Below are 144,179 nucleotides of genomic sequence, written 5' to 3' on the forward strand. Positions count from 1 at the left end.
CCTTTGATACTTTTTGTGATTAAGGGCTATACAAATAAACATGACTTGACTTTATAAAATCCGAGCAACTTTTTTAAATTGATCACCGCAGAAAAGGATTTTAAAAAAAGGGGGGATTTTGCGTCTTTGCGAAGGGTTAGTGAGAATATTCGACGGGTATAATGAGCCCTAAATAATAATGGAAAAACACCCTGTCCTTGCCTGGAGAGAAAATGTCTAAGCATTTTATGTACATTACGCTGTTAGAAGTGTTGTATTTCTAGCCTGACACGTTGTGGAAATTTTTTCAATAACTAAGTCGAAAGTTAAACCATTTTCACTGAAATGCTATGAATTATTTATTCGCATTGTCTCTCACTTTCCAATTTAAGTAAGTCGTCGTCCGTGTGATAACGATGAGACAGCACCCCCTTGTGGCTTTTGACTTAAGTGGTCTTTTAATCAAAAATTGCAGATAATACATTCTTACTGTTTCAACATTTAGACATGAATACATTTTTTTATTGTTTTCATTTTGTAGATTATGAATGCCGGGAATGCCTAAATTAGATGTATATGTTGTATTTTGTACTTTGAATTACCCACACGTTATTTATGCCTGTTAATCACACATATTACAAGTTTGCTTATGAAAAGTGTGAACTCAGTATTACCCTATCATGTCGTTCCAAATTTAAAAAACAGTTTATATATGACAGAACTGCAGTAACACGGTGTCGTATTTATTTTCTTTTAATACCGCTTTGAAACGGTCATTAAATTATTATTTACTTGCTGTAATTTGATTATCCTTTAGATGTCAGCATTTCCCGTTTTGAGACGACAGTTTTCCCCAAAAAGTGTGCAGTGTAACGCAGGGGTGTGCAATTATTTGCAGTCGGGGGGCGCATTGGGCTCACAAATTCGGCCTGGAGGCCAATCCTGTAGACAGATAAATATTTTATTTATTTTCTATGAATAAATATACATGCAGACTTCTACACGACATATTTCTTTTGAAATAGATTGGCAACATCAAATTGGTTTTGAAACAATCACAATTAAAGCAAAACAATATAAAGGTCCCTGTTTTTAAGCACTAAATTTTTATATATAGTTTTGAAGTAATTATCTAGTAACTATGTAGTATTTCGGTAGTAGTATTCTTGTTGTAGAAACACAAACAATGGGGTAAAAGGGACGAAAATGACACTCAAAAACGTTTTGATTAGTTTATTTATATTCAGTTTATTATTAGTGTATTTGTTAGTTTATTTTTTATTAGTGTAAGATTTGTTGGCTTGGAGAGGGATTGATTACTGTATAACTTCGTCATTGATTTAATTCAAGTTATGCAGCTTCTCCCATTATCTCAGTTGTCCTTTATTTTGAAGCCAAAAGTGGCCTTGAAAACATGAGTGTAACCACAAGACCTTGTATATATATCTGATTTTGACAAAGACTCGTGTTCGGGGAAATTTCCACTTTCGTTCGGTTTAGTTTTGACTCACGGACCGCCCTTTCAGTTCAAAAGTGATTGTCAGCCATTTGACTTCACACTTGTAAATTTTTACCTTTGTTCAGTCACTCATTTGTGCCCGGAATGTCCTGTAATAAAAAACTCCGGGGCTGCTCATCTCTTTGGCCTTTATTTTTACCAACCTATCTTTCTATAACCCGGATATAAGCGAACACAAGGTGGAATACAGTGGTTGGTCCCAAGACGAGCGCTCTACTTCCTGAGCTACTGCTGCCCCAATTAATAATAATTGATATGAAATTAAATAAATAATTAATATGCTTAACTTTAAACAGTGCTGAAAACAAAACAAAAAAAAGGTTTTATCCTAGTGATTGAGGATTCACACTGATCTCTGAAAAGCAGAAGGACACTTTACACTGACAACAATGGCCAGATGATGTAGGTGCTGTATCAGAGTCCAATCGGGAAGCTTCTCCTGCTATCGGTATTCATGAAAAACTGGTACCATCCATACATGTCGACGGTAGCCAATTGCTCCCCTGGTTATTGATTCCGATTCACTCTTACTAAAAGATAATAAAACCATACAAATACAATGCGGCATCTATTTACTCACAGCAAGACAAAGTATGTAAAGTAAAAATAAAAAATGAATTGTGAAAACAAGTTGATTATTTTAATCAAATAAACAACACAAACTATTCTTTCAGCATCTTTCTTGGTTCGTTCCCCACTTGCAATAAATTGTTATCGGGTCCCAGTAATCGAGACCATCAGGATTAGAGCTGAAATGGCAAGACGAGATCGGTCTACCAAAAAAATGTCTTTATTTTTATTTATCATTTTTCCTGTACAAAACAATCAACAAAAATATATATAATACAGTGAAAACATTTACGTTTACAAGTATGTCTATCTGCTTCGTGTCGGAGGGAAAAACCCTTCCCAAAAACAACCTTGGCAAGGATGGGCACCACCAGGCTGTACTTGCCGAAGACACACCACAGGAAGTGGTGCACCGACAAACCTGGCGGTTAAGGGAGCTGTGAGTTTGATACTCAAGTTTAATAGATTTGTTGTACTTTGTATGATGACAACACAGACCACAAAACAGTCAGTTGCCACTGTGAGCACCAATGTTAATGTTAATTGTTATTATAACTGATACTTTTTTTTGTATAGTATGGTGGAAATGTATGGATACAGCAATGATAATGATGATCATAACGGTGACAATAATGATGGTGATGATGATGCTGATGATGATGACGATGAAGTGACTGTGCATCTACAGGACCAATGTAAATATGTATATACATGAGGTGTTTGTTATATGTGTAAATACACTGTGCTGTAAAACACAATTGTTAAGGAAGTCAAAGGGGTAAGATTATACAAGCCTTGCTTCTTCCTATTTATTTTCAGACATGTTACGTTAATATGGTTATTGTACTTTGACTTGTTTTTCTTTTTCTTTTCTTGAAACAGAGTTTCAAGCATTCATTTTGTATTTACATGTTGTTGCTTTTTTAAAAAATGTTTTCAAATCTTGCAGGTCAAAAAATACTTTTGGGCAGTAAAGATGGTGTTTATACAACGCTGTTCAAAATATTACCAGTGCAATTCGACCAACCAGAATATTGCAGGTCATAATAGGCACGATCCGAAGGCTGTGCCATTGGGCAAATAGTCCAAAGGGGTGTGTTCAAAAAATAGCTGCATCTGCTGTTGACTGTACAAACTGAAAAATTATTTTGTATTTCCAAAAGAAGGTAGGATTTAGCAATCCTAATATTTTGTTGCAGGAACACGTTTTTTTTTTTAATAACTGCTTCACATATTTGTGGCATAAAGTCAACCAACTTGTGGCACCTTTCAGTTGTCATTTCACCCCATGATTGATTAACAACATTCCCCAATTAATTTATTTTTCTTTGTATTGCCTCACAAACAGCATTTTTATTATCACCCCACAAGTTCTCAATTGGATTAAAATCTGTGGACTGGGCTGGCCACTCCATAACATTAATTTGATTGGTCTGGCTCCAAGACTATTCATTTTGACCCACCCCTTTGAACTATTTTCCCAATTGCACAGCCTTCGGAGCATGCCTATTATGAATGCTGGGTCTTGTTGGTTTTTTGAGAATCTAATGCACCTACTAATAACTTGTCTGGCATGTAACAATAAAAAACTATAGTAAAAAACAGGAATATTCTGGTTAGTCACATTGCACTGCTATTAATTTGAACAGCATTGTGGATCCGTGATGTCACAATTTTTAGGGCTAAATGGACCTTAAACCCACGTTAAGCAAAATTGAGAGAAAACAAAAGCCAGAGGTGGTCTTTTGCTTATCATTTTGTCGGGATGAATGTTGCTGTAACCTCCTGCTAAACTTCGCGATAATCGGCGTGGACAATTGCACCAGCTGAATCCAACTTCCGATAAGATTACTTCTTACAGCAGGCGCCATCGTGGAAAGGAGATAGCGGGCAAATATACGTTCGTGCCGTGCCACGCCATTTCCCCCCCTAGGATAGGATTTTCTTCTTCAATGATCTCCCGTGGGCCTTTCCAGTCAGTCAGAGCCTTATTTAAAGGTCAGGGTTCATCTTGCGTGCCATCCATTCCACATGTCAATCAGCAGAGGTAATTATGTTTCAGCGGGCTCCAGCGCTCAAAACAGAAGTGTCATTCTGATCTGTAACCCAAGATCAGTACGTATTTAAAAGTACTGAGATGGGATGAGGTGAGAACACAGGGGACGTGACTCCCTCAATAGAAGATTGAAATCCACTTTGCTACAAAGTTGCCTGGTAGGACCTATAAGGGAAGAAACAGAATGTATTCATACTTTTCTTGTACGACTCATTAACCGGGCACAGTTATAGCGGAACATCTTTGTTCCCTCTCTGTTACGACTTGTTTACAAGCTCTGTCGCTCAACGTCTGCACTTTACAGAACCACTGTTTCCAATACGAGCATGAGAACCCAGGAGTTTGGAAGATACGGAGGAAAGACGTAATGTACACACGGCATCATCCATCCAGGAAAATGTAAACATTCGTCAGTTGGCAAAAAGGGGTTTAACCATGGGTCGGCAGCTAAATGGGACTGTGGACAAGCAGGCCGGCAACTAAAATAAACTTTCAAGACGGCGCGTCTGCCCTGAAGTAGCTACGACCCTCTGGAGAGTGGGTGGGGGTCTTACAGGTTGCCCCATTGCCTCCTGTTTGGCCATATCAAGCAGCGGCAGACCCCCGCATGCTAACATACTACCAGACTGAGTCTGTGATCTTGTTAAGCGTGACGAATGATCGATTTTCACGCGGGTTCAAGGGTTAACACGTATCCCTTACCCGACCTTGGCATTAGATACAGATGCGTGAAGCTTGCGCCCATGTGTTTCCAATGGGAGGTGGCTCGCAAAGACCCCCTGACAGGTCGGAGACTTCCCCGCGTTGCGGAACCACTCAATCCATGACCCTTTAAACACTCTTCCACAAGTTGGCTGCTCCCTGAGGTTCACTTGCCAGGTCTTATTTTATGAACCCTCCAACTTGGGGTGCTTGCCAGAGGTTCTTTCACCTGAATGCCTTCTGTGAAACATCTCCCAGACACATTTCATAAATTGTACTGCCCCTGAGGTTCCCCAGCAAGGTTGCCTTCTGTAAAACATCAACCAACCTTCAACAATAAAAACGTTTAAAATAAAAACGGGCCGTTTCCTCCTCCAATTTGTCACCTGCCTCTAAGAAAACCCCTCCCATAACGATGTTCACTTCTGTGAAAAATTCCCCCGGATGATGAGTTGACTTCTCCTGCTCAATATCGGAACCTCCAACTCCCTCCTCTAATTTGTTTGCCTGCAAAGTTCACCCACCTGGTTGACAAGTTCTGTTCAATACTTAGTTAACACTTCAAGTCAAGCCATCTGAGGTTCACCTGCCAGGTAGTATTTGGTGAAACATACACCAGACCTTTTTGGGTCAGTCAAGGGAGAAGGGGTGTTAATTTTCTCAACTCTCAGACTTCCTCTGGCCCCAAACTCAAATTTGAAAATCTTGTAGTATGTGTTGTGCGTTTACCCAGTCCTTCCCTACTAGCTTTCTATAATGTTACTTTTTAGGTTTTAATTTTATTTTGATACAAAAAATATAGAAATATCTATATTTAGCTGTACAGTGTTCAGAAACATAACTTTACGAGTAAATATACATTACCGTAATTTCACAACTGTGTTAAAAGGTGCAGTCTCCATTGCTGGTTTTATTTCTGTAATAGACACATACATATGGCGCAACTGATTTTTGGGCATGGGTGCCCTCCGCTGCACCTGCCTTACAACAAGAAAGACAAACATACAAGTGTGTGTATTTAAAAATACAGCGGGAACAAATTGAGTTTGGTGGTGGTGAAGACAACGTACTGTCATTTTTTGTAATCATAAATAGGCACAGGCATGGTGAAACCATGTTGAGTTTAAATAGTGAGATGAGTTTGTTCAGGTGTAAAATTGCATTCACTTATCTTTTAAATTTACCTATTTAACACATTCAATGCCACACATGAAAATCATTTTCCCCATTTTTTTGTGAATAAATGTGTTGTGTTTAGACAATATCCCTTGTCATCTATGATTATAATCTGTGGGGTTGGTGAATAAAGTAGGCTAAATGATAATGCATATTAAATAACAAATATTTTGGGACGACATCCGGCCTGCCTTAGAACAGAAAGTCCGGCCCAAGTGTCAGCCTGAGTTTCACATCCCTGATGTAGAGACTGTATAATGGCTGGATGAATCGATGCATTGTAATGTGAAGTTGCCCTCTTATATTTCTGACAAAATCCGATTTTGGCACAGCGATACCGCTCATCTCCATCCCTGCATTAGGCAATCATTTTATCATCTCGCAATTAATTTGGTGACTTGAGCTGCCTGCAAACCTCTAAACCAGTTATATTTGATTACTCGCGGTACCAATCAATAGTGGAATCTCATGCTAAGTAAATGAACAGGCGGTGTAAAAGCCAGTGTGTTTAATTAATTCACCCAGGTGGTCTCTAACCCCTCCCGGAATGAATAGAGGTAATTAGAGGCGGGGAAGTGGGGGTGGGAGGGTGCACTCTGTAGGAATTTCTGTCTTTGTCCATCAAACTGCCTGTCTTCCGATGCATATTGGGAATTTAAAAACCCTAACTATCTAATCTAATGTAAATTCATTTATAAATCCCGTTTTGCTTGTGTGTGTGTGCGTGTTTCTAAGTGTGTGTGTTTCTGCGTGTGTGTGTGTTCGTATGTGGCCCATAGGCTCTGTAACGACTTATCTGATATTTGTGAAAATTGACAAAGTTGTTCTTTATGCCTCCGCAAATGTTTTTAGCAAGGTTTCATGTCAAGGCACCCCTAATAAATACCAACTAAATTGATAAACATCTGCCTTTGTGTACAAGCGACCATGCAACACTTTAGCCCTTCCTAATGGCTCCCTGATGCTTTTTCAACAAACCACTGACCCCCGAAAAACCCTATATAGAATGCCCGTCAACTCCAAGCCGGGCAATGGCGGGTCAATATGCCTGTTAAGTATAGAAGAACCAAAAGTTTGAGTTTAAAATCAGTTAATTTTTCTCCTGCTTACTGTCAACTGATGATAAGAATCATCAACGACTCAGCATGGCTTCCCCATGGAAGAGGAATTCCTCTAAAAACAGACATTCCAGTTGATTAAATCCTCTTGTCGTACAGTACGTATCGGGTCAGCGGTCGCTGGAATGTCTAAGAAATGTAAACGTGGCACGCCCGCTAAATAAACCATCAAACGTGTGTTGATTATCTCGCTAACACAATCGGTCGTGGTTTGCGTTCGATGGAATGCAACATAAAAGCCAGGTGCCGCACGTGCCCGGCAAATAATTCCCTAGCCGATGTCGAAAGCCCAGAGGCCCGTCAGACCACGAGGTAAGACCCCACCTGCCATCTTACTATGACAGTGAAATTGTTTTTTGTTATTTATGTGCAGCATGGGGATTGATGCATTAATCTTGAACATCTGCATATCTGCTCTCGGCTGACTGCGTCTACATCTGTTCTGATGTAAAAGGAAAACTCTCCATTGATGACGTTGTAGTCGTCTGTTTTTGATTACTCAATTTTCGTCCTCTCAGCAGGCGCATCAAAGCAACGGACTAAAGTAAGTCGAGCGAAGCTCATTAAAGCTCGTCCCTGAAATTATGGTGTAACATACCTTGACCGACAAACACTTTCGGATTTTCGCGCAGGGGCACTGCAGCATTTCCGCAAACATGTTTTTCGCTATTAAAACAGTGCCTGCACTTTCTTTTGTCAGTATAAATATGCTTGAGACTATATGGAGTACCACCAGGATCTTGCTTTGGCCCATTTCAAATTAGATTTTGCTGTTGTTTTACCTTTGAGACAATTCGCTACATTTGTAGAATATGTTGACTGCTTTTGATCAAATGTCTGTTATGTAAAACTAAACTAAAAAAAACTAGGGATGTTCTATACCATTTTTTTTTATAAATCGATACTGAAGCTCTACTCTTGAGCAGTCAACTATCCTAAATAAGATAACATTAGTACATGGCATTCCTTGCTTTAAGTAAACATCTTTTAATCCGATTATTATTATTCTCATGACTGGGCTCTGTCATAAAATTAACTTTATGTTTCACTAGACCCTGAAAGACAAATGAAAATGCTACAAAAGCGATCTACGAGGTGGCGACCCTGATTGCCAAGCATTGCGGAGGGTGAATTGATCATAAAGGCTGTTCAATGAATGCCAGGCTGAATAGTCGACCTGCACATATTTTCAGTTTACCAAATCCGGCCTGCTTTCTGAAACATTTGGACCCCCCTGGGTAACACTATGATGTTTTGTCTGAACTGAAATAATCCCTGCAAGTGCTACTAATATTGAGTAATCCAAGTTGGAACACACAGAAATATATGTTTTTTTTTTGCCTGGAGAAGAGTGTAGCATGGGCATCTTAGCTGGAAAACAGCTTGGACAATACCATGAAGCCTTACCTGGTCCCAGGTCAATATTGATCACAATCTGAAACCCTCAACATTGTATTTTGCATACTTTTCTAAAGGTATGTCAAGGCATTTCCAAAAATTGCATTTTGGAGACAACCAGTTCGTAGCTCTAAAACTTCTGCAACCTTGTATTTTACTTTGGCCGATTTTTACACACTTTGAAAGAGTTATAGTATATGTTTGACTTCTCTTTCCAGAAGTTAATCGCTGAATGTGTACACTGGTGCGTGATAACCACACGTAAAAATGGATCCCGAGTTTCATTATGCATGTTTAGTTTTGGCTCTGATTTGAATACACATCGTAAATATGAAATATGTCAATGATCATTTGAATTGGTCACTATTGGCTGAAGATTTTTGAAGCCACAGTAGTTTGTGTCTGTTTTTTTCAATACACTCCCTCAAAGGCAGGCTAAGAACTGTGAAAAATACCTTGCAATTGGTCGGGAGAGGTGTCAAACAGAGGCTAACAGCCACATTGGAAATTATGTGGCGAAATGAACAGATTAAAACAAGGGTCGCCAAACGATGCAGAAATGCTTCAAGGTGAAGTTTTTTTTTTTAGGTTTTAGCTTTAGTGTGCAGTTTGGATTTTACACAGTAGGATTCACTGGACTGTCGTGAATGTAACCAGACCGTGTTTGCAGACAATTGTGTCTGACTATCAGAGCACGTTATTGCTGAAACCTATACCAGCTATTAAGTTTTCGCGTATCTTGTTTCAGACTGATCGTGATGTTCCTGTGAGAAGATGGTCATATTTCTGTGATTTTGAAATGTTCATCATATCTTGAATCTCAAGAGTTTAAGCTTTCCTAAGACATGTGGCATCATGTATCTCAGGGACTGGTGACATCGTGAAGACACGTCTTTGCTTTTAACGGTCCGCCGGCCCGCTGGCGGGGCTTTGGAACGTTGAGGGTATATCAGGGTATATCAGTAACACATTCAATAATTTTAACACATTTTTCAAATGTGTTATGTTTTGAACAATAAAATCTGTGGCTTTGTTTATTTGGTCCTGGATTTTTTTTCAAAGCACGACCGATCGGGTCCCCTTGCGGTAATCTTTTCTGTTTTCGCCCTCAAACAGCTGGAGAGAGGCTTGATATGAACATTCCCCATCAATGAGGAATATCCGACAGCAGAACCCAAAGAAAGAGGACGGATTTGATACAAAATAATAAACTTCACACCCAATCATATCCTATCCAAAGGGAACAAGATCATCACGATAAAAACAGATGATCTCACGATCGGCATTCAGGTCCACCTGGTGTTGGAGTGTTTTACAATCCCAAATTAAATTACAATCTCTTTGGTTCTCAGAATCCTAGAGATCCAATAAGGTTTTGAGCCAACACGTTATCTCCACCTGCCTATTTCCAGTGTTAGGCATATTACTTAAAAAAAACAATTAGTTATAGTTACTACTTCTTCAGAAAACAACTGAGTTAGTAACTGCATTACTACATAGTAAAATAACTAGTTAACAGGGAAAGTAACTATTTCCTTACTTAAAAAAAAATCAGTTCAATGTCAAATAATTTGAAATTTTCGGAGCAGTATTAAAGTCAGTTGAATAAAGAAGAACAGAGAGATAGATGTTTTATAGAACCTTGTAATATCTATTGCACCCCACCAGCCACATAATTATCATACACTCGAAGTGCAACAAAAATGAACAGTAAACTATATAATAAAATAACAATCATTATGTACAAAAACACGAACAAAAATGTATGTAAACGCACACAAAAACGTACGTAAACACACATAAAAACATCAAAACCACATTAAAAATGTACGTAAAAACATACAAGAATATACATTAACACTCACAAAACGTACATAACGCACCACTTTTGACCATCAGTAACGTGAACGGCAGAAAAAAAAGTTGTTATAATACCCCATTACTTGGCACGGCGGATGGGTGGTTAAAGCCAAGCCCCACGGTGCAGAGGTTCAGGGTTCGAGTCCAGCTAGTAGCCTCCCCTATGTGGAGTTTGCATGTTCTCCCCGTGCCTGCGCAGGTTTCCTCCGGGCACTCCGGTTTCTTCCCACATTCCAAAAACCTGCATGCCAGGTTAATTGGTTGGTCCAAATTGTCCCTAGTTTTGACAAAGCGAGTGAGTTGTCTGTCACTATGTGCCCTGGTAATGGCTGGCAACCAGTACAGGGTGTCCCCTGCCCACTGCCCACTGCCCGAAGATAGCTGGGATGCGCGAGCCTACTGAGGATAAGCAGTGCAGATAATGGATGGATGGATGAAAATATAACACTGTTATCATAATAGCGTCATTCCCAAGAGTGGTAGTTATATAGCATATTTGCAAAACAGAATATTTGTATCACAATATTGTTTTTTTTAAAGTTGAATCTGGTAGAAATCTGTACACCGAACAACTGAGAGAAAGATACCATCTGAGGCTGCCAAGAATTCAAATGTAGTATCAGCGGCGTAACCAACTGCAACCAGATTGCTAAATTTGTTTCGCCTCTAGTCCGGCAATTTGCAGGGAATGCGGTGTGAAAGTTGTGTTAGTCTTAGTTGTCTTTACGCAATAATCGAGACAAAACGTTTTCACCCCATCCCAGCGAGGCAACAAAAGGTTGAGCTCTGGCTAAAGATATCCCTTATGATCCTGGTTTCCAGGATGAACCCTCTGGTGGGGGATTCTAGTGGAAAAATAGTGCAAAACTGGCTAAAAGATACTCCATTTTCTGTACTATAAAGCGCACCAGAATATAAGGCGCACCCCGTTAATTATTTCTTTGTCACATATTTTTCATACATAAGCCGAATTTGACACCACAGCAAGGGCTACTGTGTCTATTTGTGTATAATCGTTGGACTCTTTTTACACTTGTGGTACATGTTAACGGACAGTTATATACAAAGATTGATCAGTCAGTAAGTGTCGCTGATTAAGATGGCAAAACATTTTATGCAACAAGAATCAAACTCGAGCAGTGCAAGGCACCTACACTTTATCGCAAGACAATCAGTGGTTATGATGAGATCTGGAGTGGCATTATATCACTATTTTTACTCACGGACCCATAAACAGTGATTTGCATGGTGCATTCTGATAGGCTTAACAGACTCTCCACGTCATCCCCTGTGCAACAACAACGTTGCAGTTTAATGTGTATACTGTACGTACAGGAAAATGCTTGGATAGTATTTTGTTGAAAGACTTTCTGTTTCCTCCAATCTCTAACATTTGTTGGTGAAGAAGTGGAGGGATTGTTTAACGTATTACAATTCACTATGCAAATCATTTTTTATTGCAACATGACTTGAAATAGTGTGATAATGAGATAAGCTCGAATGCCTTATTGAAAGTGACCTGGACACTGGAGATCAAGTCGTGAAGTATCAATGTGCTCACCGCCAGTACTCGGATTAATTTCTGTTGTATACAATGCTTTTCAAAGTTAGTCAGTGATATTTCTTCATTGATCAGTCATTGCACAATCATTGCACAACTACGGTAGTAGAGCGTTAAAATTTGTATAGTAACACATACTTATAGATATTGTATGCATTACCAAACGTATCCACTGTATTTTGCAGTGCATAATGCGTATCAGGTTATAAGGTGCACTCTCAAATTACTGGCCAAATTGGAGTTTTTAGGTGCCTTATAGTCTAAAAAAAATACTGCAATTTTAAGAAAAAGTTTCTATTGCAGCCTTTTTGAAGTTGTTAATAATATGATACAGTTATGTAAAAGCTCATAAGATGACTGTTGTCCTGCTTTAAAGATTTTTTGTCTTGTTAATGAGAGGGGTGAAGAAGAAGAGTTAGGTTCGGGGCGGAGGGATAACAGGACACCCGCCCCCTTGCTGCCTAGTCCGGCTCTCCTCCCTCTCTTCTATGCTCAGTCAACTCTGCTCACGAGGCGGAACGGCTTCCTCCTCTGAGTCCCGTTTACATATTTTGAAGAAGACCCAATCTCCGTTCGGGTACTCAACCTTCACCTGGATTAGGAGTGTAAGGAGGGGGACAGGGAGGACACTTTGTGAACGGTGAGTGTGTCATCTCGGGATAGTTTCAGGATCAGGTGTGAGGCACCATCAAGTGTTTGACTATCAGGCATTTGTATGCATTTTCTTCTCACAGGATCAACTTTGTTCCACTTTGACATAGCTACAATCTTCCAAATAGGAAGATCTTCTGTGCTTGTGAACTGGGTGTGGTGGACGAACACATGAGAGGGATTGAGCAACCCTATTCAACTCTGTCATATTTTTATAATACTGGAATGGGAATCAGGAGAGCAGCAGTTGACGTTTTTAATAGTTGATAAGTGCACTTTGACTCTTCGTTTATTGTTTCATGACGTGAATGACAGGATTCTTGAATTCCTGGGTTTTGATACTTGAGGTGTCCCAAGGTGTAAACTGTTGGAGGCTCTAGGTCTGGTTCGGCTTTTTTGAAGATCTCACATGCGAGCTAGGATGTCAGGAAGAAGACTTAAGCAGCTGTAGGAATGTCAACGGCCAGGAATGGTCTGGTAGAGCAGATGTTCAGAATCTTCGGAATGTCATCTCTTGGACAATATTAGGCAATGATCTGTTCGGCAGTAGTGTCAGAGTCCTGGTTCTAACTATGAGGGGTATATTAACCATATATGGTTATTCGAGTGAATTATTTGGGTCAAATCGCTCTTAATGGTCATCCATTTATTCTAAATATTTTAATTCAGCGTTAATGCACATTGACAAAGAAAAACAAACTACGAATGCATTTCAGCAATGGCTAAGGCACAAAGAAGAAAAAATAATGTGCTTTGAAATATGGAGTTAAAGAATTACTTTTTCAGATTGTTTTTTAAATTTGACAATCCTAGTAGAACAACTACAAAAGACTAAGGAAGCACACTGAAAATGATAAAATCTGCTTCTCAGCATGATACCTAAAACCAAGGCACTTGTTTTGTATACTTCTCACCATACACACATCCATCCATCCATCCATTATCTGCACCGCATATCCTCAGTAGGGTCGCGGGGGTGCTGGAGCCCATCCCAGCCATCTTCGGGCAGTGGGCAGGGGACAGACAATTCGCAAAACAATTTGGACTGGCCAATTAACCTGACATGCATGTTTTTGGAATGTGGGAGGAAACCGGAGTGCCCGGAGGAAACCTGCGCAAGCACGGGGAGAACATGCAAACTCCGCACAGGGAGGTTGGTAGCTGGATTTGAACCCATGACCTCAGAACTGTGCCACACACGTGCTAACCACTGCACCGCCGTGCTGCCCTACCATATACACATAAAAAAGCAATATTTTTCTTGCTGTAAAATGTGCAAAATTGTCTGTTAATGATGAAAACCCCAAAAATGATAATCATGCAATACTGATATAGACAATGTCCTGCTTTCTCATAATGATTCCCGAAAACCGATATGCAATTTTTGTATGCTTCACAATACAATGCAAATAATACTATCATCTTTTCTTATTGTAAAAGATACTAAATTGTCTGCACATGACATATGCTGGCCATTGATAAGTATTTTCTCTGATCTAAAAATATGCAAAACCATTTTCTGTACTACTGTTAGTACAATGAAATGTCTCAATTTTGTGTTATCAAAAGCTTTTTTAGGTCCCTTTTTATATGAATACTGCGGTTCACTAAAAATGAGGATTTACAACAATATAAGGCGGTACTTACACTTTTTCACCATACTTACAAAATGACCAAGTCAAAATCATATACCCACCAAAAAAATGAGATTCAAGTGCAGTGTAGCATATTTAAAAAAGTCCTGATTGGTGGAATTCAATGCTCACAATATTTCTCAATACACGCTTAAATTAAGCAAACATATTTAATCACAATCAAAATATCAAATACAATGGTAAACACTATGACTGAATTCATGTTAGTCTTTTCGAGTTGCCAATGTTTTGCTCTCGCAAGAAAAATGATATGACTGTGCTGCTGTAGTGACATTCGATTCATTGATAAAAATTAAATACCCTGTACTCAAACTAGGAAAATACTTACATTTGTGGTTAATATTCATAATTCCAACATATACCTAAATTCTAATTCAATTAACAGTATTTTTCTTTGTTTAATTGTAAGTAATATTGATAAACTTCAACATTATTAATTTTATGATAAATGAATGTAAATAATATTATATTTAATTTGGACTCTTAATCATTAAGTACTTATTACATCATAGACAAAAAAAAACAAAAATAATAATTGTAATAAATTACACCTTACATCAAAACAATTTGGAGTTCTTTAATATAGTACTGCTGCTAAGCAACATTAATATCTATGCTGAAATGCAGCACTTGACTGCTATATTGCAGCATGTCCCAACAACTACAATGTACTGCGATCTACCAGTACTACCTCAGTGATCCACCGGTATATCGTGATCTGCATGAGGAGCACCCCTGGAGTCAAGTTTTATATTCAAAACAAAAATCTTTTTTTTCACTCAAGTTTCTCCACTCTGACTTTAAACATCTTGTCATTCTTGGTGTACTAGGAACAGCCAAAGTAATACCCTAAATCTTGATTGGAGAATTGTATTGGCAGAGGTGTATCGTCCTGATACTTTTTTTTCGTTTTTTATTTCAGTGCACATAGTGCACTAAAATTTTCATTGCCTTGTTGGGGCGTAACAACCATCAATGTTTCAGCAAGCATGCATAAGCCATGAGAGCAGAGATCCACCTGCTTGTAAAAACATTTTTGATGGCCTTGAGAGGCTTTGAGTTTGTTAGAGTCACAATAGGACTACCTGCCGCTCATCTATAATTGAGTCTTGGACTAAGAACCAGGATTTACTTCATTTATATTTTAGCCAAGCTCTTGTTAAAAAAAAAAGAAGACAGAAGATTTCACGTCGGCTTTTTTGTTTGAGTTAATCACCTATTTTGTCGCGGTTCATTTAAGAAGGCCTCCTTGCTGTGAGATCTGTGGTGTCAAACTCATTTTTGCTTTGGAGCAACATTGTATAAAAAAAATATCTGTAAAAAATATATAAAAGTATGAAAAAGTATTAATAAGTATAGAAAAATACTTAAAAGTATAAAGAAGTCGTAAGGAGTATTGGAAAGTATGAATGGGGTAAAAGATAGTTTAAAGAATGACAAAGTACTGAGAGGTGTCGAAAAGTACTGAAAAGTAGTAAAAAGTACTGAACTTTCATTAAAAGTACAAAAAAGTATTGAGAATTACCGAAACCTGTAAGGCATAACAATTGCTTTATAAATAATAAAAATGCACTGAAAAGTAGGAAAAAGTATAAAACCGTAATGAAAGTACTGGGAAAGAAAACGTAAGCAAAAGGGACCAAAAAAAGTTCCAAACGTATTAAAACAAATTCAAACAATCCGAAAATGTACTGAAATGTAGTAAACAGTAAAAAAAACTACTTAAAAAACTGAAAACCATTATTATTTATCTAATTAAGTGTCTAATAACTGTGTTTTTTAGCCCAAATCAATCGCTTATGTATGATGGCCAATCTCAAATATGGCTTTTTTTGACACTCTGCCTTGAAGGCCAGAATTTCGGAGTCAACCCTCACTGTATATGTTGACACTAGAGTTTTGCAGCTACAATTGAAGCAAGATGCTCGTTAAGGAACTGTGAGGCATCATTTTCCTCTGGAGACTCTAATGTACTTGTCATTTTGCATGGTTGTGCAGCGGTCTTCCACTTTTCTTTCTACTGTTTGTGCTGTTCTCTGAAGGGAGGAGTACACACCGTTGTAGGAGATTTCGTTTATTTGCATATTTTTGCTCGCAATAGCCTTTATTTTTTAAAAATAAGGATGGACTATCAAGTTTCTCAAAAAAGTTAACTTTCATTCCCTGTCCGTTCTGAAAATGATATCACACTCACAAATGTGATGCTCCAGATACTCGACAGGGTTAAAGGAAGGTTTTATAGCTTCTCCAACCATCAAAACGGTTTTCCGATTTGCTACCTGTTTTCTAGTTATTCATTAGCCTTCTAAAGTGATTACCAAACACAATGTTTTATTAAAACACAGGAGTACTTGTTGCTGAATATGGGCCTCTATTGACAGACCTAGATATTGCATTAAAAACCAGACATTTGCATCTATATTAGTCATTTACCACTTTATAAGTGGGGCGTAATTTTGATTAGATCTATGATGGCGTATATAATTTGAGTTAAAGAAAAGTTCAAACTAAGTATTTTCTTTATTAGAGCTCCAGTGTGTAATATTTTACCACTCGATGGCACGGTTGTCTTGTGAAAACAAAATCTATGTTCTGGCCATAGAAGGATAGGGAAGGGAAGGCAAGGCAAAGAAATTAAGGGACAGGAAAGGAAAGGACAGGAAAGGAAAGGAAAGGAAAGGAAAGGAACGGAGGTCCTTGAAAGTTATTTCACGCGCGTGCTCGCCATTTTCTTAGATTTTAGGATGAAAATGGTAAAAGTAAGAAAATGACTGTTTCAAATACAGTACAAATGCAAACCCACACTCCCAAAAAGATGAAAAAAGAGCAGTTTATTCAAATGCGTTTAAGAGAGTCATGAATGTGCACGCGCAAAATAAGCAGCTTGAGAGAGGCTGAAATGAGGACTCCAGCCAGCAGATGGCATCAGCAGATAGAATAAAAAACTCAAATGTTCACTTTCTTTGAAGCGCCGGCCCTCACAGTCAACTTTCCTTTTTTATTTGCAGTCGCAATGTTGAAAATGGGTTGGGCTAAAATTCTCAGTGAAAGCCAGGGGTAAGGTGGTCAAAGGGCTACGGTCATCATCTGATAAAATGCAATCATATTTGGGGGGATAAAAAGATATTTTACACTGCGGTCAACATTACTGACTGGCCACATATTATCAATATCATCATAGAGGCCATGGGTCAATAAAAATTTAATGACAGGCTGTAACTGGCCCCCACGCTGGACTTTGGACTTGGCTGGTGTATATATTTTTAAAATGATTTTGTGGTTCTAACTTCCTTTCCATCACTTCCACCAGGCGGTGCTGTCCCCTCCAGGTCTGTTATAAACTGGTCAGCCACTAGGGCAACACAACGGGCGGCGTCCATCATGCCGCCCCTTCTTCTTTTGAGCCTCTTCCTGGAGGTCGCCACCAGCCGACTTCAGCCATTACCTCGAGTCTTCCTCTCTTTTGACGGTAAGTGGATCAAAGCTGAATCTTCATACCCGGAGTCTCCAACCTTTTTTAAGCCAAGAGCTCCTTTTTGTTACTTAGTGCAAAGGGCATCAACTTTGATTTAAGTTTCTAAAATAGCAACTTAGCTAGATGGCTTGCCAAAAAGGAAGCTTGAGATGTGAATAGGTTAAAAAAACTAAAAATGAGTTAGGTATGGGTGGAGAGTGATTTCATGCTGGAGCCCATCCCAGCCATCTCCGGGCAGTGGGCAGGGGACACCCTGAACTGGTTGCCAGCCAATCCCAGCTGCAAATCACATTAGTTCTCGCAGCTAGCTGCGTTCTTCATCGACGCACGAGCCGAGTGATCCACCGCTAAGAGTCGTACAGCTGGGCAATTTTACGTCCGCCCAAGACGATCGGAGACAAATTCACGACAGGGTTTATACTTGCGCCGCACCGCGGGTGCCGTTCGGTCGCTCCCACGAGCGAGCCCCTAACCCGTGGCGCGGGTACTTTCGGGCGCGATACGCACGACACCGCCCGGCGTCTCCCGCCCGGGTCGCGATGGCTCTGCATGGCGCTACACGGTCCTCGATGGCTCCGGCCGACGGACGGGCGGCCGCGGGGAAAGGGGTAGCTGGGGGGTCCTGTGGGGTTAGGGGGGGCGGTGAAGCGGAAAGCGGACCGAAACCGCACGCCAGGAAACGAGAACGGTGCGCCGTGCTAGGGTCGTCGGCCGAGGGGGATTCCCGCAAAAAGTGAAAAATCTGAGACGCCCCTTCAAAAAAATACAAAAAATAAATAAATAAAAATTTTTTTTAAACCATTACAGACCGCGAAGCTCTGAAGCTGCGAACGTCGAACCGCGAAGTAGCGAGGTCCCACTGTACTTGAATTGAGCTGAATGAGGCTGCAATGATGACTTTGAGCCCTTAGGTGGCGGCAGAGGGTAGCAACATTTCAAGTAGCAGACACCATTTTTAAACTTCTGCAAAGACAAAAAGGTGTTATTTTTTATTTTCTAATTCTCAGATTGCCTTAAACAGTGTGTCACTGACTTTTATTTTAAAGGGACAGTGTGTAATATTTAGTGCCCCCAAGTGGTCGGAAAAACCTTCATTCAATAAAACAAACATTATTGATTTGAATTATAAGCTAAAATACATAAAGTATCATACCCAGGGATCAGAATGGAGATTTTCATTTTCAGCTGAAATAGCCAGGGTCCAGGAATAAAGCAGGGCGGAGCGCCACCAATTTTTCTAACGGCCGCCAGGGTGCGCCAGAGCAATAAAGGAAAGAGTGAGACAGTCGGATTTTGAATTTGTTTGCTACGCAAGAGAAAAAGTGAAAAAGTCGGAATGCCTTTGGGGTTCAAAAACGGCGGAAATCCGCGGATCCGCGGAAAATTCTGATCCCTGCATACCAATGTTATTTTTATAAATATTCCTAGGTTGAGAAATACATACTCAGTAGTCACCTCCATGTTTGTAGGGAATCTTGCTTCTACGCTGTGTTCATTTGGCACTCATGTTTGTAAGGAATCTTGCTTCTACGCTGTGTTCATTTGGCACTGTTTTTTGTACAAATTAAACAATGCAGTTCCATCTAGTGGTCAAATATCACACGATGTACCTTTTAGTAAACTAATACCAGGGTGGGTTTTTTCAATGTTCTCTGGTTGATTAATGTGAGTCAGCAAATACAGTGACAGTGGGTGCTTAGTGAGTGGCGTCTGATGACATCCAGTGGACATATCAAAATTAAAGTCAATTTTATTTGACAATTTCCTCAGATATTGAAATTTTTTTCACACTCTCCCATGCGCCGACAATTACGACAAAAAGAGCCCATGCACATAACAGTCTTAGCTTAAGATCATACTAAATAAAAGTAAAGGTGACCTTTCGGATAATTCTGAAGTAATACAACTGACATATAAATGAGGACATACAGTAAAAAGTTTCAACAAGCAGCAGTAGTGGCAGTAATAAAAATAAACGTAAAATGCAAAAAAAATAACATTAAAAGGTAACAAGATAGAATAGGTAAAATAATAATGCAATCAGCAGGTGTATGAAAGTTGGTATGCAGTCATGAGTGTTTATTTTTATTTTTACCTGGTGTGGAGAGAGTTCAGTAGTCTCACTGCCCGATGGATGAAGCTGTTAGTGAGTCTAGTAGTGGGGGAGCGGAAGCAATGGGCTACGTCCTTGGCAATGGAGATGGCTTTGAGGGTGAGGCGTGTGGTGTCGATGTAGTTGATGTTGTAGTCCAGGGGTCGGGAACCTTTTTGACTCAGAGAGCCATAAAAGCACAATTTTTGGAAATGTGTTTCAGTGAGAGCCATATAATATATTTTAAGACTGAATTCAATTAAATGTGAGCATAACAAGCGTCTTAATTTATTATTTTAAATAATGATGTTATAATACTCACCATTAATGCGTCCTCTGGTGCTGCATGGATTTGCTGATGGTTTTGTAGTCTGGTTGGTACTTGGTGAGTTAAAGCTTCATGCAGGCATTGACGCCTTCATCCGTTAAATGTGATCGTAGGTTGGACTTGATGTTTTTGAGATGTGAAAATGACTGCTCACATGAATACGTCGATCCAAACATTGTCAATACACCAATACTCACACGCCTCAGTGTGTGGTATGTGACTGGAAGCGCGTTCCAAGCTTTGAGAATCAGCTCGTCTTTGGATTGAAGTTTGTCCAGTTCTGTCCTCATGTGCTTGCTCGCCAACTCCACTTTCTGTCGTGCAATTCTTTCCAATTCTTCATTCAGTGATTTGAACTTGCTCATCCTCATCTCTGAGGCCTTCAGGTCAGCCACTTCTGCTTCAAAATCTACCAGGGAGACATCAGGAATGCAACTCAGGTCGGCTGTGTTCAGTGAACACTCGTTTGGATGGGTGGTGAACTTAATAAGACCACAGTGCTCACGAAATTCTCCAAAGTGCGTTTTGAACGACTGGAGGAGACCGGATGTGAAGCCAGCTAGCTGGTGGAGATGTTTTGAGTGGGCTCACTTGTTGTGTATGCCTCTGTAAACTCTGTTTTTCGAAATGTAGTAAGCGACCGGTTTCAAAATCCTTGATCAAGAGCTCCAGCTTGTTTTCAAAAGCAAACACAACGTGTTGAAGGAATAACACTGTATTTCCAACGCCTTGCACTTTAACGTTGAGCTGGTTTAGATGTTCGGTAATATCGACGAGATAATAAAACTTGAGGAGCCACTCAGTTTTCGCTACCTCAGGATGCTCGTTGCCTTTCGTTTCAAGAAAAATCCGTATTTCGTTGAGGCAAGCCGTAAAACGGCTGAGCAACTTTCCTCTTGACAACCAGCGCACATTGCTCTGCAAAAGCAGACCGTGCAAAGGGGGCATGGCGTGTGTCGAAGTGCCGCTTAACATTCGACTGTTTCATCGATGCAATTTTGTCATAGCAAATTAGGCATACCTCTTCACAAAGGCAAATTCTTCGGGCTGTTCGTCCTGAAATGTACGATATTCATCATCTTTTTTTCGTTTCGCCATCTTCTCCGTCGAAGAGTTAGCTTTGAGCTAATGACCAACGGCCAAGTGCCAATGGACGCAAAAGGGGGCGTGTACCTGTGCCCCCCAGTAACGGCCAACATCGGGTATTATCATCCAATTAAAATAGACAATCGCTCGTGCAACTGCAACTCTGCACAAGACATGATCAATAGAAAATCGATGGATGCATTTAACCAAACGATAATTTTTTTAAACCCAAATCTGCGAGCCAGATTTGCGAGCCATATGTTATCATCAAAAGAGCCATATCTGGCTCGCGAGCCATAGGTTCCCGACCCCTGTTGTAGTCGGTGCAGCTACTGCTCCACATAGCAATGCAGATAGAAATTATGCTTCAGATCAGGGGTTCCTCAAATACAAATCTTAAGGGTCCACATTTTTTTTAAACAAGCATGGGTCTATTTATTATGATGGTTAAGTGCAAGGCAAGTCAACAGAGGTAAAGTTGGTTCTCTTGTGTTCAAACACAAAATTCAGCATTTCTTATACCATAACAATGCTGTTTTGTCACATCATCAGCCAGTACTTCAGTGTGTCTTGTGGTTGATGAATCTGAGAGTGGAATTTGTTTAATTTTTTTTTTGTCATTTCCTCTTTTTCTTTGAACATTGCTGCCATCCCCTCAGTCATACACTCTTTAATTTTTTTCTCCAGCAGAAAAAGGCTTTTGATGTTTGGCCAATACCCACGGCAGTCTGAGTGAGCACTCCATTGAAATGTGTTGTTGCGTCATAGATTTAGCAAAAACCTTGCTGGACTGTTGATATGACTGACTGCTTCAACCTGTCAATTTCTAGCCATCTCGGGTCTGAATTAAGAGGAAACTTCTTTTCAAAAGAGCTGTGCTCTTTAACATAGTCGTGTTTCATATTTTCACTTTTCTTCACAGCAACCTTCTTTAAACATATTAAGCACATTGGTTTTGTTCTTGTAGGTGGCAAAGTGGACGCATATTTCTCAGTCCATTCCTCATGAAAACAGAGGTTTTCATTAACGGTTCTCGTCATTTAGTCATCATTGAGCACGCCATTTTTGTTGGATTAGATCTTGCACTTGTTGCACGGAAACATACAGATTGTAACGTGCCGGGTACGACTCGTGTTCGTCGGTCCAGTCAAACTAGCAGCGTTAAGGCTCTCTCAACCAATCAGTGCATCGTTCTCATAGAGATGACGGCCCATAATACCATGTCACCCTAAGCAAGAGTCACTCAGCGCATCGTTGTCACAGAGATGACAGTCCATAATACAATGTCACCCAGGCAACAGCCAATCAGCGCTGTCTCCCGGAGCACAACTTTCTTCCTCTCTTTCTCGCACAGGTATTAGTTATGGGCCGCAGAGCGGATGTAGTGAATACAGTAAACGTGAGAACATGGGAGAAGTTTGACTCAAAAATGAAAGAGAATTTGGCGATACATTAGTAGCGCATCAGAGACGGACAAATATAAGTATTTACTTTTTTTTTTAACGTGACATTTGCCCTAACCCCTAACCCTAACCTTAACCCTAACCCTAACCCTAACCCAAGAGGTGTGCCTTGGTCCGGTCATGGGCCACGCTCCACTTATTTGGGACCCTGACTTTAGATGGTTCCTCGGTCGAAGGCTTGAATGGATATTCAACACAGCAATTTATTGTTTGATGCTCTACAGCTCATTTTACTCTTGTGCTTCTCTCAGCATTGACGTGTGGGCCACATAAAATGATGTGGCAAGCCATACTTGGCCCGCAGGTCATGACTTTGACACATGTGCTTTAATGAGTCGGCATTGCCACGTGTTTACTGGCTCACCCACGGTGCCTTCATTAGTCGAGGACACAGCTCCCGGATTCATTAGTACCGGGAGAACGCAGCCGCCAGAGGCTTTTATGCAAACACCCGGTGTTGATTTTTCTGGTTGTATGGATTTATTACCATTTGATTCCGATTGTGAAAGTCCATTTTTTGCACTCTAACGTCTTGCCAAGGGATGAAACTCAGCAATTTTCCCTTTGTTACATCCTAATCCTGTCGACTCGCTTTTGTTTTATTTAATTCCCAGATGTAGGTTTGACATGGGAATATTAGAATTGGGGGCATTCGTTGGTCAGATTTAGTTATAAAGGTTGATTGTTAGTAAATTCACTTTTTAAAAAACTTTTTGTATTTTGGCAATTTTTATTTTCAAATATGCTTCCTTTTCATTTACATACTTTTCTTTATAATTAAGCCGGAAATTATTATCACTATAAATACATATATTTAGTGTTTTAGTTTAGTTTTTTTGCGGTGAAATAATATGATACTTAGTATATGTTTCATATTTTTTGGCATACATTATTTTATAGGTTTTGTTGTATATGTTTGTTATTTGTGTGTCCTTATACTTATTTTAATGTGTGTGTGTGTGTTTGTTGATATTCTTTAGAAATTGTTTTCAATGATAATTTTTTTATAAATTTTTTATATGGATTTGGTGACTGTACAATGTGTTTATAATCCTAAAATACTGTTTTTGTCAATTGATTTTTTATAATTTGTTTTGATTCATTTTTTCTACTTTTATCAAGACTTTTTTGTGTTCAAATTTGAATGTGTCTGTCTTTATATCCATTTTTCAAATTGTTTGCGTTGGGATTTTATTCTTTATGGATTAATTTTCACGACTATAAGGATTTATTTATAATCCTAAAACATAGTTTGTTTTCAATATTTTGTTCCTGTCGTACTTGCTTTTTTTAATAAGGTTTAATTATTTTACTTTACTTTTACATTTTCGTTACCTACATATGAGTAAGATTTTTATGTCCCTGAATTTTGATTTGTGTTTTTTTTTTTTTATTAATTTTACAAATTGTTTGCATCACATTTTTTTAAATAGATCTTCTTCGTGTAAGTTTATTGATTTTTTGATAATATATCACTTTCGTCCCTTGATTTTTACCACTTATTTATTTTCCCCAATGCATTTTTCCCCCATGATTTTACCATGTTTATTTTTCCTTTTTTTTCCGCTAAAATTATTCGAGCTTGAATTTCAATGTGTGTCTTTTTATTCATACGACAGATTGTTGTCTTTATACGTTAAATATTTTGTGATTTCGGATATTCATTTATATATCTGATATATGACACTTGATTTTTGAACACTAACATTTTTGACAGTCTGAGCGTAGAAAACACAGCATCAATTTATATCGTAATGCAGGGGTGTCCAAACTTTTCAGAAAGTGGGCCAGATTTGGTAAGCTGACAATGTGTCATCGTCGACTAATAAGCCCTGTATTCTTTGAATAGTCTTTAATAAATCCACCCTCCGTCAAAGTTTTGCAGTGTTTGGCGATCAGAGCTGCCACCTCGTAGCTTGCCTTTGTAACATTTTCATTTGACTCGCAAGGTCTCGTGAAAAAGAGCTGCTGTGCCGTTAAAACAGCTTTTAGTTGCTTCATCTTTTCACATCGTTCGTTTCCAGTTAGCTTTTGTAGTCAGCATGTTTTATCTTGCAGTACCTCTTGAAAACAGCCAGTCTCATTCCAAATTAGACAGATGCACTTGTTTCGGATTTTGGAGAAAAAATACTTCAATATCTACTTGTCCTGGAAGCGGACCCCCTCACAGTCAGCTTTCCTTTTTTATTTACAGTTGCCATATCAGAAATAGGGTGGGCTAAAATTCTCAAAGAAAGCCAAGGGCAAGGTGGCCAAAGGGCTTCTGCCATTGTTTTTATATATTGTGGTCAACATTACCGGTGGGGCGACATATTATTAAGTACATAATACGACAAAATCACGGGCCTTAAATGGCCCCTGGGCCAGAATTTGGACATAACTGTCTTAATGGAATTAAAAAAGAAAACAGTTATGAGCTTGCATCTGTTTATTGTGAGACATCTGCACAGTGGAATTTGGTTTGATGACATACACTTTTGTCAAAAAAACAAAAAACAATAACTTGTCGCTTTTCTCAGTCGATCATATTTGCAGTGAGTCAAACATTGACGTCAATCAAACCTTAACACGTGCTAACGATAAATCACAGCGTAACCTTGGTTGAAATCCTGTGCTCGAATACAAGGGTTAGCCGCTTTTATGGTGTGGTTTTAATTGTGGCTTGGCATGAAGCCTTGAGTTAGCATGGCGAAAGGAGGAATGTCTGAGGCAGCAACTTCTCAGTTTAGTCCCACTCTAGGGGTTCTGTCGTCAAGCTGGTTGGATCGGGTGTCGGCAAGGAGGATATTTTGGAGTGACAGAACACTCGCTCTATTGTTTATTTTCCTTAAGTGACTGTAATAATGGAAGGAATTTCAAGATTGATCTTTGACTTACCAAGTGTCCAGCAGAAGCTGAAGAAACCAAGCTGTCATGACATCCAGATATTCCCCCCAAAAGATGCAGGACATTTTCACATTTGTCAGATGTTTCCGTCAAAAGTCAATATAGAGACTCTTCGATCCAATTGTGATGTCTACTGATGAGTACAACGTAAGTTTTTTTTCCCCCCTGACAAGTACAGAATACTGTAATATTCACTACTTTGCACATGGGATCTGACAGCCTCAGTGTAAGGCGTTTTGAAAAATATCCTATTATATATTATCCCCAATTGCATATTGCTGCGAGCGGGGGCTGGCAGAGTGCAAACTTGTTGGGCACTAATGCTCTGTTTTGCCGTTACGTCTACCAAAAAGTGAACGGCACTTGTACGGTTGCAACCCAAAATCCCAGATTGTATATTGCTGTTTGCGAGGACTGTCAGAGTGCCCGTTTTTGGGAGGCCTTTCTAAAATTAAATGCACTTTTGTGGCCGGGACCCATTCTCCCCACTTGACTATCGCTGAGAGCAGTGCCCAGCTAACTGTTGTGGCCAGTATCAATTGCTAAAAGCAGAGCATAATTTCTGAAGTTTGTCATTATGGCCTATCTATCTATCTATCGATCGATCGATCGATCGACCGACCAGCCGACCGACCGACCGACCGACCAACTGACCGACCGACCGACCGACCGACCTACCGACCTACCGACCTACCGACCTACCGACCTACCGACCTACCGACCTACTGACCTACCGACCTACCTACCTACCTACCTACCTACCTACCTACCTACCTACCTACCTACCCTGGTCATATCCCTCAAGAGGGGTGACCGACAGCAAGACAACACATACAAAAATAAAAAAAAAATAAAGAAAATTAAAAAATAAAAACATAAAAAAGGGGAAAAGTTTCAAAAAACACATACAAAAATATTTGGACCATGGCAATCCCAAATGCCCAAACACCCAAACAAGTTAAGCACCTCGACATCCAAGTTGGTGATGCTTTCGTCCCTCCAGATGAAGCACGACACAAGAAAGTGGCTGTGTCACTCGGGTCAGGGTGACACAACACACTTTGTTGTTCAACAGCAGGGCCCGACAGCTTTCATTGGTTTACCCCTGTCGCATCGTACGGGTGCCCCGCCTATCCCTTAGAACGTGTCCAAACATCCCACTATCCTTTCACAACACCTTTCCACTTATTCCTATCACCAACAAGAGCTCTAGCTTCCATTATATTTATGTAACCGCGGTGTACCTGTCCCACCAAAGATCCACATTCACGCTGGACTGGGTAATGAGGTTTTTATTACTGTTGCTGCAAATGAATGAGTCACAACACAACACGTGGTAAGCTTCTCTGCTGGCTACACTAAACAGAAAAAAATCACATGCAAAAGTGCATATACTGATGAGAAAAAAGGACACATAAATCGTGTACAGTATTACAAGGAACAAACTGAAGTGCATGTCAGTTCTAAAACTCTCCCAAAAAGGAGTGTGAAAAGAAAGGAGGCGATCAAACTCCTAACTAAGCACAGACTCAAAGATGCCTGTTACATCTCTGTAATATAAAACATTGTTCCTGTAGTTTCAAGTACTCACATAGGCACAATTCTTGTTTCTTGCTCAAGCTTTGTTACTCAAACTGAAAGTGCATCTCTAAAGAATTTAAACAAGGAACTAGAAGATATTGCAGACACAGAATTGTCACCTACCCACTGGTCATTCATCTGACAAATAAGACGACTGGGAGGCCTGATGGACTTGCGGACCCTAAGACCATAACGGCTAGGTTGAGCACAAATAACCTGAGCTTGAGGGCCTGGGACAGTCAAGTCTAAACAGTTAGTATCAGGAGCGGCTTTCTCATACGTGTCAGTACCAGAGGACACAATGTCGGGGGGGGTTCAGTGTTCAATGGGGTTTCGTCTGGGAGGACAGTGTCTGGAGGGCCCACACCCAAAAGGATCATGTTTCCAGAGCACCGTGGTGGGCTTTCCGCATTGTCAATTGCAGTATGATCAACATTTTGTTCGGGGATGTGCTGACTTCTTTGACTGGATGTATCGACTGTGAGAGATTCAGACTGGGGATCAGATCTGCTGTCGAGTGAGTTATCCTCTACCTCTGAATGAACTTGAATTTCACCTGACTGTATCACCCAGTTTACTGTACGGACATCACTGAGGGAAACTATAGACAAGAAAGTAATCCTGCCACAGACGGCAAGCAACTAGTTTGGCGGTTTGATTCCTGCAAGGGAAGGCGTACGCCATCTTGGATAAATGATCAGTTATGACCAGGACATCTACAGACTTGTTCTCTTGCTCAGCAGTCCAAAAGTCTATACAGACCAACTCCATAGGCTCAGAGGTGACTATGTTCTTGAGTGGTGTACGGTTGTGTGGTTCCGGTGTTTTCCCTACTATACAACGCTGACCGGATTTAACATAGTTCACAACATCATGTTCCATGCCATTCCAGAAGAATCGTTGCCTCACCATCGACAAAGTACGGTTCTGGCCTTGGTGACCTGCTGAGTCATGGAAACCGTGGAGGACTTTCTGCTTCAATGAGTCAGGCACCACAAACTGGAAGATTTTCTTGGCCATGCGAGGATTTTTCCGTATTTTGTAGAGCATGCCATTCTGTATGGTAAGTCTGCTCCAATGCTTCAGTAGTTTTATCACACTAGGCGACTCGACAGCTCTCTCACGCCTGGTAGGTGTCTTGTGTCTATGCACAAAGTACATGGTTCTGCTTATTGTGTTGTCCTGTTCTTGCAAACCAAAAAGCTGACTCTGTGGGAGTGCCGTTGACTGATCTTCCTTCTGCAAAAGATTGAAGTTAGCATCCGTTCCCATCACTTGACCTACGCCGCCAGTGGACTGAGCACTGAGGACAGCAGCAACTTCTTCTGAAGTCACAGAACCATTCGTGTCTGGTGGAACTGCCCTTTTCACTGACTCATCTGATGTCCCAGCACTCTCGTCTACAACAGCGTGACAATTGTTGGATACACTGAACACCTCTTACACAGTACTGTTGTTCACCTCATTGACCTGGTCCAGCAGTGAGGTATAGGGCTCGGTAACAAGGCGATGACCCACACATGACCGTACAAATGGTTCACGGCTCAGAGCGTCGGCTACGATGTTCTCTGAATGTACCTCAGGTCAAAATTGTATGCAGCTAGCTTCGCTACCCACCGCTGTCCACACGCATCAAGTCTTGGTTTGGTCAAAATGTATGTCAGCGGGTTATGGTCGGTCCACGTGGTGAAGTGTCTTCCTTTCAACCAATGGCTGAATTTATCACATACTGCCCATTTCAAGGCAAGAAATTTGAGCCGTTGTGCAGGGTAGTTGAGCTGGGAGCAAGAGAGCGTTTTACTTGCAAAGGCGACTGGTCTGGCTACTTTTCCGCCAGGTGGCAGCTGTGACAGGACTGCTCCAATCCCATCAAAGGATGCGTAGACAGCCAGAATAAACGGCGCATCAAAATCTGGGTGGGCCAGAGTGACACTTGTCACGAGGTCGTGTTTCAGTGTTTCAAATGCGTTCTGCCATGCATCGGACCAATCAGCAGGCGTCAGCTTCACTTGACCTTTCCTCACTGGTTTGCGGCCTCTCTTGCGCTTATGCTGGGCACCAGATTCAGAAGTGAGCTTGAACAGAGGTTTTGCCTTTGCAGAACATGCCTCAATGAAGCTTTGGTAATACATCACCATGCCTAGAAAAGATCTGATTTTAATAGGGCACGGCGTCTTACCGTCAGACTCCATTAAGTCAGCGACTTGTAGGTCATTTATCCCTCTCACCTTCTCGGGGTCAGTCCGAATTCCATCCTCACTGATGACATGCCCAAAATATTTCACAGTCCGTCTGAGGAAAAAACACTTTTTGAGTGCGAGCTTGAGGTTGTGTTTTTTGAGGCCAGTAAACACCATCTGCAGGCGTTGGAGTGCAACTTCCTCTGTAGGGGCAAACACCATCAGATTGTCGAGGTAACATGATAGGCTCATTAAATTCTGATCACCGAATATCGACATCATCATCCTCATAAATGTTGCTGGGCTGTTGCAAAGTCCCTGAGGGAGCCGGTTGTACTCGTGAAGCCCGAAGGGTGATGAGAATGCCTTTATGTCCTATCTCCTAAATAATATTTGTCATCTGATCATCTACACCCTCAGAAATGTCACTCGTGGAATTTGGCGTAGATGTGGGTCTGACCTGAGGTGCAGGTAGGCTGGCATGTTGGTCAGCTGCATTATAGGTGCTGACACTAGAAACTGCCTCTACTCTATGTGTAGCAACACCTGGGGTAGAACTATCAACAGAGGGAATGGGGGTAAACATGCCCCTGCCCCTGCCAATGTGAACAGGTGTGACAAATTGTGGAGCTAACACATTGCTCTAATTAAACATGTTTCATCAACAGAAAAAAATTTAAATAAGTCAAAATCACAAAATAAATCAGCAGCCTGCGTAACACGTCGCTGTGTAGCACACTTAGTTATCTGCATCACTGTGACACGCACGGTAATGAGTTTAGCGATAACGTTCATGTAAGTAAAATTTCAAATACTGTGAGCTGATGGTTTCATGAAGTGAAGTGGCGGGTAGGACAGTCCTCAGTTCGGAGAGCTTGATAGAAGTCACGGGTCACGGCACCAATGTTACCGCGGTATACATAAAATACATTTTAGAATATCAACCATCACAATACATGTTTACATCCATTTTAACAAGATACTTTTAACAAGAGATCGTATAGTGGCTTTTTAACGTTAACAATGAATTCAACACATTTTTCTTTAGTCTGAATTTTAACCAACATCATCCTTTTTATATATATGAGAAAATAGAAGTAATAACAATAATGAGTATAATAACGGGTACAATTTACCTGCAAATGCATGAGTCACAACACAACACGTGGTAAGCGTCTCTGCTGGCTTTGATCTCTATGAGGAGAATTAGCATTTTAGCAAAATATGCAACGTCCGGCAAAAATAACATAAAAGGCGAAGGAAACAAAACGAAAATAAATCCAAACAGCTTGACAACATGAATCACATTCCTGTGAATGTTGAGAGATTTGTCAGCTGTGGTTTTAATGTTTAAAATTAACCTTTTTTGCGGAGCACCAAAAGATCGTGTCTTACCTTTGGCAGCTCGTTGTAGACTGCCAAAAAAAAACCTTCCTGTCGCAAAGTCTAAAGTCAAACCAAACCTTACCACATACCAGCAGGTGGCACTGTTGGACTCATCATTGCAGGACACTTATACAGAAACTATACAACATATTTCAGCAGGAATTTCATTAAAACAAAAGTTATTATTACACCCGTTACATTTAGACCTCTTTCCTGCAGAGCACACATAACACTATCCATCCACGTCAATCGCGACCTTCCTCTTGGTCTCCTTCCCTTTACTTCTGCTCTGTAGATCCTCTTCAACATTTGCTCCTCATCCATCCTCTCCATGTGTCCAAACCAACCGAGTACTCTCTTATCCACACGCTTGCTCAGTTCCACTACTACTCCAGTTCTGTCCCTCACAATTTCATTTCTCAATCCATCTATCCAATCTTGTCACTCCAAACATACTCCTCACTTTATGGCCTACCTATAATAAAATGCACTGTTTTGACTGAGATCCATTATACCCAGTTGACTATTGGTGAGAGTGGGGTCAGAAAGAACAAGATAGTTATGCATGGCTCTCTTTTTTTGGATTCTTTCCGCCTAAAACGAACAGCACCTGTGCGACCACAATCCATTATTCCCCATCGACTATTGCTGTGGGCACGGACCGGCAAAGTGCATGTTAAAAACATACGATTTTTGCATGTTACATGGGGTTCTGGTCCCCAGTAACCACGATAAACAAAAGATTACAGTATCATGTTCACAGGTTGATCCTCATGAGGATAAGCATTTGGAAATTGAATGAATGAGTGGATGAATGAATGAATGTTGAATAGAAAACTCAGACAGATGCTTACTTAGCTTGAAAAACTTCCTATTGAATAATAATGGCTAAGTCTTGGACTGTTTGCAACACGTAATGACATCAAGAACTTGTTGTCACTTACTGGATACATCTTGTGCTTCCCAAAAGTTTAATTAAAAAATTACTGACTTATGTACTTACCTTTGCCTTAAAGATTTTAGGAATTTTTAAAGTCTGAAGCTGCAATGTGTTTGTTTATTTTTTTATTTTATTGACTTGAAATGACTCCTGTTTTGACTGGTTCATACTTGTATGAAGATGTGCAACAATTTAAATAAGCCATTACATGTACCTCATAGTACAGTATGTGCCCTTTAGATTAGACATTTCAAAAATATTAGTTTTCTATCATAAATATCGACCCACACTTCATTTTCTTCTATCACAAAAAACAATTCTATATAATATTTTTTTGTGAATATAAGATCAAAATGTGGTAAATGTTACATTTTTCAAAAAATGTATAAAATTGTTTCCATCGCATGTACATGTTATCTATTTATTGATATTTTATATTTTTCATAAATGATTGAATATATTGTAAAAATGAGAAGTTTATTTTACAGAAACAATATATTTATGGTGAGGGTAAAAGTTTTTTATTTATTTTGGTAGCGGGGGGTTATCTAAAATGTTACAGCTCCATACTGGGGATTTAATTCCTTTACTTTAAATTGTAATAATTATATTTGTTCATTTTCTTGAACAAATTACTAATGAAATAAAAATTGTTGCTTACGACTAATTAATTTAAAAAAAAGTTTGAAATGCAAACAGTCTTAGTTTAATCAATCAACAAAAGAATGGCTTTATCAAGTATTGAAATAATGGCTTGTTGCATCCATACTTGTTTATTTATTGCAGGAGATTGTAGGATTTACCTGCTGAGAGAGATACCCACATTTATTTATTTTTTTTTCAGTCAGTAAGTGCCGCAATGATGTTTCCTTGGTGATATGTTGGAAATTGGCATTTTTTTGTGAAATATCAGGTGTGTGTTTCGAATTTGCAGAGCCTTTGGCCGGTGTTTACGATTGGAATCCATTCATCTGGCGGCTGGCTTCACTGTAAACTGCTCCCAAAACGTGGAATGTTTATTTGCAGAGTTCACCTGCTGAGTGAACTTGTGGACTGATTGATCGTGCTTTTTTTTTTTTTTGCTATTCCCTGAAGTCTCATTTGGAAGACATTTTTGTCAACTAGGAAAGGAGCTGAAAGTTTCCAGGTTGGTCACATGTGCGTTCCTTCAACTCATTTGCATCTTTGTGCTGAGTCAATACAGCAGCGCGGCCTTTGCTAGCGAAACCTTCGCCAAATACAAAAACTTCTATCCTGGCTTTGCTGCACGCATTTACTTATACCTGAAGGCATGGGCATAACTGGCCTGTTTTGGGGGGTGCTTAAGCATCCCCAAATTAAACTCAAGTAACACCAAAAATTATTGCATTTGTAAAACTTTTCCTTAATAAAAGACAGGTTAGGCTTAAAAGTGGGGTGCGTTGTTTGAGGTGTCCTTAAAAGGTTGAAAGTTGAATTTGTTCTTTATGTGTTAACAATGCCCAAATGAGTTCAAAGGTCCTTTATGTTTTTTCCCTACCGCGCCTATCTTCTTTTATCTTAATCTTACCCTCTGTGTTCCGGACACGGCGAGTATTATGCTGGAGGAAAGGAAACGGTGTGCTTGCGGTTTTATTTTATTCTAGGATGGAAATGGTGAAAGTAAGAAAAGGACCGTTTCAAATGCCAACCCAAACCCCCAAAAAGGTTTATTCTAGCTATTCTCAGAAATTCACATAGTTGGACGCACAACCAAAAAAAAAAATGCAAAAATGATTTCAGCCGTAAGTAAATATGCAGAAATTACTAATACACACGTTGTAAATTGCTATATAAATGCAGACTATTTGATCATTTAAAGTTCATGAAAATTGTATGCAGTCTCTTATAGGTATTATTTAACCACCATAAGTCGCTTTTGTTAATCATGGCAGGCTAGCCAGATGATTGAGAGGGCCAACTGGGACCGATCGGTGCAAAAACATGCAGTAAGCAGCCAGGCTACCCGGAAACCTACAACGAACAGCTACGGCAACGAACACGAACCCACCCAGAAAAACACTGAAATGCACAGCAGACTAGCCAGCTAGCCGACTACTATCGGGGTTAACCGTGACGTTCTGTGCCTAATTGAATCAAAAAAGAGACTTTTATAATCCCTTTAATGACACCGTTTTGTGGGTTTTGTTGTCCTTTGATATTGTAGACTCGGGAAAAGCAAAGATCTGAGTGTCCTTGCACACAGAGTGGCCTCATAAAAGTGATCAAATCCTATCGCAATATGGGACAGCAGGGGGGACTTTATCACCAGAAGACCCCCCCCCACTCGTGTTTTTGCAATGACTTGAAAAGGACGAGCAGATGAGGGATCATCTGGTTACAGAGACGTTAGCCATGGGGCGGCCTGCCAGGTCCCGGGAAGTCATTTGAAGTTCAAAGGGCAAGAGGGGCCCCGACCTTGGACATATTTGGCGTCTTGCTTCTGTTTTCTGCATTGAACGTCTACAAATGGTTTTAGGGCTGCAACTAACGCCTACGTTAATCATCGACTAGTCACCGACTATCAAAACGATCAGTCGAATAATCGGATAAATATTATTTCCCTTTTAAATGTAGTATGAAGTTGATCTATTTTCATGGCAAACGACAATAAACACAAGGAAATGGGTACAGTGAAAAATCCATCTTGTATTAAGTCATACAGCGGATTCATACAGAGTTGAAAAAAAATACCCTATCTAAGACAGAATAGCTCCAGTGTTTGGTCAATTGAGGCATAAATCCGTAAATAAACCTCTGTCAATTTCTTTGCGACAGGCAATAAAATAATGACTTATATTCATGTTAACATTTTTTTATCCCTGCAAAAGGGGGTAGGCAAACTACAGCCAGCCAAATAAAAACGGTCAAAAACCGACAATTTATAAAATTGTACACAAAGTTCTGCTAATGTCCCCGCTGTCACTATGTGTGTCTACTACAAAAAATATACAACCGAAATACTACAGAATTACTGCAAAACTAAATATCAAATTTAGTTCTCAAAACAGGGACGTAATATATGATTTTGCTTTCACTCTGAAAAGAAAAAAATATAACAGAAATATTACAAAAATCCTACTACAGTAAGATTATGATACAGAAATAGTACTAATAAAATACTGCTACAAAAATACTACAATAATACGACAAAAACCGAAAAAATACTAAAGAATATCCGAAATCCAAGAAAATGCTGACTGCAGATATAGTAACTACTACAAAAAACCCATTACAGAGTTACTACAATAGAAATAGTTCTACAGAAAAACTACTACCGAAATACTTAAAAAACACAAGATATAAACCAAAGATATTCAAAATAAGCACAAATCTGACATAAATACTGAAGGAATACCAGAAATGCAACAGAAATACTGCAGAAACAGTACTACAACACTACTAAAAAATAAAAATACTACCGTAATAATATAATAAAAAATACTATCAAAATACTATTAATACTACACAAAAATAAGACATAAATACTAAAAAAGTACCAAAGGAATACCACAAAAATATTAGATGAATACTGAAAAATTTTTAAAGAAATACTACAAAAACACATCTAAATTAATACTATAAAAGACTACAGAAATACTAGAAAACTACTAATATAAAAATACTGTAAAAATATGACAAAAATATGACAAATATACCACAGAAACACTACAGAAATACTGCAGAAATACTACAAAAATTCTACTTCAGCAATATTACAAAACTGGATAGCAAATTTAGTGCTTAAAACAGGAACCTATTATATTATGTTGCTTTAATTTTGAGCATATCAGAACCGATTTTGTTGGACTAATCTTAGTTTAGAATAAAAACATCATGAAGATGTCTGCATGTATATTTATTCATAAATGAGAAAGCTTGGCGGTATAAAGCAATTTGCAGTAATTTATTAATAGGATTATCTTGATAGGGCTTTTTTTTTACATTTCTTTAAAAAGGTTGAAATATTTGATTGTATTTTCATATAAGCTATCAGTTTTCAAAAATATATCAAAACTCTTTTGATATTCATTTGGATTATTTTATTTTGTGTTCTAAAATGTATTGTTGAATTTAAAAAACTTTTTATAGCCTTTTAGTACATTTTCCATTTTATTTATTACGTAGTTATATGTTATTTTATTTTTTGTTTATTATATGTTTTAGGATGTCAATGTTCTGAGGAAACATTGAGAAGGTTGGTAATAAAGTTTGGATGAGTGTGTGATAGATAGGAAGGCCGCGTTTGATGTGGATGGATGGTGTTATGAGTGTACTGCAGGAAAGAGGTCTAAATATAGTGAAAGCTAAAGCTCTTGTTGGTGATAGAAATGAGTGGAGAGGTGTTGTAAAAGAATAGTGGGATGTTTAGACGTATCCTAAGGAATGGGCATTGCACCTGTATGATGCGGCAGGGGTAAACCAGTGAAAGCTGTCGGGCCCTGCTGTTGAACAGAAGAGTGTGTTGTGTCACCCTTACCCGAGTGGCCACTTTCTTGTCTCACGTTTCATCTGGAGGGACGAAAGCATCACCAACTTGGGTGCCGAGGTGCTTGGGGGCATTTGGGTTGGCCATGGTTCAAAAAATTTTGTGTGTGTTTTTAATTTTCTTTCTTTTTGTATTTGTTTGTCTTGCTGTTGGTCACCCCTCTCGAGGGATATGATCAGGGTGGATAGATAGATTGATAGGATGTCAAATAGTTTAAAGTTAAGGCCTCACGTTATCGATATGGCTTTCTCTGTTATCATTATTTATCGTATTTGAGATTATTTACGGGGATTTTCTACAATTTTCATCATATTCGATCCATTCCAATTTCATCAATATAAAAATTTAAACTTACCCTTTATTTTCATTCCCGTGAATGCAGCTTTTCTCAGAATTCCTGTTTTTTCTGGTTAAAGTTTGTTCTGTGAGTTTTCATTATAAAGTATATCAACATTGTTTAATGAGCTTCCATATAAAGGAATTTTTAGTGATTTTCAGCCAAAATATATTTGACAACCACCACAGCATGAAGCAATATAATAAAGATTGCACAAGTTCTGTTTTGCCTCTGAGCCATATGTACTCATAGAAAGAGCCCTATGTAGCTCGCATTCCATAGGTTACTGACCACTGATGTAACATCTTCAACTTACTCCAAATGATGTCACTTCATTCATTTTTTTTTAGCTGACTTTTATACTTCAGCTGTTTTTATATTAGCTTTTTTGCCTTCACACGCAATCTCACAAAATTGTTATTTTTAGTTTTTATCTTTGTATTCATTTGTTGTTGTTTAGCTTATAAACTACTTTATGATGTTAATTTATAATTGGCGTACTTTGAATTTTACAAGCCTTTTGTGTATTTTCTGGGGCTGACCTTAAAAATCCAAAGGATCATTACGTCCTGACAGTCGTGGCTTTTCTTGCCATCTGTGACTTTCGTACCAGATAGACATCGTAACATGTTCCTGTGAGTATTCCTTTATTTGGATTTGATGACAATTTTAGTTTTTTTTTAATTTATTCCCAAATCTCAAGAAACAAATGCAGCTTGCTTGTTTTCATTCTTTCCTCCATCTGTACTCTCCACGCTTCCACATAAAATAGTTATGACTTGACTCTATGCCAGGAGTGTATTCAAAAGCAGAAGTAAAAGTTATAAACCTTCGGGAATGTCATTGCATCATCTGAGAGAGTTTCATTTGAGATATTTAACAAAGCCGTTCACTCTGGTTTGTGGTATCGGGGTTGGCCAAAGCCACCAAGGGGTTTGTCTTGGCAAGCGACCTGAGCGCTAATCGGTGTACGTCAGAAATACAAAGTGTTCGGCCTGTTGGCTTCCTATTCCGGACAAGAGGCAATTCTTGCCAACTCTTTAGCGGGTCGACTAGAAATGCAGACGTCAATCCTGGATAACATCACTGAGATGGGGGTAACTAGGGTGGGGGCAAAAAGGGGAATCACTGACTGTAAGAGCTTTGGAATGTCAAAGTATCATTTAGAGAAGTTGTACATATAGGACTGTATCAGAAAAAATGAATATTGTAATAAATGAAAAAAAACAAGTCATATATTCTGGATTTCTTGCAATTATAACTTTATAACTTTATCATAATGTTCTAATTTTCTGAGACAGCCCTTTTATTAATACATGGAGACAATCAATCAATCTATGGACTTGAGTCATTTCAATGCCTTATAATATTTTGTTTTATTTAAATGTTGAACTCAATCCAAAGTTTTAAAGATACTTAAGGAAATTCATGTCTTCTTTGCTCCAAGGACTGAGCTGATTTTTTTTACAGTTGCTCATTCTCGTCAAGCAGAATGATGAATGAAGACGCAGTGTCATGACAGCTTCCTGGGAATGTTGCCCGTGACCGAGACTGACGCCAAAGCTCCTGGGGGGTCCCATTAACGTGTATCAAATGAGGGCGACGGTTAACTGTTGAGGATATCTTGGCAGGAGACAGTTTTTTATCGCAAGTGTTTTTAACACTCTTCATTCCTGATCACCCATACACTAAGAGTCAGGAACGTTAGGCTCGTGAACCAAGCCTCTTTTGATGAGTACATCTGGCTCGGAGATTAAATGAGGACTATGATAGACTTATCTCTAGAGTTCCAATTGTAGTACAGAGATCCCTTGTTTTTTTACGGTTAATGGGAGCCAGAACCATGCACAGAAAGTGAAAATCCGTAAAGTAATGTCCATCCATCCATTATCTTCACCTTTTTTCCTCTGTAGGGTCGCAGGGGTGCGGGAGCCCATCCTAGCTATCTTTAGGCAGTGGGCAGGGAACACTCTGAATTGGTTGCCAGCCCGTCATAAGGCACAGTGAGACAGACAACTCACTCGCTCATTCACACCTAGGGACAATTTGGACCAGCCAATTAACCTGACATGCATGTTTTTGGAATGAGGGAGGAAACCGGAGTGCCCGGGGGAAACCCACACAAACATGGGGAGAACATGCAAACTCTACATAGGAAGGTTCGATCTCATGACCTCAGAACTGTGCCGCAAACGCGCTAACCACTGTCCTACCGTGCTGCCCGCAATTAGAGTGGACTTGCCGACGACTCCCCGGCTGAGAATGAGAGGAGAGAGAGTTGTTTCTTTTTTTTTCTTTTGTTCTCTTTTTTATATATTCCTCCCTCTCTTTTTTCTTTTTGTCATTCTTTCTTCCTTTCTTCATCTCTTTCTCCCTTTCTTTGTCTTTTCCTGTCTTTCTATTTTCCTTCTTTCTGTCTTTTCTTCTCTCTCTCTCTTTTGCTCTCTCCTGCTCTCTCTTTGGCTCTTCCTCTACCTCTTTCTCTTTTCTCAACTAGAGTTTTTCCTACCACGTGGATGTGAGCTTTAATGGGCTGCGATAGGGTTTAGGACAAAATTTATTTTTTTATATATATATATTTTTTGTTTTTGCAGTTCTCATATACAAACATTAACCATTGAGTGTGTTACAAAATTACAAACTTATGAGGGGTTTGATAAAAATAATAATTAATTTTGTTGTGTTCTAAATACTGGTCACATTTTCGGTAGTTTGTAGTTTGTCAATATGTGACAACTAGGTGTCACTTTATTGTGTTGTGCAAACCGAAAACGAGAGCTACAAAGCACAACGAAAAACCTTAACTACGGAACCTCAAGGTTAATTAGTGAAAACCTTGCCTTTTAATTTTGCTAAGCTTTTCAAAAGGTTTTTGATTGTTTCAGCTCTCTCTAACAAGCCTCATATTATGTAAAATGAATACAAATTTCTCAACCTGTTAGTATTTTCAAAAATGCACGTTTATGTCATAGTTCATATATTTTGCTCATGATTCAAATTAATGTATTTTTTCTAACGATTGAAGTTTTTTTTACCACAATGGGCTGCAAAAAATACACAATTTCGCTTCAAACACGGAGAATTTGTTTTTTATTTATCTATCCCATTTGTGTGTGTAAAAGCCAAGTTAATTCATTTTTATTTGTATAGCCCAATCACAAAAAGTCTCAAAGTGTTGTACAGACAATACACAGACAACATCAACATGAAGTATCAGTAATAACAGAATGTTCGGTTGACGGCTCATTCATATGCTATGGAATATAAGTGTGTTTTAAACCTGTATTTAAACACTTCCACTGAGGTTGCGGAACAAATCTCGAAGGGCATTGATTCCACAGCACCGGGGCCCGAATGGAGATCACTCTTTAACCTGCGGATTTCTTCTTGGCTCTTGCGGTTATTAGTAGACTAGCAATTTTCTGAGAGTAGGCTCCGACCAGGAACATAGGGGGAAATCAAATTTAAAGGTTATGATGGCGCGAGTCAATGCCAAATTTTGTATAATACCAACAGAACCTAAAAATCACATCTTAAACTGACTGAGAGCCAATGCAGGTCAACCAAAAATCTGGGTATTGAGATCTATCATATTGAGATTATCGGGGCGGCAGTAGCTCAGGAGGTAGAGCGCTCGTCTTGGGATCAAGGAATCCCAGTTCGAATCCCGGCTCGTCCGTGTTACATGTCGAAGTGTCCTTGGGTAAAACACTGAACCCCTAATACCCCCCAACAAGCAGGTTAGCGCCTTACATGGCTGCAAGGCCGCTATTGGGAAATGTGGAGCACAATGTAAAGCGCTATGGGAAGTTATTGACTTGAAAAGCGCTATATAAATGCAGATCATTTCATTTCATCATACTTTCTTGTCTTCATTAAAAGCCTCGCTGCAACATTTTGTGCCAGCTGCATGCTCTTGCTGCTACAGTTTGGGAGAACGCAGAATACTCCGCTACAGTAGTCGAGACAGGAGTCTAAAAAACGCATTAGATATAATTTCAGCATCAGACTGGGACATCATAGGGCAAATTTTTGCAATATTGCAAATATGTAAAAAAGCAGTTCTATGTTCTTATTTTGTAACTGAGACGACAGATTAGGGTCAAATGTGACATTACATTTTTTTAAGTTTCAGAACAGGGTTTGAGAACAAGTCAATCTATCTATCTATCTATCTATCTACCTACCTACCTACCTACCTACCTACCTACCTACCTACCTACCTACCTACCTACCCTGGTCATATCCCTCAAGAGGGGTAACCGACAGCAAGACAAACACTTACACAAAAACAGAGAAAAGAAAAAAGGAAAAAAATTGACCATGGCCAACCCGAATGCCCAAACAAGTTAAGCACCTCGGCACCCATGTTGGTCATGCTTTCCTTTTGGTCTCCTTCCTTTTACTTCTGCTCTGTAGATCCTCTTCAACATTCGCTCCTCATCCATCCTCTCCATGTGTCCGAACCAACCAATTACTCTCTTATCCCAACACTTGCTCAGTGCCGCTACTACTCCAGTTCTGTCCCTCACAATTTTATTTCTCAATCTATCCATCTATGTCACTCCTAACATACTCCTCAAACACTTCATCTCAAAATCATTTAATTTCCTTTTCAAATCTGTGTTCAGATTCCAAGTCTCTGCACCATACAACACAGTCGGCACAATCATACTCTCTCATACAGCCCCCTCTTAACATTCGTACTCATTCTTTTGTTGCTCATCACTCTTCTCAGAGCACCCAAAACCTTGCTTCCTTGATTAACTCTGTGCAATGCCTCGCACTCCATTCTACTGACTGCAGCCACTTCTCAACCCAAGTACCGAAAGCTTTCAACTTCTTCCAGCACCTGTCCATGCAACCTTTTTTCTGACGCCATGCCCACTCCATTACGTGAACACTTTATCTCACATATCTTACGTCTATCACACACTCTTCGAAACTCCATTAACCAACCCTTTCAATTTTTCCTCCGAATCAGCCACAAATGCTGTCTCATCTGCAAACAACAACTGACTTACCTGTCATACCGTTCCGCTGTTATCCATTATCTCTACACCTCTCCCAATAATTAACCTTTTAGTATTTTCAGTCGTCTTTTTTTGTTATGTAAACAAAACAATTACCCATTTTGCGAAGGTTTGTATTATATGAAATAACATTTTTTTGGTTGGTCTTTCTCATGTCCGAAAAAACATTTGTGCAAAAGAACCCCTAAAAGATGGGTTGAGAATAACCCAGGTATTGGATGGGTCCACTTTTGACCCAAGTTATTTTTTTCAACAGTTTTTTCTAAAGTGTAAGAGCCCAGCAATATATTTCCAGGACTTGGAAACAACTTGGTCTCAAAATTTTCAGGTCCAGGAACTAAAGTGGTAATGTCACTTTTTATCACAATTGCTTTTTTGTGTTTTTTCTCCTGGTGGAAAATATATTTTTTGGGGGGTCTGGAAAAAACAAAGCCCTAGTTTTGATCTTATGAAATTCCAATCCAAGTCTTTTCTACATAGTTCTCTGTTGCCAAATTCATTCACTCTCCTGTAGCTAATGTCCCGGTGTGCTCCACTAAAACTGCCTTCCAAACAAACTTCTTCTTTTATGGATGTTGCGATGCTTCGAGGTCTGGTGTTTACCAGCGCAGCCTTTCTTGGCTGTTTGATCGCTCAAACATGTTCGGAATTCTCTTGTTAAATCCAAACACGTTTTGGGAAGTGGGTTCATTTTGCTGCGTCTCTGCAATAAAAGCTCTTGCTTTCTGTTGTCGCCCATTCGGGCGCATCTTTCCTATTTGATAATGCTTTCCTGTCAACTTATACAATATTATCGTTTTTTATACCTTTTATGCTAAAAAATTGAAATTGTAACAACTTTTTTAATGATGCCAAGTTTTAAAAAAGTGTGACTAGCAGTCTAAAAATGGCCCTTTTGAGCGTCTCTCTGCCTGAAACGCTTAAAAAAGCCATAATCTAATAAGGAAAATTATTTTAGAACCATGCATGCTATCATAAATCATGAAACCGTTTTCATCTAACACGTAACGCTTGTTTTGCCTTCTGTACAAATGTCTCATCTCCTAAACATGCTGTGCCTTTAAGATGCAACTTGATGATATCACTGCTGTCCCTTTAAACATGCGCGCTGTTCAGTCTCAACAAGTCATGACACGTGTGAAGCAGTCAGTCTCAAACGCTCTGCTTTAACTCTTTTGTTGTAAATTAGAGATGTTTTTCTTATTCATTTTATTTCTTATGTTGGTTTCTTTAGTTTAAATGATATTTTAGATACAAAAACAAATCTGGGCACGGCTACCAGTTTTCAAATTGTTCATATCTGAGTTTAAAAAATAAAAATATGAAAAAAGAAATATTTGATTTAATACATTTAAAACATGAATAAAGAAATGATTATCATTTATCATCACTCATATAATTCATAATTGAGCAAAGGAATGTGATATTGTTTTAGCTTAGGATACAGGTACATATGTTAGTTTGTTTGTTCGGCTGTTCGTGTGTCTGTCTAACAAAGAAAAGGGGAGAGGTTAAATATGACCACCATCTTTGACATGCAATTAGGTAGGTTACCCTAAATGTGAAAAATGCCCCCAAAAACTGACTCAGCACTTTTGGTTTTGTTGCCTCAACATTTTTTTCCCAGAAAGACCATCCACTCTTCTCAGGCCAGAATGAGTATCAATACCATATTTTACAGGCAGTCAGATAGGTTGCCCCAGATTTGAAAAACGCCGGAAAAAGGCCCACTTGGCATTGTTAATTTTGCTGATACAGCGGCTTTCCCACAAGGACATTCTACTCACACAGGCGAGAATGAAAAAGCCAAAGAGCGAGACCAGTGAGTCCAGATAAAGACTAAAATTCTGAAATGGGCGTACAAATATGGTTTTGTATCTCAACGGTAAAGATTCTCTAACGGCGCACAGCTATTCTAGTTCACTTCTACCTTTGTTTTTTTACTCGTCACTTTACATCAGGCAACATTATTAAATGATTTTCATTGCAACATAAGTTATATTTGCTGATATTTATATTTTGACCTTTTCCCCTTAGCTTTCATACATTAAACTCATACAGTCCCAGTCGACTTTAGACATGTAATGCTTGGAATGTCTTTTACCTGATTAAAGTCAGACTCGGTAGGAAAACAAAGAGATTGAAAACATCCGTGGTTTTGAACGATTTATCAACTGAGCCGCTCGATTCGACTCGAAGATTTCTTGGGCAAATGTTGATCTAATGAAAACCGAAGCCATAAAAAGACACTGTTGTTAAATTTTGAATGAGCTAACAATGCCCCAACACGGACGGCGGTCAACTATTCTCTGACTTTATTCTAGCGACATTTCTCAAGGGGTCAAAGTCCCACCTGCCCGCATGCATAATAGAAACGTCGCCGACTGTCAGATGCTGTATGGCCTACTTCTCCTTGATTTGTTCAGTCCCCCTGCAGTCTTTTACTTTGCATGCTACAGTGCCTAGAATTGGCCCCCAAAGAGGATTTTGTCATAGTGCCACATTCTAGGCTTTAAACTAAAAGCCAAAAACTTGAAAATATTTTCTAAGACTCAAAAACATACAATTGTAAAGGGGAACCAAATTATTTCAACATTTTGAAATATATTTACAATGAAAAAAAATAAAATTTGGTGTTGCAAAAATATTGGCCCCTGTTCTCTCAGCTCAGCCTGTCATGATTACTGATGCGAGGCACCTGTGCCCGCTCCTTTGGCGCCGACTGCCTCGGACGCTGATTGGCTCCCTGTCACATTTCAAACCCCCACCTTTCTGTCACCGGTTGTCAGTCCGTCTGCAAACCTCAGCTTACGCTATGCAAGCTCTTCGACCCTGACTCTCTCCTGTTCTGATTCCCGTCTGTTTCCCGGCTCCGACCCCTTTTCTGTTCTCGACTACGATTTTACTCCCCTACTGATCTGGTTTTTTTTCCGCTCTCGACACCGCCATCGCTCGCCACGGAGACACCACATCCGCGTCTGAGCAACCTGCTTCCCGCAACCAGCGACCTTTCCCTTCTTCCCAATAAAACTAAGACAAACACACGCAAGTGGGTCCTGTCTCAGTTCTGGTCCTGACACAGCCAACTGACAGACGTTCCCTGAGGGCTTCTGAATGATCCAATATCAACCTAAGTGACTAACAATGACAAACCGAGTGTCATTATGTCTCAGTTTAAACGCACCTGCTCTGCGATGGGCTTAAAAAGAGGAAACTGGTGAACAAACAGCATTATGAAGATCAAAAAACCACCAGGCAGCTCCAGAATAAAGTTGTGGAATATTTCAAAGCCGGAATTGGAAACAAGAATATTTTGCAACATTTACACGTCTCTCGAAGCACAGTGTGAGCTATAATATTAAAATGGAGAGGGCATAAAACAACTGCAAACCTACCCTGGCTCTCCCTCTGAATTTTCGACCCAAACAAGTAGAAAACTAATCAGAGAAGCAGCACGTGGATGACCTGCAAGTATACACAGCTGAGATGGGATAATCTGTGCATAAAACAGATATCAATAATAATCTGCATAAATCTGCCCTTTATGGGAGAGTGAAAAGAAGAAAGTCTTTTCTAAATAAACATGACTTGACTTGACATGACTTTCTGAAAGAATAGCTTAAAAAGGCCCTCTTGGCATTTGCAAGAGGACACATGGGAGATACAAATAACACGTGGAACAAGATGAGACCAAATCTGACCTTATTGGGCTAAAAAAGCAAAGTGTTACATTTGGGGCAAGAGTAACACTGCACATCACCCTGAAAATACCATCCCCCCTGTCAAACATGGTTGGTGGTGGCAGCATCAACCTTTTCTACAGCAGGGACTGGGAAGATCCTTAGAGTAAATGGGGAAATGAATGAAGCCAACTACAGGGCTATACTGGCAAAAATTAGTGGAGTCTGTTGGAGACCTGAGAATGGGGCACAGGTTTACCAAACAGGACAAAGACCCTGAACATAAAGCAAAATCTCCAATGCAATGCTTTAAAACCAACACCTTTATATTAAAGGTGTTAGAATGGCTAAGCCAAAGTCCATAACTCAACCCAATAGAGCATTTATGGAAAGATCTGAAAAATGCTGTGCACAGACAATCACCTTCAAACCTTGAGGAACATGAGCTGTTTTGTAAGGAAGAATGGGCAAATATTTCTGTTTCAATATGTGCAAAACCGTTTAGACACATACCCAAAAAGACTTGTGGCTGTGATCGCAGCAAAAGTAGGTTGTACAAAATATGAACTCAAAGGGGGTCAACATTTTTGTAATGCACACTTTTCTTTTCTTTCTTTTTTTTGTCAGCACAAAATAAAATATTGAATACATTTGGTTTCTTTTTACGACTGTGTCTCTCACGTTGTTTATTCTTAGAAATAATTTGAGTATTTTATCTATAACTTAAAACCTGAAATATGGCAATATGCCAAAAAGTTCCTGAGGGGGCAATCCTTTTGCAAAGCACTTCTACACTAGCTTAATTTTCCTTCCCTTTATCACTAACCTTCTGGGGACCCATTATCATGGGCAAAGAAAGACAATAAAACACACAAAATGATTATAAAATGAGATGTGGTCCATCTCTAACACAATATGTAAGGCGATAATTGAATGAACAGGAAGAAACATTCAGACAACGGGGAAGCTTGAAGCACGGCCGTGGGCTTTCTGTCTTATAGAATAGAATAGAATTTACTTTTATTCTCATTCTTTGTAACCATGCACACAAACCTCCCTTATCAACCTCCCTTGCGTGACTTAAGCTAGCTACACGTGGGACTCTGAGAAGCGCTCGCTCTACTCGGAAAGCAAAACGAAAAAATTGTGTCCGGCCGCACACTTCAGGACACGAACGGGAAATGGAATGTGGACGTGGTGCAGGATGATGCCGGATCCAGAATCCAGGAAGAGCCATTTGAAAAAAATAAATAAAAATCCAACCCACTTGCGGGACAATACGCACCCACTTGAGGAATGTTCGGAAGGAACTAAAGCTGAAAATTCAATTGATTAAAGACCTAAAAAGATGACGCCAAGGTTAGAAGTATAAAGTTTCTATTAAAGTCTCAATGATCTGAATTAGGACTGTCCCATTTTCCCCTACTGAGCGGTCAATATAAGAAAGTATAAATGTAAGTTAAAGTACAGGGATTGCACAACTTTTTCACGGCGGAATTCAAGCACTTTTTAAGAACTTTCAAAGTTGACTTTATAATTTCTCCAAGTCCCATGGAAAGAAAAAATCGGATGTGAATCATGTAGTATGCAAATCCACAATTTTTTTTACTGTTGCGTCTGTATTTATCACAAAGGTGGCCAATTACAGCCCGCATGCCACATGTGGCCCGTCAGGCTTTTTCATCCGGGCTCCTGATAGAAAACTGTCAGAATATAACAACAATATATACAACAAGAAATAATTTACGACCGATGTGATTTTTTTGTGTGTTTTTTTGTACTTTTTCACCATTGCCCCATTTGTGTGTTTTCAACAACAATACTACCACAAAAATATTACAATATTACTAGAAAACTAAGACTAATGTATCGTATTGATTTCACTCAGAAAGTAAAGAATATTACATAAATACTACAAAAATACTACTACAGTAAGACTATAATGGAAAAATACTACTACATAAATATCACAATAGAAATACTACAAAAACTCAACTACCATAAAATGAAATGCTATAGAAATAATTTAAAAAATATTACTTCAGTAATACTATAATACAAAATACTACTTTGAAATACTTAAAAATACTTCAGTAATACGTTTCTACAAAAGTACAAGGACAGTAATACTACAAAAGTACCAAAGGTATACTGTAAAAAACATTTTGGAAATACAAGAGAAATAGGACAAGAATAAAACTAGAGTTGTACTGTAAAAATCCTACGGTGGAAATACAGTGGAACCTCGGTTCTCGACCATAATCCGTTCCAGAACCCTGTTCGAAAACCGATTTGTTCGATCACCGAAATCATTTTCCCCATTAAAAATAATGTAAATCGTTTTAATCCGTTCCAACACCCTGATTGTTTAGCTTGAATGTTTAACGTAATCATAAAGCTAACCCAGGCTAATCATACGTTCGCGTTATCCTAATCTTCCGTACGAAAGATTACGCCAACATGAACGTGTAAAAATAAAAAAATCAGGTCGTTTACAAGTCATTTAGCACCCGGGTCTCCACAACAAGTGGTGAGCGGTTCATTGGAAACGGGGCTGCGTTCCAACGCCCTGAATGTTGGGCTCTGTTCTAACACTCTGAATGTTTACGTGGAATGTTTAACGTAAACGTGAAGCTAACCCAGGCTAATCGTACGTTCGCGTTATCGTAATCTTCCGTACGAAAGATTACGCTAACATGAACGTGTAAAAATAAAAAAATCAGGTCGTTTACAAGTCATTTAGCACCCGGGTCTCCACAACAAGTGGTGAGCGGTTCATTGGAAACGGGGCTGCGTTCCAACGCCCTGAATGTTGGGCTCTGTTCTAACACCCTGAATGTTTACGTGGAATGTTTAACGTAAACATGAAGCTAACCCAGGCTAATCGTAGGTTTGCGTTATCGTAATCTTCCGTACGAAAGATTACGCTAACATGAACGTGTAAAAATAAAAAAATCAGGTCGTTTACAAGTCATTTAGCACCCGGGTCTCCACAACAAGTGGTGAGCGGTTCATTGAAAAGGGGGCTCTGTTACCACACCCTGAATTTTGGGCTCAGTTCCAACACCCTGAATGTTTACCTCGAATCATAAAGCTAACCCAGGCTAATCGTACGTTCGCGTTATCGTTGTCTTCCGTACGAAAGATTACGCTAACATGAACGTGTAAAAATAAAATAAAAGGATAAAGAAAATAATTATGAATAAGATTTCTTACCTTTGTGGTGGTCAGCAGAAGGCGCTCGCACACCTCCTTCATATTTTGCTATTATCTCTTTCTCAAATGCAACAGTTGTACGCACTACTTTTCTTTTTTCACCCCTAGCAACCTTGCTGCTTGCACTGACTTTCTTCGGAGGCATAATTAGGGGCTAAAACACTTCGTACACCTATATTAAAAGCGAAAGCAAAACGAAGCACGTCCACACGCAATAACAGTTGGTCACGAGGGGTGGGGGACGATCTACACGATCTACACCCGTACGCCGCTCAGCATCGCATCCTAGCGTACGTACTCACGCATTACCGGCGTTCAAACTTCGATTTTTTGACCAAACAGCGAAGCAAGAATTTCTCGAAATTTTTGGTCGGACTCCGATTTGTTCGAACTGATAGGCGTTCGAAAACCGAGGTTCCACTGTAGTACAAAAATCAGACTTTAGAAATACTACAAAAATATGAAAAATATACAAACACACTTATACTACAAAATAAAAACAGGAAAGTTATATATTAATTTGCTCTAGTTGTGAGTGTTTCAAAACCAATTTGATGAAATTTATATATTTGAAATCAAATATAAAGAAATATAACGTGTAGATGTCAACATGAATATTTATTCATTAATGAAAACATTGGATTGGTCCCTAGGATTGGCCCCTTTGTCAGTTTTTAAAGCCCAATTTTCCCCTGACTCTAAATAGTTGCCCACCCCTTATTTATCAAGACAGATCTTGAGTAAATCAAGAATAGATTTGTGGATCTAAACAACATGTGTGCAAATGTTTCTCAGAACTCTCTCCCCATATAGGATATTGGGTAAAAATACTGTAATATGTAGCATACATTTACAGTTGCAGGAAGTTCTTTCCATCCCAATTTACCATTGAGAAACACTAGCTTAATTTTCCTTCCCCTTATCACGAACATTCTGGGGACCCATTATCATGGGCAAAGAAAGACAATAAAACACACAAAATGATTATAAAATGAGATGTGGTCCATCTCTAACACAATATGTAAGGCGATAATTGAATGAACAGGAAGAAACATTCAGGCAACGGGAAAGCTTGAAGCACGGCTGTGGGCTTTCTGTCTTATAGAATAGAATAGAATAGAATTTACTTTTATTGTCATTCTTTGTAACCATGCACACAGAACGAAATGTCGATACACCTGACCCGTACAGTTGAACTGTAGCAAGCCGATGCACCCTATGCCACACTGTGTTAATTTTATAAGCATATACGTCATACCCTTGATTTCAGTATGGTATTTTAAGTTCTATGCTTGTTCACCAAAACCCCCTCTCGCCATGAAATCACCCCTGTCTTTCGTCAACTCCCTGGCTCCCAATCTACCATAAAATCAATTACAAAATCCTGCTCTACACCTACATGGCGATTCATAACCTTGCACCTCCCTACCTCTCCAACCTCCTTCACTCTGCCACTCCATCCCGCACCCTCGAATCATCTTCCTCCCTCCATCTCACTGTACCCCCTGTCTGCCTCCGCTCCATGGGGAGCAGAGCTTTCATCTGGTCTGCCCCCCAGCCCTAGAACTCATTACCGCCTGACCTGCGAAATTCTGCAACCCTGAACCTTCAAATCCGGACTTAAAACTCACCAGACGTAAAACTCACCTCTTCAGACTTGCCTTTTCTCAACCATCTGCCTCACATACCTTTTTAACTCTAATGGGTTTTATTGGCTATTTATTACTTGCTTGTTTTACTCTTCGTTTATTGTTGTGTCCTACTCATATGTACAGTGACCATTATTATTACTATCATTATTATTATCATTATTATTATTATTATTATTATTATTATTAGCATTATTATAGGTTTGTTAGATAGATAGATAGATAGATGGATAGATAGATACTTACTTACTCATCCACGTAGGGAAATTCACACTTCCAGCAGTATCCTTGTGTTGAAAATAAAACAATAATAAACCAAAAGGGATATATTGCATAAACACCCAATGTAACGTGTTGATATAGAGTATTTAGATAGTGCTGCATAAAATACACACTGTAATAATCAGCAAACTACTGCATGTGGCACGACTCAGAGTTGTACTGAAAGTCCGACGAATTCAGGGTGAACAGGAACGGAGAGAGCACGATCCCCTGCGGAGATCCTGTACTGCTAACCACAGTGTCCGATGTACAGCCCCCCTGTTTCACATACTGGGGTCTGCCTGTCAGGTAGTCCGTAATCCATGCTACAAGGTGTGAGCTTACTCCCATCTCTGTCAGTTTACTGCTAAATAGCAGAGGCTGTATGGTGTTGAAGGCACTGGAGAAGTCCAAAAATGTAATCCTCACAGCCCCCTTGCCCCTGTCCAGGTGAGAAAGGGATCGGTGTAGCATGTATACTATAGCATCCTCCACTCCCACCTTCTCCTGGTAGGAAAATTGACGTGGCGGACCTGTGGCCTCAGGTGCTGCAGGAGTAATCGCTCCATGGTTTTCATCACATGTGATGTCAGGGCAACCGGTCTGAAGTCGTTGAGTTCCTCAGGTCTTAATTTCATTGGGACTGGGATGATGCAGGATGTGTTCCACAGCTGGGGGACCCTCCCCTGTTCCAAGCTCAGGTTGAAGATGCGCTGTAGAGGGTCTCCCAGCTCCAACGCGCAGGCCTTCAGCAGTTGGGGGGGTACTCCATCTGAACCAGCTGCCTTGCTGGTTCGCAGCCTCCTCAGCTCTCCACACACCTGGGCTGCAGTTTTCTTGAGTGGGGGGATGTCCTCCTCCATGCTGGTGTCCAGAAGGGAGGGTGGTGGGGGGTGGGCAGCTCCAGTACTCTGGGGTGAGGACAAGTTGGGGTGGTCAAACCTGTTAAAAAAGTCGTTTAACTGGTTGACCCTCCCCACATCTACGTCCACGGCCACACCCTGCTTGGTGCTGTAGCCGGTGATGGTCTTTATCCCTTCCCAAACCTTCTCCATGCGGTTGTTCTGCAGCTTTTTCTCCAACTTCCTCCTGTACTTCTCCTTTGCTTCCCAGGGCTGGACCCTGAGCTCCCTCTGTACTCGTTTTAGCTCCTGCTGATCACCATCTTTAAAGGCCCTCTTCTTTTGGTACAGAAGGCACTTGATGTCGCTCGTGATCCAGGGCTTGTTGTTGGCCCGTGATTAAATGTTTACTGGCCCCCGGCCTCTGTCATAAAATAAATAATATGTGGTCCGCCAGTTATGTTGACTGCAATATAAACTAGATTTGTACCTCCCAAAAAAAATCACCATTTCATTAGATGATGGCAGAAGCCCTTTGGCAACATTGCCCTTGGTTTCCCATGAGAATTTTAGGCCCCCCCTTTTAAATAAAAAAAGGAAAGTTGACTGTGTGGGCTGCCGCTCCAGGACAAGTGGACATTGGACCATTTATTCCTCAAAATACGAAGCAACTGTGTTTGCTTAATTTGCCAAGAGACTGTGTATGTTTTCAAAGAATATAGTATCAAGAGGCACTGCCAAATGAAATATGCTGTCTCCAAAAGTAAACTGGAAACGAACGCTGTGAAAAGGTTTGCTAACTGAAAGCTGTTTTCACGGCACTGCGCCCTTTTTTCACCAGACCCGGCGAGTCAATTTAAAAGGCCAAAATGGCGAGATACAAGGTCATGACGCTGATCGCCATCACTGCAAACCTTCCGTTGAGGGTAGATATATTAAAGACTGTTCAAAGAATGCAGGGCTCACACATTTTCAGCCGACTAAATCTGGCCTGCTATCTGAAAAGTTTGGACACCCCTGAAATAAGCCATTTGGAGTACAGACCAAGACATGTCCTACTACCAATTTGCCTATATTGAAGAGAGGTTTATCAAACAGATGGCTGACATTCAGTTAAAAACCGTGAAAGCTGTGTATAAGATTGATGCTCATTTTTATCCTCACGTCGCACAAGAAAGATTCCTCTTATTTACCTGACTTTCAACTTGGCAAAGTCATCCCATCTGGCCCTAGACTGTAAAAAGGCACATTAGCTTCAAACAGATGAAGCGATTATCATCCCTCTACTAAAGTCTTTCAAACGTGCCAGGTTTGCGAGCAAACCGGGGCATAATGCAAAACACACTGTGCAGAGTCACCGTTTCATTTCCTTCATTTTTCCTCCTTTGCTCATGAGCAGCAGGCGGACATGACAAGGAATGTTTGCGGATGTGGAATCCGTCCGCTCTGCCTTAAAATCCCGCAGGGAAGGATGTAACTCCACTGCAAGGCTTGAAGGAATGCCAGCGAAACCAACGCTCGGCACTTTGTGGTAAAGTTTAACAGATAGCCTGACTAAAATGCTTTGACCCTCAATGCTCTCTAAGCAATTTTGTCCATATTCTCTGGCAAGGACTTTACTAAAAGAGCATTGAAGGGGTGTCAGTGTAGTCCTTCGGTTGCATTTTAAGTACGGCTGCACAATATTTTAAGGAATTTCACTTTTAAAGAAAACGGTTTATGTCATTATTTGATTGAAATTGCTTGGTATCTAAATGAAACTGTGATAATTTATGGGTTTTCATTTACAAAATAAAAAAAGAGACAATTTCAGATTCATTTGAATCAGGGTGCTGGTATTAAAAAAATATTGATTTAGAATTTTTCTATTTAGCCCACTTCATGGAGGAGTCTGACATTTTCATCGTAGGTGCACTGTGTCCACTGTGAGAGAGATAAACTAAAAAGAAAAATCCAGAAATCACAATGCATGATTTTTTTAACATTTTTTTGTGTGATGCAGCTACAAATAAGTATTTGAACACTTGTGTATCATCTAGAGTTCTGACCCTCAAAGACCTGTTAGTCCGGCCGCAGGAAGTCACCTGTACTCCGTGTATCATCCTGAATTGGATGCACCTGTTTGAGGTCGTTAGCTGCAAAAAGACACCTGTTCACCCCAAGACTAACTTGTCACATGGCAAAGACCATGGAGCTGTCCAAAGACACCAGAGACAAAATTGTACACCTCCACAAGGCTGGAAAGGGCTACGGAGCAATTGCCAAGCAGCTTGGTGAAAAACGGTCCTCTGTTGGAGCACTCATTAGAAACATGACGGTCAATCTCAATCGGAGTGGGGCCCTATGCAAGATATCACCTTATGGGGTCTCGATGATTCTAAGAAAGGTGAGTAATCAGCAAGGGATTACAAGACAAGAGTTAGTCAATGACCTGAAAAGAGCTGGGAACACTGTCTCCAAGCTTACTGTAGGTAATACACTAATTTTAAATCATGCATGGCACGAAAGGTATCCCTGCTTAAACCAACACATATCAAGGCCCATCTTAAGTTTGCATATGACCATTTGGATGATACAGAGGAGCCATTGGAGAGAGTATTGTGATCAGATGAGACCAAAATAAAACTTTTTGGTCATAACTCCACTAAGCGTGTTTGGAGAAAGAAGAATGAAGGGTACAATCTGAAGGACACCATTCCTACTGTGAAGCATGAAGGTAGTCGCATCATGCTTTACGGGTGTTTTTCTGCACATGGGACAGGACGAGTGCACTGCATTAAAGAGAGGATGACTGGGGCCGTGCATTGTGAGATTTTGGGGAAGAACCTCCTTCCCTCAGTCAGAGCATTGATGATGGGTCGTGGCTGGGTCTTCCAACACAACAACGACCCGAAGCATACAGCCAGGAAAAGTAAGGAGTGGCTCCGTAAGAAGCATATCAAGGTTCTAGCATGGCCCAGCCAGTCTCCAGACCTGAACCCAATTGAAAGTCTTTGGTGAGGGCGCAAACTCCATGTTTCTGAGGAACACAGCCCAGAAACCTAACTGATCTAGAGAAGAGCTGTGTGGAGGAGTGGGCCAAGATCCCTCCTGCAGTGTGTGCAAAACTCATGAAAGACTACAGGAAACGTTTGACCTCTGTACTAGCAACCAAAGGCTACCGTACCAAATATTAACATTCATTTTCTCAGGTGTTCAAGTAATTATTTGAAGCTATATCACACAAATAAATCGTTAAAGAAATCATGCATTGTGATTTCTGGATTTTCCTCTTTAGTTTATGTCTCTCACAATGGACATGCACCTATGATGAAAAATTCAGACCCCTCCACGATTTTTAAGTGGAAGAAATATGAAAATAGCAGGGTGTTCAAATGCTTATTTTCTTTACTGTATATAGCTTTGCTCACCTGTGATAAATATTTCCTAACAATAATGTATTGATTGAGTCCCCACTGGCGTAAATGTTGCGATATATATATATATATATATATATATATATATATATATATATATATATATATATTTATATATATATATATATATATATATATATATATATATATATATGTTTTAATGTATTGTTTTTTAATGTTTATTATCATTTTGCACATTAGTACCTTTTTAATTTCTTTTATTTGTATTGAAATGAAATGATCTGCATTTATATAGCGCTTTTTTAAGTCAAGACTTCCCAAAGCGCTTTACAGTGTGCTTCACATTTCCCAATAGCGGCCGTGCAGCCATGTAAGGCGCTAACCTGCTTATTGGGGCATTAGGGGTTCAGTGTCTTACCCAAGGACACTTCGACATGTAACATATATATATATATATATATATATATATATATATATATATATATATATATATATATATATTACATGCATGCCAACCTTAATTATGGATCTCAAGAAAACTGTTATCAGGCTTAAAGGGAGATAATACACAGGAATGCAGAAGACTTAACTTGTTCTGTGTTGAGATTTTTTGGGGGGGAGTACTTGAATTTATCATGCCTGGTGTCTGTTACATTTGCCTAACGGTAAGAGGTCAAATTCCAAAAATAAATTTCAAATACAGAAAACTACAACAAAAACAAAATCAACAAGTTGAACGTAGCACTCAAGCAATTGTGGGAAAGCATCCCAACTTCAAACACTTGAGCTCCCCCAGTCTCAAATCCCCTCAAAAAGGTGACTTTACCCAGAAGGCTCTCGGGAAAGGGCCTCCCCTATCCGATGCTCTCAGCGTTTCGATTGACGGATTCATGAATATTCATGACGCCGGCGACTGAAGACCGCTTTATCTCCGCAGCCAATATGCTGTAAAAAGCCGCCCTGGGAATGTTTACTCGGCGTGTGAACAATGGGCGCTTTTAATGAGCACTAGAGACTTTTTTCCTACTGTAACCTCTCGTAGTCACTATAATGGACTAAACTGGAAGTCAATGAAAATAAATAGTTGCTTTGTTTATTGCTCAAAGGGAGGTCATAGCAGTGGCCTTGAAATTCCGGGATACAAATTTGGATGTCATGATTTATTTTGGTCATAGCTTTTGGAGTCAAATTTAAACTAATTACTCTAGTGCAGGGGTCGGGAACCTATGGCCCGCAATAAAGATATGGCTCTTTTCATGAGTACATATGGCACGGAGAAAAAATTGTTCTCATGCAAATCTCATCTGTGGCGTTACATTTTTGATGAGTGTAGAAATCAGGTTTGTGTCGGCATAGCCTACGTAGTACTAATAGCGTGATCGGTTCGGTCCAGTATATAAAGAGCTTACTCCCTGCTACATTTCACAGTCAGGATGTCACACCAACAATCCTCATTTTGGCTGTACATCACTAAGGAATCCTCTATTGTAAGCTATTTAAACACTTTAGGTTAAATGAAGAGACACTTTATGATAAAGGCCCATAGAACAAACTGTAAACACCTAGAAACGACAGGCAAGCAATTTAATTGGCTGAGCGTTAGGGTTGGGCGAAGCTATGCACTTCTCTCTGCCTAGCGCCGTTTGCAATCAAGGTAAATGTATCACTATCCTCGTTTGCAGAATTTTGTGACATTTTTGCAAAAAGAACTCTGCTTGCACCTTGTTTTGAAACCATTATTTATGAAAATAATGAATGTCAAAATGAGCTTCAATGATCTTAAGTAACTGGGAGTGAGACGAGTTTAAAGTGGTATACTTGTTGATAAGGGACACAGGATCTGGCATTATTATTATGTCATAGATTTGATCGAATCATCAGACATCACACAGTGAAATAAAATGTGCTTAAAATTTTGTCTGGAGAGTGGGTTTGGCAATTTTGCTAAATTTGTTTTGAAATAAATGTTTGGCTCTTTGGGTCAAAAATGTTCCAACCCCTGCTCTAGTCGTAATTTTTCTTCTGTATCTAATTTTAACTATTACATATTTTTGTATTTTTTGGATGACAGAGCTGCAGAGCAGTGCCTCAATAGAGCACTACACATTGTCAGACAAGCCTATGGACTACCGCATCCTGCTTGTGGACGAGGACCAGGACAGGATGTACGTGGGCTGCAAAAACCATGTGTTGTCCATGGACATAAACAACATAACACACGAAACACAAAAGGTTATCCTAGCTTTTTATTGTTCATATTTCTGTTTAGTTGATGGCATGCATTTTTATATTTCAATTACCATGCATCGGTAATGCCATGTGATTGGCTAAGAACCACTTCAGGCTGTCGTCTGCCTGAAAAAAAAACTGTAAAAGGCCGTCTGGAAAATCTTTGAAGGAAATAATGTATTTGTAAATATAGTTTTTGATTTTACATTTTTTAATTTTTATTATTTATAGGAGAAACAAGAGGTTTCCCGGGCCAATTTTATAATTAGAATAAGAATTGTTCTTATTGTAATTGATAACAACATAGTGAACATTGTTTACAATGAAATTAGATGTTGCACTCCAAGATGAACATAGGATAAAGAATTAGAAGAGGAAAATAAGATATGAAAAAGAATGTTTGCATGAATAAGCAAACCTATTTGCAAGGTGCAAGGTAGTGCTTGGTCACCGGCTGAAAGTTGACATTGCATCGGAAAACAATGCAATGACATATTACATATTACCAAAATAAGTCAAAAACTAATATACAGAAACTCCTGTGTGTGTATATATATATATATATATATATATATATATATATATATATATATATATATATATATATATATATAATATATATACAGTTCTGAGGTCATGAGATCGAACCTTCCTCCCACATTTCAAAAAAACATGCGTGTTAGGTTAATTGGCAAGTCCAAAGTGTCCCTAGTTATGAATAAGCAAGTGAGTTGTCTGTCTCTGTGTGCCTTGCGACTGGCTGGCAACCAGTTCAGGGTGTCCCCTGCCCACTGCCCGAAGATAGCTGGGATGGGCTCCAGCACCCCCACGACCCTACTGAGGATAAGCGGTGTAGCTAATGAGATGAGATGAGATATACTTATTTAGGGTGCAGATGGCCCTGGCCTGTTAGTCCTTGTCTTAAGGGACCAGTAAATCAAATCAAAATTATTTGTAAAGCACTTTCCAGGCAATAAATTGCCACTCAAAGTGCTGTATAAAGGCATCCAGTGTAGAACAAGATAATAAAATCTCCCTTTCTCCCATAAGAAAGCATGCTGCTGAGTTTTGTAATAGCTGCAAGCTGGCAATATTACTTTTAGGAAGACAAGAGAGCAGAGCATCACAATAATCTAAATGAGAATATATAAAAGCGTCAGTACCTCCGTGTTAGCCTGAGAGAGAAATGGACGGACTCTGGCTATATTCTTGAGATGATAAAACCCCATTTTATTTATATTTTTGATTTATGGAATAAAATAGAGCTCGGAGTATAAAAATAACACCCAAGTTTTTAACACAAGCAAAGAGAAGCAGATCAAAGAGGTGGTGGCCCAGGTGAGAGGAGTCCTTTATAAGGTTTTTGCTCTATTAGGGTATTGAAAGCTAGCAATATTCTCCATAAAGGGCAGAGAACAGCCAATGACTTTCTTGGATATGTCGCTGACTCTCAGATATTGGATATCGATCTGCCAGATGACCAATACCCGATTTCCATCAGAGTTCATCCAAAATGTTCAACATTGCTTTTTATATTATGTGTCCATTCCAGGTCACTGTCCTTCTATCTGTTCTTCTATCCAAAAGCATTTGGATGTAACATGCAAAAAACTACCTGATCAAAACAACTATCGCATTTTCTGAACTATAATCCACTCCAGATTATCAGTCGGACCAGCAAACCAAATGGATAATTAAGAAGAAAAAGAACATGTATAAGATTTGGAGGAAATGTATTTGATAAAACACCAAAAACATATATGTTGTCTTAAAAGACAATTTAAGGTTGAAATGAACTAAAGAACAATAGGCTGAATAAGTGTACGGTGTACTAGCGTGCATGACTGACATACTTGGTAATGTCAGTATAACTACTTAACATATCGAGAGTTATTCAGATAACTCTATCATCAAAAAACATGCTTACCAGACTACCAGCTTCACTCCAAATCACTAAATCCAATCAAATTTTTATCTTTGATGTCACTTTTACCGGTAAACAACTCCTCCAATTTGGGAGGTAGACAATGTGCCCTTCCCTCTTCTACGTTGCTATTGTTCGACTTATTGTCACATCCAGTACTCACCAACTCCAAACTTTCTTGATGCCGCTTGATTACTGTTTTTGGCTGCATATTTTACCATTTGCAGCTTTTAATCTGCCAAATATAATTTTATTTTCCGTACCATTTTTTTTTATTGTTTTTACAAATTACCAGCAATGTTGAAATGATGAACATGGGCCTAGAGCGTCCCCCTGCGGTTTAGTGTGGAAATAACATGTAAAATGCTATACAATTGTGTTAACAATTACACCCATATGGTTGAGTATGAAAATAACATGTGAAATGATATGATAATGTGTTAATTATTTCACACATGAAATGAAATGAAACATAAAGTTTAGTTATAAAATAACACGTAAAATTATTTATTAATGCGTTAACAATTTCACACCGTAGGTTTGGTGTGAAAATAACATGTGAAATGCTATATTAAGGGCAGCATGACTGAGTGGTTAGCTGAGTGGTTAGCGCGTCCACGGCACAGTTCTGAGGTCATGGGTTAAAACTCAGCTACCAGCCTTCCTGTATGGTGTGTCTATGTTCTACCCGTGCTTGTGTGGGTTTTCCTCCAGGCACTCCAGTTTCCATTCCAAAAACATGCATGTCAGGTTAATTGGCTGGTTCAAATTGTCCCTGTGTGAACGGGAGAGTGTGTTGTCTGTCTCTGTGTGCCCTGAAACTGGCTGGCAACCAGTTCACTGCCCACTGCCCGAAGATGGCTGGGATGGGCTCCAGTACCCCTGCGACCTTACTAAAAATAAGCAGTTGGATGATATAATTAAGTTTTAATAATTTCATACATAATGTTTAGTCAGAAAATAACGTGAACTAATATAATAATATGTCCATAATTTCACACGGCGGCGCAGTGTTTAGCGCATGTACGGCACAGTTCAAGTCATGGGAACCTTCTGCGTGGGTTCAAACCATGCTCCAGACTTCCTGTGTGGAGTTTGTATGTTCTCCCCGTGCTTGCGTGGGTTTCCTCCCACATTCCAAAAACATGCATTTCAGGTGGTTTGGCCGGTCCAAATTGTCCCTAGGTGTGAATGAGCGAGTGAGTTGTCCCCGTGTGCCCTGCGATTGGCTGGCAACCAGTTCAGGGTGTCCCCTGCCCACTGCCCGATGATTGCTGGGATGGGCTCCAGCCCCCCGCGACCCTACTGAGGATAAGCGGTACGGCTAATGAGATGAGATGAGATGTTAATGATTTCACACATAAGTCGCACTGTAGTATAAGTCACACCCCCTGCCACACTAGGAAAAAAACTGCGACTAGTCCGAAAAACACGGTGACTGTTCGCCTTGACAAAACGTTGTGGATAACGCAATTTGAGAGGTTCCGCATTTGAAATGAGGTTTACCACACTAAACGGAATCAACTCAAGGTACCAGAATTGTTTTTAAAGAAAACTGCAAACAACCGGATGTTTTGTGTCTGTATTGGACGACAAAGCATGTTCTTGTGTCAACTGGAAATTCTGCTGTGATTTTATGCAAATAGGGTAAATGTTGAAAAGTGTTTTCAGGTTATCCAAAAGTGCCATTAAAGCTTCCGCTGAGGGTGCCATGGATGAGCATCATCGACAGCCCGGTATGCATTAACAGATGGAGGAGCGTTTTTCCGCCCCCCCCACCCCTCTTGTCCATTTCCCTAGCTTAAATTGCAGGATGCGTTTACGGAGCGGCACCTTTCCCCGCCCCTCGACATGTACTTAATTTTCATCAAATTTGTTCATTTGCATATTCATGGCCATCTGGTACCGGAGTCACATGGAAGGGCACTTACCGTTAATTAGCTTTCTGTGTTTTTTTGCAGGTGTTTTGGCCTGCATCAACAGGCAAAATTGAGGAATGCCAAATGGCAGGGAAAGACCCCACGGTAAGCTAATCCTGACAATGCTCAAACGCTGTTAAAAGAAGCTTGCTATGTTTTCATTTCAACCTATTTGCTTGGCATTCTGTGGTAAAACTCACATTATATGAAAAGCCGTGTAATCTCACTGTTTTTGTTTTGCAAATATTTCAAACGAGAGTGTTTTATGAGGTGCTGCCCTCTGTTGGTGTGGAGTTTACTCTGATGATTTCCTGGTTAATTGGTTTATTTGAAAGCAGATAATGCAATTTAACAAAACACACAATAATACAGGTACATGGTCAAAAGAAAAAGGAATCAGCCAGGGGTTCATGTTCCAACTTCTGATTGGTGATGTTGATGTTTGTGGTAATACCTTGGGGATTGTTGGTCAGTGCTTCCTTTTGTTGAAAAACCCAATTTAGCTTAACTTTGCTGCAGTAAATTGAGTCTGAGACCCCTGTTATAGAAGAATTAAAAATATATTCTATATTTATCCAGGTGAAGTTTGTTGAAATAGACAGTGTGTAGTATTCAGCGCTTTCTAGTAGAAAAGAAAACTTGATTCAGTTAAAAAACACACACAAAAAAACAATATTGATTTAAATAATATGCAAAAATACATACACCAGCAGATTTCCATGCATTTTTAAAAATACTCCTAGGGCAAGAAATGTTTATCTTTTTTTTTCTTTACACAAAATCAGGCTCACTTAAAGGGAGCTATTATGATTATTTACAATCTTGCTGCTGAGGGTAAATGTAAATGTTCTGCATTGATATACCACCCAAAAACAAAAACCTTGTGAAAGGCGTGGCACAACACATTAATGAATAATGGTGCAGTTTGGTCACTTTAAGTCTCCGTCGTCAAGTCAAGTCACAATGATTTGAATAGCTCTAATCACAAAATGTCTCAAAGGGCTGAACAGGCCAAAATTTCAACATTTCCTGATGTGAAAACTCCTTGTGGACGTGAAATCTCAAAAACCTCAGAATGAGGAAAATAAGAAACCTTGCGAAGGGGCCACTCAACCGGTAATCCCTTATAGTTTGAAATCTTGTGCTGTTTAGCATTTGTTTTTAGTTGCACTACACAATACAGTGACATCTAGTGGTCCAATAATACACACTGTCCTTTTAGCTGTCGCATGAATATGTGGGCCTCAAACTATCATAAAAGAACAAGATAGATAGCATGTGAGAAATTTTTGGGGAGTATTTTTTTTGTCAAGGCAATTGGCCTGCGTTCCGCAGGTTTGTGACCCCTGTTCTAAAAACTTCTTTGAACAATACTGAGTGACAAATGGAGGGATCTTGACATCCTTCTTTTTTTCTCAGAGTGTGAATATCTTTTGATTTATCTCTGAGTTCTTCAGGATTTTGCCCTGAAGGTCTTCCTTCCTTTATCTCCCTCCCATCTGCTTGTCCCGGCAGCAGATGTCCACAGGGTCAACAGGGTTGAGTTGTGGGAGTTCGAGTGGGAGAATCCTATTTAATGAATCTGAACGTTAGAAATCATGATGATCCTCCTTTCGTCTCCGGCTCAACAAAGGGGTAAAACGTTCGAGACGAATAAATGAAGCAACGCGTGTCGGGGAGGTTTTATTTTCCGCTCTTCTACTTCGTCATCTCCCGGGTGACTAGAGCTGGATGTTGAAGAAGAGCTCCCGCAAATATTTGGCGCATTGCATTGGAATCACGGCAGAACTTTTATTCCTACAATTTCTCCGCCTGCCTCCTCGTTTTTCAACACTCAGTTTTTCCATTTCCGACCGCCGGAATATTCAACTTGGCTGCTTGTCGTTGGGATTCTCAACCTCCCCAATAGAGACTTGCACACTTCCTGATAGAAAGCTGCTGTCCTTACAAAGTGGAGCAGATCTTTCAAGTAGGCCAGGAAAATGATACATTCAATAAATATTAATGATGAAACATCAAAATGTCTTCCTTATTTACTACAAAAAGTCACAAGGGCCGGTAAATGCTTGCTTAAATGCTGTAACGCCTCTTAAACAAAAATGATAGGATGTTTACTTCCAAGAACATATTAACAACTCACTTCAATGTATCTTTCAGTGTCAGAGTTCATGTATTGATTTATTAATTCATTTTCTGAACTACTTAACCAGGTTAAGTGAGGGCGGGCAAACTTTTCGAGTCGGTGGTGGGCGGGGGGAGGTCCGGACGGATTTTATTTTTTTGCACCTATGATACAGTCTTGAATATACATATACAAATAATTGTTATCTATCTGTCTATCTATCTATCTATCTATCTATCTATCTATCTATCTATCTATCTATCTATCTATCTATCTATCTATCTATCTATCTATCTATCTATCTATCCTTTTCTTTTTTGGGGCATTTTTAAAAATATATTTTTGCATTGTTATGCACGTTTCATTCAGGCAATGAAAAAATTACAACAAAAAAATAGAAATAAGTCGTTTTAGAGGAGCAGCGATGATATGCATTTCTGAATAAACAAACATGTTATTTTCTGTCTTTGAATAAACAATTTAATCATATTGGTTTAAAAACGCTCACACACCTGCGCACACCTCCAAAACTGGTTGACGCGCTTTGGTGACGTACCAGATCCGAACATCCCAGGGTGCTTTTTGGATAGTAATACGCCAAGCAAAGGTAGGTCATAGCAACCCAGTGGTTCAGGTCAAGTCTCTTTAATATCTGAGAGGCCTAATCTAGCGGTACCTAAAGATCCAAAAACCTCGTGAAAGTCTGGGCAAAAAAATGAGAAGAAAAATTGTGTTGTCTGGTCACTTTGGCTAGGTTCACATTGAAAAATTGAATGCTCAGTTCAGATTTTTTTGGGTGAAATCCAATATTTCAGTGCACATATCCAACTAAATGTAACTTGTCTGTGACTTCATCTTCCTGTGTGAACGCCACAAGTGTCCCGCATGCACAGAAGAGGACACGTGACGTAACACACAATGCGCTCATGTTTGCGGAAGTACTGATGAATAGTAACGGCGGAGTGTTGTACCCCCAAATATTAATTTAATCCAAAACATCGTTTTTCCCCATTGAAGGCTCTCTGTGTGGTGTGATTTGAATGCAGATGTTGTTAATTACCACTAGAGGATACGGTCACTTAAAGAATAAACTCGGGCGACATGTGGTGAATCTAGTCATATGTTATACAATGTTGGTTGTACTGGACAAGTGTTCATCTTCACTCAACGTGTGAATTTATGACACTCTGTGTTTTCGTCCGCCGTGGTTGTTGATTCCTCCACTTCTTCCTGCCGGGTTAAAGGCAAAATAGTGACGTCTGCTGCCTATCGATGACGTGCAGGCTGCATTTCAACCGTTGTTCTGCCATATTTTCCTACTCGGGCGAATTTTCCTACCGTAGGCTATTTCGACTATAACAGTACTATAACATTTTCATTAGTTGCATGTATTTTATATAATATATATTTAATAACACATATTTAATAATCTCGCCCAGTAGCAAGGAAGGGTAGAACACCAGCGGCATCTTTGCAAAGAAAGACATTTTGTGAGCCGCTATATGGCGCTTTTGTGTAACTTTTTTGCCTCTTATACAACGGTAACGGTAACAAGTAAAACACTTTTTTCATGCTAGCAAACAAAATGGATGAAAATAGTGGCTCACATAACCAGTTCACATTTACAGTAGCTTCGTTCATTCATAAGTTGAACTTTAGAAGTATTGACTTTCCTTGGCTTGCACACACAATAATAATAACAAAGTATTTAGCACTAACAATTAATCATTATTGAACATGTGTTGTTGAATGTGTATTAAATAAAATACACGCGAATAATGAAAATATTATATTATTGTTATTGTCGAATCAATATCCGGTAGGAAAATTCGCCCGAGTAGGAAAATATGGCAGGACACCCCCTCACACAGAAGTTGCATTCGAAAAGATGAAATATGTATGGAAGACCAGGTACAGTTGAAACACATTTTGTTTTCTCCCTCCCCTTAAAGTAAATTAGTATCTGGTCTGATTTAGTCCCCTCAAACCTTTATACATGGTACTTTAATTTTTTCTTTCACAAGTATACATCAATGGTAGGGTGCTACGTAACTGTAAAAGTTTGTGTCAGTCCCTCAAAAAGAGATATACACTGTGTTTCAAGCATACCCAGTACCGGGTAAGGTTGTACTGCTTGTGAACAATTTTAAAAGTGTAATTAATTATTACAAATAAGCTTCAGATAGTTCAATATTTGAATAATATAATATATGGCAAGAAGGGAATGGCATATAACAAAGCATGGTTGTCATATCTATCCTTTTGTATGGACAGCATTGATATTTATAGTCTGACAAGTGGTTGTGGAGTGCAGCCTTTGTGGGCAAATTTCTTGCAATCACTGTCCCGATTTTTTTTTCTTTTTCTTTTTTTTTTTGCCCTTGCATTTGTCTGTACAAATGAGAGAGAGGGCCTCAGTTTTGGATGTGTAACAACTGTCCCTGCACCTCTCAGCCATCATTAAGCTAACATGTTCTCTTTGTGGTTGTTTGCAAACATAATAAGAACACAAAGGATTGAAGCCAACAATGTGGACAGTACAGCCATGTGCCAGAAATATGACAATCTTTAGCATATTTGACATGCAGCAAAAAAACAGTGGAAAGAAAAAAGAATACAATCTTACCTTTAAATGTGATCGTTGACCATGAAATTAAGACAATGTCTTTAAACGTCTTGTGTGAGGTCAAAATGAAAAGAGGAGAATCCTATATAAGAGGCATCAATAGAACCCTATTCCAATTGGTCCAACTTGTTACAACTATCCCCATGATACAAGTGTAGCAAGACTCCCCTATCTGATTTAGGACCACATATAAGAGTGGCCTGAGTGTGGTGTTAAAAATCGGATATATTCGTTGTGCGTTATCCTACAGTGTGAACATAGCCTTTGAGTTTTCATAGTTTCTATTGCTACATGCACTTTTTAAAACTCGTTTTTGGTTGCACTACACCAGGGGTCGGGAACCTTTTTGACTCAAAGAGCCATAAAGGCAAAATATATCAATTTTATTTTGGGAAAGAGCCACACCATATATTATGAGACAAATTTACTAAATTGCTAAACCCGCGCCCCAGACAAAAGCTTAAAAATTATGAAAAGAGAATAATGCCAGAGCCCGTGTCCCAAAATCAACAATCATACCACTTTAAACTTGTCTCTTTCTTGCAATTACTTAAGATCGGTTAAACTCATTTTGACCCTTTTTTTCCACACATATTGGTTTCAAAACCAGATGTAAGCAGTTATTTTGTAAAAACGTCACGACATTCTGCAAACAGGGAGCCTGATGTGCTTATCTATGGCGCAGACGGCGTAGGGCGAGAGATGGGAGGGAGTGCTTGCACTTTTTGCATAGCTCCACCCATCCCTCCCACTCACCCAATCAAAAAACTTTAAGTTCTCTTCCGGTGTTTTGGCGTATTTACAGTTTGTTCTGTGGATTCATCATAAGGTATCTGAACACTGAAGACAGATAATATAGTGATGTTTTATATAACGGATTATTTAGCGTTGTACAGCCAGAACAAGTTTTTTTTTTTTTTTTTGTGACACCTTGACTGTAAATTGTAGTGAAAGACGTGCCCTATATTTACTGCGAAGTATTGCTCAGGTGTTAGTTTTGGTTTGGCTCTGCGTGTATCTGAACAGGAATCGTAGCTTATGTTTTGGACGAGTTGGAGAAAATTTGCATGCAATCAAATTTGTCTCTGAGCCACAGGTTCTCATAGAAAGAGCCATATATGGCTCGCGAGCCATAGGTTCCCGACCCCTGCACTACACAATACAGGGACATCTAGTGGTCAGATATGACACAGTATCAATAATATTGCTTCAAGTGTTACAGTTTCTTCTCCATTTTATCCTGTTGTTTTTTTTTTTTTCAAATACAGTACTTTTATATTTCTTTTGCTGTGTGTTTACTTTACAAGCACGGTTGCGGCAACTTTGTGCGCGTGGTGCAGCCGTTCAACCGAACTCACCTCTTCATGTGCGGCAGCGGCGCCTTCAGCCCCGTTTGTGTCTACGTCAACAGAGGACGGCGACCAGAGGTGAGAAAACTTGCCCATCCTTTGATGAGATGCAGCAGATGGGGGAGTCGTTCCCCTGGCAACCGAGCCGTGGCCAGTCTCTGAAGCGTCGGAGGGGATTTGGCGGCTCAAAACGAAGATTTGATTTGTTCTGCAGCTTTCTGTCAAGACAAGAAAAAAGTCATTTGTGTGAGATTTATTGCCTTCTTCTGGCTCTCTCTGCCACAGGAACAAATATTTCACATTGACTCCAGGTCCGAGTCGGGGAAAGGGAGGTGCTCCTTCAACCCACGGGTCAACACCGTTTCCGTCATGCTCAGTACGTCTTACAACGGCTTATTTGCAGTCAAACAGACAGCAAATTGCATTATCATAGTACATTTTGTATGTATTTTGTATGTTGACTGTTTTTTCCAGAGTTGGGTGGAGTAGCCTAAAAATTTACTCACGTAAAATATACTATTACTTCAGTATAAGTACAAGTAAAAATTTGTCATCCAAATAATTACCTAAGTAAAAGTAAAAAGTACTTTTCCTTCATTCTCACATTTTTGGAATTTAAATGTATTTAATATACAGCATAAACACTTCAGAACAATTGATGGTATGGATTCAATTGTTGGAAATACTATATACTTTTTCTAAATAAAATTTAAAACAATCTTTAAAGCAGGCGCATCAAACATAAGGCCCGTCTACAAGGACCGGTCCACAAGAAGGTTCAATGAAGCCTGCATGATGATTGACATTCTGAAAACCACAGCTATGGTATTAATGTACTTGTACGTTAAAAGATCTCAAGTATCAGGGACAAAAACAAGTCCACAATGAATTAGGCTGTAGTGGCAGTAGCTAAGGAGATAATGAACTGTATTGTGACTGAAATGTTGCAGGTTCAATTCCAGGCTTGTCTGAATTAAATGTTGACGTTTCCCTGGACAGGACACTGAACCCCTAATACCCACAATAAACAGTTAGGCACTTAGCATGTCTGTCGCCATTATCGGTGTGCGTTGGTGGGTTGGTGTGTGAATCAGTGAGTGTAAAGCGCTTTGGGAGGTCTTCAGTGACTTAAAAAGTGCTATATCAATGGAGACCATTTACTAACACCTAAAAAAAGATGTCTTGGATACTGTTTGCTTTTTAAAAAATACTGTGATGATAAATCCTTACGGTGGTGGTTAAAAGATATTTTTCATTCACATGTGAACATTGTTCCAAGAAATCCCTCCATTTTAAAACTTATTTAAAGTGCGTCACTATTGTTAAAGTTGTATGCCTTTGAACAATCAGTGGGATCAGTTGCACTGTATAAATGTGAACAACACATAAAAATAACTTGAACATTTGGCTAAGGATATCTCAGGGGTTTCATGAAATGTTTTGTAGAGGAAATGTTTCCCCTTGTGTTCTTTTGCTTTTTTTACATTAAAACAAAGAAAACCATGATATTTTGGTTAGTTATAGTAGAGTATGGTTTCATTTATGCGTTCTGTCCAATTGTCTTTATTGAGGGCATAAGTGGGTCATTCCAATAACCCGGTGCCATTTGAGTCTTAGTGACATAAAATTGTATATTATGGGTAAAAATGTAGGCAGGGTAAATTCATTTTAAAGAAATGACTCTGATTCTAGTTCAGGGGTCTGGAAAACTTTTGACCCTGAGAATTATTACTATTTTTTTAGCTAGTGAGAGTCATACCAAATATTTTAAGACTCTCTCGGATTACATTTTGCAAACGTTGAGATTTTACATTTTTTGAAAGAAGGTAACCATGCCCAAATGGCACCGAATAGTAAAAATGACCCATGTGGCCCACAATGTTAAATTAATTTGACGCCCCGGTTTTAAAATTGTTTGAATGTTTTTGATTCGCTGTGACACATTTTTGTTGTGGTTTCAGACCAGGAGCTTTTTTCTGGTATGTACATTGACTTTATGGGCACGGATGCGGCTATTTTCCGCAGCTTGACCAAGAGGAACGCAGTGCGGACCGACCAGCACAATTCCAAGTGGCTTAGCGGTACGCCAGGCGGATCTGATTGCTACCGTAATACTTTTTTTAACTGTATTCATCTGTGATGTTTTTCTTTTTTCTTCTCAGAGCCAATCTTCGTGGACGCCCACCTGATCCCAGACGGGACGGACAGTAACGATGCCAAAATGTACTTCTTTTTTCGCGAGAGGCTTACAGACAACAGCGGGAACACCAGGAACATCCACAGCATGGTGGCACGCGTCTGTCCAGTAAGTGGCGTCGTTTGGAGTTTATCATCAAGATGTACACCACCGTTCAATAGTTCTGGGTCACCAAGAAATTTCCTTATTATTGAAGGAAAAGCACGTTTTTTTTTTTCAATAAAACTAATCAGAAATACACCCCATAAATTGTGCCCTGCGATTGGCTGGCAACCAGTTCAGGGTGTCCCCTGCCCACTGCCCGATGATTGCTGGGATGGGCTCCAGCCCCCCGCGACCCTACTGAGGATAAGCGGTACGGCTAATGAGATGAGATGAGACCCCATAAATTGTTAACAAATTAAATGACGATTTTAGCTGCAAGTGTCTGTTTTTTAATGCAATCCATAGGTGTATAGAGGCAACAAACAGCAACAAACTCTCCAGTTGTACAGTAGTACATTGTGTTGGCTAATTGCATTAGAAGGCTAAAGGAAGGTTGGAAAAGTGTTTCTACTTTTTTGAGCCAAGGTACATTTTTTTCAATGAAAAAAATCCAGCCGGTGCCATTACATCTTCGGAAAAAAGAAATCCAAATATAATTTAGTTTTCGCTAGACCACACTGGCACACAAAATGGATAAATACTCATGGCACAGTACGACAATTAACTGGCACACTGGTGTGCCACGGCACAGCAGTTGAAAAACACTGGATTACAAAACCCCTTTGCAAGGATGTTAGACAGCTGAAAACAGCTGAGTTGTTTAGAGAAGCTATAAAACTGACCTTCCTTTGAGTTGGTCAAGTATCTGCAGCATCACATTTGTGGGTATGATTAAACTTTCAGAACGGCCAGAAAAAGAGATCATGTGACGCTCTTGTGCTCTCACCAATTACGGCTGTTCCATGTGAAAAATTGCCAAGATCTCTTACATTGTTGTGTACTTCTCCCTTTAGAGAAAAGTACAAATAGGCTCTGACCAGAGTAGAAAATGATGTGGGCGGCACAACCAGGCAAGTGGACAAGTACATAAGAGTCGCTAAGGGTGCCGTAAGGGTCCTCAACTTGCAGTACCCACAAAACACCAGTGTCCTAGTTACTTACTACTTGTCACGTGCTACTTTTGCGCGTCATTATTCCAGGGGTAAATGCAATTACTTTTTAAAAGAATTACCTGATAACTAACTATTTACTTTTTCAGTGACATACCTGACATTGTAAACTAACGTCCAAAAGTTTGTTTCTTCATCGAAGATAGCGTTAAACCAATCAGAAATACACACCATTAAGAAATGTGTTGTTGAGTTATTGTTTTTGTTCTGTTTTTTATTGTGATGTTCGAATAAAGTTTTTCATTCATTCAAAAAACCTTGTGCAATGATGTTAGCAAAGCTGAAAACCGCTTAACTATTTAGTCAAGTCAAGTCATTTTTATTTGGATAGCCCTTAATCACAAAGAGTCTCAAAGGGCTGCACAGGTTATTACACAGACTATTTCAGACTATTATTACATCATCCCCTGATCTGGAACCAACATGAGGGCAAGGAAAAACTCAAAAAAAAAAAACCTCAACATGAGGAAAATGAAGAAACCTTGAGAAGGGGCCGCACATGTGGTATCCCCCTTTCAGGATTACCAGACAGCAAAGGATGTTGCAATCACAAATAATACAGAGATATTGTCCACGAAAAGTATAGGTTATTCATATGCTATAGAGTAGAAGTATGTTATAAGCTTAGATTTAAACATTTCCAATGAGGTTGCAGATTGGATCTCAGGGGGGAGAGCGTTCCACAGCACCGGTGCCCAGATGGAGAACGCTCTCGAACCAGCGGAACACTTCTTGGCTCTTGGGATCACCAGAAGACCGGCACTCTCAGAACGAAGGCTTCGGACTGGAACATAGGGGGAAATCAATGTCAATTTTGAGAGCAAACTGATCAAAGAGCTTCTAGAGATGGCTGCGGTGCAGAAATCCTATACGACTCCATACCACCCCACTGGAAATGGTATCGCAGAACGATTTAACTGAACATTGGGAGATATGATCAGAACCCTTCCCCCTCAGCCCAAGGTGAGCTGCTGCAGCATTTGTGGCCACTTTGCTATGGGCTGAGGGGGAAGGGTTCTGATCATATCTCCCAATGTTCTGTTAAATCGTTCGATGATATGAAAGAGCTTGTCTTTACACTGCAGCGAAACCTCGCATGACTTCAGGTCAATGTCTTGCAGTCCCAGAGCTTCCAATGTACGCATCATGTCCTGACCTACCTTTAAGAAGTATTACATTTTTGGATGTGATTTCACTTTTTGAATGGCCAGAAAGAGAAAACTTTTGTTTGAAAGTCAAACCAATATCCTTGGCTTGCATGCAGGAAATTGCAGAGAAACTGTAGATCTTCTACAATGGTGTGTGCTCCTCCCCTCAAAGAATGCCATAGAGTAGAAAGAGAAGTGGGAGGGCAAAAAACATTAGAGTGTCTAGTTTGGGAAATAATGCCTAACAGGTCCTCACCAAGTGTTGAAATCTACAATGAAGTGGTGCCTCCGAGATGCTGGCCTTCAAGGCAGAGTGGCAAAAAAAGCCTAGATTTGAGATTGGCCAACAAACGCAAGAGATTAATATGGGCAAAAGAATACAGATATTAGACAAGTTATTTGATAATTAAAAATTTAAGGTTTTTCATAAAAATGGAACTGTAAAGTATACATGGTAAAACAGTTCTTCTCCTTCTCCAGAATGACATTGGAGGCCAGAGGAGTCTGGTCAATAAGTGGACTACTTTCCTCAAAGCCAGGATGGTTTGTTCCGTCCTGGAGGAGGACGGAACAGAGACGCACTTTGACGAGCTGGGTGAGTCAAGTTCATAAAAGTGGAAAATAATTGTTTAAAGGGACAGTATGTATTATTTGGCAACTGAACGTCACTGTATTGTGTTGTGCAACCCAAAAAAGAGTGCTAAAGAGCACAAAGATTAATACAAACTATGGAGACTCAAAGTAACCAATCCACGCCATTTTTCGTATTATTTTTTTTAGCCAAGCCTTTTGCAAGCTTTTAGATTTTTTCTGGGCAGCAAGATGGCATACAAATATGTGAAAGTGCTTCTTCAAGGCTCATGTAATGCAAATAATGGAAATTTCTCAACTTTTTTTAAATGCACGTTTATATGATGGTCTATTTTTTTTTTGCTTATTGTTTGAATGAATATTGTATTGCATGAAAAAGCTCTAAATGTTGTGGAAGCTAGAGCTGTTGTTGGTGATAGGAATGAGTGGAGAGCTGTTGTTCAAGGATAGTGGGATGTTTGGACTTGTTCTAAGGGATGGGCAGAGCACCTGTATGATGCGGCAGGGGTAAACCAGTGAAAGCTGTCGGGTCTTGCTGTTTAACAGAAGAGTGTGTTGTGTCACCCTGACCCGAGTGACATGGTCGTTTTCTTGTGTCCTGTTTCATCTGGAGGGACGAAAGCATGACCAACTTGGGTGCCTAGGTGCTTAACATGTTTGGGCGTTTTGGGCATTTTGGATTGCTACTTTTTTTCTTTTTTTCTTTTCTTTGCTTTTGTGTATGTGATTGTCTTGCTGTTGTCACCCCCTGCGAGGGATATGACCAGGGTAGGTAGGTAGGTAGGTAGGTAGGTAGGTAGGTAGGTAGGTAGGTAGGTAGGTAGGTAGGTAGGTAGGTAGGTAGGTAGGTAGGTAGGTAGGTAGGTAGGTAGATGGATGGAAATATTGTATTAGTTTTTTAAATGGAGGTTTTTTTTACCACAAGAAGGTGCTAAATATACACACTGTCCCTTTAAGTCATTGTATTTCTAAATCAGACCAGATACTAATTTACTTTAATTTAGATACTAATTTACTTTAAAAATTTCTAAAGATTAAATATTGTTTGATGACTCAAGCAGCTCTGTTATAAAGTTTGTTTTTAAATTCAATAATATTCAGTACAAATGTATTATTTTACACACGTATACATAAATGTATACATTCATTAAAGACATGTTTTCTTTTTCATTTCTTTCAAAACTATCTTTAGTTTAACTTTTTATTCTGTGCATGTAATTTATTTGTATTTTACTTTTGGGAAATTATTTTGTATTATTATTATTTTGATTTAAATGTTCATTTCGCATTCATTCTACTTAAATTCTATTTTATTCTACCATGTGTTAATAATATTTCCTGTTTTTATGCTATACATTTTGTTGTATTTGAACATGCTTTATTTAAATTGATCAGACTGAACCATTTTGGTGTCTTTTCTTATGTACATCTTTAAAATATCAAGTTGCTAACACCAAACCACTTTTTTATTGCATTTCTGTAAATAATACTTAATCTTCCTAGCGTCTTTACCTCCAAAAAAAAAATTCAAATGTTTTAAGCCGGTTTCCTCATTTTGTAGTCTCGATCCGCTGTATTTTTTCTCTTGTGTAACTTTTTTTATGGCTTGTTAAAAAAAACACACTCGCGTGCGTCACACTGGCAGAAGTCTGAGCAAGATATCTTTCTGTCTCTTTGCAGAAAGTGTCTTTTTGCTGGAAAGTGAACATCCCAAAGGACTTTTAATTTTTGGAGTCTTTACATCCACGAGGTAAAAGACTAAGCTTACTTTTTAACCGCAACCTTATGTGTAATTCTACTTACAACACGTGGTCAATGACTACTGGTCATTATTACCTGGGTTGGGAGGGTTACTTTAAAAATGTATACAGTTGCTAGTTACCTGTAGAAAATAATGTAATCAGAGCCCAATCTGAATACTATGATGCTGAAATATTGTAACTGGATTACTTTCGATTATTTTTGGATTACTCCAATACCAAATATGCTAAAAAAAAAGACAAAATAAACAATATTAATAAAATTAGTAAATTTTGTTTCACATTTATAAACAATGTAACCTTGAAAAATAATTAGTGGAAAAGTTGTAGTCCTATAAAAAGTACTCAAACTTTAACCAGCATACTTAATGAAGCAAAAATATAACTTTCTCTTTATCATGGAAAACAGGATATGCTCTGTTTTAGTTTTAATTAAGAGTACATGAGGAACCCAATCTTTTTATAAATGGTAAATGGTGTGCATTTATTTAGCGCTTTTCAAGTCACTAAAGACCTTCCAAAGTGCTTTACAATATGCTCCACACTTACCCATTCACAATCACTCTCACACACCGATAGCGGCGACACTAATGCAAAGCGCCTACCTGCTTATCGGAGGCATTAGGGGTTCTGTGTATTGCCCATGGACATTTCGACATTTAACTTGGAGGAGCCAAACTTGTGACCTATTGGTGACAAGATGATCGCTCTACACTGGTTACCGAACAAAGTCATATTTTGAAATTACATTGAATTGAATGAAGTTTATCTGGGCACAGCCCAAAAAAACAAGGCAGCATCAACCACAAATTCACAAATGGGAACAACAAAATATATGCACATTTTATCATAGAACAAATGAAAACCACCGTGAAATAACTCTCCACTAACACTCTCCCCTCTGCCTTCTTTTGTCCAGCCCAATGCGCACTCTACAATTGCACACAGACCTGATACGACTCGTGCACGCCGTGTGTAAACCTAATCTTTCTCTCTCATTTCAGTGATTGAAATTATGACACAATTCGTCAATCGACGCATTATGTTCACAAAATATAGTTTTAAATAAACTTTTAATCCTGTAAAGTAATCCTTATTTCAGCTAAATACATCTTTTTCTGTAATTGTAACATTATACAATTTTTTTGTATACAAATTACGTAATGCAGTTACATGTATTCCGTTACTGTACTCCAAAACCCTGATTTTTATGCATTCACAATTACTCCTAAATCGATTTTTGGATTAAGTCAGCAAAACTGTCATATATTAATTAGTAATAGAGTTTTGTGGAGAGTTGATAAACATTTTTTAAGACAGTATCAGCAATCTATTTTTCTAAAGGTTTGATACTACTTTTTATAACCAATATTAGTATAAGAAACGTATAAAACCCCACGCCCCAAACATTTTTTAAAACAATTGAAAAACAATACCTGTAAATACCAGCGTTATAATTTACCTTAATGTTTCATTAAAATAATAAGTAAATCCAGTTTCTTTCCTATTGTAAAACGGCCAGTAGAACGTAGCCGATACCAGTATCAGCCTCCATTACTAGTGATGACACCCTACATGGCATACGGATTGTGGTATGCTGGGACCACAAGAAAGCCTAACAAAGCTTACAGCGAGTCATGAAGACACCCCAGAATACCATTAGGCGCACTCTTCCCAGTCTGCAGGACTATGTATACGAATATTCATTTTTATCCTATTTTCACCTTTTAGATCATTTTCTGTCCATTCTCCCTAATATTATTGAATTGGGAGATCATTTATTTTACGAGTTAATGTCATATTTAAATATATTTTTCTACTTCCATAAAAATATCCCACCAGATTGAATATTATTTATTTTATACGTTCGTATTCTGATGGTAACTGCAAACTTACTTTTACATTTTGATAGGATGTTGCGCAAAGATACAAGTATAAAAAGGTTTTGATTCCGAAATAAAATGATAATCATTACCATTTTGCAGAGGTAGGTACTAACGGAGTACATTTACTTTGTTACATTTACTTGAGTAAGTTTTGGGACATTTTGTACTTCCTAGGAGTATTTTTAATCAAATACTTTTACTTTTACTTGAGTAAATTTGTGGAGAAAAAAACGGTACTTTTACTCCGCTACATTAGGCAACATTAAAGTCGTTACTTCGATACTTAATAAATCTTCTCCACGTAAGTACGCGTCTGTCTCCGCTTAGACGCATTTATTTCGACACAGAACTCTGCTATATGTTTAACCAATCAAACGTAGCAGCCTTGTCACACGACTTTATTTCAATTCAGAAGGGGAAATTTTGTTTACGGAAGAAACAGATGGAAAATGTCGCTTAGCAATACCAACTATTAAAACACAGAAGAGGAGGATCACCCCTGGCCACAAATCAAAAGCATGTTCCCCTTGAAAAGCATGCCAAACACCAGCTACAATATGCAATGTCTCCTTTGTTTGAGTTCATGGGCTAGCTTGTTGTTCTGCTTGCAGAACCTGTTAAGTGTCGGGGCTTTAAATGTGCTACTTGGTGCTTAATGTGCTGAATTTATTTATTTGATTTCAAATATTTTTATTTTGTTGTTTATTAAAGCACTTAAATTCTCGTTGATTATTTCAATCTACTGTTGAATAAAATGTATTTTTGTTGATTGGATGTACCGTAAATTCCGGACTATAGAGCGCACCTGATTGTAATCCGCACCCATCACATTTTAAGAGGAAAACCGATTTTGTACTTACACAAGCCGCACCTGTATATAAGCCGCATGTAAAAAATGTAACAGAAACACAAAATTAACCCAAACCCGACTAAGTCCCGCGATTGAAACTGAATGTCCTTCATAAAAGTACACAGTCCAAAAATAACAGCCGGCAAAATGAACGGAAAATAATATCGGTACTTAAGGTTTGATGCAGACCTGCAGAGTCCGGGTCCCGCACAAACACTCACCTCTACCGGTCCCCACTTCCCGTCAGCCCGCGTTTTTTTCGCCCCTTCTTTTCTATTCGCCCGTGGGAAACATATCAGAATAAGTGTCTGAAATAAAGACACTACAAAAATATACAGTTGCAAATACATATTATACATGGTTACACATATTTACAAAGAAAGACTGTACACCGAGAGAGTTTTCAAAGCATTAATAATAATAACTTTCATCCCAAACGGTGCCTGTGACAGGTAGCAACACGAGAGCAATACGCGAGCAACACAGTAAATGGGTTTGTTAAAAAAACATACAGTACTTGTAAAAATAACAGTAAACCGTCCTCATCTTTCTCCTTAGAACTGAAGCCATCGAAAAGCAACTTCGTCATATAGACGTCGTCCCACGCTCCCTTATTCCAAAACATGCTAGCAACACGCTCGCAACACAGTAAACGGGTCTGGAAAAAAAACATACAGTACTTGTAAAAATCACGGTAAACCGTCCTCATCTTCCTCCCTAGAACTGAAGCGGTCAAAGTCGTCTTCCTCAGTGTCGGAAAGAAACTTCGTCTTATAGACGTCGTCCCACGCTCCCTTATTCCAAAACACGCTGGCAACACTCTCGCTCCTTCTTTATCGGACTGCTCGATTGCTTTTAGCTTGAAAGCTGCGTCATGTGCCTTTCTTTTTGCATTTTGCATGATGAGGGTATGTTTACGGTAATTTAACTTACTGTATGCACAAGCCAAGAAGATGCAGTCTTCCTCGGCACATAAATCTTACCTTTTGTACTCGAGCGCCGCTGGCAGCCGTTAGAAAAATTACATAAATTGGCCGGATCACTGAATAAGCCGCAGGGTTGAACGTTTGGGAAAAAAGTAGCGGCTTATACTCCGGAATTTACTGTACTTGAAAAAAATAATGATCCGAGTGGTTGTTTTAAAAAAAAATCAATAAATACGACGTCACTACAGTTATTCAGTACATGAGTAGTTTTTCCACCTAGTTCTTTTTTACTTTTGCTCATTTAGATGACTACTTTTACTTCTACTTGAGTAATATTATTTGAAGTAACAGTACTTTTACTTGAGTAATATTTTCGGCTACTCCACCCACCACTGCTCATCTTTCAGCATGGCCAATCGTCAGGAGCACGTCACCTGATCCTCATGTTTTCCCTTCTAATTGAGTCGGCATGCTAGACGTCTTGCTTATTGGCCAAATCCACTCGGCACAATGTGCTTCTGTTCCCCCCGGCGTGCCGTGACGTACACCCAAACCTGTTTTTTTTTTCTTTTTTTTCTATTAATGTTTTCTTCCTCAGCTCAGTCTTCAAAGGCTCAGTGGTGTGCATGTACAACATGGCCGACATCCTTACCGTCTTCAACGGGCCCTTTGCACATCGAGACGGGCCCAACTTCCAGTGGGTTGCTTTCCAGGGACGCATACCGTACCCTAGGCCTGGAACGGTAAGCTAGTCAGAATCATGTTGTAGCATTTTTGCAAGGGTATACAAATGTATTTAAGTCAAAGTTCATTTTATTTGTCAATGTCCTCAGTACTTGACATGCAAGGAATTTAAATTTGTTTCTCACTCTCCCATGCGCCGACAGTGACGACAATAAGGGCAGATGCACAGAACAGTCCCACCCTAAGATATTACTATATAAAAATGCAAGTGACCTTTTGGCTAATACTGAAGTAGTATAACTGACATATAAGACATGACATACAGCAGTACTTCTCAATTATTTTCTGTCACAACCCACTTGGAAGACGAAAACCTCTCGCGCCCCTTCAAAACAACTCAAACGTCATTTCAGCGTTATTTCTTTGGAATGTTGTTAGTTGACAGCTTAATTTATTTGGTTTCATGCTGTCCGCTGCCAACATTATGAAACAGCAAACAGCATTTCCTCATCCAACACAGTGGTCACACTGAAGCTAATTCTTAGATGTGCTTTTCTGATCTTCCCCGTCTGATCTTTCGGCAGACTTTCATTTTCTTCTTTATCCCCATCCCTCTTGGTGTGTCATCTCATTATTGATGAACATTTTTTCATGGGGTCACCGGAGAGATTGCAACACTTTGCATCTATACTTCATACTCATTCTCTTGGGTATGTATGCACAAAGCACAGATACCTCTGGGATTTAATACCCGCAAGACTAGGTCGGGTCGGGCTTGAATTTTTATGCCCGGTCTTACCTCTAGATTTTTGTTAAATTTCCAACATTTTTTGTTCGTTACAAATGTTTTAGGGTCACATTCTGACTGACTGTTGCAGATGTCTTCAGCAGTGAGAATGTCAAACACAACTATGTCTTAATCCGTCAATGGCAGTGAAACGAGTTGAGAACATGTTCAAATAAAATTTAAACCAAAAATGTGCCTCTTATTCCTTGTTCCAGTGCCCTGGTGGAGCCTTTACGCCTGACATCCACAACACTAAAGAATTGCCAGACGAGGTGGTGAACTTTGTGCGAAACCACCCGGTCATGTTTAATTCCATCTACCCGGTGAGCAGGAGACCCCTGGTGGTCCGCACTGGTGCCGACTACAAGTACACGGCGGTGGCGGTAGATCAAGTGGCCGCCGCCGATGGAAACTACCAAGTTCTCTTTCTGGGAACCGGTAGGAATTGCAATACTGTCATCTTGAGTTTTTGCTTTAATTTTGTATTTGTCTTTAAGATGAGAAAAATACTAGGGTTTAAAACCTAAAGGGACTTCCTCATCTTTTTTAGAAAGAATAAATCTTTTAAGCGTTAATGATCTAAATCTGTTATATCTTCGCTTTTCCCACCAGACTGCCCCTATCATGCATATGGACTGCCTACACTCTGTCATATGGTGCCATATAGTGGATACAGGAAGCAGAACTAGGCATTAAGTGCATTGACAAAGTTCTGATCGACACCATTCTTTTCATATAGTGGTGATTTTTCATACTGAAATGATTCCCAGAGGCTTAATACTTACTGATTGGCTGTGCCAAAGCCTTTATAACATTTTTTTAAAAATGTATTTTTATGTTTTGGCACTCCGGGCAATGCTTCTAAAAATGTATGTAATGTGTACGTTGTGGGACTGAATGAGTTTGAAAAGTTGAGAGTGAATATTTTCCCTATTGAGTATGAGTTAACAATGCTCATCTGAGTTCAAAGAGTCCTCATGCTTTATTTTTCACTGTGCCTATCTGCTTTTATCTTACTCTTGGCAAAATGGTCCGGTGCGGAACCCATTAGGATAGCGTAAGAGGGGATAAAGGAGGTCCTGGGGAGTGACGTAATACTCATACTTTTAATTTTTTAATTGTTTCTTATTATTATTAGTGTAGCATTAAAATGATGAAAGTAAGAAAAGGCCTGCTTTAAGTAGAGTCCAAACACCATCACTGATCTAAGTTTTAAGTTCTAATAAAAAAAAAGTTCTAAAATAAATTGCAACAAAAAATCAATGCTAAAATGCACAAAGATCAATACAATTTCATCAGATTTATGATTTTTTTTGGGGGGGAGCTATAACAGCAAAATGCCCGACAATGATGTCTGCTTCCTTTGAGATGAGGTTCATGATATGTCAAATAAATGCAAATTTAACAATCTACGAGTCAAAAAATGCATGTTCATAGGATTGTTCATGTATTTTCCTCACTATCTAAATCACTATTGTTTTTTTTAAATGAATGTAGTTTCATTTTTTTATCGCCAGTACGACACACAGTGTCCCTTTGAGAACAGCACAATTCTTGTTTTATCAAAAATGTATCTTCATTCTCTTCAACTTTGACTTTGTAAAACGTCAAGATCTCGAAAACAAAAGGAGTCTTGCCTAGGACGACACCCTTTTTGATCCAGCAGGCGGGACTTTTGTTTTTTCAGGCCAAATTCTTGACCAGCGGCCAGATCCCGACTGCGACTTGTTATCCGTTATCTGCCGTTTGTCGTTGTTGCCCGTTGATAATCAAACTCCTTTTTCCACAGACAAGGGAAGCATCCAGAAGGTGATTGCCCTCCCCAGCAATCAGTCCTTGCATAAGGATCTCATCCTGGAGGAACTGCAAGTCTTTAAGGTCTGCTGCCACCTTCTTTATTAAATAAATCAAAGGCAGGGAGAAAGGAGGGGAAAGGGAGATGAATGTCGGGAGATACTGATGGGAAACACGTTGTTAGTCTGCCCATTCAAATTCAGTTGTGGCTGTTTTCATGATAAGTAGGGTGGGGTTTATTTACCTTACGATTTCTATTCAAAGAGTATGATTCACTTGATTATCAAATATGATATATTCCCAACATACAGCATAAATTAAATTACTTCTTTCACGCATGCAAACACCCAATAAATAAGGCAAAATGCGATTAACAAATAGCAGATAAAAGGTAAAAAAAATATGCATATCAAAGTATACAAGGTTTCACTGAAGAAAATGTGCAAAGTATAGCCAGACTCTAGATAGAACACTTGAGCCTGCTGGTTTTTATTCTCAGAATCTTCAGTCTTTTCCTTGACAGTAACCGAAGAGATCGTTAGATGGGTGGGTGGAGTCACCTGTAACCTGGTATGAATCAAATCGTGAAGACACTTGTCGTTTTTATTAACTGTGAATTTGCAACATAGCAAAACAATAATTGAACTACCATATTTACTCGCAATGAACTACCCAATAAAACTGCTTTAAAATAACCACAGACTTAAAGAAAAACATACCCAAAGAGTTTTTAAATATACTTGAATAATGATTTACAACAAAAAAATCATTTTACTTGCACACAATAAGGATTAAAAAACTTTTTTTTCAGGGATAATGCATTTTTGTTTTTGTTTTTTACCTTAAAAAATATCTAATTTTGGGTGGACGTTTTCTCCAAGGTTTCATGGTATTAAACAGAACCTTTTTTTATCTTGACTGCATTCTCACCTAACATTATCAGTTTATCCATTAGACTTTTGTCCCTTTAAAATCACTCACCGACGATTTTTTTAATTCTACCATTTTTTTCAACTTCAACAAAAAAATCAAGACTAGCATTTTAATCAGCGGCTTCTTTATTTTGAAGCCTTTGTGTGCAAATAAAGTGCTCCAATGATCACATTAGATTTCTGTTTTAGTAAATGTTTACGACTTCTAATTTTTAACAAGCTTATTGTCATGATTACCCATTGACCTCACCTGTGCCCGCTCGTTTGGCGCCAGCCGCTGCTCGTTGCCTGATTGATTCCCCTCCTATTTAAACTCAGTTCTCCAGTCACTCCTAGTCAGTCAGTCAGCGAACCTCGGCATACGCAAGGCAAGCACTTTGACTCTGGTTACCGTCTGTGCCGTCCTCATCCGTATCCTGCTCGTCTGCTCCTGATTCCCCGATCGTCTCCGGGTCCCTGATTTTTCCCCTCCTTCGAGACGCTCTGATCTCCCGCTCTGGCTAATGACCCGTTTTGCTCATCGACCACGCTCTGATCTCCCGCTCCGGCTATTGACCCGTTTTTGCCCACCGACCACGCTCTGATCTCCCGCTTCAGCTATTGACCCGTTTTTGCCCACCGACCACGCTCTGATCTCCCGCTCCGTCTATCGACCCGTTTTTGTACACCGACCACGCTCTTATCTCCTGCTCGGCGAATCCACTCACTTCTGCATTCCAATCATGCTACGATCCCATGAGCTGCTTGCTCCTCCTGTCCAGCGAGCACCGGCTCTCTGCCGTATGTTTCCTCACACCTGACTTCCTCGATATCCCAATAAACGTTAAGCGCTTGGGTCCAATATCTTTTCTGGCTTTGACACTTATTTTGTTTTTTTTTTTTTACTTGTTTTTTAGTATTCTGTAGTGTGCAAGAACATCTAATGATTTTGAATGTAAAAGCGCTTGAATCTTTGTATTCGACATATTTTAATAAACTAAATACGTACTTTTATTATATCTTACAATACATTTACAAATCTATCCAATCAATGCATCTAAATATCAGAAATGTTTCAAACCCCTTAATGTCTAGTCTAAAAAGTACTTATCATTGTTTAATGTTTTTTCCTCGCCCCTTAAGTTCTTTGTGTCGTTCACAATATTAGGAGCATCTTTACAACAGTCAAGAGAATTTTCAGAGATAACAAAGTGAGGTTTATATTTCAAAACTGAGCTTTTTTCAGGCTTCAGCTTTGTATTATTAACTTGTGCGGGTGGCTTGCAACTGCTTTTCCTACTTTGAAACCGCAGAGCGTGTGTTTCCACTTCCTGAAAGTCCTATGTGTGTGTTTTTTTGCCCAGAACCGAGCTCCAGTTACCCACTTGAGGATCTCGTCCAAAAAAGTAGGTCTTTTAAATTCTTGCGTCTGGTTCTAGTGAGGTCAAGCAAGCCACCGTTCTCCTTTTTCCTGCATTTGCAGCAACAACTGTATGCCAGCTCGGAGCTTGGGGTTTCGCAGGTGTCGCTGCACCGCTGCAATGCATATGGTGCTGCCTGTGCCGACTGCTGCTTGGCCAGAGATCCATATTGTGCCTGGGACGGCTTTAGCTGCTCGCGCTTCTACCCTAGTGGGAAAAGGTGCGTGCAGCAGTCACTCAATTAATTAAGTCAAGTCAAGTCATGTTTATTTGTATAGCCCTTAATCACAAGGTGTCCCAAAGGGCGGTACAGACTACAGACCATTATTATACCATGCCAAGGGTGGGATACCAGGAGGACCAGGCTACAAGGGATGTTGCAAGGGCATCAACAATCAATACGCATACAACATCAACATGAAATATATAGGTCATTCATAAGATATACAATATACTGTAAGTGTGTTTTAGCTTAGATTTAAATATTTCCACTGAGGTTGCTGAGCAGATCTCAGAAGGCAGAGCATTCTACCGCACTGGGGCCTGAATGGAGAACGCTCTCAAACCTGCAGATTTCTTCTTGGCTCTTGGGATTACTAGTAGACCAGAATTTTTCTAGCGAAGGCTCCAAGCATGAAAATAGGGGGAAATAAAGCTTTAAGATATGTGGGGGAAAGTCCATGCATAATTTTAAATAATACCAACAAAACCTTAAAATCACATATTAAACTACAGAGAGCGAATGCTTGTCAGCCAAAATCGGGATAATGGGATCAAACTTTCTTGTCTTAGTTAAAAGCCTTGCTGCAGCATTTTGTACTAGCTGCAGACTCATGGTGCTAGACTGTGGGAGACCGGAGAGTAGTACATTATATTAATCGAGAAGGGAGGTAAAAAACGCATTAATCTCAGCATTAGACTGGGACAGCATAGGGCAAATTCAAGCAATGTTTAGAAGATGGAAAGAATCTGTTCCAGTTATATTCTGAACGTGTAAGTGGAAGGACAGATTAGGGTCAAATGTGACACCTACATTTTTGACCATGTCCCTCGAGGTGATATTACATTTGTCAATGTTCAGAGGAGTGTTTGTGAACAAGCCACAGCATTTAGATGGACCAATAATTAATATTTTAGTCTTGAAGGGTAAAGGCGCAATATGACATCTATCTTTTTATTTCAGAGAACATTTTTTACACTATTTAATGGGGCAGATTCTTCCATAGGAAGATACCGTTGAGTGTCATCTGCATAGAGATGGAAACTGATATTATCCTTGCGAAGAACGGGAGCATATCAATACTCAAAACAAGGAAACCATGTGTTCAGATGTCTTATCACCAGATCTAACACAATGTGTCCTATTTGAGAGGTAGGATCTGAACCATGAGAGAACAGCTCCTGAGAGAGCAATTCATTTTTTTCAGCCTAAATCTGTTGCTGGTGAGGTGCAATAATTACTACAAGGTTCTATAACACTGGCTGTTCTTCTCTTTTCAACTGACTCAAATACTGCTCAATTACGAAAATAGTTAATTTTCCTGGCAACTAGTTACTTTTACGATAGAGTAATTTAGTTGCTAACTCAGTTATTTTTAGGAAAAAGTAGTGGGTAACTAAAACTAATAACTTTTTTTAAGTAACATGCCCAACACTGATCGTAAAGCAAGAAGCATAGATTCCAAATTGCACTATTTTCTTTATAATAATATATTAAACAAGACAACACTTAACAAAAGCATACATTTCTGGAACAAGATGATGTTTGTTTGGTTTTGCCAGACATGAGAAATCAGCACATTTGACATAGTAATGGCAGAATATCGAAAGATCTTTCACTACCGTATGATTTTTATGGTCTGAAATGTGGTTGCAAAACACAGAAATGTGTTTGTCTTTAAAGGGACTTTGTAATATTTAGTGCCTCCTAGCGGTACAAAAGAATATTACACTCAGTAAAGAAAAACAAAAATAATTTGAATATTAGGCAAAAATACATGAACTTTCATACAAATTTTAATTTTTGAAAACAAATTAAGTTGAGAATTTTGTATTTACATGGTGAGCACCAAAGTCTGAATTTCACTGCTTTTACGCAGGAAAATCCAGACTTCGGTCCCCACCATGTTTGTCAGGCATCATGCCGCCAAGCTCTGCCATGTATCACTGGCCCTCAATCGAAACCAGACAACACAGTGCCTTCTAGTGGACAAATATTACACATTAGGGGTTTAACGCAGATTTTTCCCATTCCTTTTCTATTAAAATTAAATCTTATGGCTACAGTTGCATTTCACTCATCTTACCTAATACAAAGGAGCTTGTAATATTTTGATCTTTACTTTGTTTATTGGTCGCATTTGTCTGATCTGAATTGTTGGCCGTCTTCTCATGTCGATTTCGTGTCACCATAACCGAGCAATCGAGATAAATGAGGACGGAAATAGAACGGCAGACAGGAGTAGAACGTTTCAGAGTCGCTCGGCTTTTAAAGTGTACAGACAAAACACAGACGAGAGGTTCCGAGCTGCCGCCTGATGTTTGCTTTGCTTTCAGGAGGAGCAGGAGGCAGGACATCATGCATGGCAATCCGCTCACGCAATGCAGAGGCTTCAACCTGAAAGGTGAATGCACCCTCCAAAACTAAACACAGATGTTGGAGCCAGTGCCAAAATAAAATGAAGATATAAAAATATATATATTTACTAAAATTACAAGTCACAATTTTTTCCAATTAAATATTAATTCGATCAATTTAAAAATTTAAAAGCTTAAAGTTAAAAGACACTCGTAAGGAACCCTCTTATTACCATGGAGGCGTAAGTCCCCCCGTTTTACAGGCGCTTTGTAAATGACCATGGGGCTTAAATGAAAATTCAAACGGTTCCTGGAAGAAGAGAAGACAAGCTTTGCGGCGAAGAAAAAATCTAATTCAATCAAAGTAGTTCTCCAAAACGGACCAATCAAAGGCAAGAAATGCCAGAAAATATGTAATGCATTTCGTGAAGCATTTTTTTTGTTATCCGTAACCAATAAAAAAAACATTTGAATCATTTGAACATCACTTTATTAGTTTTGATAGCCAAAGGGGAAATGAATTAGGGTACTGATCGGTTATCTATGATGTGGGTCTCTGTTCCTGGGAATTGCTTTACCCTCTACCATACAGGTTCATTAAACGCCTGGTCATAATGAAAAAAAGTTGACAATATATGGACAACTTAGGGAGAAAGACTCAAAACCTGTTTTGGTTTGTATTTGTAACAGTTCTTACTTCAGTTTATGTTGTCTTACAATACGCATTTCCAGTCTAATTCATTATAATCCTGAAAAAAATGTTGTTTTGTTTTTCATTTTAAACTGTTATTACATTGTCTTAACACATATTTTTGGTAGATATTGCTAGATAGGGAGAGTTCGGGTTGGTCTGGAAAAAAAAGGGTCAAAAGTTATCACTTATAACATGATTTTTTGACAAAAAAATTCCAGGGGACCTGCAGGATACTTGGTTAATGAAACGTTAAAACTTGAAGCTACCTTGTGTGTAAAATTTGATCACTGTTGTCTTAAGTGAACAAAAACTAGTGCCACAGCAAGCAACAAGATAGCAGACAAACGACCTCTTAGGTAGGGACTCCACTATGTAAAAGAAATACTAATTTCTTGACCTAAGATTTTTTTTTTTTTTACTTTAAACAGTATTGGTATAATTCATGTATTTTTGCCCAGTATTTAAATCAATGTGTGTGTGTGTGTGTGTGTGTGTGTGTGTGTGTGTGTGTGTGTGTGTGTGTGTGTGTGTGTTTTTATGGCATTAAAGTTTTTTTTAACACTAGGAGGTACTAAATATTACCCACTGTCCCTTTAAATATTTTGTCAAGTTGCTCTAAAACAGTATAGTATAGGTTTTTTTTGTAGTATTACTGTCGTAATATTACTGTAGTAGTAATTTTATTTCATAGTGTTACTGTGGTGGCATTGTTGCACTATTTCTGCAGGGGTATTTTTGAAGTATTTCCAAAGTAGTATGTTTGTAGTATTTCCATAGATGTTTTGGTATTTCTGTAATTTTTTTCTAGTATTTGCATTGTAGTATTTTTGTAATATTTCTGTAATATTTTTGTAATATTTCTGTAATATTACTGTAATTGTATTCTCCTTGTATTCCTATTGTAATATTTCTGTAGTAGTATTTTTCTAGTATTTCTGTAGAATATTTTTAAATATTAGTTCCCTGTATTCAAGCACTAAATTTGATACTTAGATTTAAGTAGTTGTGTAGTATTTTTCTAGTGTTTCTGTTGTAGTAGTTTTGTTGTTGACACACAAAGAGAAAATGGGGACAAATTTGGCTTCCAAAAAATGTTTTTACCAGTTGGCCTGGAGAGAGGCATGGGTGCCACAGGGCTTAACTTGCCCAAGACGCATCACAGGAAATGGGGCCCCTACGACCCTAGTTGTTAAAGGATACAACCACCCACACCTTTATTTACTATTACATATATTGCCATTAAATATTACCAATTTCATTTGGCAGGCCTGATGGCTGGCGTTTGCCAGCCCCTGCTCTAAAACAAGGGTTACTGACCTTTTTGAAGCTGAGAGCTACTTTTTGCTACCGATTCACAGAAATGGCTACCAGTTTGATATGGATTTCTAGAATGACAATCATGTTATCACTATGTTGTTACTATGTTATTACAAGGTTGTTATTATACAAAGTTGTGTTAAGATAGGCTCAATAAACCACTAAAACACGCCAGTTACAAACCAAATTTTCTAAAAAGTCACAATGACCCATGGTGAGCTACTTTCAGAACCTGTCCGTAGGCTCCTCAGGTTACCTGATGCCCGCGGACATCACGTTGGAGACCCTTGCACTAAAACTTGAGTTTGAGTTCTTATTTTGAAAAATAAAAGTTGCAATAGTTCAGGATTTTAATTTTTCTTTCCAAACCAATTCATTTGGAATTTTGACAGATCAGTCTCATTTCATTCAGAATTCAATGTCAGAATACCACAAAACTAAATCGAGAATAAGACATTGGATTTGTATTTTTAAGACTGAACATCTGTGTATTTTGAAACGTAATTGGTATTTTTAACTTAATGTATGTCTTGATAAGTAAGAAGATTGTGCATTGAAAAAAAATCTAACAAATAAAAATTGCGGAATTTAAAGAAAATTATTAATGTTTTGAAGGTTCTGGGGGAATATTAATTGTTGGAATAATCTTATATTACAATTAAAAAAAAAATTAAATTGCAAAATATTCCAGTATCAATGTTATATATTTCTCAGAATCAATAAAAGTTGTGATGAATTATTTTCAATTTAATTTGATTTGACTAAAAATTTGACTAAAATGTTGGGAGTCATGCAAACTCCACGGCAAATTATTGGGTCATTCCTGTTATCAGTGCCATTTGAGTCCCAGTGACATAAAATGGTATGTTTTGTGTAAAAATGGGCTCATACTTATTTTTGAAAGAGTTTCTTGAATGCTTAACTACCCTCTACTATAGAACACAGTGATATGTATGCAGGATAAAGTTATTTTAAATAAATGACTCCGATTGCAGTACAAGTTCACTAAAATGCTATGACCTCAATCATGTTCGATTAACTTCCATCCATCCATCCATTTTCTGCACCGCTTATCCTCAGTAGGGTCGCGGGGTTGCTGGAGCCCATCCCCCCCTATTAATATCCCCTTTTACTGCTATGCACTGTAACAAGGGACATATCTGGCCTATTTCATGTGTGAAGTAATTTACCAGCTCGGTAGCCTAGATGGTAGGGCGCCCGCTCTGAGACTGGGAGGTCGCTGGTTCAAACCTCGGCCGAGTCATACCTAAGACTTACAACATTGGTACTCATTGCCTCCCTGCTTGGCGCTCGGCATTAAGGGTTGGAGTTGGGGGGTTTGGTCACCTAATGACTAAAATGGCTGCGCCCTGTTTGGCTGCGGCTGCATCGGCTCGCTACAGTTTAACTGTACGGGTCAGGTGTATCGACATTTCGTTCTGTGTGCATTGTTACAAAGAATGACAATAAAAAAAGTAAATTCTAACAAAAGTTACAGAATTATATGCTGAGCTGGACAAATATATGTCTCTTAGAGTTTGAAAGTCCTTTCAGAGGAATGTTGAAAAAATGAATATTTAGCATTTTTTTTAGGTTTATGTGAAGCAGACAAAAAAATAACTCAATCCAGTGAAAAATCAAGCTTTTCATGGTGATTGTTTGAAAGGTTGTGCATTTTTGTGTCAGCGTACAGAAATGCAGCAGAGTTGACGCAGTACGGAGTACGAAACAACACAACCTTCTTGGAGTGTCTGCCCAAACCGCCTCAGGCCTCCATCCGCTGGCTCATTCACAGGGACAACGATAGGAGAAAAGAGGTCAGGAAAAAGTCCATATTTTGACACATGAACCTTATAGGACAGAGAAATATAACCCAAAATGAAGAGAGCCTTATTGAACCAAAATATAATACTAATAACATGTTTGGAGCAGCAAAAAAAGCTTTATAAAGGAAGAAAACACGTATAGCAGGGGTATGGACCCTTTTTGACCCAAGGAACCTACTATCAAAATGTTTTGATTTTCTTTGTTTATTTTTTTTGAGAGAGAGGAACACCATAAATTTTAAGACAAAATTCAGCAAAACCACCAAATCCGCTCTCCAGACAAAATCTAATTATTCAGCATAGTTTATTTCACTGTGTGACGTTAGATTATTTGATCAAATTTAGGAAATAAGAAAAATGCCAAAGCCTGTGTCCCAAATGTCAACAAATGTACCACTTTAAACTTGTCTCCCTTTCGCAGTTACTTAAGATCGTTGAGGATCATTTTGACCTTAATTTTTATCATAATTAATGGCTTCAAAACAAGGTGCAAGCAGAGTTATTTTGTAAAAATCTAAAAAAATCGAGGATACCTGCATATTTACCTGCGGTGCAGACGGTGCGTCACCAAACCCTACTGCTCACCCATTCAAATTGCACTGTGTGCTTGGCTGGCATTTTTGGTGTTTACATATTGTTTTGTGGGTTTTCATCATGAAGTGTCTTAACAGTAAATATACATTGATTAATGAGCTTCCATATACAGGATTTCTCAGCAATGTATAGCCGAAACGAGGTCTGTTGGTGACACCTCAACTGGAAACTGTATTTGGGGCTGTGCCCTTCATATACTGGACTGAACTAATCACGATGCTAGCGTTATGTTGGCCTTGCACGTACCAATCTCTGCGCTGAGCTTATCTGAATAGGAACGCTATAGGAGCTATTTGCATGTAAAGAATCTTATATCTGAGCCTTATAATATTTATGAAAAGAGCCATAATTCCTATATCTCTCTCTTTATCTATCTATCTAACAGTAGGATATCTTGCTCAGACTTATGCCAGTGTGACGCACGCAAGTGTGTTTTTTTTAACAAGCCATAGAAAAAATATAGCAGAACATCGAGACTACAAAAATAAGGAAACATTTGAAATTATCGTATATGGGTAACGACGCTAGGAAGCTTAAGTATTATTTACAAAAATGCAATAAAAAAAGTGGTTTGGTGTTAGCAACTCAATATTTTAAAGATGTACATAAGATAAGACACCAAAATGGTTCAGTCTGATCAATTTTAAAAAAAGCATGTTCAATTACAACAAAATGTATAGCATAAAAACACATGGTAGAATAAAATAAAATAAAGTAGAATTAATGCAAAATGAACATTTCAATCAAAATAATAAAAATCCGAAATAATTTCCCAAAAGTAATATACAAACAAATAACATGCACAGAATAAAAATGATAAACTAAAGATAGTTTTGAAAGAAATGAAAAAATGAATGTATACATTTATGAATACGTGTGTAAAATAATACATTTGTACTGAATATTATTGAAATAAAAACAAACTTTATAACAGAGCTGCTTGAGTCATTAAACAATATTTAATCTTTTGGAAAGTGTCTTTTGAAAGTAAATTACTATTTGGTCTGATTTAGAAATACAACGACTTAAAGGGACAGTGTGTATATTTAGCACCTTCTTGTGGTAAAAAAGCCCTTCATTTAAAAAACCAATACAATATTTCTATCTACCTATCTATCTATCTATCTATCTATCTATCTATCTATCTATCTATATATATATATATATATATATATATATATATATATATATATATATATATATATATATATATATATATATATATACTGGTATATATATATATACCGTTAGTGTTGGTGGGATCAACAATAATTATTATAAGGACAATTATTCAATCATAATTATTATTAACAACATAAAAATGTATTCTTTCTTTTTTTGATGGTACTGGAGAATCAACTTTGAAAGTTTTTGAAAGTTTTTGGAAGCTTTTGAAAGTTGAAAGTGTATGAATCCTGCCTGTTCTTTTTCTGAACCTCAGGTAAAGCTGAGCGAGCGCGTGCTGTCCACGGAGCACGGCCTCCTCATCCGCTCAGCCCAGCCGTCCGACGAGGGTCTTTACTACTGCCTGACCACCGAAAACAACTTCAAGCGCACCGTGGCCAAGATCCGCCTGCGGGTCTTGAGCGCCGCCGCTGCAAGCTCGCTTACCCAAAGAGGACGTACGCCGTGGTTGTGGTCGTCGGCGAACCCAAAAGCGCTACTAGAGGCCTTCAGCCCGGCTGAGAGCCTTGCCGTGCAACAGTACTGCAAGGAGAGGAAGGAAAGGAAGGAGTTCCTGGAGCAGCAGAAGAGCATCTCGCACCCGCCACCGGGACCCCTAAGGGGGGACTTGGCCAAGCTTAAGCCACTGCTGGATCGCCGGAAGAGCCGCAACCGGCGTAATCAGCTGCCAGAGGAGTGATTGGCAGGACAGGACACTAAACAGAAGGTCGCTAGGGCTCCACCAGTAAAACCAGTAGATCTCCTCGTGCCGGTCGGCGAGGAAAGCTCGAAAGCGTGAAAAGAAAACGAATGCATGCTTGACTCTTAGGGAAAAGTGCTGCCAAATCAGCGTTTCCAAAGCTGCATAGCAACCCACATCAAAATGTGCAAATATTTATTTCTGTGACGCATGCTCATAGTTCATAATCTACAGATTTTCATCAGGGTACAGAAGGGGTTCTCAAACATTTGGTGGGCTGGGGAGGAATTAAAACGCCTGAATGTCCTTTGAATAAGTTACATGTTAGAACATTATGTAAAGCAGGGGTTTCAAAGTCAAATGGATAGAGAAGCGAATCGAAAATGTTACCACAAGCCAAGGGCCGATGGAATGTTTGTTTTTTTTTAAATGCCCCATATAGTGTATTGAAGATAACTGACGCTACTGTTAACCTAAGAATTTATAGGTGAGATCTTGAGCCCGAGCCCAGCCCGAAATTTGAGTTGGGCCAAACATCTCAAACATTGCGTTCTAATTCGGGTCGGGTTCAGCTTCTTGCTGGCTTACCTATTTTTTAGTTATTATCATCCACACGTCATTGTTCTTTGTTTCTTTTGATCTCTGGAGGATTCACGCAATGGATTCCGTCCCCATCTCACGCAAAGCAGCCCGCATCCGCAGGCTCGTAGGACTACCCCTCTTGCTTCTCTTGAGTCCTCACAAATTAAATGTAGGTTTGTTTCAGGCTCGGCCCATCAAATCAAATTAATTTGTTAGGCTACATTTTTTTAGACCCCATCTTATCTCTAAAAGAAATATATTGAAACATAATCAGACAAGCAAAATGGCCATGCTGATAGAAGATTAGACTTGGCTGCTTGGGAGCAGCAGTGCCTAATTTGACCACCAGAGGGCGGTAGAGACCCCAGAAAAGCAGATGCCAAGAAAGCAGATGTTTATTGATTTAGTTTATATTTTTTGCAGGTGCGCAAGAAACCTAGCTAAAGACACTCGCAGAGGCTTTACTTACAACTGTTTAAATTTACAAAGAAATGTGTTTAGGTATTTCGGAGGCTATAAGTCACATACAAACAAACACAAATCAGGATTTTTAAAGTAGGATAGATGGATGGATGGATGGATGGATGGATGGATGGATGGAGGTACTGATAGATAGATAGATAGATAGATAGATAGATAGATAGATAGATAGATAGATAGATAGGTTTTTAATTTTTAAGGATTTGTTTTAAGTGTTTTAGAGTTTAACCTTTTTAGAACTTTAGATGGAATCCTTAGAAAAACAAAAAATTATGACCTAAATGCATTCTGCAAGAATTCAGTAAGTGTAATTTCAATGATTGCTAAATTGTACCTTTTATTCTGGGATATATACTATTATCCTCTTTCTAGATTCTTCTGCAACTCCCAGAATAAATACTAACAATATTTGCTCTATAAAAAATGAGTGACTCAAATGAAGTCATTGAAAAGTAATTGCATGGTTCGTACAGGTGCTTAAAATTCTTGAAAATGCTTGAATTTAAATGTCATGTTTTCAAGGTTTGAAAGAGCTTGTATTTTTGGGTGAAGTGCTTGTAAATGCTTATAATTGTTTCCTGGCAGTCGGACTTGATAGACCATGCATTAATAGAAGAAAATTACATCAAGTTTGCTTAGAAATGATGCCGACATGCTCTGGTGGCTCCGCTTTGCCATTGCATTTCTTTCCTCGTGACTCACAGCAGCTGGCATTAGTTTTTATGGCGTCATGTGAAGCACCACCACCTCTTACACGTCACGCCCTAGAGGACAGGGTAGAGACCAACATGCCGGTACTGGGAAAATAAGCTCTGAAAGTCCTTAAAAGTTGATTGAAATTGGCCTTGAAAAAGGTGTACAAACCCTGTAATTGTGTCATCACACTGTTAAAAAGATGACATAGTACAGTTTATCAAGTAATTGTAATTCTTTTCAGGCCCCCCTCAAGATATCCAGAACGTCCACTTCCCCCCACCCTTAGTTTGAGAACCCTCAAGGTAGCACATTATTTTCAGTTGTGCTTTCATCCACGCTAAACCAAAAAAGGTTTGAAAAGTTGTGAGACCGTCGTGTAGATACAGATTGCGTTTATTTAATGTGAATACGCTATTTAGTCCGTGTAAATACGACTGCATCTGCCATTCGCAGGGACTTATTTTGAATGTAATCATTTTTTTGTTTTGCAAATCTTCAGTGGAAAACGGCATGTTTTTCGAAGCCCGATGTAAGAAAGCCTTTCTATTTTTTCGAGGGATTTGTTGCCGGAATAAATGTTGTTAGGTTACAGTTTCCCGTGAGATTAGATGCTAACATGCTAATGGCAACATAACTCATTTTAAGTTTCATTGAGTAAACATACACTGACAATTGACCTGTATTTGTAGTCATAATAGCATTTCTGGGGAGATTCTTTTGGATGTTCAGCTAGCGCTAGTTACAGGGTTCATACGGGTGTTTGAATTTCTTGCAAATTCTTCAATTTTGTTGTTTTTTCATGGATGGAAAAGTGCTTGAATTTTGGGTGAAGTTCTTGTAAACCCTTGAAATTGTTGCCATGTTTCTCAACAATTTTGCTTAAAAATGACACTGACACTGCTCTCTGGGGGCATTTCTTTACCATCACGTTTCTGCTTCCTTTGCGATTAACTGCAACTGGCATTAGTTTGAAGGGTATCGACTTATGAAGCGCCGTCGCCCAAGAGGACACCTGCATGCTACGCTTTAACAGGGCACTATGAAATGTGTATTAGAGAAATGGTTACATATCAATTTTCATTTATTGTTTTTTCTGAATGAAACTTTTTTGTACCACTAAGAGGCACAAAATATTACACACTATCCCTTGAATAAATAACCTAACAAGAATAAAAGTCGCCAATGTAATTCACAGATCCATCCATGGTTCTGCAAAATATATGATTCACACCAATTTTTTTCTTTGAATAATACCGGAGAAATTGAAAAATTGTCCTTGAAAGTTCTTGAATTTGGCCATGAAAAGGTGTACAAACCCTTTACTTAGATTTACAGTAGGCTCTTGATTGACATTGTTCAGAGATGGTGTACAGCAGGGGTCGGGAACCTATGGCTCGCGAGCCATATATGGCTCTTTCTATGAGTACCTATGGCTCAGAGACCAATTTGATTGCATGCAAAATTTCTCCATCTTGTTCAAAACCGGGTATGTTTATGCTATTCAGGTACACGTAAAGCCAAACCAAAGTTAAATGCAAAGGAAACACTTCGCAGTATATATAGGGCACGTTTTTCACTACAATTTACAGTCAAGGTGTCACACAAAAAAAGGGGGGAAAAAAACTCGTTTTGGCTGTACAACGCTAAAGAATCCTTTATTTAAAAGTTCACTATATAATCTGTGTTCAGTGTTCAGATACTTTATGATGAATCCACAGAACTGTAAATACGCCAAAACACCGGAAGAGAACTTAGTCATTTGATTGGGTGAGTGGGAGGGATGGGTGGAGCTATGCAAAAAGTACAAGCATTCCCTCCCATCTCTCGCCAAAGGTAAGCACATAAGGCTCCCTATTCTTAGAATGTTGTGACGTTTTTACAAAATAAATGCTTGCATCTGGTTTTGAAACCAATATGTATGAAAAAAAGGGTCAAAAGGAGTTTAACCGATCTTGAGTAATTGCAAGAAAGAGACAAGTTTAAAGTGGTCTGTTTGTTGAATTTGGGACAGGGGCTCTGGCATTATTCTCTTTTCATAATTTTTATCAAATCATCAAAAATAAATGTGCTGAAGACTAAGCTTTTGTCTGGGGCGCGGGTTTAGCAATTTAGTAAATTTGTCTCATGATATATGGTGTGGCTCTTTCCCAAAATAAAATTAATATTTTTTGCTTTTATGGCTCTTTGAGTCAAAAAGGTTCCCGACCCCTGGTGTACAGTAACATGTCCAAAGACCGTTTTGGGAGCCAGTTACAGCCCATGATCCAATTTTTACTGCTATGCTGCATCTGTCATAAAATTAACAATAAGTGGCCGACCAATAATGTTGATACATTTGTACCAATAAAAACAATTTTACAACATTTAACCAGATGATGACAGTGCCCTTTGGCCACCTTGCCCTTGGCTTTCTGTGAGAATGTCCCCCCCACCACATTTTGGACATGGGGACTGATAATAAAAAAGGAAAGTTGAAGTTGGAGTGTTTTTTCACCGAAAAAAAAAACCTGTGTCTATTTAATTTGGCTGTCTTCAAAGAATATACTATTTAAGAGGCTGTGCCCGACGAAACATTTTGAGAACAAAAAGCTAACTGGTAACAAAGGCTGTGATAAGGTGAAATAAGGTGATACCACTGGAAACAGTTTTACCGGCACAGCAGCACTTTTTCACCGCACTCAAATGAAAATGGCTAAGACGAGCTACAAGGTCACAATTCTAATCACCAAGCACCACAAACCTTTCACGGAGGCTGAATTTATTAAAACCTGTTCAAAGAATGCCAGGCTGAATAGTCGGCCCTCACACATTTTCAGCTTACAAAATCATGCCCGCTTTATAAAGTGTTTGGACACCCCTAGTGTACAGTGTAAATGTCTTGAATTTGAATACGAATTCACTTTTTTGTTTTGTGGTCACGTCGTCGCCCGGCCATAAATCCGGCATCTGACACTTTGCTGAGTCGGCAATCCATCAAAATTCACAAAGTACAAGTCAAGGAAAGGTTTTTTTTCAACTCGCTAAACCCACACATCCCGCTTGTGACCACATTACAGTATTTCTTGACAGAAGGCAGCAAAGCGATACTTGACATTTAATTCCTTTAAAGCCACAAGGTATATAAACACAAATCAAGAGAACTACCATGTTGCGCGTCAGGGAGGCTTGAAATACAGTGCCTTGCGAAAGTATCAAACCCCATAGAACGTTTTGTCATATTGCCACTTTTCAGGGTTCAAACATAAAAATCACAAATTATTGTCCAAGATTCAGCTACAGTGCATCCGGAAAGTATTCACAGCGCTTCACTTTTTCCACATTTTGTTATGTTACAGCCTCATTCCAAATTGTATTAATTTAATCTCTTATCTCAAAATTCTACACATAATACTCCATTATGACAATGTGAAAAGGTTTTTTATAACTTTTTTTGAATTTATTAAAAATAGAAAACTAAGAAATCACATTTACATAAGTATTCACAGCCTTTGCTTAATACTTTGTTGATCCACCTTTGGCAGCAAATACAGCCTCAATTATTTTTGAATATGATCCCACAAGTTTAGCACACCTATCTTTAGGCAGTTTTGCCCATTCTTCTTTGCAATAAGTCTCAAGCTCAATCAGGTTGGATGGGAGACGTTTGTGCACAGCCATTTTCAGATCTCTCCAGAAATGTTCGATCGGATTCAAGTCTGGACTCTGGCTGGGCCACTCCAGGACATTCACGGAGTGGTTCTGAAGCCAATCTTTTAAGATCTTGGCTGTGTGCTTTGGGTCGTTGTCCTGCTGAAAAATGAACCTTCGCCCCAGCCTGAGGTCAAGAGCGGCGGCGCCCCCTAAACAGTTTCTCACATTCTAGTCAAAAACCCCAACCTTCGACTCAGTTTATGAGGGCGAACAAAGACAACTCTAACTGTAGATTAATATACGATCGCAGTTTTTTGCTGGATATGCGAACATCCAGAAATCCAGCGCAAATTTCGACGATCACTCTGGAGTGTTTACTTAGCCTCGGAGTGCTACGTCAACAGAACACAGCGGCCTACAAAGCAGCGAGTAAAAGTGGCAAGCGGAAGCGCTGTGACCGGGGAAGGAAACGAGGTTGTCGGGCCGGGCTAACGGCTCGGATGAAGGCTAAACCCTTCAAAACGCCTCTACCATCCATTTTCCTATCCAACGTCCGCTCCCTGGACAACAAACTGGACCATTTACAATTGGAATTCTCATCGAACCGCGAGTTGACGAACTGTTGTGCTTTAATTCTGACGGAGACATGGCTAAACTCATCTATCCCGAATGACGCTGTTAGCATTGTGGGGCTAACTGCTTTCCGCGCCGATAGAAGCGGCAAGCTCACCGGCAAAAGCAAGGGTGGCGGTCTATGCATTTATACAAACAACAACTGGTGTAGAAATGCGAAGATAATCTCGAATCACTGCTCACGAGACATTGAACTTTTGACGGTGATCTGCAGACCCTTCTACCTACCGAGGGAGTTTAGCGCGACCATCATTACTGCCGTGTACGTGCCCCCCAGCGCTAATACGAAGGAGGCAATGGACGTTCTCTACCGAACTGTGAGTGAACTGCAGCATGCTTACACCGAGTGCATTTTTATTGCGGCGGGGGACTTTAACCAGGCCAATATGAAAACAGTTCTCCCGCATTTCCATCAGCATGTAAATTTTGCTACAAGAGGTAGGAACACATTAGACCTGGCCTACACAAACATCAAAGGTGCATATAAAGCAGCCCCCCGCCCCCACCTTGGCTCATCAGATCACCTTTCTGTTATGCTAATTCCAGCATACAAGCCCCTGCTGACCAGAGAAAAACCTACAGTGAAGCAGGTGAGGGTGTGGTCTGAGGGGGCAATGGAGGCACTACAGGACTGCTTTGATTGCACTGATTGGGACATGTTTAAATCGGCTGCCACTTACAACAACAAAATAAATATAGATGAGTACGCCATTTCTGTGTCAGCCTATATCAGTAAATGCGCAGAAGACGTCAGCAATACCAAAACTATATGCACCCGTGCCAATCAGAAGCCCTGGATGACTGCTGAGATACGCAAACAACTAAAAGTACGGAACCTTGTCTTTAAATCTGGTGACATGGAGGCGCTGAGATCAGCGAGGGCTAACCTGAACCGTGCTATCAGACTAGCAAAGCGAACGTACAGTCAAAAAATCCAGGAACGTTTCCTCAACAAAACCAACACCAGGGATATGTGGAGAGGCATTCAGGCCATTACCAAATACAAGCCAACCACCGCCCCAGTGCAGGACACTAGCATGGACTTTCTGAATGACCTCAACAAATTCTTTGGAAGGTTCGAGGCACAAAACGGCACCACTGCAGCGAAAGCGGTTCCAAATCAGGACGAAAGAGCACTCCACCTGGACTCATCTGACGTGAGGAAGACCCTGAGAAGGGTCAACACAAGGAAGGCTCCAGGCCCGGACAACATTCCGGGGCGGGTACTTAGGGAGTGCGCCGATCAGCTGGCTTGTGTACTAACAGACATTTTCAACACCTCGCTAGACCAAGCCAAAGTACCATCATGCTTCAAATTTGCCAACATCATCCCAGTGCCAAAGAAACCCCAGATCTTATCATTCAACGATTACCGGCCCGTTGCACTGACTCCTATCATAATGAAGTGCTTTGAGAGACTGGTTAAAGAGCACATCACCTCCAGTCTCCCCTCCTCATTCGACCCCTTTCAGTTTGCCTACAGGACAAACCGCTCCACCAGGGATGCCATCTCCTCTGCGCTTCACCTGAGCCTGACACATCTAGAGGAGAAGAACACCCATGTGCGGATGCTGTTCCTGGACTTCAGTTCAGCATTCAACACCATCATCCCACAACATCTGGTAGACAAAATGAGACTCCTGGGTTTCAACACCCCCCTGCGGAACTGGCTGCTGGACTTCCTCTGTGACAGACCCCAATCAGTGCGGATAGGTCAGAACAGTTCAGATGTCATCTACCTCAGCACGGGCTCCCCCCAAGGCTGCGTCCTAAGCCCCTTGCTGTTCACCTTGATGACACACGACTGCGTCCCTAGGTCCGCCACAAACCACATCGTGAAGTATGCTGACGACACAACAGTGGTGGGCCTCATCAGGGATGACAACGACCTAGCCTACAGAGAGGAGGTGGAGCAGTTGGTGGGCTGGTGCAGGGACAACAGCCTGGTCCTGAATGTTGACAAAACTAAAGAGATCATTGTCGACTTTAGGAAAAACCAGCCCAACCATGACCCACTTTGCATGAAAAAGATGCACCTGAGCTCAATTTTGAGCTTCATGGCAAAGGCTCTGAATACTTATGTAAATGTGATTTCTTAGTTTTCTATTTTTAATAAATTCAAAAAAAGTAAAAAAAAAAAACTTTTTCACATTGTCATAATGGAGTATTTTGTGTAGAATTTTGAGATAAGAGATTAAATTAATACAATTTGGAATGAGGCTGTAACATAACAAAATGTGGAAAAAGTGAAGCGCTGTGAATACTTTCCGGATGCACTGTATATGTGAGAAACATTCATGACAAGTAAGCAAATACGGTATATACTCCTTTTAAAATTGTCCTATCAAATAAAAAATGTACATGTATGTTGCCCCCCTTTAAGTTCATAATTTGTAAAATCTATTTTTGCTGAGATCACAGCCCCATGTATTTATGGGTGTGTCTGCATACATTTTACACATTTTGAAACACAAATATTTGCCCATTCTTCCTTACAAAACAGCTCAAGTCACTTACGGTGGTGATCGTTTATGTTTAGGGTTGTCCTATTGGAAGGTGAACGTGCGCCCCATTTCAGGTCCCTTGCAGATTCCAACAGATTTCGCGCCAGAATCGCCTAGTATTTGACTCCATTCATCTTCCCATCAACTCTAAGTCAAGTCAAGTCATTTTTATTTGTATAGCCCTTAATCACAAAGGGTCTCAAAGGGCTTCACAGGTTATTACACAGACTATTTTTTCAGACTATTCTTCTTAGTACAGGCTGAAGAAAAGCGGCCCCAGAGTATGATGCTGCCACCACCATGTTTGACAGTGGGGATGGTGTTTTCAGGGTGATGTGCAGTGTTATTCTTAAGCCAAATTTACCAGTTTGCTTTCAGCCCAAAAAGTTCCATTCTGGTCTCATCTGACCAGAGGATCTTGTTCCATGTGTTATTTGTGTCTCCCATATGCTTTTATGGGTATTTTTATGGTATTCGTTCAGAAAGGGATTACTTCATGCGACCTTCCTAAAAAGGTCAGATTTACGCGAGTTTGACTAATAGTTGTCTTAAGAAGTGGTTTGTGGTGCTGCGGCACAAATTTAAACTGAGACCTAGTGACACACAGGTCCAGTCTAATTGTTTTTGTTAGTCATTTAAGAAGACATTAGATCATCCAGAAGTCATCAGGTAATTTCGGGAGTCAGTCGGCTGAGCTGAGTGAGCACTTACTTTACAGATTTTTTGTTATAAATATAATGAAAAAGGTTGAAAAGGTGAAACCCTAAAGATGCTAATATGACAAAATGTTCTTTGGGGGAGCAAGGCACTGCAGTCAATCAGATTGCACTTAAAGGAAGTCATGAGTCATGATTGTCCTCAAATGAAGGTCCTTTACAAAAATCACAGTAGTAATATCAAATGGATGACATAAATACAAAGTCTGTATCGAAACGAATGCGTCAGACAGTTTCTGACTTATCATTTTTGCACCTAACGGCCGTGTACCAGATCAAGCAGATGGCAAAGAGGGTCAAGCCCGAACCCAACAAAACCTTCTGGACCACGTCCAGCATTTTGATACGGTCCACCAGCTCCTCCTTGAGCAAGGCTGCAGCCTCGCCGCCCACTTCCGCCGTCTGAAAATAAATATAGAAGAAAACAGAAACGTTTGCAAATGCCGACCGTTGTTCTGAAATACCTTCCTACCCTTCGAGACGTCCTACCAATGCCCAGTGTGCATGTGCACACACAACTCTGATAGAGATTTCCTGTGAAATATGCACGTTTTGTCCTACCTATCATACGCTTCTTTGAAAACGCTGATACATTCCTTTGAAAGTTCTATTTAGTCTGTTTTCTGACGCAGCTTTTAAAGCTGGTGTTTTTTACTTTGGTAGCTTTTTAAGCATGGAGTATGCATGCGTGCTAACTCTCTTTTTTTGTCTTTGGTCAAAGTTTTTCTGAATTTCGCAGTATGATTATAATATTGGGGAAATTTCTTTTCAGCTACTGTACCGAGAGGTACAGTCAGTGCTGTTGCAGCAGATTGTTACCAAATTACCTATTTGCAGCGCTTATTGATATTCTCAGGTGGTCTCCCATCCGAGTAGCAACCAGCCTGCTTAGCTTCCCAAAATCGGGCCTATGGTGGTATGGCCCTAAACAGCTGTCAGCTCAGCCTACGGTAGGACGTTTCGATAGTGTAGGAAACTTCAGCAGAATCCAGGAGTCGACATATTTACCTCATTCATCCAGACCAGAGGAAAAACTATGCTTTCGTTGATTTTCTTCAATACCCTGCAGATAAAGTCAGCTCAAGTCATATTTATTTGTATAGCCCTTAATCACAAAATGATTCAAGGGCTTCACAGGTCACAATCATACCATTCTCTGATCTGAAACCGACATGGGGGCAAGGAAAACTCAAAGAGGTAATCCACTTCCAAGATGACCGGGCTACAATAGATTTTGCATTGGGTAACAGTACACATTGCACAATGAATTTTTTGAAAATAAATTCAGTAATGCAAATAAGTGTTAATTGCCTCTCATTACCATAGTTACAACAGTTTTTTGTACAGAAACAGTGGAACGTTTAGATTTTTTGTTGCAGCCCGTTGCTCTTTGGGAGATAAGCTTTGTTCATGTCTTTATGTAAATTGTTGCTGTTGACGCAATAGCAGACCACTTTACCACACAAATTACACTGGTATTGTCCTTTTCTGTATTTGAAAAAAAGTCTACACCACGCTGCGCTTCCTGTTTGCCTCTATCCTTTTTAGCTTCTGGTATCGGTGCGAACATTAAAGGGAATGTTGCTCGTAAACGGTAGCCGGGGCAAGAAAAAACAAGATTTTGAAAAATGTGACTCACGTGACAACTTTGGATGGTCCGTACATCATGTTGACCTGGATCCTTTTTGCGAAGCCAAGCGTGATTCCCGTAATCTGGTGGGAAGAGCGTACGGATGGTTTTGAGAAGGTTTCTTCTAAATCGCCACTCTCAATAATATACCTGTTAACTTACACCAGTGGTGTCATGCATGTGGCCCACGGCCCGGATTCGGCTCGCCAAGAGTCTTAATCTGGCCCGAAGGACAATGGCCAGAGAAGCGTTAGAGAAAATCTACCTGCAGTTTTAAATGTGTCTACTTAATGTTGACTAATAAATATTTCTCTCTCCCTCTTTATCTCTCTTCCCTTTCATTTTCTCTTTCTTTCTCTTTCTATGTCTCCCTCTCTTGTTTTCTGTTCACCCTCTTTTTATGTCTCTGTGTTCTCTTTCTCTGTCTTTTGTATCTCTTTCTCTTGTTCTCTCTCTCTCTCACTTTCACTCTCTGTCTCTCTCTTTCTTTCTTTCTCTTTATCTCTTTTATTTCTCTCTCTATCTTTGTCTCTCTTTTTTCTTTTTTCTCTCACTTTATTCTTCTTTCTTTTTGTCTCTCATTCTCTCTCTTTAGCTCTTTCTCTGTTTTTGTCTGTCTCTTTCTTTCTTTCTCTCTCAATGTCTTTATTTCTCTCTTTGTCTTTTTCTCTCTTTCCATTTATCTTGTTTCTTCTGTCTTTCATTTTACTCTCTCTCTCTTTCTTTTTCTTTTTCAATCTCTCTCTCTCTCTCTCTCTCTCTCGCTCTCTCTCTCTCTCTCTCCCCTTATTTATGTCTCTCTTTATGTCTCTCTTTTATCTATCCCTCTCTTTATTCTTGGTTTTCTTCTCCTTTTCCATTTGGCTCTCCTAATCTGTCTCTCTCTATTTCCCTCCCTATTTTTTTCTCTCTCTTTTGCTTTCTGTATCTCCCTGTCTCTCTCTCTGCTGTTCTTTTTCTTTCTTTTTTTCTTTCTTTCTTTCTTACTTTCTTTGTTTCTTTCTTTCTTTCTTTCTTTCTTTCTTTTGTTTTCTATCCATTTAATCTCTAGTTTGCCCTCTGCGATAGTGCTTTCTCCCATTCAGCTCCAGAGCTAAAAATAAGTTTGACTCCCCTTACTTATATGTTTACCCCGGAATTTATAAGTTTTGATCATTGAAAATCGTTTTATATTCTCCCTTTCTGGCTCTAATTTGTCACATTCATATCGTTGCGGTATTGAACATAATCCGTCTTGCTGTGAGTAAAAAGGGCCCGCTTTGTGTTCATAAGATTTATTATCGCTTTATACAGGGAATTGGGATCAATTATAAGGAGAGCAATTGGCTAATGTTGACAGGTATATGCAACAACGACTAATCTCCGGTGAGAAGGTGACTTACGGGTTCCACGTCCAAGTAGGTAGCATGGTGCTCCTCATGAGGGCTGAGTCCCTTTATGGCCTTATGCAGGGACGGAGAACCGTGGAGAAAGTGTGGCAAGGAGATGAAGATAGGCTGTCCTGCAAAGAGAAAAAGTCAAATAAACTCCTGTTTTTCCAGACAGACTGATGATCTCGAGTCACCGTCTTGACAGGAACTGAGGTCCAGCACTCCTGCTATGGTGCAGTTCATGGTGGTCTTGGGATTTCGGCAGTAGCAGTGGTTGTCAGGGTTGTCTACAGGCGAAGCTAAGGTGGACTGCAGCAGTCCAAAGCGATATACCGGGATCTCCTTCAGATCCAAGGAATACTGGAAGCTTGCTGACACTGACCTGCGTGTGATTGCAGTGACCTCTTGTGGCCTTTGCGATTGGTGTGAAAGGAATTAAATTACCTGCAGATGTCCGAAGAAAAAAAAAAGAGGGGCTTTGTCGGATCCACAAAGGGAGCAAAGTTAGAACCATCTGGAAGAGAGAGGTCAAGTCCAGTGATTTACTGAACAAGTATATTTTTCCATGCTTCCTTTGTTCCCTCACCAGTGCCATTGATCATGTTGCAGTACTTGTCGTTCCAAAACGTCAAGGTCCTAAAACAAAAACAATAAGAAGAGTCTCAAATACTGTTATCATCATCCTGTCAATTTCTGGTCTGCTCACTTAGATCCTTTCCACTTGTCAATCATGCCCACTTTGCTGATGTCTCCCTTCCCTGTGTAGACTGTGTAGTAACCGTCGAAAGTGTCGTTGAACTGGGGGACAGCATGAAGATTTCACTCGTTATTTAATGCTTGCAAAAATGCAAAAATGCTGGAGGTAAGGTACACCTGTCCAAGCACAATGTTGAAAGTAGTTAAATGCAGATAAAAGTATATAATGAAAATGATTGAAACATGAGTATGCAAATATTGAATTATTTAAAATTGTATTATCAAGAAAATACATGAAATTTTTTTTGAGAAAAAAAAAAAAAAAAACTAAATCAAATAGTAAAATTCCAAAAACAAGTACTAAAACACAAGGAAAAATACATACTAAGTGACCAAAATTCATTATTTTACTGCTCATTTTTAATCCTAGCCTTTTTTAGGTTTATGGGTAATTGCAGACGCAAGATGGCTGACAATTATGTCAGCTCCCTCTAGATGAAGTTGATGTTTCGAAAAAATAATACATAAAATACCTTTCTCGACCCACGACTGCTTTAAAAAAATGTACGTTTACTAGACATGACAGTTCATGTATTTTTGCTTATTATTTAAATAATTTTTTTTCTACCGCTAGAAAGTGCTAAAGAATACACCCTCTTAGAATTGTATGGAAAATAAGCAAAAAGTACGCGAATACTATATTTAATAAAAGGAAAATGTACAAACAAAACATTAAATAAAAATAGAAGTGAAGAATTGCTAAAGAATAAATATGCGATATTATTTTATGAAATACATTTTAAAAACGGGGCTGGCAGGGTTTGGTCAGGATAAAATACAAATATACATAAGGTAAAAACTTTAGAATAATAATTGATAAAATTGAATTATTATTTCTTCAAATGTCACAAGGTAAAACTATTGGAAAAAATAAATATCTCCAATTATTTTAAAATGAAAATACTAAATGCAAAGACGAGATATTTTGTGTTGAAACTGATGGACTTTCTTGTTTTTACTAATCATTAACTTTGAATGTTATGCCTCCGGCACGTGTGAAAAAAGAAAAAGTCACGATTACAACTGTGTTACAACACGTTTTCTTTTAAGAACATTCCATAAATGTCTGAAAACTGACAATTGTCATGATAGAAGCGTTGTAGGCGATTTTTGTCCCCATTCTTGACTAGCGCATACTGCAATGATTTTTAGTCCCTGCAAAGAGAACATGATGTTCATTGTTTCACTAAAGAGAATTTGGCTTGAAGACTCTTGAGACCAAGGATAAGCGGTGCAGAAAATGGATGGATAAATGGACTCGTCAGACCACAATTTTTCAAGGCATGAGCATTTGTAACAGTCTGACTCACAGGTGCAAAAAGGCCGATGGTGGCTTTCAGCATTGGGTCCTTATAACCCCAAAGCAGTTCTCTCACACTTCGATGCTGGAACAAGGACGAGTTGCTGGCTCTGATCATGGTCTCCAGAATGGCATGGAACGCATTTGGGATTTTTGAATACACCCCCTGATACAAAAAAGAAACAGGATAATTTTTTTGTTTCTACGAAAGAGATAAGATCACTTTTTTATACATAAGCATGACAATCTGATTAGAAATAGATAAGTGTCATGCTGACACTCTCCTTAAAATTCTTATCAGTATTGGAAAACTGCAAAGAGTTGTGTAACACTCCATAACGCCATGATGGAGCAGCAATTTTTTATTACTACCGTACATTTCTCATAGGGAAAGCGTTTTTGTTGTGACAATAGATACCTTTCTTAACTTGGGCTTCGAATGGAAAAGGAGTACAGAGCATGATTTGGGTTTCAGTGAAAGGGCTAAACTCAAGAACATTTACTGCATGGCCAATTACTTGATTCAGAATAAAATATGATAAGTTGTGAGTTATCTTTTGTAGGTAAGAGGGATAATTTAATTGCCTAGGTCTGTTTTCTGTGACTGACAGAGATTCTTGTTTGATTTTAAATGAAGAGTCACAGAACATAAATCCGTTTTTTTAAGCGGAGGTCAATATTTTTTAAAAGCACCAGGGAGCCACTAGGAGGCACCATGGAGCTGCTTGCGGCTCCTCAGCCGCTTGTTGCTGACCCCTGGTTCAAGATGAAAGATAGTAATTATATGAGTAATCCGTCCAATGTCTATGACCAATAGGGATTGTTATTTGGTTTCAAATGAAAAGTTGCTGAAGATTATTCAGGTTTCTTAGGTCGAGGTAAAAATTGAAAACGTATTGGTTGGGTACTTAGTTTATACTGCATGGCCATTTACTTACTTCAGGATGAGAGATGATAAGTAATGTGTTAAATATGGCGAAATGACATCTGAGCCCTTTAGTGTTACCTGTGGGGTTCCGCAGGGTTCAGTACTTGGCCCCCTTCTTTTCGCCATTTACATGCTTCCATTAGGTTATATTATTCGCAAGTATAATATTAGTTTCCATTGCTGTGCAGATGACACTCAACTATATATTCCATCGGAGGAATCTGCCACACTAAATTGTGAAAATTTGGAGGCTTGCCTCACTGAGATAAAAGAGTGGATGTCACTCAATTTCTTGCATCTTAATTCTGAAATGACCAAAATGTTAGTTATTGGTCCATCTAAATGCCGTGACTTATTCTCAAAAACTGCTGTGAACATTGACAAATGTCACATCACACAGAGTGACTCAGTTAAAAATTTAGTTGTCATATTTGACCCCGATCTGTCCTTTCAAACACACGTGAAGAAAATTACTAGAACCGCTTTCTTCCATCTTCGCAACATTGCTAAAATTCATCCTATGCTGTCTCAGTCGGATGCGGAGATTATAATTCACGCGTTTGTTACATCCCGTCTTGATTACTGTAATGCACTACTCTCTGGTCTCCCAAAATCCAGAATCAAGAGTGTTCAGCTGGTACAAAATGCTCCAGCGAGGCTTTTAACTAGGACAAGAAAGTACAATCACATTATGCCGATTTTAGCTAACCTACATTGGCTCCCTGTTAGCCTAAGATGTGATTTCAAGGTTCTCTTGGTATTATACAAAATCATACATGGACTTGCTCCCCCATATCTTTCAGATTTGATTTCCCCCTATGTTCCGGTCCGAAGCCTGAAAGCGCTGGTCTACTGGTGATCCCAAGAGCCAAGAAGTGTTCCGCAGGTTCGAGAGCGTTCTCCATCCGGGCACCGGTGCTGTGGAATGCTCTTCCCCCTGAGATCCGATCTGCAACCTCAGTGGAAATGTTTAAATCTAAGCTTAAAACACACTTCTACTCTATAGCATATGAATAACCTATATATTTTTTTGTTGTTGACAATCTCTGTACTATTTGTAATTGCAACGTCCATTGCAGCCTGGTCATCCTGAAAGGGGGATTACCACATGTGCGGTCCCTTCTCAAGGTTTCTTCATTTTCCTCATTTTGAGGTTTTTGAGTTTTTCCTTGCCCTCATGTTGGTTTCAGATCAGGGGATGGTGTAATAATAGTCTGAAATAATAGTCTGTTCAATAACCTGTGCAGCCCTTTGAGACTCTTTGTGATTAAGGGCTGTACAAATAAAAATGACTTGACTTGACTTGACTTAATGAGTTATCTTTTCTAGCAAATAGGAATGATTTATTTGCTTGAGTTTGGATTTCAAAAAATATATCTGGAATTGCTCAAAAAAAAAGGTTGAGGGAAAAATCGGAATCTTATATGTATGGTTACTTGATTTAGGATGAAAGATGGTAAATCTAAGAGCATCCGTCCAATTTCTGTGACCAATAGGGATTGTTATTTGATTTCAAATAAGGAGTCACAGATGATTAATGAGGCTTATATTATTGGAGACATTTACAGTGTCACCTATGGTTAATGAGTTTGATCCCAGATCATTGATACCTTCTTCATCTTGACCTGTTTAGGCCATACAACCCGTAGGATGCCCGATCTCCTGAAGCTAAGCAGGGTCTGGCCTGTTTAGTACTCAGATGGGAGACTGCCTGGTAATACGAGGTGCTGTAAAAAGGTTATTGGGCGCACACTGCTGCTCCAGCACTGACTGTAATCCCCTCTGTACAGTCGGTGAAAATTAATTTCTCCACGGGGACCAAATAATATGAAATAATGATGTAAATAATTAAATTCAAGTATTTTTGAGACCCGGTTTTTCCTGATGTCGTATCATCAGTGATTAGGTGCTATTAAGTCCATGTAGGCTGGTTAACATGTTCAAACTTGGGAGTAATGGTCGAGAAACGATTGATTAAATTAGAGTTAGCAACTATCAGGGATGGACGTGAATAACAAGGTTTGGTATACAGCAGTCGCTATAAAAATCGATTGGGTTGAAGGTAAAAGATTCACTGTCAATTTTTGATGTCTATAACAGCAATTGGCATCAGATGGCATACGGCAATAGTCCAGTATGAATCTGTAGCATTATTTGTAAGGAAAAGAAAAGATGAGGGAGGATTTATGTCCGGATATTTTGGGCAAAATTTGTCCTCAGCTGATGAGTGATGCTCCGTGGGTCATTTATCATAGCACAGCTGCTCGGCTCTTACTCACCGCCACTGCCAAGTTCAGGGAGGTGATGATGTCGTCCTCGGTGCCTACCGACAAGGACGGCTCAAAAATGGCACCCATCGGGAGCAAGAAGGAGACCGTGTTGTTGGGATTGAAGGTGATGTTCGCTTTGGGTAAGTATCTGGTCCTGCGAGAGTTTGATTGTCAACGTGATGTATAGTAAATAGTAGTTGGGTTGGGGAATCAAACCTTACATGTAGGTGTAAGGTCCCCTCTCCACGACCACCGGGTTGGAACCTTCCTGCACCACCTCCCTGGGGTTCTGGATGTCGAAGAACCAGAACTGTCTGTAGACCGCTCCCCCCGGCGCCAACCAGTTGTCGAAAGCCGGTGTTCCGTTCGCAATCACGGCTTCCTTGATCCCGACAGACAGGACTATTTTTAACCCGACTAACGGCACAGATGGTCGCTGACAATTTTTTTTGCCAAAATCAGATAAACTGATTCTACTGAACTGAACCACATACCTGAAACACAGTTTCTTGAATGAGGTTGTTCCCCACTGGGATGAGGATGCCCCCCAGCAGGGCCACCGCCGCACCGATGACGGCTCCGGTGATAAGTGCGCAGCTCCTGGTACAGCAGCCCATCTCCCCCCAAGTATTCACGACTGTGCCTTTGCAGCGTCTCTTTCTTTTGTATGCGCCGCTCGTCGCAGGGTTCAGTGTCAGCACGGCCGATGTCAAGTAGAAGGTGCACACCTTTTTTCTCTATATACGGCCGACACAATCTGAGCAGGTGATAACCAGTCGAAAGGTTGACCGGAGTGTCTTCCAAATGACTCACGTGCAGGATAAAGTCAACATTATGCTCTTCTGATAAGAGTACTTCAGATCCTCATTAGTCAGTCTTGAGTTAAATATTTTTTTCAGTTCTTTAGTAAACAAGCGCTAACTACTAGGAGCAAAGCAAAAAAAAAAAAAAAAAAAAAGATCATCTCCGCGTGTCCACATGATATTTTTACTGTCAGTTTTAGAGCATCTCTCATGCTGGGTAGCTTGTGGCTTATCTGGAGGCTCAGTTTGATTAGCTCCAAGACGTGACGTCAATTTTTGATTTGGATGTTTGTGCCAGAAGCTGACAAATTGCTGTGAGCGCTCTCGTTTTACCACTGGAGGGCAGCGTAAGTCACCACTAGATAATGGACAATGGCACGCAATTGTTTTGTGGGGTATGGTGGAAAAGAGGCAATTAAATTGGCCCTTTAGACCAGGGTTGTTAAGACTTTCGTGTAGGCCGGATTTATAAAATAATTTCAACTGGAAATTTTTAGTTTTGTTTTTCAGTGTTATGCTTTATCATTCAGACTACCTAAGTAGCCTACCCCACGCATAATTATCACGGATGACAAATGATCTTTTCTATGTATAACACTTTTATTTACAAACAATGAGCAGAAAATTATTTTCATGTTTGGAAACTGAATGCGTTAACTCGGTTATTCAAACAATTGAGGCAATGTATTTTTACACGCTATACAAACTTGAGCGGGAGCTTTGAAAAAAATGTTTTTCCCTTAATTGTCGTACCTAGTTGAAATAGATCAAAATGAAATACAGAATATAACTTTTAGCAGTGCATTTGCAATAAGGTTAGATTACATAAAATCAATACACTACTACTACTAAGCTGGCTGAGTACTGTACTGTATATCAATTTCTGCTCTCTAGCGGCCATACTGAGCATTTGTTTCTCATTTATTTAAAGAATAAATAAATCATAACTGTTGATAAGAATGCACTGGATAATTGTTTTTTTTTTTTTCACATAGTCAGAAATTTATGGCGGGCTGAATTGAATCACCCAAGAGGCTGTGAGCTGTATGTTTGACATGCCTGTATTTTACTTTGTTTATTTTGCCTGTTATGCTTACATTACACAGATGCACATGTCAGTGGCTTGCACTGGTTCAGGTTGTTTTTCTAATAAGGCTTAGGAAGTAATGGAATACATGTAACAGCATTATGTAATTAGGATACAAAAAAAATGTAATTATATTCCGTAACAGTTACCAAAAAAAAGACCTACCACAACTAAATTACAGCAGAATTTTCAAACTTTTTGGCGCCATCTACTGGCTCCTGTTATCACGCAGCCTTTGTCAAGCTTGTGTAAGTACTGTACAGTATGTGCATTTTATAGACTCACTCAATAATTTTTTTTGTGTTGACCTATTTTCTGGCTTCTGTCATCATTGCAGCTTCTTTCAAGCTCTTTTTGTTGCTTGTGCAAGTATGTGCATTTCTTAGATTCACTCGAATAAATTCTTCCTTTTTCCTCTTTTTCGAGGTTTGGTTTGGCGTTTGGACTGTACTTGAAACAGGCCTCTTCTTACTTTCACCATTTTCATGCTACACTAACAAAAAACTCCGGTGACAAGCATAAAGTTAAGTCACATTGGTTAATTACTAAAATATTGTGGTTCTTGGATTATGTAACTGACTACATTTTTCAACAGGTAACTAGTAGCTGCATTGGAATACATTTTTAAATTAACCCTCCCAACTCACTTTCACGACCACAAGCCAACAACCACAAATGCCTCTAAACTCCCCTATAAAAGCCCCCTCCCCACTTCCTTCCCACACAAAAACCACTGTTGGACAGTTGTTTATGCTACAGGAACTTGTTGTCTCGCCAACAACCTTTGGCCGGGCTGTTGACTGCAGAGGCTCGCACTTGACTCCAGCGGCTGAATTATTTAAACCACAAACAATGACTGATGTACGGATGAATGAGCAGGCATGGGGACCGTGTCTGTCTTTTACCGCTCGCAGGCTTTTGTTCCCATGGGAACATATACAGTATGTAGATGTACCTAATATGTTCCCTTTTTTTCACAAATACGCACATCTATAATTAAATGTGCATCTGTGTCATGCAATTGTATTGTAGGCAGAAAACAATGTTTGATTTTTTTTTTACTTCTGTTTAGAAAAAAACAAATCTCACAAATTAAGCAAAAACCTTAGCCTGTTTATATATTGATGGCAGTGTCGGGCAGTGCATTTCACACCAAGGCCTTCAGTGATGCCATTTGGTTTGCTAACAAACCGGCTCTATCTATCTCTATATATCTATCTGAGGAATGCTCTGAATCAGTGGCTTTGGAAGTAAGTGTCAGAAGCTGGTTCCCCACCAATCAAGAGCTGGTTGGCTTAGAGGCGCTTTTTTCCCTCTTGCCATTGGTCAATATGCATGTGTAAACAATGCCCAACTGAGTTCAAAGAGCCTTTTTCTTTGGTTTTCCACCTCACCTATCTGCTTGTATCTTACTTTGAGCATCGCTGTTCCAGGACTCACAACACATTAGGAAGCAGGAAAGAGGGGAGGGGACACTCGGAGTGGAGAGTAATTTCATGCTTGTCCTCAGGGTTTTTTGTCCGTGCAGTCTGAAAAATGGTGAATGTAAGAAAAGGGCCGTTTCAAGTACAGTCCAAGCGCCAACCCTAACCCTAAAAAAGATTTAAAAACCTCCTGTGTGGAGTTTGCAAGTTCTCCCCGTGCTTGCGTGGGTTTCCTTCGGGCACTCTGGTTTCCTTCCACGTTCCAAAAACATGCATGTCAGAGTTATGGGCCAGTCCAGATTGTCCCTAGGTGTGAATGAGTGAGCGAATTGTCTGTCTCTGTGTGCCCTGCGACTGGCTGGCAACCAGTTCAGGATGTCCCTTGTTCACTGCCTGAAGATAGCTGGGATGGGCTCCAGCACCACTGCGACCCTACTGAGGATAAGCAGAGCAGATAATGGATGGATGGATGGATGACTAGTTATTGAGAAAATGAGCTGACTGTGGCTGTGATCATGACTTTAAGCCAGGAGATGGCGGAGAGAGAAGAAAAAAATTCAAGCCGCAGACACCACCTTTAAATGTTTTAATTTATGTTTTCTGTGTTTTTCTGGGATAAACAGTATACATACATAACAAATGTAAAGTTTATTCTTGTATTTCATAGTTTATATTTTGTTTCACTAAAAAGTCCATATTTTAAATAACATTTTGTTGTGAGTTTTTTTTTTTTTTTTAGAGATTCTGAGTTGCTTGACATTAAAGTTGCTTACTGTAAAACCTTCTAAGTTTAAATGAGTTAAAAGTTCACTGTTGAGGGAAAACATTTTACTATAATTTAGTAGAATAATAGATTTGAGACTTTTTTGCATTACCACCTACTCGCTGATGTTTCTTGCTTGCAAGAAGCCTTGATGTTGCCAACTCGAAATTTGATTGGCTAATGTCCGGGGGTCATCAACAAGTGGCTCTGGAGCCCGATCTGGCTCTTTGGCACTCCCCAGTGGCTTTCTGGCGTTTTAAAAAAAATGTTGATCATTGAAAACTGTATTTTTTCTGTAAAACAAACATGACACACACATTCTTAACATTTTCCAAATGAATATAGATAGATAGATACAGTTAATAAATACAATATGAGCTGATTTCGTTTTAAGGCTAATAAAAGCTTTTCATTTTTTTGTGGTTCCAAACATATGGTTTTGTACTTGTTTTATCCCAATTTGGCTCTTTCAACATTTTGTTAGCAACTTAATCCAACAACTTTATCGTAAACTGATGTCAAGGGGGAAGCAATGAAAGGAAGCTGACAAACAGTTTGGAATTATTTAAGTATGGACAAAATAGATTTACAGCGGGTGACTTTGACATTTTTTAGGCCAAAACAAAATCCCTTGTGGGCCCTGATGGCCTACCACGGATAGTTCCTATCACATTACCTACATCCGGGCAACACTGGCAGCGGTGGCCATATTGGATGGGTGTGTGCATAAGTTTAAATTGTTGGTTTTGTGATTAAACTCCGAATTATGGCAAACAAAGCTTTAATTGAGTTGTGGCAATCGTACAAGAATGTTCCAGGTTATTTTGCAGTCACAATTTTTCACTGATCAATAAACAACACCCATACTTACTGTAGACAAACATGTGGAGGGGGGTTGAGGGTTCATTTAAGGTTCTTTTGGACTTGTTTCACCTGTGAAAAGCTCACAATAATCTGCCAGGCTTTTTAGCGTGCCCGGGCCATACATTGCACTAAGTAGGCCTTGCTCTGCCCTCCACTCACCAGATAAGGGTGGACTGTTTTCGGCCAGGCTTTTAACGACACTCCGGGTTCTCTCTAAAGCAGTGGCTCTCAACCAGTCTGACTTCAGGACCCACCATTCCACCCAAATAACAAGTCAAGATCAGATTTAGGAAATAATTTCACTTCTAAAATGTATAAAATAATTGTGCAGTTTGAAGCAAGGACAGTCAAATGTATTCCCAGTACCCAAACTAATTATAGAACGTGTATCTAAACATTGATAATTACTTGATAAAGTAGATAATAAATAATCATATTCTTGTAAAACTCATCCTTTCAAAGGCACTTCAGTAGATGACACTCGTGCATCAATTTCGTATTCCACAATATTTTCCTTCTTCCACTAAATCGTTGTTGTCACTGATTTCCGCTTTTCCTTCCTCTTATTGCTAACTTTCTTGGGACCCATTATTATGGGTAGAAAAAGGTAACAAAACCAACAAATTCACAATGAAATGAAATGTGTTTTTTCTCAAACATGATTGTTACGGTGTCGATTGACTAAAAAGGAGAAGTGATTGAGCAAGGTATTATCGCCATCTACTGTTTAAAGTGCCCAAGGTGTGTAGTTGACCTTCATTTTTTTCTTAGCATTATTTTGCCAAAGCAAAGGCCCACGACCCACTGAAAAGGAGCCGCGACCTACTTTTGGGTCCCGCCCTACCAGTTCCTTTCAGCAGGAAAAGAGCGCACTATTTTCTGATAGGCTTTTTGACGCGCATCAGGGTCGCATTGACTAAGTGATTTATTCTCCTTCTGCCCTATACTCACAGACAGGGTTGGGTAGGGTTACTTTAACTTGATTACTTTCAATTACCTTGGGATTACTCCAATACCAAATATGCTAATAAAAGACAAAAGAAACTAAATATGAATAAAATTACTAAATTTTGTGCAGGCTTGGGGAGTAATGGAACACATGGAACGGCAAAAATTATGTTGGCAAGCTGTTTGGATTTATTTTCATTTTGTTTCTGTCACATTTTATGTCAGTTTTGCCGGAGATTAAAGAGATCAAAGCCAGGAGAGAAAGCTTACCACGTGTTGTGAGTCATAATTTTATTTATATTTAGTTTCTTTTGTGTTTTATTAGCATATTTGGTATTGGAGTAATCCAAAAGTAATTGAAAGCAATCAAGTTAAAGTAACCCTACCCAACCCTGCTCACAAAGTACCGGTACTTAAAAAAAAAGGTTAGGTCACAAAGAAACGGTGCGTTCCACCTTCATTTGAACATCCACCACAATTATTGTACAGTCATACAACACCAAACCGTCTGACGGGCCCATTCAATATGGCCGTCTGTTTACATTGGCGGATGTGCATGACGTTACACAAAAAATATCAATAGTATTTTCATAAATACTTACTTACTTACTTACTTATTGCTCCAGCGAAGGTCGGGGGGTCCCGTCCCTGTGCGTTGAGCCGACCAGATGAACCAGGTTTTTCCAATGCTGGCGGTCTTGTGCCAGCTGTTCTGCATCCTCTACGGCAATAAATACTGTACGGTAATTATTGCTGATAAGATTGACAATGGGTTCCAACTATTTTGGAAATATATTGTACTTGTCTTGTCTTATATAATATTATGACTCAGTGACGAATACGTTGAAGCAAAAATAAATCTTTATTGTTAATTCTATAATAATCCTATCACCGTAGCTATATTATCCATTCCCAAATGCAAAAAAAATGCTCGAAAAATCTCTTCCACTGCCTTTCAGTGTGAAGCAAAACACTAAATTATATCTATAAAGTTTATAAAAAAACAGAAAGTCATCAAAATCCATCATATTTGTAATGATATTGGTATTTTATGTAACTTGCATTTCCCCTGGCTTGTTTGTTTGAATTTTTTTTCTGGTATTTTGGTTTGCCTTACAGTTCGATTGTACTGTTAACGCAACATTGCTGTGAATTTTTGAATGGAAAAATGTCTGCGTTTTTTTCAATGGAGCTTTTAAAATACAGTACTGTATACAATGTATTCTATACATGTATGGTTTACATTACAGGTAATTTGTTGAGCACGAGTGATTGTGCATCTGTAAAGTCAGCGGCTAGCGTTGTTTACTGTTATATTTCAAAGTCCGATTTCACAGTAAAGTATTGTAATGTCTCTTACTTTTACAGTTATAAACAAAATTATTCACAATAAAGAATTGGAATCAAATACTGTGAAGAACCTCTTTTTCCAAACAAACAATCGAATTTAATCGTGATCCCTTCCTGTTTAATGGGCGGGTGTGTTCGATGCGCGGCAGTTTGGTTTTATTCTGAAGAATTACTCGGAAGTGTGCCCCGTTCTTCCTTTGTCTAATGACTAGTCCCCCAGCACGCATTTCAACTGCTGCTGCCGCAACGAATGGAGCGGAGCACCAGTCGGTGTGAGAGGGACCACCCAGGCTTTTCCATCCCGAAAACTTAGCGACCTTCTCGGATACTACGCACTCAGCGCCTCGAAAGAGAGGACTCACTTTTTTCTGGAGAGAAAGGTCCACTTTAAGCCTCACAGACAGATTTTTGGGGCCTTTTTTTCCTTACAAAAAGGGCGTGTGTTAGCTGGCGTAGGGAGAACAGTTTAACCATTTCATGTGGGTTTAGTGAAGCCGATTGAGTCGCTCGAGGATGGGCTGCACGCTGAGCACCGAGGACAAGGCGGCGGTGGAACGGAGTAAAATGATTGACAGGAACCTGCGGGACGACGGAGAGAAGGCAGCCCGCGAGGTCAAGCTGCTGTTGCTCGGTAAGATAGACAAACCGTCGTGGGATGGAGCCCGCTAGCCACAGGGCGGAGGGCGAGTTGTGGTGGTCTACGCCCAGCTCTCAAGTCCCCGAAATGTGTATTTTCTTATCGGTTACTTTTGTGCTATGTCACCGCCTACTTTCACATACTTTGGTATGTGAACGCAACATTTTTGTGTTTCAATGTTTTAGTTTTAAATTAATCCAGTAACACCCGTTTCAATGTGTTGCTATTATTAATTTCATTATAATCTACTCATGTGGCATAACAACCAAAAGACAATAAAATTTGTGAGCTGTTAACGCCCTCGTAAATGTAATTTTCCACAAACACACCCAAAATCGGTCATTAAAATACAATTTTAATGACAGATAAGCAGATAAGCATCATCTAAGAGGAATCCATAACTTCAAGGTCTGATATTCTCGCACAAACTACTTCGAAGCTAAGTATTAATAGCTCTGTGATTTGATTATTTGCTTCTTTCTAAAGAATATAAGTTTCTCGAGGTGTTTATAAGCTTGAGACATAAAAATAGCATACGATCCAATGTATCTAAGAATATTGCAGTTATGAGTAGATGCATGCATATATTTGACCAAAAACCCTTCCTATAGTAATGCTCAGTTCATTCATTTGGCCTTATTTCAGTTATTGTGTGGAAATTTTGGGAAATGCATATAACAGCAAACAGAATATTTTACTAGATTACAGAAAAAAACTATAAAGATTGTGCATACTGCCAACTTGTTTATGAAATCAATTATGTGAAAGTTTCACGATTATAGAAAAACTTAAATCCTTATTCTTAGTATACTAAGCAAGTAAGCACCAACAAATATTCAACAGTTGTTACTCTACAAAGCAGATAAGCATCATCTAAGAGGAATCCATAACTTCAAGGTCTGATATTCTCGCACAAAATTGAAAAATAATCGTGCCAACCGAAATGCAATTCTTCTATGGAACAATTTAGATTATGACTTTAAAAATGTGGCTAATTTACACCCCCACCCAAAAAAAATTGTGTACTATGCAATCTTCAAATGTACTAAAGAAGAGTAACATATCAAGTTGCTTTGTTTATTAAATGTTATCGGATTCACTAGGGATACTATTATAAGTTTAAAATGTCATTTATTTGTTTTCTAATTTCCCCTTTGTGGGTTAGAGTGCTGTTTTTCTTGTTTTGATTTTGAGTATGTTTTCGCTGCAAGGACAAAAATGGAATAGGGGTAGGCACATAAAAGCTTCAACTTCAGCCTACTCCCTTTGGCACATGTTTACGTATTGTATAATTGTATCGTAAACCTGTTTTTTGTTCAAAGAGTTAATTGTTTCCTTTTGTTAATTAATAATTGAAATTGTTTTTGTGTGCTTTGCCGAAATAAGAGGCCTCACACATAGTGTACACCAAAATCATTCAGTGGAAAATAAGTTATTTAAGTCACATTACGACAGATTAGCATGAATAAATACCGCGATGATTAGATTTTAATTTGACTTTTTTAGCACTCAAAAGCAATACTGCTGTGCTTTTAACCTGGGACCCAAGGTGAGAAACATTTCCATGCTTTGGCAAATGTTGACATACACACACAAGCTCAATGTGGGTTACCAGAACATCACTGAATCTTGAATATCAAGTTAAATCACCTTATTCAGTCTTGCATCCTGGATTCTTTTGATTTATTTTTTATTTTTGCTAGAGTTGTTAATATTCAGTGCATCTCAAATGGGGGTACATTAGAATCAAAATACTTTAAAAAAGAAGCCTTTATAATTAAATCAGTTGATAAAGCAAAAGTCACTATGTCAGGAAAACTAATCATTAGAAAGTATGTGTTACATTATTATTTATTTGTAATAGAAAAAAATCAAAATGGGAAAATTATTCAGCTAATTTACTACTAAAAATAAATAAATTTATACAAATGTATACAAAGCTAATTGCAGCACTTATTAAAAAGAAGAAAGAACATTTGCAAAATTATTTTAATGGGACACTGTAATATTTGACCACTAAAAATTGCTGTATTTTGTAGTTTTACCATGAACTAGTGTACAAAGCAGAAGGAAGATTGCATACTACAAAAGCTCCAGAGTGACCAAACCATACCACTTTTCTTCTGATACATAATGTCATTAACTTGATGAAGTCAATCACATTTGTTATACTTTCAGTATTAATTTATCTCTGGGAAAAAAACAAGAAGTTGCACTGCAATGTTTTTTTAACATTTAAACTACATTAGAATTATAATTGTCTTTATTGTCATTCATATGAGCGATGTGAAACATTGTATGCAGCAAGATTAGACATGGCACTCCGGGGTAAAACATCTAATATAAAGACTTTGAAGACAAGAATGATATAAGACTGTCAAGATGAATAGGCAAAAAAAAAAAACAATACAACTAAGTGCTTAGAAAAACTCCCCTAACTTATAATAATAATTATGATAAAATTAAGAAGAACTCGTTGTAACAATAACATTTAGCAGGAGCAATTTGATACAGTTCCCAAGTAGTGTGTGTGTGTGTGTGTGTGTGTGTGTGTGTGTGTGTGTGTGTGTGTGTGTGTGTGTGTGTGTGTGTGTGTGTGTGTGTGTGTGATATATATATATATATATATATATAAAAAAAAAAAATTTCAGTTTTTATGCAATAGTATATATTGTTTTTCACACTTTCATTTGCCAACAACGGAAGCAAAAAAAAAAGAAAAATGTTGCAAGATATGTTTTCAATTATGTGCGTTCTATTGTGACTTTTGCTAGGTTTTGGGTAGCAGCAAAATGGCAGACAATCATGTCAGCTCACCCTAGGTAAGGCTCATGTTATCAAAATAGATGATAATTCCTACGACTATTAAAAGAAATGCCTATTTATATAATGTTTCGTGTATTTTTCATATTATTCAAATCATTACTACACCGCTTATCCTCAGTAGGGTCGCGGGGGTGCTGGAGCCCATCCCAGCTATCTTTGGGCAGTGGGCAGGGGACACCCTGAACTAGTTGCCAGCCAGTCACAGGGCGCACAGAGACAGACAACTCACTCTCTCATTCACACCTAGGGACAATTTGAACCTGCCAATTAACCTGACATACATGTTTTTGGAATGTTGGAGGAAACCGGAGTGTCCGGGGAACCCCACGCAAACACAAGACATGCAAACTCCGCACAGGAGGATTCGATCCCATGACCTCAGAACTGTGTTTTGGACGCGATGACCACTCATCCGCCGTGCCGCCCCAACCAACCATTTTTTTCTTTAAAGAATTTTAAAATGAGTATTATCAAAATGAGCTAAATTATTTGCCACATCAAAAAACACTTAACAAAGTAATATTTCTATTTTTCCTCTCAACTTTTGTCTACTGTTATTAGGATTTGTTTGTGTGTCGCATGTGTGTATAAAAACTAAAGGAAGACAATCAGGAGAATGAAGATGCAATATTGATCACAACAGATAATAGTTTATTGTTATTTCAAATTATGTTTATATATTATCTGAATCCAGGAAAGATAAATACATATCTTTATTTCACAAGGGGCATGTCGCTAAAAATAGTTTGAGAGGCACTGATTCAGAGCATTCCTCAGGTGCTTTTGGGAGGCCTTATGAAACTTGCCATGGCCTGTTAAGTCAAGTTTGTTCTCATCGCGTCGCATAAAAAAATATTTTTGTTTGCTGGGAATTTTGACCACAAGCTGTTTGAATTACAATAGATCTAGAAGAAAGTCTACGAGTTGTGGATTCCGTCCCGACGTGTAACCTGGTAACTCTGGCGTGTGCGCCTGTTCATGTTACTGAAGCTAGGAGAGAGCTTAAAAAAATAAAAACAACTGAGAATCAAAGCATTAAAAGAGTAAAGCGCTCTTTGTTGCAAAAAAAGTTGTTTGCTTCCTTTTTCTAGCTTTGCTGTATAGCAAAACATGGATTCGACATTCAAAGCATTTCCAACAGTGTTGCAAAAGCTTTATATTAAACAAAATGTTTGTATGCATGATTTGGACATAACGTTTTCCATGAGGTAATCTGAACATTTGCTAAAAAATAAAGTATCAATGTATGTCTATGATCAATAGTATGATGGTGCGTGAATTAGTACAATTATATCATGAGTTTCAATTATGTTGCTGGCAGTACTTGGCCTTGCCAAGCAGAGGCACTGTTTGTTTATTTCAATGGTTATTAAGCGGCAGTGTTGGGCACTTTAAAAAAGTGATTAGTCATAGTTACTCTGTATGTCTTGTAAAAAGTAATTGAGTCCGTAACTGAATACTCTATAGTAGAAATGACTAGTTACCAGGGAAAGCAACTATTTTCGTTACTTAAAACATGAGTTGCGTGTCAAACAATTTGACATTTTCTGAGCAAAAAGGAAACATCTCGGTGACGTCCTTTGACCGAAGTCTACTTGTAGAGATGGGAATTCTGACTATTTTTAAAGAACTCACAAAAAAGAGAAAAGGACGAAAAATAAAAAAGAATGAAAAAGAAAGAATGAAAAGTTGGTTAAATTTGCCTCATAGCCGTTGTATGGTCATCGCTAGTACTGAAAATGTAATAAAGCTAAATTCAGGAAATATGCTCTTCTGTTCTTGATGAGATATTCAAAGAAAAATGTCTTCTTTTAATTAAAGCATTGTCACAATAGTACCAGAAAAATAATTCAAACTGATGCAATAAATACATAATATCAATTCTGAACAGAATTATTTTTAATGCACTGTGGGAAAAATTATACAATCTTCTGAAAAAAGCTTTTGCAAGGAACATTTTACAGTATTTTGTTGATATCAAATAACCACCTGATAAAACTATATTATGAAATAAAGGCAGGCATACTAGAGCAAATTAACATAAATCTTACCATATTTAAAAGTTTGGGTATTTGTTATACATGAGGTTTTACGGAATTATATTACCCTATTTGTGCAATAAATGCTCAGTCGAAAAATAGCGCTGACCACAATCGCAAAGCATTGGATGCAAGAGGACTCAAAACCATGTTGTGGCAGTGAGTGCGCTGAATGCTAATTACCAGACCACTAGTGATGAAGATAACAAATGAAAATGCCTTCGATTTTATCTCATTATCACACTATTTTTTTATTTATAGTACCAGAGATGAATCTTAGATAATGGAGAAAACGCAAAGTCGTCCTGAAAGAAAACAATTGTATCTGATTTTTCTTTTCTTTTTTTTTCACAACAAGGGAAAAAACTATTTGGCATAAATGCTGACGAATAGGACTTTGGAGGACATTTAAATCAAAACGTCAGACATTTTATGTTGGTATTGTGTTTACGTTGTCAATAAATAATTCTAATCACTGCCGCATGTATACAACACCATTTTTCACTTACAATGCTTAGTTTGAGCTAAAAAGAAGTGAATACCAATTAATCAAAAAATAGGGGGGTGCATTATACACAAGTGCGTGTTACATTATCAAATAAATTCGGTATATCTCTCAACACCAATGAGTAAGTAGCCTTTTTTTTAGGTATCTGTACTCTACACGGTTGGCGATATCAGTATTGGCTCTTGTGGCCTTATAACAATCAAGAAATAAGGGAATAATAAATTGACAGCATTTCTGTAGTAGTGTTTTCTTTTCAGACTGAAAGAAAAATAAAATATTAGTTTCCTGTTTTTCAGGCCTGAATTTGATATTTTGTTTTGTAGTATTTCTGTAGTGGTATTTTTGAGGGATTTATGTTGTAGGACAGGGGTCGGGAACCTTTTTGACTCAAAGAGCCATAAAAGCAAAATATATTCATTTTATTTTGGGAAAGAGCCACACCATATATTTTGAGACAAATTTACTAAATTGCTAAACCCGCACCCCAGACAAAAGCTTAGTCTTCAGCATATTTATTTTTGATGATTTGATAAAAATTATGAAAAGAGAATAATGCCAGAGCCCGTGTCCCAAAATCAACAAACATACCACTTTAAACTTGTGTCTTTCTTGCAATTACTCAAGATCGGTTAAACTCATTTTGACCCTTTTTTTTCCACACATATTGGTTTCAAAACCAGATGTAAGCAGTTATTTTGTAAAAACGTCACAACATTCTGCAAACAGGGAGCCTGATGTGCTTATCTATGGCGCAGACGGCGTAGGGCGAGAGATGGGAGGGAGTGCTTGCACTTTTTGCATAGCTCCACCCATCCCTCCCACTCACCCAATCAAAAAACTTTAAGTTCTCTTGTTTTGGCGTATTTACAGTGTGTTCTGATTCATCATAAGGTATCTCAACACTGAAGACAGATAATATAGTGAGGTTTTATATAACAGATTGTTTAGCGATGTACAGCCAGAACGAGTTTTTTTTTTTTTTTTTTTTTTTTTTTTTCGTGCAACACCTTGACTGTAAATTGTAGTGAAAAACGTGCCCTATATATACTGCCAAGCACAACTTCTTTGAAATATTTGGTTTGGCTTTGTGAGTATTTGAACAGGTTTAGTTGCTTACGTTTTGGACGAGATGGAGAAAATTTGCATGCAATCAAATTTGTCTCCGAGCCACAGCTACTCATAGAAAGAGCCATATATGGCTCGCGAGCCATAGGTTCCCGACCCCTGTTGTAGGATGTTTGTAGTACTCCTGTAGTAGAATATGTGTAGTATTTGTGTATTATAGTATTACTGTAGTAGGACTTTTGTAGTATTTATGTGGCATTATTTTCTTTTCAGACTGAAAAAAAGTAATATATAGTTAACCACTTAAATCTATTCAGTTTTATAGTGTTTTTTTAGTACTTTTGTTGTAGTATTTCTGTATTATTCTTTTGCAGTATTAGTATTTTTGTAGTATTTCTATCGTATTTCTTTTCCTTCTCAGATTGAAAATAGAATAGTATAAAAGTTACATGTTTCTAAAGACTATATATGATATTCAATTTTGTAGTAGTTTTTTGTTTTTGTAGTATTTCTTTTGTAGGATTTTTGTTTTATTTATCCACCCACCCATTATCTACACCGCTTATCCTCAGAAGGGTCGCGGGGGTGCTGGAGCCCATCCCAGCTATCTTCGGGCAGTGGGCAGGGGACACCCTGAACTGGTTGCCAGCCAGTCGCAGGGCACACGGGGACTGGCAATTCGCTTGCTCATTCATACCTAGGGACAATTTGAACCGCCCAATTAACCTGACATGCATGTTTTTGGAATGTGGAAGGAAACCGGAGTGCCCGAAGGAAACCCACGCAAGCACGGGGAGAACTTGCAAACTCCACACAGGAGGTTTTTAAATCTTTTTAGGGTTTGGGTTGGCGCTTGGACTGTACTTGAAACGGCCCTTTTCTTACATTTACCATTTTTCAGACTGCACTGACAAAAAACCCTGAGGACAAGCATGAAATTACTCTCCACTCCTAGTGCCCCCTTCCCTCTTTCCTGCTTCCTAATGTGTTGTGAGTCCTGGAACAGCGATGCTCAAAGTAAGATACAAGCAGATAGGTTAGGTGGAAAACCAAAGAAAAAGGCTCTTTGAACTCAGTTGGGCATTGTTTACACATACATGCACAGTGACCAATGGCAAGAGGGAAAAAAGCACCTCTAAGCGAACCAGCTCTTGATTGGTGGGGAACCAGCTTCTGACACTCACTTCCATAAGAGAGATAGATATATAGAGATAGATAGAGCCGGTTTGTTAGCAAACCAAATGGCATCAATAAAGGCATGTTTTTGGAATGTGGACGGAAACCAGAGTGCCCAGTGGAAACCCACGCAAGCACGGGGAGAACATACAAACTCCACACAGGAAGATTCGATCTCATGACCTCAGAACTGTGCTGGACTCGCGCTAACCATTGCGCCGCCATGCTGCTCTGTATTATTTATGTATTATAATATTACTGTAGGAGTATTTCTGCATTAGTACTTTTATAGTATTTATGTACTGTGTTTTTTCAGAATGTAAGTACAATTATATATTAGGTTCCTGTTTTTATATTTTTGTAGTAAACACACAAAGGGGAAATGGGTACAAAGCTGGCACCCCAAAAAACATTTTTTAATTTAATTAATACTTGATATATATAGTCATTATATTTTGAAAATTTTTGTTGGTCAGGCCAGATTAAAAGCCTGCATTTTTTGTAAATTGCCGAAATGCATCCTTCCTTCTCTTTGTTCAGTATGAAAAGCCAGATGCAAGACCTCAAATCCTGTTTGCTGGATGACGAGCAACACTGCAAACGCACTGGGTTTGTTTGCTACAAACAGCGGCATTTTCGATCCCTCACTGTAACCTAACACGCTTTGCTGCCGCTACCTCAGAACTTTGAGGATGAGCCTCCCATTTCGGTTTCACAGCGTGGTGTCGCCTTAAAAAAACATGACAGTTAGAAAAGGGGAGCCAGCCAGGGAGGCCTGATGAATTATTGAAGGTGTAATAAAGCTGTGGCATGTGTGGCTTTTCTACAGGTGCTGGTGAGTCTGGCAAGAGCACCATCGTCAAGCAGATGAAGTGAGTCCATTTCGCACCAGCACACAAATATTGTATACTGAGTGTAAAATATTTCCAAATGCAGATGTATTTTCTTGTCCCTGTGGTTTCAAATTACTCTGCTTCGTGCCAAGAACTTATTATTAATATTATATATACATTGCTTTATCCTATTTCTTTTTTAAGTCTTTATTACGTGTTTACTCTCTAGTGCCATGTCCAAACTCGTTGCAAACAATGTTAACAATGTCATCAATAACAATAAACAATTCAGTTCAAAATAGAAGCATAGATTTGTTAATTACCGTAAATAATATTGCTATCGTTATAATTTAACTTAAATGGAAAAGAGATGTTTGATGGCTACCACCGTGATTGATTCTAATATGTGGTGAAAATTATAACCTTATAAAATAAGATTTGGTCAAACAAGAAAAATAGATTGTGATTTATATAATTAAAATAGAATTTGGGAATTCAGTATGTACAGTCCAAAACTACAAAATGAATACCTTGATGATCATGAAAATATTCATATTTTCTCATCATATGAAGTAAAACAATAATAAAAAACATATTGAAATGCATTGTATTATGTTATTAAAATCTTTAAATATAATATTCGTATATCCAAATATTTTCATAGAAAAGATGAAATGTTAATTAATTCTACAAAATATGTCATGACTACTACTTGCATGCGGTCTCAAATATCCAATTTAGATTAATATACATTCAATGTATTTGGCTGAACATAAATGGAACTAAATGGATTATTTGATAACTATTTAACAGTATAGAATACCATTTGAGTATGCAGGTACATGTGTCAAGAAAATAATTTATTGTTCTAAGTAGTTAAATCAGGCCTAATTGATAAAAAATACTTATTAGTGCCTTATTGGCAATTTATGGGGATATTTAGAATTACAGTACTTGTCTTTGTCGTTGATAACAACACAGTAAAGAACGATTAGACATGGCACTCCAGAATAACACGTATTAAACACTTAAAAGAGATAAATAAGATGAAAATAATGACTTGCTGAATACAGGGTTCTTGCGGAACCTTGAAAAGTCTTAAAAGGCATTGAATTCATTATTCTATAAATAAGGTCTTGATTAGCATCAAAATTACTTAAATCTAACTTTTAAAGTCCTAAAAATGTGAACACATTAATAAGATTTTTTTTTTGTCTGAACCAAAAATATTTAGTAAAAAAGGTAATTTATCATGCATCATGATAAAAATGCTTCACAAATGTAGCAGAAGTGTTCTTTGGAACTTATCTGTCAGTTTTGACTCGTGATGCATAATATACCGTAAACATCCTTTTTATTTTTTGTTTTCCATGACTAAAACTTTCGAGAGTCCTGGTTTTTTTTTCAGATTGAAAGTTTTGGACTAAAGTAAGATTAAAAAAAAAAATAATAATAAAATAATGTTTGTTTAAATTATTGTAGGGTTTTCTGTATAGCTTTTTTCAATTGCTTTTTTTGTCGACTTGGTCTTGAATTTGATTTCAAAAGGCATTAACAAAATATTCAAAAGTCTTGAATTTAACTTGCTTAAGCAGTAGGAAACCTGAAATAGGAATACAAAATTACACGGCAGTGTTTGGAGACTGGCCTAAGTTGTAGGTGCATCGTAACAATAGTGCTTTGAAAAATAGTGCACCAACATTAGCAGCAATGATTGACTTGAAAGAGAGGAAACGTTAACACTTTTCTGGTCAAAGGGATAATGAAAATTTTATCTTTTCATAAAATATATATATATATATATATATATATCAGCACCCCCTGTCATTTTGTTTGCCGGACAGGATAATCCATGAGGCTGGCTACTCGGAAGAGGAGTGCAAGCAGTACAAGGCAGTGGTCTACAGCAACACCATTCAGTCCATCATTGCCATTATCAGAGCCATGGGTCGCCTCAAGATTGATTTCGGTGACCCTGCCAGAGCCGTGAGTTGTGTTATTGATCTTCAGGGGCCACACGTTCTCACGCATTATTATCGTATTTTCCGGACTATAAGGCGCAACTAAAAACCCCAAAATGGCCAGAAATTTGAATAATTAATCCTTATATATGCCTCGTTTTAAATTAAAAATGCATACTCTTATACTCATACCATATTTGTTTTATTATTCCTTGGTCGAAAAATATCGCTGACCACATTTGCATATCAATGGTAGCAGCATGGCTCAAACACGGATAGCGACAGTGAGAGCGCGGAGGAATCCTTACCTCCAAGCCACTAGGTACATACCGGGCATACGAAATGGTGCTCGGTCTTATCTCATTATCAAACTATTTTTAGTCACAGTACTGGATGCCAATATCAAAGAATGGAGAAAAACAGAAAGTGATTGAAAATCTGAATCAATTTTGGTGTAACTTTTTCTCAGCTCAAACTAAGCATTGTTTGTCACAGATGTTGAATATGTGTGTCATTGACTAAAATAATTTATTGAAGATATAAACTGCACACAGTATAAACATAAAATTTACAATGTATTGATGTAATGTCCTTCAGAGTGCCATTCATCATCAGATTCACCTTTTTGTTTTTTTTTCCATTCTCAAACATGGTACCGTTACTAAAAATACTGTGATGATGAGATAAAACCTAATGCTTTGTGTGTGTCGTCTGTAGTGGTTGAGTAGATGGTATTCGGCGCTCTCCCCACCACGATCCAGTTTGATTTCTGTTGCATCCAATGTTATGCAATTGTGATCAGCGTTACATTCTGACTGATAAATCATACGATACCTTTTCATTGTGCAACCCTAGCCCTTCGTATAGTTTTGATTCCCTGTGCCTTATATTTAAAACCATTTCACAAAACACTAATTTCGGGGGTGCGCCTGATATTGCGGAAAATACCGTAATCTGTGTTGACTGCTCACTGTCTCAACAGCTCAGCTAGAGCTAGTATTGTCAGTGTGTTTCCTCCACAAGCTCATTCACTATGCCAAAATATGTTGTCAGGACGACGCACGGCAGCTCTTTGTGCTGGCAGGATCCGCCGAGGAAGGCTTCATGACCGCAGAGCTGGCTGGTGTAATCAAGCGACTTTGGCGGGATGGCGGTGTTCAAGCCTGCTTTGGACGCTCCCGCGAGTATCAGCTCAACGACTCGGCCGCATAGTAAGTTGCAATGCTTGAGGTTACCAAGAAAAATATTCCTAATGGTATCTGATTACCGTATTTATTTGTGTATAACGCACACTTAATTTTGCAGTGAGTCCACCTAATTCTAACAACTGGACCACCAAGTCAAGTCACATTTATCTGCATAGCCTTGCACAGGTTACAATTACACCATCCCGTGACCTTACAACTAGCGGTATACATGACAATCGAAAAGGCAGTCGATTTTGTACCAGAGACAAATGCTAATTATGTTGTGCGTTGCACATGCTACTATGACAATATATTACACTATTCTATTCTAACAATTTTTAAGATACAAATGTATTGTATAACGTTTGTCTAGTACTGTGTCGAAATATAAGTAATAATTAAATAAAACCCAATGCCTTTTCATATAATCTATATCATTTAGTGGTGCAAAAGAATTCTGTGGTCACTGCCGCAACCCAGTTTCGAATCCTGTTACACCCAATGTTAAATATTCAAAACTTTGTGCATAGTGCGCACCTAAACTTTGAGTTATTTTTTTTAGGGTAAAAAGATACGTGTTATGCATGAACACATTTGTTGATATTGCCTATAATGAGCAATATTAGAGATTTACAAAAAATGAAAATGTGGGGCAAAAAACATGTCAAGTCATGTTTATTTGTATATCACAAAGAGTCTCAAAGATCTCAGACCACAGATTATTGCAAACCACAGACTATTTGTACACCATCCCCTGATCTAAAACCTACATGAGGGCAAGGAAAAACTCAAAAACCTTAACATGAGGATTTTGAAATGAAACTTAGTTTGACTCTGGGGCCGGATCCAGACTTTCTGTACTCAGGCGGTCCAGAAAAGTAGAAGAATTTCAGGTTTTTAGCTTAACATAGTTTTTCAGTATTATGCTTCAGCCTACTTTAGTAGCCTAAACCTTCATATTATAAACAATGATGGATTAAAAAAAGAACTTTTTCTTACCACAACACATTTATTCAAAAACAATGGGGGAAAATTATTTTCATGATCTGCATTGAAAGCGTTACCAGCTCAGTAGCCTAGATGGTAGGGTGCCCGCTCTGAGACTGGGAGTCAGACCGAAGACTTACAACATTGTTACTCATTGCCTCCCTGCTTGGCGCTTGGCATTTAGGGTTGGAATTGGTTGGTTTGGTCACCTAATGACTCCCAACCCAGCAATTGGGTCTAAAAACGCGGCGCCCTGATTGGCTGCGGCTGCATCGGCTCGCTACAGTTAAACTGTACGGGTCAGGTGTATCTACATTTCGTTCTGTAAGCATTGTTACAAAGAATGACAATAAAAGTAAATTATATTATATTCTTCTTTCTTATATTATTGGAACAGTTGAATAATTGCAGTTTTACACTTGCACAAACTCAACATGCAATACAAATTCAAGTGGGAGCTATAAAAATATAATTTTAGCCTTTATTATTGTACTGGTTTTAAATGAAAAAAGAGGGAAAAATGTTTTCGCAGTGCATGGGCAATAAGATTTGACAACACCAGATCAAACTATAGTTCAAGACTGGAGTTACTAAAGGTGACATATATCGTTTACTACCCTCTAGCAGCCAGAAAGAGAATTTGGATTGGATCTATTTAATAAATAAATAAATAAATAAGTAAAAACCTTACGAAAAAAAAAGACCTAGAGACCTTCTTCTTTTTTCAACATACTCAGAAATTCATAACGGACTGGATTCAATCATCCAACAGACCACGTCCAACACACGGGGCATATGTTTGACATTCCTGGTGTAATATGTAGTAAAGATGGTTGTCTTTGCATATAACGCAAGAGAGTTCATTCTTGATGAAAAATAAATGGCTTGTAACTGTTACAATGAACAGTCTTAAATATAATTTTAAAACAATATCATGTAAATTTTCAGATTACCCTACAACCTTGCCATAGGCTGGGCAAAAATTGGTTCTAAAAAAATGGTGCAGTTTGGTCACTTTGAGTCTCCTGAGTTTTTAGATTTCCCTGTGCTTTTTGGCACATGTTTTCTGTTGCACTACACCATACAGCCAAATCTAGTGGTCAAATAATACATGCTCTCCCTTTAAATACATATTTTACAACATTCAAGGGCTTAAAAAATCCTGTCAGACAACAAGTTGCAAGAGAAGAAGTAAGACTGCTGAGAGATGGAAACTTCAACTAACAAAAGCAAGTTCCTTCTACTTTGAGTCAAGTTATGACGCAAAATCAATTGTTACACTGATCAGCCTCTCCCTTTTTTATACGTATTTTGTGACATTTTAGCTTTTGATGGACAGGTGAGGAAATAATGATAAGGAAATGGGAGGAAGGAACTGATGATAGAACAAGCGAGTCACACTTGCATATTTGCCAAATAGTAAGAAAACAAATTATACTTGCACATATTTTAGCGCCAACCAATCAACTTCAGGGAAAAACAAACTAGATGTTATACACAAAGTACAAGTGTGACCGGGTAGAAACATATATTGGCCTGGAGAAAAATGGGCCCTACCAGGCTGTACTTGCCCAAAACACACCAAGGGAAATGGTTCCCTACGATCCGTGCGGTTAAGGGATACATCCAACGAACCAACCAACCTAATATTTATGAATTAAAACTGCTGAACTGTTGTAAGTTGGCTCTTGGTAGCTTTCTGTTGTCAAAAAATGAGATTGATACTGCAGAATTTCAAATAAATAAACCGGTGTTTCCCATAGAGATTTGTGAGACCCTGATGAGTGTACACTCTAGGGCACATGTGTCAAACTCCCGGCCTGCCGTGTGATTAAATCTGGCCCGCAAAACCATTTTCAGTATTGTTATTAATGGCCCGTTCTCCATCTCGTTCAAAACTTGAACCATCAATCCTATTCAGATACACGCAAAGCCAAACCAAGACTAAGTCGTGAAGCAGTACTTTTCAGAATACAGGACTGTCTCAGAAAATTAGAATATTGTGATAAAGTTCTTTATTTTCTGTAATGCAATTAAAAAAACAAAAATGTCATACATTCTGGATTCATTACACATCAACTGAACTATTTCAAGCCTTTTATTATTTTAATATTGCTGAATTTGGCTTACAGCTTAAGAAAACTCAAAAATCCTATCTCAAAATATTAGAATATCATGAAAAAGTATACAAGTAGGCTATTCAACTAATCACCTGAATCATCTAATTAACTCGAAACACCTTGCGAGGGTTTCCTGAGCCTTAAAAACACTCAGCTTGGTTCAGTAAATTAAATCACAAGTATGGGGAAGACTGCTGATCTGACTGCTGTCCAGAGGACCATCATTGATACCCTCCATCAGGAGGGTAAGACACAAAAAGAAATTTCTCAAAGAGCAGGCTGTTCAAAGAGTGCAGTTTCAAAGCATATCCACAAAAAGTCTGTTGGAAGGGAAAAATGTGGCCGGAAACGCTGCACAACCAAGAGAGATGACCGCAGCCTTAACAAAATTGTGAAGAAGAGCCGCTTCCAGAATTTGGGGGAGCTTCAAAGACAGTGGGCTGAAGCTGGAGTCCAGGTATTAAAAGCCACAGTTCACAGACGTGTCCGGGAAATGGGCTACAATAGCCGTATTCCCATGGTCAAGCCACTTCTGAACTCAAGACAACGGAAGAAGCGTCTGACTTGAGCTATGGAGAAGAAGCACTGGACAGTTGCAGAGTGGTCCAAAGTCCTCTTTTCAGACGAAAGCAAGTTTTGCATTTCATTTGGAAGTCAAGGCGCCAGAGTCTGGAGAAAGGCTGGAGAGGAGCAAAATCCAAGTTGCTTGAAATCCAGTGTGAAGTTCCCACAGTCAGCAATGGTTTGGGGAGCCATGTCAGCTGCTGGTGTTGGTCCACTGTGTTTCATCAGGTCCAGAGTAAATGCAACTGTGTACCAAGAGATTTTAGAGCACTACATGCTTCCATCTGCTGAAAAGCTCTATGGAGATGAGGATTTCATTTTCCAGCATGATCTGGCACCTGCCCACAGTGCCCAAACCACCAGTAACTGGTACACTGACCATGGCATCACTGTCCTTGATTGGCCTGCTAATTCCCCTGACCTGAACCCCATCGAGAATTTGTGGGGTATAGTTAAGAAGAAGATGAAAGACACCAGACCTACAAATGCAAATGAGCTGAAGGCCGCTATCGAAGCATCCTGGGCATCAATAACACCTCAGCAATGCCACAGGCTGATTGCCTCCATGCCACGCCGGATTGATAGATAGATAGATAGATAGATAGATACTTTGTTCATCCCCGAAGGGAAATTCACATTTCCAGCAGCATCCCTGAGCTGAGAACAATCGAGAACAATCGAAAATAACACGGGAGCTGCTGGAGTGGCTGCCATTCGTGACGGCGCCGGAAGAAAAGATTCAATTTGAATCATGTACAAACAAACAAACAATTGAATCATGTACAAACAATCCGTGCAAAAGGATTCCCAACCAAGTACTGAGTGCATCAATGGACATTTTCAAATGTTTGATTTAGTTTTGCTGTTATAAAATTATTTTTTTACTTGGTCTGAGGAAGTATTCTAATATTTTGAGATAGGATTTTTGAGTTTTTTTCAGCTGTTGTAAGCCAAAATCAGCAATATTCAAATAATAAAAGGCTTGAAATAGTTCAGTTGATGTTTAATGAATCCAGAATGTATGACATTTTTGTTTTTTTTAATTGCATTACAGAAAATAAAGAACTTTATCACAATATTCTAATTTTCTGAGACAGTCCTGTATATAGGGAGCGTTTTCACTACGATTTACAGTCACGGTGCCACACAAAAAAAAACTTGTTTTGGCTGTACAACGCTAAAGAATCCTTTATATAAAAGCTCACTATATAATCTGTGTTCAGTGTTCAGATACTTTTTGATGAATCCACGGAACAAATTGTAAATACGCCAAAACACCGGAAGAGAACTTAGTTATTTGATTGGGTGAGTGGGAGGAATGGGTGGAGCTATGCAAAAAGTTCAAGCACTCCCTCCCATCTCTCGCCAAAGGTAAGCACATCAGGCTCCCTGTTCTCAGAATGTTGTGAAGTTTTTACGAAATAAATGCTTGCATCTGGTTTTGAAACCAATATGTATGAAAAAGAAGGGTCAAAATGAGTTTAACCGATCTTGAGTAATTGCAAGAAAGAGACAAGTTTAAAGTGGTATGTTTGTTGATTTTGGGACACGGGCTCTGGCATTATTCTCTTTTCATAATTTTTATCAAATCATCAAAAATAAATGTGCTGAAGACTAAGCCTTTGTCTGGGGCGCGGGTTTAGCAATTTAGTAAATTTGTCTCATAATATATGGTGTGGCTCTTTCCCAAAATAAAATTAATATATTTTGCTTTTATGGCTCTTTGAGTCAAAAAGGTTCCCGACCCCTGCTATATACTATATATATCCTATACCCTTTTCGCCGTGCTGAAAACACAATACTGCAAAGAACTACATAGTATCCAGCTGCGATCAGAGCAAATGATCAAATCAGAGTCATAAGAGCAAAGAAAACGGAATGATTAGAATTGTTATTTCTGAAAAATACATGTTTTTTGTATATTTCCAGGTTTTGTAGCATTTTCATATTTTTACTTTTGACAGGAGATATATTAAGGAGAGCAAAATCTTTTGGGATATTTACGGTAAGTTTTTTTAAATATATACATTGACTTAGGAGCAAAGGAATTTAAATGTTATTTTAATGTTTAGTCGTTTAAGTTAAGTTTTAAGTTGTATAATTTAACAAGCTATTTTTATCTAGAGCAAAATAATAAATATTGTATAAGTGATTTAAGGTTTAAATTTAATATTCTTGTCTGTTTTTATTCATATTTATGTTCCAAAAACATTAAGTTTAAGTGTGTTCAATAAATGTTTATCCTGGTTGGCCCGCGACCTTAAGTGTGTTTTGAATTTTGGCCCCTTGTGCAATTGATTTTGACATCCCTGCTCTAGGCATAGGTGTCAAACTCATGGCCTACAGGCCACATCCGGCCCGGCGTATAATTATACCCGTATTACCATATGCTAACGAGGTACGCTAACTAGGGCAGAGCGATGTACTCAAAACAAAGGGCAAGTAAAGTGGCCGCAGTAACTTACAAACTTCTCTCACTGACAACTAACCGAGCCAACAGCAAAGTAAAAAAAAAATAAAACACTTATTGTGGAACAAATAACTTTGTTTTGGTTCCCATCAATCCTCTGCACGTTGAGTTGGTTTAGATGGTGTAATAATAGTTTGCAATAGTCTTTCATCTGTGCAGCCCTTTGAGTCTCTTTTTGATTAAGGGCTATACAAATAAACATAACATTGACTTGACTTGAAGCCGCCAGGATGTTTGACGTGGGTGGCGCGGCGTGATCAAAAAAGAGTTATTAAAAAAAAAATTCTCACATACCAACATTTGTATACAGTCTGCACAATTTGAAATGATCAAAAACCGTAAAAATATTGGCAAAACATATAGATTGACAGGTATCCTATTGTAAAGCGCAACTTGTTAGTAATGGGAATTCCAGTTGTTTTTAGAGAAACGGCTCTTTCAGCTAAGCTCCAAAACTGCTCATCAGATTTGCTTTAACCTATATACTACCAATAAGAATGTAACATTATGCATTATATGAATGAATAAAAATGTATTATACTACTACATTATACTAGCCTTTTTTTCACTCACAGTGAAACTTTTACCAATTTAAACAAATGCATACTTAACAACTTTAAAGTCAAGCAACACAGAATTACTGGAGAATCAACGCAACAACATAACAATTAGAAATATAAACTCTTCTGTGCTATAAATCAAACTTTTAAATACATGCACTTTTAACTATTTACAATGACAACTACTGTTGACTGAAACAACACAGAACCTCTAAAAACACTCAAACAAAATAATGTAAATGTTTATAAAAACAAACAAAAATAGCATTATTCTCTACTGAATATTGGCATTTAGAAACACAAAGCGCTAAGCTCTGAGGGACTGATTCAGATTCTTCTGTCAGTGATCGACAATGCACACTATTTTGGAGCCATTAAGATTCAAAATGAGTCAAGATAAAGATATTTTCCTGTTTAGCTGTTTTGTTTAAATTTCCTTTCTGTCCTCCATATTGTAATCTCACTTGAACTGTTCCTTCGCTTAATGTGCAGTCCCCAAAAAATGGCACATCAACATCAATACAAGCCTTACCAAAAAAACTCTTCCTGTTACGCAAGGTTTTTGAAACCAGTGCAAGCGCCTTTTTTTGTTTTCTAACAAAGCACTTTTGTGGGAGTTTTTTTTTTTTGTGGTTGTTTTTCCTGGCCTATTAACGCCGCTGTTGCAACAAGCCACATTGATGTCACATGACAGACTTTTTCTTTTAGCCGTGGCGCAAACAAGGCACCAAATAATTACCAAATTAAATTGAAATTTGAAAAAGCAAATACAAATTATTAATGTGAAGTACTTTAAAAAAAAAAAGGAAATATGTTTTTTTTTTTATGGAATCTGAGACGACAGATAAATGTCAAATAAGAATAAAGATTTCAATGTGATAATACTAAGATGTTAAAATAGTTGGTTGATATCAATATGCCTGTTTTATAGTGTTTTAAAGTAATTGAAAAACAAAAGCACTGTTAAGTCCTTTTTCTTTGTTTTTTGAGTGTCCCTTTTCAGGAATAAACCCTTAATATTATGAGAGTTTTCCACCAAAAAGTTGCCTTGTTTTTTCTGATTTAAACCTTAGAAAAAGATATTCATCAACTAGTTATATGCAAAAATGAATTTGATTCTCCATTTATTTATAAAAGACTTTGTGTATTATTTGACTGGGTAGTGCGGTGCAACCGAAAACGAGTGCTAAAAAGAGAGATAATTAAAAAAACAAAAATCAAAGGTACTAAAACACCATTTGACTTCTCATTGTTTTGCCCCGCCCATAGTAACAAGATGTCAGATAATAATTTCAGCTCCCTCCAGGTGAGGTTTAAGTTATCTAAAATAAATGAAAATTTAATGGACCTACGAGTATTAAAAAATAAATATTTATATGGTAGTTAATGTATTTTTTTAAATAATTATTGTTTTTGTATTTCATGTTATTGAATAACATTTTTTTTTGCCACTCGCAGGCACTTATAATACACTGTTTTCCTTTAATACACATAAATAAAACACAAATTGAAACGTAAGTTTGCCATAATAAACTTTGTCACGCCCCCGAACGGTTCCAAACTTTAAATAACAAAAGCAAGTTAATTCTACTGTGAGTCAAGTTATGACGCAAAATCAATTGCTTGTAATTGTTATGCTGATCAGCCTCTCCCTTTTTGATACGTATTTTGTGACATTTTAGCTATTGATGCACAGGTGAGGAAATAATGACAAGGAAATGGGAGGAAGGAACTGATGATGGAACAAGCGAGTCACACTCGCATATTTTTCAAAATAAAAACAATAAGAAAATGAATTATATTTACTCATATCTTTGCGCCAACCAATCAACTTCATGGACAAACAAACTAAATGTTATACACAAAGTACATGTACATTGGTTAAATAGTATTAATCGGGTGTGTGCCCGTGGACACCAACTATACCTCTCTGAACACCCGGGTAGCCCTCTGACAAGTACTGAAAATGGCTCACCAATGATGGGTCATTGTGATTATCTAGGATATTATATATCTAACTGGCCTGATATATAAATGGTTGATTAAGCATACTTTAACTGTTCTTCTAAAAATCACGACCTGGTTATTACATAGTAGCAACCAGTGTTCCGCACGTTACTTTAAGTTGTAAATCATGGTTACTCACTATTTCTCCCAAAAAGTAACTGAGTTAGTAACCGAATTACTCTAAAATAAAAGTAACTACCGTATTTTCCGCACTATATGGCGCACCATGTTATAAGGCGCACCTTCAATGAATGATATATTTTAAAACTTATGCCATACATAAGACGCACCCCATTATAAGGCGCTATAAGTGCATGCTGGTTTAAGATCAGGTAATTGTGCAATTTTGTAATTGTAATCCTGTGCAGTCCTTCGAGACATTTTTTGGGATTAAGGGCTATTTACGGTAAATAAATGTGACGACTTGACTACAGTAGAGAATGTAGTTACGTTATGCAACCTCTAGATGTTGCCACGCTCAAGGGAATGTCAACAAAACATTCAAAAAGGTCAAGCTTTATTAACAAACAAGCTTTCCACAACTCCATTCACTCCCAAAATAAATAAACAGCCGTTTTATTATTTTCTCTGAGGTAAAGCATTTTCGTGACACATCTTTAACATCTTTGAACAACATCGACATATCATTTTATTTTTTGTCCATTTAGTCAACACGCAAAGAAAAAAACGTCTGATACTGTTATTTTAAATGAAACGTTAGTGCAATCGCAATAAAGTGACACTCGTAATGTGCAAAAACAACGAGTGCAAAACGATAACAATAAAGCAATAACATAATAACTGTAAAATGTAAAACGTAAACACACAAAAGAAAAACAAAGATCACTCTATAAGCTCCTCATCGACGAATCCCTCGAATTCTTCTTCTGCTGTGTTCGAATTGACCATATCTCAGTGAATGGGCCATCCAACACGTCCGGTGTTTTTGTGCCAGCGCTGTTGCCTTCATACGTATAGTTATCGTACTGACACTTCTGCTTGCCGCTCTTTGTTGAACAACCCACTGTTCAAGTGTCTCCTCTAACTCTGGCCATCTTGCTTTATTGCCACGGAAACTTTGTTGAGTTTTCCTTACTTGGCGGAGCTTATCTTCATCCTTTCTCCACTTCCGTACCATCGATTCATTTAAGTTTAACTCTCTCGCTGCCGCTCTATTGCCGTGTTGTGCTGCGTGACTGATCGCTTTGAGTTTAAACTCGGCGTTGTACGCGTGTCTCTTAACAGGAGCCATTTTTTATACAAATGCACGTATGAAAGAGAATCTCGCTCTCTCTCTCTCTCTCTCGCTCTCTCTCTCTCTCTGTCAAACGTGACATTCTGAATAATTCTGCGTTTGTTTAAGGTAAATTGTGCTTTACATCTTCACCAGTCAAAACCCTGGATTCAGACAAATACTGTATTTGTTGAATATGAATTAAGCAGTTTAATGGGGTAGCCATTTTGCCACTTAGTAAACAAATACAACACGAGCCCCGGCAACTACCAATCGTTTAATATTTCCCAGAATGCACAGCGCGAAAAATGGAGTCGGCGGCTGTTTCTCGTAGTTGTGAGACCTTGCGAATTTAATATTGAGCCATATATAAGGCGCACTGTGTTATAAGGCGCATGGTCAGCTTTTGAAAAAAAATAAGACTTTTAGGTGCGCCTTATAGTGCGGAAAATACGGTAGTTACCAGGGAAGGTAACTATTAATGTTAGTTTGAATAATAAGTTGTTGTATGTCAAAGAATTCGAAAATTCCTGAGCAGTATTCGACTAAGTTGAGTAGAGAAAAACAGACCGGTAGTTGTGTTATAGAACCTTGTAATATTTTTTGGACCTCGCTAGCTACAGATTTATCCTACACTTAACGATATAATAAAATAACAATCAGCAGTAAACCACAATTCTCGCAACTTGAATCAACCGGTCAAGTAGACATTGGCAACTGAACTTAAACTGAAAAATTGTCTTCACATTAAAAGTCAAGAGCATAGCAATATTAAGTGAATTTCACTCTGTAAAATAAATCACCATCTCTAGTCAGACAAATGCTCAAGTAGACTTATGCTTCTGTAAGTATTTTCACACAACAAGAGTAAACAGTTAAACAATATTAAGTGTGTTTAATATTACACTGTAAATTTAATAAATCAAACCCTCACAACATCAGACATCTGGTCAAGTTGAAATAGGCAACTGCACTTCCAATATTTTGTTCACTACAAAGTCAACAGTAAAACAATATAAAGTTACTATCTAAACCCTCTCTCTTCCTCTCTCCCTCAGTCCCCTCTGCTCCTCCCCTCTCCATCTGTCTTTATCCTCCTTTGTCTCTCTGTCTCGCTCTTGCTCTCTCTCTCTGTCTCTCTTTATGATAGCTGACAAGACTTCTTTCAGTGGGGAGAGTAAAAGTTGTTGTTTAGAGACACAGGAACCACCGCAGATCCTACTCTAGTTTCCCAAAATGTGATGTTAAGTATTGTGAAATGAATAGCGCTCTTACGAGCTGAGCAGTAATTAGTCGATTTCTGAGCGACTGATAACATTTTCTGTAGACAGCAAAGTGTCAACAATTGCTCCCTATGATAGATTTTTTTTCACACTTCATTGATATTCTACAAATTTCCCGATAAGCTACTTGAACGACCTGGAGCGGATCTCACAAGGGACATACATCCCAACGCAACAGGATGTTCTACGGACTCGCGTCAAGACCACCGGCATCGTTGAGACGCACTTCACCTTCAAAGATCTCCACTTCAAGTCAGTAAAGTGTTGACACAATTAAACAAGTGTGACTCATTTGCACTTTGCTGGTGGACAGGCAGGAAGTGGTTTGTCTGCAATGAGCATTGCATTTAAGACATCCATGCAACTTTTGTAACTTAAAAGTACCAGTGTAAGACAATTTCAAAAATGCAAAAAGAAACAAAGAGTATCTGTTACAGATTCTAATAACACTTAATAGCTGTCTGAAACATTTTACAGTAGATGAATTAGAACTAGCATGACTCATTTTTCACTTAAACCAAAAGCTAACAGTGCAGGAAATAAAATTGGGCTTAGCAGCATCTTGTATCAATATACATTAAAAACTTAAATAGCTCAATCATCATTTTTTTTCAATAAACAAATGAAAATGCCAATACAAACAACATGAATTAAATTAAATTAGAACAAAATGTGTATCATTGAAAAGTGTGGGTACTCCTGTTTTAGAGCCAGTTTGACAAACTAATGTTATGGTAAGAGCTAATCAATTCCACTTTAACTTGCTTTTTATCCTCTCAATCACAAACACACACACACGCTTGATTGACAAACTACTATGAGCTAATATATCAGTCTCTAACTGAATGTGCTTCTCTGAAACAAATTAACGACACTTTTTATTGCTGCATCCTAATTGCAAACAAGATTTTCTAACACAGACACCGGCATGAAGGGGACAAGTTAACTTAACGTTATTGTTCCTGCTTCAGTGTCTCTGACCCCAGTCGCTTACCCAACCACAAGGTGCAGGGTGAGTAGCGACAGCAAGTGGCCCACCCGACAATCTGTCAACCTTTTTTTTAAAAAAACATATTTGGTCACTCCTTATTTTAAATATTTTGTACAGTGGTACCTCGGTTATCGCGGTTAATAGGGACCAAAACCACCCGCGAAAAGTAAAAATCTGCGAAGTAGCGACGCCCTTTCAAAAACTCTTACCCAAAAAGAAATTTTTATTTTTTTTTAATTATTTTATTTTATTATTCTTTTTATTTGGACCTGCGAAGCTCTGAACCCGTGAACGTGGAACCACGAAGTAGCGACGCCCCTTCAAAAATGCTAAAAAAAATAATAATAATAATAATTTAATTATTTTATTTTATTATTATTATTATTTTTAGGCCCGCGAAGCTCTGAATCCGCAAACGTCGAAGCGCGAAGTAGCGAGGTCGCACTGTATTTCTCTTTCAAAATAATTAAATAGTTGAACACCCGTAACTAACCCCTTAGATGGTCCATTCAGATGTTAGGCCTTGATCTTATGTAAACTCCTGCCACTTAGACGTTTGCCTTTTTTTGGGAGTTACAAATTAAAACCTCTGGGATGGATTCTTCCTTCCAGGATGTTCGACGTGGGTGGCCAGCGGTCGGAACGCAAGAAATGGATCCATTGCTTCGAAGGCGTAACGGCCATTATCTTTTGCGTGGCTCTCAGTGATTACGACCTGGTGCTGGCCGAGGACGAGGAGATGGTATGTGCCTGGGCACCTCTACAGCCAATTCTTTGAAATCTAAAAAGAAAAGAGTGAAAACCGATATCTGGTTCCTCCCACGCAGAACCGGATGCACGAGAGCATGAAGCTCTTTGACAGCATCTGCAACAACAAGTGGTTCACTGACACGTCCATCATCCTCTTCCTCAACAAGAAGGATCTGTTTGAGGAAAAGATCAAGAAGAGTCCTCTCACCATCTGCTACCCGGAGTATGCAGGTACCACCTGTTTGCCTTTCAGTGGCTTTTCTACCTATGAGGTTAAAGTAATCCCTCGTTTATTAATGGGCGCCCCCTGCTAGAAGTGAAAATCCATGACGTAGTGTCGCGCCTTTTGTAAAAGCCGCCAAGGGTCACACTTACCTTAAGATGAAGTGGATCCCCAAAAATTGTTGTCCCATGTCATCCGTTCCATGGGTAATGGATCTGGCATTGGTGAGATACAGGCTCCGCAAGGGTGGTTTAAGAGAGTTGTTGGCTTAGCCATAGCTGTAGACCAGACTTGCAGCTTCTCCCGACGCTGCTCCTCGGATGCGATAACAATCCAATGAGCACCCGCTGGTGATCAAAATTTCTTTGCACTCTTCTGCCTTTCCTTAAAATCCGATTTATTTGAATAATTTTCTCAATGTAACTAGCCGCTAAAGCTACTAGCTATCACCATGCTTTTCAGTCTGTTTTGGGTGAACCCATCGAATTATGCGCCCCTCTATTTTACGCCCACCCAACACACCAAGCCCTCCCTAACCTGCCCCTGTGACAGCTTTTACTGAGTGCTGTCTCCCCCAAACACAATGCGAGATAAATTGATATCAATGACAATACAATTCAATTCAAAATCTGCGAAGCGGTGAACCAGCGATAACCGTAGTGCGAAGTAGAAAGTCGCCTCTGTAATTTGTTTCCCGATCACGCTCATCCAAGTTAACCCCAAATAGCGACTAAAAACACATTCAAATAGTTATTGAACATAAGATACAGTAATAAGAGGATATTACGAAAATAAAATGAGAGTTTATTATGAGCACTTACCCTGGAGGAAGTCGGCAGTTGCTAATGGAGGTGTATGCAAGGTTGCGGTGAAGGAGTGAGAGAGAGAGCTGCTAGCACCCAGGTCCAGGTCCGTATGGTGTGGAACCACATGATAATTGGAATGAGCTGATGCTGGCAATAAGTAGTCTCAAGCACTCGGCCCTCTAGTGGTAGCTTCTGGAAATACCCTTGTATGCCCGGCCAGATATTTGCTGGAAATATATTTCGTATATCAAATTTCTGGTAACTAGAGTCTCGCTCGTATGTAGAGAGGCAACAGTATTTTCGGTAATCCCGTACAAGACCACATTTTGGACTGATGATTTATTGCAGTAGGAAAGCAAACGCTTATACTGAATTGGTCTGGTCACGTGACATGAGTAGATAACATTATTGTGAGCCTTATTAAGAACTGTTCCGGGGTTACTACAAGTAATCGATAAAACTGATTAAAATGTATGATTAAAAGCGTTGCAAACTATTCGTTGTGTCACAAGATTTATGAGTCACCAAGTACGTTAAAACACTGCAAATAAGAGTGCATACTAGTGAATTTCCCTTCGGGGATGAATAAAGTATCTATCTATCTATCTATCTATCTATCTATCTATCTATTCTGTTGTGACGCTGGGAGTTGTAGTACTGTTTTGGTCCTGCAGAGAGTACCAAGACAGTTTTGATAAGTTATCTTACAAATTTTTAGGTCTTCAGTATTTAACATTGCATCATTACAAACAGAATTGGCATTAAGTTTCAACATTGTAATGTCATGTTTATCTCTACACAAGGGGCAGATTCTTGAGAATATATAATGTTCATAATGCTAATGTTTATCAGGTTCCAAGATTTTAAAAAAATGTTAACAATATTTTGCAAAGTGGGTTTGTTTACATTTTGTAAATTTAAAAAAAGGAAATATATTGCTTTCTCTTTTTTGTTTTGTATGATATGTCCAAGTATAATATGATCTTTGGATAAGGTGGTAGGAAAAGAGTATCTTACATATTTGCAGGTGCATAGCATACATATGTATGTATTTTTGTTAATTGTCAAGTTAATTGACAAACACTGGCATTTTGTTATTGTTTTATATTACAAAATATAATGTCGTTTTGTGCAATATTTTTCTATGTGTCAGAAGCTATAATAATTGAACTCAGAGGGGGAAATTAAAATTGTCTTTGATAAATCCGATTACAGTGGGACCTCGCTACTTCAGAGCTTCGCGGGTCTAAAAAAAATAAATAATAAAATAAAATAATATATATATTTTTTATTTTTTTATCATTATTTTTTAAACATTTTTGAAGGGGCGTCGCTACTTCGTGGTTCCACGTTCGCGGGTTCAAAGCTTCGCAGGTCTAAAAAATAATAATAATAAAATAAAATGATAAAAAAAAAATGTAAGCATTTTTGAAGGGGCGTCGCTACTTCGCGGATTTTCACTTTTCGCCGGTGGTTTTGGTCCTCATTAACCACGATAACCGAG

The 144,179-nt window shown here is 38.8% G+C and overlaps 3 protein-coding genes and 1 pseudogene across 3 annotated transcripts in view; 2 read left to right on the top strand and 2 right to left on the bottom strand.

The window, feature by feature from the left end:
• Positions 1–12,439: 12,439 nt before the first annotated feature.
• sema3c (sema domain, immunoglobulin domain (Ig), short basic domain, secreted, (semaphorin) 3C) lies at positions 12,440–94,374 on the top strand. The gene is made up of 18 exons (XM_088346666.1): positions 12,440–12,579; positions 17,556–17,714; positions 56,636–56,796; positions 60,679–60,741; positions 66,692–66,811; positions 67,019–67,109; positions 68,695–68,814; positions 68,896–69,038; positions 71,713–71,827; positions 73,504–73,573; positions 77,844–77,988; positions 78,932–79,154; positions 80,506–80,594; positions 82,786–82,827; positions 82,905–83,062; positions 85,399–85,466; positions 89,117–89,247; positions 91,292–94,374. Exons 2-18 carry the CDS (start codon positions 17,627–17,629, stop codon positions 91,712–91,714), a joined length of 2,250 nt encoding a protein of 749 aa, XP_088202792.1. The 5' UTR covers positions 12,440–12,579; positions 17,556–17,626; the 3' UTR covers positions 91,715–94,374.
• Positions 17,931–18,076, bottom strand: LOC148357255 (5.8S ribosomal RNA; annotated as a pseudogene).
• Positions 94,375–99,970: 5,596 nt separating the features above from the next.
• On the bottom strand, positions 99,971–110,007 carry cd36 (CD36 molecule (CD36 blood group)). Its single transcript, XM_088347206.1, has 12 exons — positions 109,704–110,007; positions 109,431–109,591; positions 109,219–109,363; positions 106,022–106,177; positions 104,662–104,753; positions 104,542–104,591; positions 104,400–104,469; positions 104,150–104,337; positions 103,968–104,086; positions 102,595–102,668; positions 101,964–102,018; positions 99,971–101,357 (listed from the first exon to the last, which is right to left on the bottom strand). Exons 1-12 carry the CDS (start codon positions 109,824–109,826, stop codon positions 101,181–101,183), a joined length of 1,410 nt encoding a protein of 469 aa, XP_088203332.1. The 5' UTR covers positions 109,827–110,007; the 3' UTR covers positions 99,971–101,180.
• A 6,649-nt stretch (positions 110,008–116,656) lies between these two features.
• Positions 116,657–144,179, top strand: part of gnai1 (guanine nucleotide binding protein (G protein), alpha inhibiting activity polypeptide 1) — a 30,062-nt gene continuing 2,539 nt past the window's right edge. Inside the window, exons 1-7 of the mRNA XM_088348406.1 lie at positions 116,657–117,079; positions 125,529–125,571; positions 127,377–127,518; positions 128,547–128,704; positions 140,029–140,157; positions 141,509–141,638; positions 141,724–141,877. Of these exons, the coding sequence (XP_088204532.1) occupies positions 116,962–117,079; positions 125,529–125,571; positions 127,377–127,518; positions 128,547–128,704; positions 140,029–140,157; positions 141,509–141,638; positions 141,724–141,877 (874 nt within the window). The 5' untranslated portion in view covers positions 116,657–116,961. The remainder of the gene's footprint in view (positions 117,080–125,528; positions 125,572–127,376; positions 127,519–128,546; positions 128,705–140,028; positions 140,158–141,508; positions 141,639–141,723; positions 141,878–144,179) is intronic.

Source organism: Urocampus carinirostris, chromosome 11, assembly GCF_059441175.1.
Source record: "Urocampus carinirostris isolate Australia breed hairy pipefish chromosome 11, RoL_Ucar_1.0, whole genome shotgun sequence".
NCBI classification, from domain to species: Eukaryota; Metazoa; Chordata; class Actinopteri; order Syngnathiformes; family Syngnathidae; genus Urocampus; species Urocampus carinirostris.

Bases quoted from the DNA above. Each gene is read 5' to 3' on its own strand.
- cd36 (XM_088347206.1), bottom strand. From the start codon at position 109,826: ATGGGCTGCTGTACCAGGAGCTGCGCACTTATCACCGGAGCCGTCATC. The intron at 109,364-109,430 runs GTAAGGTTTGAT...AAACTCTCGCAG, and splicing joins AGGGGACCTTACACCTACAT to GACCAGATACTTACCCAAAG. The intron at 102,019-102,594 runs GTGAGTCACATT...CTTTATCTGCAG, and splicing joins GGACCATCCAAAGTTGTCAC to GGTATTGAAGAAAATCAACG.
- sema3c (XM_088346666.1), top strand. From the start codon at position 17,627: ATGCCGCCCCTTCTTCTTTTGAGCCTCTTCCTGGAGGTCGCCACCAGC. The intron at 17,715-56,635 runs GTAAGTGGATCA...TTTGGATGACAG, and splicing joins AGTCTTCCTCTCTTTTGACG to AGCTGCAGAGCAGTGCCTCA. The intron at 80,595-82,785 runs GTCTGCTGCCAC...TTTTTTGCCCAG, and splicing joins AGGAACTGCAAGTCTTTAAG to AACCGAGCTCCAGTTACCCA.